Below are 144,179 nucleotides of genomic sequence, written 5' to 3'. Positions count from 1 at the left end.
CAGGTGTTGACAGATGTGAAAATTACCGAACTATCAGTTTAATAAGTCACGGCTGCAAAATACTAACACGAATTCTTTACAGACGAATGGAAAAACTAGTAGAAGCCGACCTAGGGGAAGATCAGTTTGGATTCCGTAGAAATATTGGAACATGTGAGGCAATACTGACCCTACGACTTATCTTAGAAAATAGATTAAGGAAAGACAAACCTACGTTTCTAGCATTTGTAGACTTAGAGAATGCTTTTGACAATGTTGACTGGAATACTCTCTTTCAAATTCTGAAGGTGGCAGGGGTAAAATACAGGGAGCGAAAGGCTATTTACAATTTGTATAGAAACCAAATGGCAGTTATAAGAGTTGAGGGGCATGAAAGGGAAGCAGTGGTTGGAAAGGGAGTGAGACAGGGTTGTAGCCTCTCCCCAATGTTATTCAATCTGTATATTGAGCAAGCAGTGAAGGAAACAAAAGAAAATTCGGAGTAGGTATTAAAATCCATGGAGAAGAAATAAAAACTTTGAGGTTCACCAATGACATTGTAATTCTGTCACAGACAGCAAAGGACTTGGAAGAGCAGTTGAACGGAATGGACAGTGTCTTGAAAGGAGGGTATAAGATGAACATCAACAAAAGCAAAATGAGGATAATGGAATGTAATCGAATTAAGTTGGGTGATGCTGAGGGAATTAGATTAGGAAATGAGACACTTAAAGTAGTAAAGGAGTTTTGCTATTTGGGGAGCAAAATAACTGATGATGGTCAAAGTAGGGACGATATAAAATGTAGACTGGCAATGGCAAGGAAAGCGTTTCTGAAGAAGAGAAATTTGTTAACATCGAGTATAGATTTAAGTGTCAGGAAGTCATTTCTGAAAGTATTTGTATGGAGTGTAGCCATGTATGGAAGTGAAACATGGACAATAAGTAGTTTAGACAAGAAGAGAATAGAAGCTTTCGAAACATGGTGCTGCAGAAGAATGCTGAAGATTAGATGGGTAGATCATATAACTAATGAGGAGGTGTTGAATAGTATTGGGGAGAAGAGAAGTTTGTGGCACAACTTGACTAGAAGAAGGGATTGGTTGGTAGGACATGTTCTGAGGCATCAAGGGATAGCCAATTTAGTATTGGAGGGCAGCATAGAGGGTAAAAATCGTAGAGGGAGACCAAGAGATGAATACACCAAGCAGATTCAGAAGGACGTAGGTTGCAGTAGGTACTGGGAGATGAAGCAGCTTGCATAGGATAGAATAGCATGGAGAGCTGCATCAAACCAGTCTCAGGACTGAAGACCACAACAACAACAACAGGTACAGTGAACATATTCTGTAACCATTTGTCTATGTGCTACACCTATTGATCACAATGTAATCATTTTTTTAGTGAATTTCTGATTAAAAACAGAGAAACAGGGACTGTTAAAAAGAGAGACATAACATTTTCCAAACTAGGCATATTTGATTCTTGTTTAAAATGTTTAATCCTCATACATTTCTCTGGCATGTTCAACATCTATAAGGATTTCCTCTGTCCCCATGAAGTGAACATCTAAGATCCAGAAATAAATGTGAGCTTGGGCCCAGTCTTTTCATTCTTTTTGTTAAGAATCTGTCAGAAAAATTAACTAAAGGGACAACAGTATATTTTGCAGATGAAACAAATATCCTAATTAAGTCATGCCATGAAGACAGCCTACGAAAAACAACTGCATATATAATACAAAATTTAACACAGTGGATCAGAACAAACAAACTAATAGTAAATTCTGAAGAAACAGTAACAGTCAATTTCCACACTTCACAGAAACTCCATCTAGCAACGCCAACTTTTACCATTGATGAAATCTGTTTCATCTGTGAATGTGACCAAAATGTTTAAGTGCACCTATCCAGGACATCCTGAGTGGGAGACACACCTGAAGAATGTAAATGAAAGGTTAAATATATTTACATAAGATGTAAGAACACTATCACAAAATACAAACCATACATCACTGGTCATAGTGTACCATGACAGTATCCTTTCACTAATGATATAAGAACCAGAAAAAAATTTACACTACAAAAAAAAAAAAAAAAAAAAAAAAAAAAAAAAAAGGATTGTTAGAATAATAACACATGCTAAATACAGAGACTCCTCTAGACCAATATTTAAAACTCTCAATGTACTGTCCCTTCCTTTTTTGTATAGCTACGGAAGTACTAATCTTCATAAAAGTAAATTATTAAAAGAAGAAAATGTCTTCAAGCATAATTATGATTTCCACTATCATGATACTAGGCAGAAGGATTACCTACATGTCAATAAAGTAAGTACAAACATTTGTAAGGGCAAAGTGTATCATACTGACATTATGTTATTTAACCACATGCCATCCTATCTGAAACTGATACATAATTTTCATAAGTTTAAAGTGAAACTGAAAGAGTTCTGGCTTGACCACTGCTTCTGTTCTGTTCCTGAGTGTTTCGAGTACCAAGCAAATGTAGTGTAAGTGGTCACCTATACTTAACCATACTGTTCTTGCAACCATTTTTTCAATTTTATAATTATGTTACTAATATTCAACATGCATTGAATGTTTTTTTTCTAAATCTCACTATGTATCAACTTGTATGTACTACTTCAAATCTGACTTATCCTATATTATTTGTACAAACTATGTACTAAATCACAATTTACAGGACAAATAGAGAGACACAAATACAAATACCTTTATGGCTTATAGCGAATGACTGTTTTGTTACCAGATTTACAGTTCCATTATTAGAAAACAGCTTTATTAAAACTGTTAAGATCTTATAATAACAATCTGATACCATAATGTGAAAGCAGCTATATAACTAGTAGCAATGATTCTTTAGTGGGCTATTTTCATATGTGACATGTTCTGAGAATTAAAAATGCATGGAGAGAAAGACACACACACACACACACACACACACACACAGATATATACACTCCTGGAAATTGAAATAAGAACACCGTGAATTCATTGTCCCAGGAAGGGGAAACTTTATTGACACATTCCTGGGGTCAGATACATCACATGATCACACTGACAGAACCACAGGCACATAGACACAGGCAACAGAGCATGCACAATGTCGGCACTAGTACAGTGTATATCCACCTTTCTCAGCAATGCAGGCTGCTATTCTCCCATGGAGACGATTGTAGAGATGCTGGATGTAGTCCTGTGGAACGGCTTGCCATGCCATTTCCACCTGGTGCCTCAGTTGGACCAGCGTTCGTGCTGGACGTGCAGACCGCGTGAGACGACGCTTCATCCAGTCCCAAACATGCTCAATGGGGGACAGATCCGGAGATCTTGCTGGCCAGGGTAGTTGACTTACACCTTCTAGAGCACGTTGGGTGGCACGGGATACATGCGGACGTGCATTGTCCTGTTGGAACAGCAAGTTCCCTTACCGGTCTAGGAATGGTAGAACGATGGGTTCGATGACGGTTTGGATATACCGTGCACTATTCAGTGTCCCCTCGATGATCACCAGTGGTGTACGGCCAGTGTAGGAGATCTCTCCCCACACCATGATGCTGGGTGTTGGCGCTGTGTGCCTCGGTCATATGCAGTCCTGATTGTGGCGCTCACCTGCACGGCGCCAAACATGCATACGACCATCATTGGCACCAAGGCAGAAGCGACTCTCATCGCTGAAGATGACACGTCTCCATTCGTCCCTCCATTCACGCCTGTCGCGACACCACTGGAGGCGGGCTGCACGATGTTGGGGCGTGAGCGGAAGATGGCCTAACGGTGTGCGGGACCGTAGCCCAGCGTCATGGAGACGGTTGCGAATGGTCCTCGCCGATACCCCAGGAGCAACAGTGTCCCTAATTTGCTGGGAAGTGGCGGTGCGGTCCCCTACAGCACTGCGTAGGATCCTACGGTCTTGGCGTGCATCCGCGCGTCGCTGCAGTCCGGTCCCAGGTCGACGTCCACGTGTACCTTCCGCCGACCACTGGCGACAACATCGATGTACTGTGGAGACCTCACGCCCCACGTGTTGAGCAATTCGGCGGTATGTCCACCCGGCCTCCCGCATGTCCACTATACGCCCTCGCTTAAAGTCCGTCAACTGCACATACGGTTCACGTCCACGCTGTCGCGGCATGCTACCAGTGTTAAAGACTGCGATGGAGCTCCGTATGCCACGGCAAACTGGCTGACACTGACGGCGGCGGTGCACAAATGCTGTGCATCTAGCGCCATTCGACGGCCAACACCACGGTTCCTGGTGTGTCCGCTGTGCCGTGCGTGTGATCATTGCTTGTACAGCCCTCTCGCAGTGTCCGGAGCAAGTATGGTGGGTCTGACACACCGGTGTCAATGTGTTCTTTTTTCCATTTCCAGGAGTGTGTGTGTCTATATATATATATATATATGAGAGAGAAGGTGGGGGGGGGGGGGGGGGGAGGGAGGGGTGGATGAAAGAGCAGAAATAAACAATTTTAGATTATCTGTAAGATTTATTTAATTGTGACATTATTCCTTTATAAAATTTATTAAAAAAATAGTCTGAAGTGGTATCAATGGAAAGCAAATTATATGGTCAAAGTTCTACAGCAATGTAATAGTAGCTTAATTTCAATGCAAGAAAGGGAGTACAGATCATATGTGACATAAATCTGCATCACTTACTTGCTTGTAGAATTAAGTAACATAATACTGCATGTTACAGTTTGATTACAGAATAATAAAATAGTAACAGAACCAAGATGTCACCATTATTTATTGAAATATTTACAGTATGACTTGATGCAGTAACTGCAGCTGTTTTATCAAAAGGAAATATCTATACATTCATTCTTACTGTGTGTTACAGCATATGTCTATTACACATCTCAATGACTGCACTTTCTCATTATCTTTGCTATTCATTATTTCTGCACCATTGCATACTAGTGACACCATACAACATTTAACTAAACTGAGATTCCTTTTCACTAAAATAGAGTGCTATGTAGGAAGAGATACTATTAAATATGAGGAATGAAACTCATAGACCCTCCATTTGAATGAAAGTTCTCATGTTTATAAATATTATCACTTTTTTTTCAGTGTTATATCACTTGTTCTGATTTAAGTATGTTTATTTTTCAGCTACACAAAATACACAGAGTCAACAATCCTTACCTCCAGTGTCTTATGTGAAAGCCATAGATGTGTGGATGTCTTCGTGTTCTGTATTTGTGTTCTTGTCACTTATGGAATTTGCAGTGGTAAATAACTACATGGGACCAGTAGCTACAAAAGCAATGAAAGGCTACTCTGATGAAGATATACCAAATGCACTAGATGATTTTAAGGTAGAGCATCAGTCTGTTACTGTTCTGCTTGTATTATCATATTTGAAACAACTCTACAGTGAGTTAATTTTTTTTAAACTGGGAAGGGAAGGGGAACAAATTCAGCAAATTTTGAAATCCTGAGACAAAGCAAATAACAAAATTTGTCTTAGAATTGAATTTAACTATGATTTGTTACAAATTATAGCCATACTCAAAATGAATATTTAAACTGTTTCTTGGCATACAGCTGTTTAACTAGGTGTACCGCTCTACACAATACATATCTTCCTTTTGTTTCTACAGAGATAGCTTTCAAAGATTCATTGATGGACATTTATTCAAGTTCCACACAAACGTGGTTACTTTTTGTATACACCAAAATTCATAAATATAGAAATTACTGAAAACATTATGAAAAAACACATTATTGTCTGTGTGGGTAGTAAACTGTAAAACACAATTGATATATGGCACACCTTTGACAGCAAATAAAATATTATTTTGAATATTCAACTTCATAATGATTTTGTTTTAATTTTATATTTTGTTTTTCTCATTTGTATTTACCTGTAATCTTTGCATTGTGTTACAAAATATTAAATTTGGTTTATTCATATTTAGACAATGTAAATTGTGTGTATTCATCAAGAGCAAATTTTTGATTTCTAATAGTACATGTCAATCAGAATGCAAATGAGTATGAATTCAAAATTATTTCCATGACAGTTTAGTATTGCTCTGATATTTATGAATGTTTCACTGTTACTTATTGTTATGGTTGAGGTGTCAGTTTACATGTGACTTTGTGATAAACTTCACGATACACACAATTGATCACTGTACTAGGAACAACTATAATAGTATTCCAGTGTCTTTTTCATACAAGGTAATGTCCTACGATCAGTTTGAAAACTGATGTTTTTCATTTTCAGTGATGCATTGATTGGTACTATTGATGCACAATAATGAAAAAAGAACACGTAATCCTGAAACATCAGGCTGACTTGGCAGTTGGGGAGCACACATTAGCAAAGCTGTGCAATGTATTATGCAGCTCTAATGTTATTACTATATCGGGAGGATGGATTATAGTCAAGTACAGAAAATGTCACAGAAAATTTAGTCATCTGCAATATTTTCAATGCTTTTGACACTGTTGACAAATGTGTTCTGGCAACCAAGTGAGCTCAAATGCATTCTGGCAATATGGTGCACATGGCAGCGCAAGATAAGGCTAAGAAGGAAAGAGTAATAGGGAAGGCGGGGTAAAGTTGGTCACTCTAAGTGAAATTGAATTTTCATGTAACCATGGCTATTAACAGAAGCTTGTGGCATATACATCTCAAATCTGCATACTGTAAGGTATCATACAAAATATTTATAGCTAAGGTTAAGGTATATTTTATAGGATATATATATGTTTTTCTGAATGCTTACATAGTGGCCACTTTTCCCTACCTGATGGGGTAAAGTGGCCATTCCTTTGCCACCATTTACAAATAGACTGTACTTAAAAAAAAAGGATAAGCTTTTAGTTTTTATTTCACCATTGGTTATTATTAGGAGAATAATAATTCAAATGAGAAAGAAATGTGTTGCGTTACATTGCTGGCACAAAAAGGTCAACAAATGAGAAGTATTAATTATTCCTAGTGATGTAAATAGAGAAATCAACAACTATCTATGGGTTACTATTCCAGTCCAATTCATTCACAATTTATCCACTCAGAAACAATATTAAATCATGTACAAAATTTGCAAGTGAAGTTGTCATCATCTTCATCACATCCAGTGCACAGCTCTGACGTCTTAACTGCCCTTTATTTTTATTCTATTTTTTTTTTTTTTTTTTTTTTTTTTACATCTATAAAATTTCTTACAGTAAAAGCAGTTTGTGTCACTGTCCTCACCAGTGAAATTTCCTTCTTCCATTTCATCTTGAAGAAGTTCCTTTTCAGCAAAAACTCTCTTAGCATTTGTCTCACTTTCAGCTTCTAAGGCCTACCTTTGTTTTGTCTTTCATTATATAGTAGAATATTGGCCTTATCTGTTTGTTTTTCTTTGAACTTCCTCTTTTTCATTAAAAGCTCTTCATCTTTCCTTCTTTTAGCTTCAGCCAAATATGTTTATAAGGACTTGAAGTGATTGTGGCAGTCTTTCCTTTTTTACTCCTAGTTTGTCTTTGAGTCACACTTTGTTTCTTAGGCAAATATTTTACATCCTTTGGGGATTATCTGGAACCCACATGGTGGATACTCAGAGGGATGTTTTTTAGTGGTCGGACACTGAGGGGAAACTTCTCTTGGACAAGGCTTATCAGCTATAATCTGAAGGCAGTCTGCACTTGAAAACAGCTCATAAGTTAGTTCCAGAAATGAACCAGTAGGCCTATTTGGAGAAGACACAGCAGTTTGGCATCCACAGGAACCAGCACTTTCACGATGAGGACCAATATTTGAACAAGGCATAATATTAATGTCCCTATTCAGAGGAATATCAGTAAGCTCAGCTGCAGTATAGTCCTCACTGATAAACATGTTAGGGATTAAAGGAAATATACTTTCTAAAGTCATTACTTGCTTTCATTTGAATGACTGCAGGAAGAAATGCTTCACCCAAGAGCACACTTATTTGAAACTGTGTAATAGTTCTTCCTGGATTATTGTGAAGAAATTTTTCCCAAACTTGTGTGTACAAGGAATGTGAATGCCACATCCAAAGGTTGGAGCTCGTGGCTACAGTGTGGGGGCAAGCACACAACAGTTGTATGATTTTCTCTGGCCTTGTCAATGAAACCTGTGCTCTTAATATAGGTAGAGTGACCATCGAAGATCAGTGGAAGTGGATCTCGAGCAGTTTGTTTTGCATTTTTTAAATGTCTGAACCAGTCCAAAAAAACTGTCACTCTGCATCCACCCACTAGTGTGGCACACAAACTTGGTTCCTGGCAGAGCCCCATTTTTAAGTTTAACCTTCATTATTCACCTAGACAAGATTAAAAAATGGGGAATGAAATTTCCTCCTGCAGACATACACACTACAAAAGTCGACAACAAATACACACTATAAAAATCAACAGCAAATACACACTATAAAAGTCAACAGCAAATCTCTATCAGCTGAATTAGCAGTTTCGACTTGCTGTCTTCCTTTGAGTGCAAACACTTTGCTGTTCTTGGACTGAACTGTCAGAAGACCAGTTTTATCCATGTTAAAAGTATGATGAGTGGAATGAAATCATTTATCTTGCAATGTGTTAAGGATATCAAAAACTTGTCTATTTTCACCTTGTTAAACGCTTGTGCTTTAGCCATAGAGGTGGATTCTGGCTTCCTAATACTAATATTAGGATTCTGTTTTCTAAAGCACACCACCCAGTCTTTGCCTTCCATTTCAGACACTTTGTTGAAATGATGTGCTGTTTTATTATGCTCTGTCAACTGGAATGCTAATTCCATAAAATCACTTTTCTGTTTCAAAATGTGGTTAAGTATTTCTTGCTCTTGTAGTACCTGGAATATTTAATTGTTTTACTGGTGCTGTAAAAGACATGTTATAACTCTTTGCTGCTTCAGTTCCCTTTTGTATTGCAACAGGGTCCCATGTTTTTTGCTCTGTTTTTTGGCTGTATTATCTTGGCACCTTGAAGCTCTTGCAAACCCTTGCAGAAGGGCAGAACTTACAAACCCTTGCAGAAGGGCAGCATAGTGGATATTAGGTTTGTGTATAAAACAATTTACAATGTTTTAATTTCAATTGTTATATTATACATGTAATATGGAGTTAGCTAATTCCCATTAGGACAAACAGATTGAAAATGAACTGTCAGGAATAGTGGCCATCCACTGGGAAAAGTGGTCGCCTTGGCCACTTTTTCCGACATGTGGCATGGCCAGTTTTCCCAATCGGACCCCATATCTGTATGAGTGGTTCACATTCGAAACAATACAATTGAAGGAAACAAAATTGACTTACATTTGTAAGCCAAAAGGCATTGAGTGAACTTTGATATCACAAAAACCTATTGCTCTACATAAAAGTAAAGCAACTAAAGTAATATGTATGACTTACCTTACATTAAATGATTGAAAAACCTAAATGTTTTCCCATAAAGATAACAGAGCAAGCTTCATTTGTCAACATCAGTGACAACACTAATGGTGTCAATTACACCTAGTCTGGCCACTTCTTAGTAGGTATCAGCACTGCTGAAGGTATCAAATAAGCAGTGGCCACTTTTCCCAATCTGCCCACTTTACCCTTCTTTCATCTACATTATAATTTGATACATTTTTTGGCTAGATACAGTTTCAATACTTTTAGTTCATTTACTTGGTTGACAGATTCTCCATTTGTTATGGATTTTCTCTTTACTCTCTACCCTATGAGCAAAGCACTCTAAGTTAAATTGTTGTGGGCATGAAATATGAATTGGTGTTATGAGTGAAAGAAATATTATTATTTCAAAAAATACTGAACTTGGCAGGGAGATAGTATTCATATCTATAAATATTTGCTCTTATTATGTGGACATATGCTGTTTGATAAAATAATTCATCCATTAAATGATTTGTGGGGATAGTTTTTCTTATATGCCTTCTTCAAGTACCATAGTAGTATTTTATATCTTTCATTCAGATAGGTAATTGACATAAATTGTCATCACATCACTTTTTGGATAGTTTATCATGAACTATGATTCATTCAAAGTTAATCAAGGTTTATAAGGAGGCTACTACTTTATTTTCAAAGGTACATGATGTAGGTCTGCTTCTTTAACAACAGAGATTTTACTATGCACAAATTATGTGCAAATAAATCACAGAATAGTTCCTGACTCTTCTGGAAATACCACAAACAGAAAACTTCTGGTAGTGGATACCTCTGGAACAATAAAGAACTCTAGAATTTTGTTGAAACAATCACATGTTAATGCAGGGGGACTGGGAAGCACTATACAGGGTGTTACAAAAAGGTACAGCCATGTTTCAGGAAACATTCCTCACACACAAATAAAGAAAAGATGTTACGTGGACATGTGTCCGGAAACACTTAATTTCCATGTTAGAGCTCATTTTAGTTTCGTCAGTATGTACTGTACTTCCTCGATTCACCGCCAGTTGGCCCAATTGAAGGAAGGTAATGGTGGCTTCGGTGCTTGTGTTGACATGTGACTCATTGCTCTACAGTACTAGCATCAAGCACATCAGTACGTAGCATCAACAGATTAGTGTTCATCACGAATGTGGTTTTGCAGTCAATGCAATGTTTTCAAATGCGGAGTTGGCAGATGCCCATTTGATGTATGGATTAGCACGGGGCAATAGCCGTGGTGCGGTATGTTTGTATCGAGACAGATTTCCAGGACGAAGGTGTCCTGACAGGAAGATGTTCGAAGCAATTGATCGGCGTCTTAGGGAGCACGGAACATTCCAGCCTATGACTCGCAACTGGGAAAGACCTAGAACAATGGTGACACCTGCAATGGATGAGGCAATTCTTCATGCAGTTGACGATAACCCTAATGTCAGCATCAGAGAAGTTGCTGCTGTGCAAGGTAACGTTAACCACATCACTGTATGGAGAGTGCTATGGGAGAACCAGTTGTTTCCGTACCATGTACAGCGTGTGCAGGCACTATAAGCAGCTGATTGGCCTCCATGGGTACACTTCTGCGAATGGTTCATCCAACAATGTGTCAATCCTCATTTCAGTGCAAATGTTCTCTTTATGGCTGAGGCTTCATTCCAACATGATCAAATTGTAAATTTTCACAATCAACATGTGTGGGCTGACGAGAATCCGCACACAATTGTGCAATCACATCATCAACACAGATTTTCTGTGAATGTTTGCGCATTCATTGTTGGTGATGTCTTGATTGGGCCCCATGTTCTTCCACCTATGCTCAAGGGAGCATGTTATCATGATTTCATACAGGATAATCTACCTGTGCTGCTAGAACATGTGCCTTTACAAGTACGATACAACATGTGGTTCATGCACGATGGAGCTCCTGCACATTTCAGTCGAAGTATTTGTACGCTTCTCAACAACAGATTCGGTGACTGATGGATTGGTAGAGGTGGACCAATTCCATGGCCTCCATGCTCTCCTGACCTCAACCCTCTTGACTTTCATTTATGGGGGCATTTGAAAGCTCTTGTCTACACAACCCCGGTACCAAATGCAGAGACTCTTCATGCTTGTATTGTGGATGGCTGTGATACAATACCCCATTCTCCAGGGCTGCATCAGCACATCAGGGATTCCATGTGACAGAGGGTGGATGCATGTATCCTCGCTAACGGAGGACATGTTGAACATTTCCTGTAACAAAGTGTTTGAAGTCACGATGGTACGTTCTGTTGCTGTATGTTTCCATTCCATGATTAATGTGATTTGAAGAGAAGTAATAAAATGAGCTCTAACATGGAAAGTAAGCGTTTCCAGACACATGTCCACATAACGTATTTTCTTTCTTTGTGTGTGTGGAATGTTTCCTGAAAGTTTGGCCGTACCTTTTTGTAACACCCTGTATATGATCAATGTTCTTAGTCTACCCATATGCCATTGGTTTGTTCACTGAATGAGAATGGTTGGTTGAATGGTGAGTGAACACTATACCATATTCAGCAAACAGGTAGGCTTGAAGCTGTGCTCGTTTGAGCATTTAAAAAGCTTAGCAGTGTTGAGCCATGTGCATTACATCCTCATCAACTAATGGCTAATACACATGTCATCAGGCCAGATTCTTCATTCTGGAAGTGCCGCAGTGGGACTGATTCATGAGCCACAATATATGGGAGTGCAAAAACTCTGGAATCACCAGTAAACACTAACCATCATCTCAATTGAATAACAGGTCACCTTTGAAAGATGAAGAGCATGGTTTCATTAAAGGAAACAGTGAAGGTCTGAGGAGGCACTGAAAAAAGGGCTTGTGACCAGCTGGTTTATAGGAACTCTCAAATCTGTCTCAAATGTGGATACTTGTGTGTGGTTGCTGTGACACCTCTGGAAGTTATGGAAAACTCTTCCAGTTGTGAATCAGTGTACTCAATGTCCATGCAGTCTCATGTTTATGAATCTTGATTATGAAATTATTCATTGGGAACTGTGGCAGTGCGGTTGCATTGGGGTGCTGGGCTGATATAATAATGTATGCTATAGTGGTTATTTTAATAAGAAAAGAGTCTGGCATTTTAGCCTCTGAAATGTCTGTTATGGTAACTTTAACTTAGGGCCAAATATCAACAATAATGACTTATGATCTGTGATCAGATGAAACTTCTCGCCATACAGGAAAATGTGGAACTTCGGGATATCAAACATAATTGTCAACACTTCCTCTTCTGTCTGTTAATAATTTTATTGTGTCATGGTGAGCACCTAAGAGGCAAATACGACAGGCCATTCCAAACAATTAAGATACTTGTATGACACAAGGACCTCAACACCATGTCTGTGACCAGCATGAGAGATAGATGAGGCTAACACAAGGTCAAGTAATAAGTGGTTAGGAGACATTCCTCCAACTTAAGATATGTTTGGTGAGAGTTTGCAGACCGCATTTTCTCCATAATCAGTTTAAGTGATGGGTTATTGTTGTAATTTGGGAGATTAATTGGAAGTAATATGTAATCTTGCAGAAATCTGGAGATCTATGATGTTCTTTGGATAGAAATATGAGAAATGGTTACCACATGCTCTGATGTTGATTTAAGGCTATCCTGACTTTTCTGTATACATTTACAGGCCCGAATCTGTGAGGGGGAGGGGGGAGGAGGGAGAGGGAAAACTGGCAAATTCAGAGGTGCTAAATTCATATTCTTGACAAAAAAAAAACCTTGTTTCACAAAACGCATAGCATCCAGCGTACATTGGTCTAACGATTATTCAAATGATTTTGATATTCATCCCTGTTGGTTTTTGAATTTTTTAAACACATTCTAAGTTAATTCCTGTATAAACCATAAGTTGATTTTTGAATGCGTACATAGAGTATGTGAAGTCTCTGCTAGAGGAATCCCTGTTGCATATAAAAATAATAAAAATTTTCCTGGTGACAAAAGGGGAGGGGGCTGTATGCGCTGAGCCGAATAAACTTGAATGGGTGAATGCCAATCACTGTTTGTTTATGTGACTGACTGGGAGTGCAAATGATCAACGTTGTTATAATTATTAGTGAAATTGATAGATTGAGATTGCCAGAGTGGAAATAAACTAGTAACAGGAATAAAAGGTAAGAAAGATTACATATTATCTCCTTGGTGTATCCAATAAAATGAAATTTTGACAAAAAAAATTTGCCAGATTACCACACCACTAAGGGCCAGTCATACAGGCCCCAGTTAGCAGCTGCTTAAGTTCTATTCTTGGAATAGTGTGGAAAATGAACTGTATGAATACATAATAACACCAAACTGGAGAATAAATGCTTGATAACTGAGCCAGTGATTCTGGTAGAGCTAGTGAAGTTAACCAGAGAATAAGTTTTGACAATGGCGGGAATAATTATAGAATAGTGATGACAAGATTGTTTGTTAGAACAAGAAAGTAGAAGAAATGGGGACATTACACAAATTATATGGAAGAACATGATGAGTCCAAATTTATATAAATGTTTCATATTACCATTTTTCGACCTCATGCTTGACAAGTGGAGCATATGAATAAAATGTGAAAATATTTCCTACAATAAAACTTTTTGCTTGTAGTAGGCCTAATAGGCATTTGATATTGCTACTTTGTAAATTATATGTTTCCATGTTATTTATATGAATGAGGTACATAAAAATGACTATTTATGCCAAAACACTCTCACTTATTTGTCATGTGTTACAATTGCTGCAATATTAGAAAGGCCTATTTCATTTTATCTAGCAGACAGTGATAAAATAGACATAATCAAATCAAAAAAACTCACCAGTCTTGGGTACTAAACATATTAACAGCTTTTTCAGTATTACACAATGACATTTTGATTCTTCATGTAGCAAAATGTTTGACAAACTTTTATGAGGTATTAGATTCTTTCACAGAAAGGAAAGCATGCTATGTAAAGCTGTAGCAAGATTAGAGAGAAAAAATGCTGAGACCCAAGGATTGAAGAAATGTGTACTGTCTTGCTTATCTCTTGTCTTTACTGGTTTTATATTTCCTATATTTAATTTTTTGGCAGACAAAAGAGTAAGTTATTAACAAATAGGCAAAAAGGAGTGAATATTTTCTGAAGAAGAGTTATTATTCTCCTGGTCACAAATACAAATAATCTCAGTACGTTTGATGGCTTCCATTACAAAAATTTCATCAAGGGCAGGTGAAAGAACTGTTACGGTTTTTGGTTTGATTTGAGCTCAGTTATGGGGGAGCCTTTACACTGCCATATGGTCTACACAACATTTATGACAGTTCTGATATTTCATACTCAGTGGAAATGGAAGGCTGAGTGAGCTGAATGTGAAATCTTGAAAGTCTTAGCAGTATGCAAAACTTCACCCAAAGAAGGACCTGATTGCCATAACCGTTGAGCACACAATTCATTTTCAAGTTTTAATATAAATACCATCATGTATTAATTATTCTGCTGCCATAGTCCACAAGAGAACATAAACTTGCATTTTCAGCCCAGGTCTTATAGGTCTGTGATCCAAAATACATAACTGTCTGATGCTACTTTACAGTGTTGAAGGAATTCTAAACAAAATGGCAACCGTGTGCATTTTTGTGTGCATAATATTCACTTAAAAGCAATTAAATTTAGGTGAGGGCAGCATTGATGGGTCACACAAAGGGGCCAGTTTTTGTGCAGGGTGATAGATCAATGGGTTTGTAATTACTATAAAGGCTCGCTGTCACACACACCAGTTGACGAAATAAAGTGTTAACTGCCTGTACTACACTTCCCAGTCCTTTTTATTTACAGTGAGTGTCTGGAAAGCTGGGATTGCTGGAAGTGATTGTAGATGTGTCAGATCCATCAGCTTCTGCATGAGCTTGTGCTCCTTGAGCTGTTGTTTCCATAGTTCAAAAAACTTCTTGTTCACTTTAGTTGAAACACTCGGTAAAATGGCCTGACAAGTCTTATTCTGGCACAGGATTCATAAAAGTCCTCATCGACACTGTTGTAAGTCTGCTTCTTCAACAACACAGATTTCATTAATTACAAATTATGTGAAAATAAAAAACAGAAAGTAATAGTTTCTGTCTCATTTAGAAATATGGAAAATGGAAAACTTCTGGTGATGGATACCTTAGGGCCAGTACAGTACTCTGGAAGTTTGTTGAAAAATTCACAAATCAGTGCTGGAGAACAGTATTTGTAGGTTTAACTGGGAAGAACTAAACATGATCCACACTCTTGTTGCATCCATATGCCATTGGTTTGTTCACTGAAAACCCAGCTGTTTGTTGAATGGTGTTTGAAGAAAGTACTGCATTAGGCAGATAGGCAAATCTCTGTGCTAGCCAGTGCCATCAGTGGGTAATAATGAAGTCCAAATCACAGTTCAGGAGAAGACCACATACTGCAATGTCATTGTCAATAGATACACCAGAGAAATTGCTGTGAACATCCACTGGCTGTGACAAGAGATACCATAGCATTCCACAGCAGTCTTTAAATTGGGTGTAGGTGTTTTGCCATATGACCTGGCATTGATGGATGTATCCTTCTGGAGTGTACCAAGTGAACTTACCAGATGTATGCATAATTGTATAAACTGACCTTCTGATATGTTCAGCAGGATTACGACAATATGTATACTGCAACTTTTCTGACAGATTAAAACTGTGTGCAGGACCGAGACTCGAACTCGGGACCTTTGCCTTTCATGGACAAGTGCTCTACCATCTGAGCTACCCAAGAATGACTCACGACCCATCCTCGCAGCCTCAATCTCTCAGGAAAGGTTCATATCAGTGCACACTCTGCTACAGAGTGAAAATCTCATTCTGGAAATATGTATACTGCTTAAGGAGTTAGGTGTGCTAACACCAAAAGCTGAGTACAGTGAAGAAATGACAGCATATTGTAAGAACCACACAACTATGTAGGCCTACAACTTTATCTGAATATAAAATTTTAAAAAGAAAATGGCTTTGAGCACTATGGGACTTAACATCTGTGGTCATCAGTCCCCTAGAACTACTTAAACCTAACTAACCTAAGGACATCATACACATCCATGCCCAAGGCACGATTCGAACGTGCGACCGTAGTGGTCACGCAGTTCCAGACTGAAGCACCTAGAACTGCACAGCCACACCCGATGGCTTTTTAAATAGAATTTTTTTTTAAACTAAAAATAAAAATTTTCAAATCATGGTAAAAAAAGGGTCAATATAGAACATGATTACCATAACCATTCCACATACTTGGCAGGAATTGGCACATAAACTATTACATTGTTTAAGAGCTATGCTGACAGTTGATACCATTTCTGAGAAATGCCAATAAGATCAGGAGAAATCATTGAGGGCAGCTCATGGCGTGCAGTTCATCTCCAAAACTCATCCCCAGTTTGATGACTGTAGGATGATACAAGATGGCTTAGACAAAATTTCTAATTGGTGTAATGAATAGCAGCTGGCTCTAACTGTAGAAAAATGTAAGTTAGTGTGGATGAATAGGAAAAACAAACCCATAATGTTGAGGTACGGCATTAATAGTGTCCTGCTGACACAGTCACATCACTTGAATATCTGGGCATAACATTGCAAAGTGATATGAAATGGAATGAGCATTTGAGGATAATGTTCGGAAAGGTGAATGGTTGACTTTGGTTTATTGGGAGAATTCTAAGAAAGTGTGGTTCATGTGTAAAGTAGACTCCATATAGGACACTGGTGTGACCTATTCTTGAGCACACCAGGTCAGATTAAAGGAAGACACCAAAGCAATTGAGAGGTGGGCTGCTGGATTTATTACTGGTAGGTTTGAAAAACATCCAAGTGTTACAGAGATGCTTTGGGAACTCAAATGGGAATCCCTTGAGGGAAGGTGATGTTCCTTTTGAGGAACACTGTTGAGAAAATGCATAGAACCAGCATTTGAAGCTGACTGCAGAATTATCCTCCTTCCACCAACATACACTTCATGTAAGGACCACAAAGATTAAATATGAGAAATTATGGCTCATATGGAGGCATACAGATTGTCATTTTTTGCTTGCGCTATCTGCAAGTGGAACAGGAAGGGAAACAGGGTATCCTCCACCATGGACCATACAGTGCCTTGTAGAGTATGTATGTAGATGATCTATAGGATTCAGATCCAAAGAACCACAATGTTCAGTAATATTAATTAGATTTTTAAACATGTCACATTTTGAGAGAGCATGCCCCCATAATTAGGCTACTTTTTTTTACCGTATAAATTGTGTATGGCTGAGTTACCAACTAGCAAATGAACAATGAAGAATGTAACAGATGCATAACATGGCTAACACATGGAAAAAAGTCACTGGGGCTCACTTCTAGCCAGATAAAACATGCTCTACCAGCAATGAATATGCTGAGTTGGAGGGAGCAACCTATTACAACAGAACTGGTTCTGAAAGTACAGGACTGCTGATACCAACTAAGGGGAAAATAATTAGTCTGACATATTATGGTGTGAGAGGACTAATTTTATTCACTTTTATTTATCTTGTATAAAGTTGGATAGTCTGTGTATCAGTTTTTCCTGATGATGGGAGCACTATTTCTCAAAATGGATCATGTGTATAATAATGTGATTACGAGAACCATAACTGAACATTATGACTGGATCCAACAAATAAGTTTCAAAAACTGTGACCTCTCATCCTGTAAGAAATAGATAAAACTAAATCCACAGTAAAACTAACTGTTATAACTGAACTGTGACTCATTTAAATTGAACTTTTCCACTTTTCATAGCTAGGTCTTGACCTCGCTAGCTCCACAATAAATGGACCTTTTTCTGCACTGATATGAAAAGGAAACATACTGCCAGATATCTCAAATACAGACCAGCTGCTTTGAGTTTCTGATACTGTATATACTTTATCATGTAACCTAACTTCTGAGACAGCAGTAATCACTGACAACATGATGGATTATGTCATGCGTTTAAGACAGAACATCAGTCTTGTTATCGTGTGTTCTACAACAAGTATTTTCTGTGATGTGGCAGTCACCAAAGCCTTGATATATCTCTTTGTAGCTCTTTCAATGGTATTACAAGCATGATCTATGTCTAGTCTAATTCTGTAGTATTCAAGGCATGTAATTTTACATATATAGGCAATTTAAAAACATATAAATACATACAATGTTAATGTCGACTTTCTTGATATGTATTACTGATGGAAAGCTCTCGGGTTTCTAGCTGGGTCGCAGCATTGGGATACTGCTGCCATCTGAATGGAAACCCAAGAATTTTTCATTGTGTTTAGTGTTATCTACACGTTGGAAACATTTTTACTGCATCTCTACAGTAATTAGGTCCTTATTGTAATATATCAGATGAAGATATTGTAATAATTTCTTTGTGTACTATTTATCACTACATTTTCAGCTGAGAAAAAAATTATTCCTAAATTTCTCTTCACATCATTTCACATATATAGGGACATTTCAGAAAACCTATTTCAAGAAAATGTGTTTTACCCAGTATGACAAGATCCAATTCACATCTGTGTGGCATTTTGTTCTAAGCTTCACCAAGAGACTACTATCTCCCCATAAAACAGTACAAATAAAAACGAGACATTATGGTTCTAATGTACTGTTTTTATTACCTTCAAATTGTTCTTATTTTCTGCTATAAATAAAATTTTCTAATATTACAATTTTTTGGGGATTTTCTGGTTTACACTGATTACTTACCTTCTATCTTTCTGCTTTTGTCTTTTCTCAGTAATGCGTAACTTGTTCGTAATAGTCATTTTTACTATTGCATCACCATGAATATATTTTCTCACAAAATTTGTTGTAAGTAATCCACTATAGTTCAGATGAAACAATGGTGCCCATAATTACAATACTAGAAGAAAAAATAAACTTAATCACCCTTCAGTAAATTCAAATTTAGCTCGAAATAGGATGAATAGTGCTCCTGTCAAACATTTTTTCACTTACCTAATGATACAAAATTCCAGCAGTGGGGAAAGGTAAAAACCAAAATTTTGCATCACGTTTTTTATTTAGAATCTTTTAGCTTATATAGAAAAAGAGAATTGCATATTTTCTTCCAATAGGCACTCATTTTTAATGTTGCATAAACTCATTTGTAAACATTTAAATTAGAATTATGGTAAACAGTATGAAAACTCATTTCTTCCATGTCATTATGATCTAGTAAACAAACTGTTGCGTTGGCAGAAGAGCCAACACCATGTTACAACTGGAGGCCGAAATGCACATGTTTTAGCTCATGCAGGCTGGCATAAGGAGGGAAGAACTATACTGACTAGTGGTTTGGAACATGACAAGGAATGAGAGTTCAGAAAGCTGACATAATTAGTTTGATACTTAACTTTAATCCATTAATGAGGAACGTCACTCTTGACGGTACATGATTCACAATATTATCTGTTCAGGATACATAGTAACTGAATATGGCGCCTTGCTAGGTCGTAGGAAATGACGTAGCTGAAGGCTATGCTAAACTGTCGTCTCTGCAAATGAGAGCGGATGTATACAGTGAACCATCGTTAGCAAAGTTGGCTGTACAACTGGGGTGAGTGCTAGGGAGTCTCTTTAGACTAGACCTGCCGTGTGGCGGCGCTCGGTCTGCAATTCACTGATAGAGGGGACACGCAGGTCTGACGTATACTAATGGACCGCGGCCGATTTAAAGGCTACCACCTAGCAAGTGTGGTGTCTGGCGGTGACAATACACAAACAATCCATGAAACACTTTATATACATATGAGGTTAGAATAGTGGATGAAATGAACAGGAGACAGCCATAGTACCAAAAAGTAGCTATGACGCTACAAAGCTTTTATGAAACAAGAAGAAACTTTGTTATTTCCCCAAAATTTTCAGAATAACTCTTTATGTTAAAGCCACGAAACATTGTCAAGGGTCTGCAAATGCTGCATCCTATTCTTCTCCATGCACATCTGATACATATTAAGATGCCAGAATGTCATTTAAGAATAGTTTTAGTTTGTGTCATAAAAGAAAACTTCAGACAATATTGTTCTAAAGGAAACTCTTCCAAGCAGTCATTAGGGCTGAAAGTAGAAAATTGTAACGTGGAGTTCTACATTAGAGGTAATGAATTTTACCTATACTATGTTTTATGCAAAATAAGTTTCTAATTTCTGTACTTATTTCAATTCTAAATTGCAGGAACTGGAACCTTGTGGTCGAAGTCCGATGCGTCCAATTACTGCTCAAATGCCACAGTATTCAACTTTCTGCCATGGTCGAGAAACAGCTTTATACATCGATAAAGTTTCACGATTTTTCTTCCCATTCTCCTTTTTTATTCTTAATGTTGTATACTGGTCAACATTTTTGTGAATTCAGGGAGTTACTTTTTTTTTACAAGAACTTAATATTTTTATGAAAGTCAGATTCCATAACTAATGTCATGGGATTACGCTGTGTGCTTTCACATTCTGGGAGCTGCTTGTGCATGGACTCTTATTGTCAAAACATGAGATAAATGATGCACTGAAGTGGTGCAACTGTTGACACAGTATCTAGAAAGTGCAAAGTGTTTTATTTCTTATAATGTATGACAAATTGTACTGTTATGTACAACAAGAAGATTTCTCAAATGAATTTGTAAAGTCATATAGTATGAGAACTGTTTACTTGTTCATTTTTTATATGTGAGAGTGGAATGTGAGTGACAAATATATAAATATGCTATTACTTCTTCAAATACTGTCTCTGAGTTCAAATTAAACAGTGGCTTCAACGAAGTGTTGTGTTAGGTTAAGATCAACTACCATTTTTGTACTATGCTATATGTCATGTCAGTATTGGTTAATGACTTCTGATATAAACATTATAAATGTGTTATGATAACACAGATGCAATGCAATTTTAGGCATTTGCTGCACTAATAAATGTTATTATTTCTTTTTCATCCATGTTTTTATTTGCATTTGTTAAAATGTTTTGTTCCAATGTATATTATTGCAATTTTTTTTTTTGAAAACCAAATATCATGGTATGGAATGGAATGTCTAATAGAGAAGAAGTAGAGAAAAGTCTAACAGATTAAGTGGAGAAGAAAGGTGGTAATGGACTCTTGTAAGATCATTGTCTAACAAACTGTATGACAATTAATGGGCAGAAAAAAACACAAAAAAACAACAGAAAATTTCATGTCATTCTGAGAATACTGCAAAGCTACAGTTAATTCACAAATGGGGCTGCTATTGGAAGATTCTCATATCTTATCCTACAGTAATTACCTATTCTAGTGTGCTTGATGTTTGTGAGGTAATCTAATGCCAAATGTTGAATAGATACAGAAATTAGTAGTTTGGTAGTTTTCTGGGACTTACATAAACTTTTACTGTTAGTAAAATTTTGAAGGATTGAAAAACCCCTGAATAATATTGCCATATACTATTTGAAAGCAACTATAAAAGTATAATTTATTTCAGTACACATAGTTGGGATCACATTTTAATAGTTTATTTTCATTTTCAGATGACTGATTTCTTCAGATCTTGCATTCAGGTATTACATTCTTCAGATCTTACATTCCTCTATGATCATAGGAAACATTGGTGTAGAATACTGCTCCAGTGCTCTCCATGCTTGTATATTTGGATCTGCACCATGCCAGTGGTTCCTATGGCCACAAGGAATTTAAGATCTGAAGATGATCTCTTAGAAGATTGAAGCTGGTCATCTGAAAATAAAAATAAATTACTTAAATGTGATCATGACTGTGCACTGATATAAGTATAATATTGTAAAGATTACTGTTCTTCCTCTAACAATGTTCAAAAAAATTTTGAACACTAAAAGTTGTGGTAATAGCCTTTGATGGGGAATGTGAAAGTGTTTAAGAAGATCACATACAGGGAGTGATAAAAGCAGATTTGATTATTACCCTCTACAAAAAAAGAAAGACAGGCAATTACTTTCTACCAATTCTATCCATAAATAGACAAAAAGGGCACATAGCAGTGCACACCCAATGACAAATATGTTACCCCATATATATCACAGTCAATGATGAAAGATTACAGATGCAGACACACATCACATCAATCCAGAAAATAAAACAGGACTTCACAACTTATAATAATACCCAATAGGAAGTACCAAACTGAAATATTTTCATCTAAGTAGAGAGACAGTATGATATTTGTTAAGATCCGAAGGATAAGACATAACCAGTTGAAGCTCTCATTACCGAAGGAAACCTTGTGCCAGTCAAGTTAATTTTCAAATTATTTACTGACTTTATCAGGATAGGGAGAGACCATCTCAAATATTCCCTTTGGTATGATCTCCTTTGCAAATTTCTGGAGGTATATATTTTGTGTTGTTGTGCTGGCTGTGCTACATGTTCCCTGTTTTATAATAGCTCACCAGTAATCTGTCATGTGACTCTAAAGTTTACTTTTTTCCATGACTGTAGGTTCATAGGCTCAGTCACATGAAAACAATCCAACTCCATTTCTGGAGTTCACAATTGTATAAGTGCTATATTCACAAAATATGTAAACGTTACTTAGCACATTAATAATCAGACTGGAAATGTTCTGCTGCTCCTGTCATAGAAAGATTTCATTTTTCTCCATAGTAGGGATAAAAGAAGAATGAACAGCTCTAAAAACTTGATATGTAAACAACACATTTTCATCAGGTTACCTCTGAGGGCAGTGAAGATGATTATTAAAAGAGCTGTGCTGTGGTCAGTAAAGGCAGCATGTACTGAACATAAAAACCTGTAACAACAAAGAAAGAGAGGTCTGTTGCTTTAAGCATCACACTGGGTTAGTAAAAAGTTTATACATGCCACAATAGTGTTGACAAGAATGGTTTGTAAATTTCAGTGTGGCCACATTGTAGGCCTACATAAGGTTTTATGGCCCTTCCAAAGAATTTGCCAGCACATTCTGTTTGATGTGTTGGCTGCCTATCAGTATTGGTGACAGTGCACCAAGAAAGGTATCCAAAATCTTTTTAATAGTCTCCATGTGCAACTTCAGATGTGCATTTTAGCTAGAAGATGCAATAAAAGGCACTGAAATTGATGCCCAAGATCATATGTCCATAAGTATGTGACACTGCGACTTTGAAGAGGCAGTGTTGAGTCACAGACAGGCACACTGAAAAGACTGCAAAAATATTAAAACTTCCAGACAAATTCGGGCTCTAGCACACTGAGACAGTGGCTATGTGTGTGTAAGATGTACTTGTATGAATGTTTGTGCATGTTTTTACTGCAGAAGAAGGACTTTGTCCGAAAACTTTAATATATTAGCAATCTTTTTCATTGCATCTGCCTGTGACTCAATACCTCTTCTGTATGGTGAATAGCAGTCTATCCTTTCCACATTGTTGTTCAATTGTTTGATATTGTGAGTATGTTCATATATATTGTAAACCTGTGTAATATCTGACGAAGGATTAATTTCAGTGTAACTATTGCTTCATTGTGTTCATTTAACATTTGTAACTATTGTTTACATTAATGTATATCAAAAGTGTTGGAAAACATTTACCACAGAAAGAAGAAAATATTGCTAAAGGTGAACTTGAGTTATAGCCATTCTGCTGTCCCCTTACTCTTGACTGTTGCTGTCAAGGTACCAAATGCAGCAAGTGTCACCTCATATGATTTAATTAGATTTTTGTACTCGTCCAGGGATTACCTGACATGATATAGGATATATCATAATAAAATAATGGAATACTTCAGAACTTAAGGATGAGATGGATAAAGTAAGAAAACATATTATCTACTTAGTGGAAATGAATGAAAGTGTGCAAACATGTTGCTAGAGGTCTCCCAGTCAAGCACAGGACGTTGGATGTCACATGGCTTGAGATCAGCATGACTATAGTGCCAGATGGGCCTAGAATTGCAACAAGAGGCAGCTGAAGGAAAGGGAAGAGACAATGTGTGTCAATTAGTGAGCAGTTACTGTGCACTGTGATGGTATTCTTCATTACAGCATGGCCTGGAGACAACATTTGGTGACTTCATACAGGAAAGAATCATTGAGAATGCAGAAAAAGGATGATGTGCGATGATTGTAGCCCAGGAGTTTGGTATTGCTCACGGCATTGTTTCACATGCGTAGGGAATGGTCCAAAACACTGCTACCCAAAAGAGAGTAGGTGGTCGACGATTGTCATCCACAGGAGCAGATGGCTACTACATTATGCAACAGGCAAGAACGGACCCAAATCAAACAGTGAATGCAATTGAAACCTCATTTAAGAGGACAGTAAGACACACAATCTCACACACCCCAGTCGCATGGTGACTGCATGGGGGTGGTCTCTTTGCCCAATGACCAGTATGTTGAGCTCCATTGAGACCAACACATTGGTGGCACTATTTGCTATAGTGTGAAAAGACTGGAAAAACAAGGAGTGAGATCATGTGCTCTTTTCAGATGAGAACAGATATATACTGAGTATTGATTCTGGATATATCTTAATATGGCAAGAGGTAGAAACACGGAAAGTGCCCAGGAACATTGTCAAACATGATTGTTTTAGTAGTACAGTTGGTATAGTGTGGGTAAACATAATGTTGCATGGGTGTACTGAAATCAGAATCTTTGAACAATGTTATTCTTACACTGTACTGATTCCCCATGTGTGTCTTTTCAGGAGTTCATTCAGTCCTGATTTCATTTTTATGGATGACAATGTGCAACCACTTCAGACTGCTCTGGGAATAAGAGACTATTCAGTGAATGGACTAATCTGCCCATTCCTGACTTAAATCCCACTGAGCACATGTGGGACGAGTTGGAGAGATGTGCTGCAGCACGTCCACATGCATCAAGGACTATTCAACATTTGTCAGGCATACTGGTGGAGGAATGGAATGCCCTACCTCAAGAATTTCTGCTTACAGTTCCTATCTGGTCTGGGTCCCATACACTTGAGCAACATTCTAGGATGGTCACACGAGTGATTTGTAAGCAGTCTCCCTTGTAGACTAATTGCATTTCCCAAGTATTCTTCCAATAAACCCAAGCTTGCCACTTGCTTTACACACAACTGAGCCAATGTAATCATTCCATTTCAATCACTACAAAGTGTTACGTCCAGGTATTTGTGTGAGTTGGCTGATTACAATCGTGATTCATTGATTTTATGTTCATACGATACTGCTCTTTTTCTTTTGTAAAATGCACAATTTTACATTTCTACACATTTAAAGCATGTTTAACAGTCCTTGCACCATTTATTAATCTTCTCAGGGTCTGACTGAATAATTATGCACCTTCTTTCAGACAGTACTTCAGTATATGTAACTGCATCAACTACAAAAAGTAACATTGTCTGCAACATGAACAGCAAGAGTCCCAACACATTTTTCTGGGAGCTGAGCTAACTATTTCTAGTGTCGTTCCCAGAACTGATGTCAGTCCTCTGGTTTGGAGCCAAGTGGAAGGCTTAAACCAGAGGCTTTCTGCGGAGATATGGGGTGCAAATTTCTCAACCTCCAATATCGGGTGGAGGAATGTAGGGTCCCCCTGAATAGGTCAGGCGTGCACTACACGCAGGAAGTGGCTAGAAGGGTAGTGGAGTACATGGGGAGTGTACATGTGGGTTTTTTAGGTTAGAGAATTCCCTCCCTAAGCCTGACACAATGCCTCCTGAGACGCGAAAAGGTAGCAGTAGACAAAACACAACAGGGAATGACAGTATTAATGTGGTAATAGTAAACTGCAGGAGTGTCTATAGAAAGGTCCCAGAACTGCTCTCATTTATAAACGGTCACAATGCCCACATAGTACTAGGGACGGAAAGTTGGCTGAAACCAGATGTAAACAGTAATGAAATTCAGTAATGAAATTCTAAACTCAGATGGGAATGTATACCACAGAGACAGACTGGACAGTGAAGGGGGAGGCGTGTTTATAGCGATAACAAATGCAATAGTGTTGAAGGAAATTGATGGAGATCCGAAATATGAAATAACTTGGGTAAAGTCACGGTTAAAGCAGGCTCAAACATGGTAATTGGATGTCTATAATAGGCCCCCTGGCTCAGCAGCTGTTGTGGGAGAACACCTGAAGGAAAATTTGGAAAATATTTCGAGTAGATTTCCTGACCATGTTATAGTTTTGGGTGGAGATTTTAATTTACCAGATATAAACTGGGAGACTCGATCATTTATAACAGGTGGCAGGGGGGAAGAATCTAGTGAAATTTTTTTAAGTGGGTTATCTGAAAACTACCTTGAGCAATTTAACAGAGAACCAACTCATGGTAATAACATATTAGACCTTCTGGTGACAAACAGACCTGAACTATTTGAAACAGTTAATGCAGAACAGGGAATCATTGATATTCACAATATATATAAATGACCTTGTGGATAACATCAGAAGTTCATTAAGGCTTTTTGCAGATGATGCTGTAGTATATCGAGAGGTTGTAACTATGGAAAATTGTACTGAAATGCAGGAGGATCTGCAACAAACTGACGCATGGTGCAGGGAATGGTAATTGAATCTCAATGTAGACAAGTGTAATGTGCTGTGAATACATAGAAAGAAAGATCCTTTATCATTTAGCTACAATGTAGCAGGTCAGCAGCTGGAAGCAGTTAATTCCATAAATTATCGGGGAGTAGGCATTAGGAGTGATTTAAAATGGAATGACCATATAAAATTAATCATTGGTAAAGCAGATGCCAGACACAGATTCATTGGAAGAATCCTAAGGAAATGCAGTCTGAAAACAATGGAAGTAGGTTACAGTACACTCGTTTGCCCACTGCTTGAATACTGTTCAACAGTGTGGGATTCGTACCAGATAGGGTTGATAGAAGAGATAGAGAAGATGCAATGGAGAGCAGTGCACTTCATTACAGGATCATTTAGTATTCACAAAAGTGTTACGGAGATGATAGATAAACTCCAGTGGAAGACTCTGTAAGAGAGGTGCTCAGTAGCTCGGTACGGGCTCTTGTTAAAGTTTCGTGAACATACCTTCACCGAGGAGTCAAGCAGTATATTGCTCCTACATATATCTCATGAAGAGACCATGAGGATAAAATAAGAGAGATTAGAGCCCACATAGAGGCATACCAACAATCTTTCTTTCCACGAACAATACGAGACTGAGATAGAAGGGAGAACCGATTGAGGTGTTCAAGGTACCCTCCGCCACACACCATCAGGTGGCTTGCAGAGTATGGATGTGGATGTAGATGTAGATGTAGACCCAGCCAAAGTAACTTCTACATCTGTCAGTTACTCTCCATTCAAGATAACTTTCTGCCTCCCTACTACCAAAAAATCCCTAAACCAGTCACAATTATTGCTTGATACCCCATTCACTTGTACTTTTGATAATAAGCATAAATGTGATACTGAGTCAAACACTTTTCAGAAATTGAGAAATACTGCATTTACCTTACTGGCTTGAGCCAAGGAATGCAAGAAAAGTGTGTATTGGATTACACATTGCTGATGTTTTCAGAATCCATATTTGATAGCATGGAGGAGGTCATTCTGTTTGAGATATCTCTTGATGTTTGATCTGAGAACATTTTCTAAGATTCTTCAACAAATAGATGTCATAGATATTGAATGGTAGTTTTGTGGATCAGACAGGTGAGACCTGTGTTTTCTTCCAGCTACTAAATGCAGTTGTTTGTTTAAGGAATCTATGATGCATTGTAGTTGAAGGAGGGGCTAGCTCAGCTGCAAATTCAGTGTAGAATCTGATAAGGATTGCATCAAGCCATGGAGCTTTTTTCAGTTTTAACAATTTCAGCTATTTCTCAATGCCATTGACACTAATACCTATTTCACTCACCTTTTCAGTGGTCTGAGAATTCAACTGAGAGCAATATTCCTGAGTTTTCTTTTGTAAAGGAACATTGGAGATTGGAGTTAAGCATTTCTTCTTTTGCTTTGCTACACTCAACTTCATTTCATTTCTCATCAACAAGTGACTGGCCACTAAAAGCCTTTACATGTGATCATAATTTCCTTGGGTTTTATGAAAGATTATTTCACAATATTTTGCTACAGTACCCATTGACGGCTTCACACATAACTCTTTTGACAGTCAAATGTGCTTCATTCAGCACCTCTCTATCCTATGCTTTGTTTTACACCTATTTTATAGGAGTCTCTGTTTATTTAGAAGTTGCTTTACACTGACTGTATACCATGTAAGGTACCTCCCATCATGAACTGTTCTGCTGTGTGCATATCTATTCAGAGCATGCTCAAGTATTGTTTAAAAGTTGAACAGTAGTTCCTCTACATGTTCCTGTCCTGTGCTAAATGTTTCTTTTGCCTCATTTGACATATGACACTAATGGTTTTTTATCTAATTTACCGAACACAGAAATCTTTCTACTTAGTTTAGTTGTCCTTTGTGCTTCGATAATCATTGTTGTCACAACCACAACATGGTTGCTAATACCACTTTTGATGTGTCTGTCCTCATAGAGGCCAGATATATTTGTTGTGATTGGCTCTAACATATTTCCATTATTAGTGAGTTTCTGAACTAGCTTTTCTAAGTATGTGGGGTACCCAGAAAAAAAAGAAAAATGGAAAAAAAGGCATTGCCATTGGTGGAGCTTGTAAGTATGCATTTCTGACACTAGGCATGCATAGTGCAACTCATTGCCTGTTCAGTACTGTCTCTGTTGTTAACCTTGCTTGTTCTGTCCATCTGCTGTGAATGTTTTCACTAGTGCTGTTTTGTCCTTGTTTCATTTTTTATTATTGCAAGTTTAAGTGAACAATATGCAGCTGTGAAATTTAGTTTTCTATTCAGTAAAAATGCTGCTGAAACTGTTTTATTGTTAAAAGCCATGTACGAAGACGATGCTATGGGAAAAATTCAGGTGTACGAGTGGTTTGCTCAATTTAAAAATGGCAACACGTCAATTGATGACAAACCTCATTCTTGACATCAATCAACTGCCCGAATTGACAAAAATATTGAAAAAATTCAAGAGCTTGTGCTCACAGACTGTCAACAGACAGCTGTTCAACTGTCAGAGATTATTGGGTTATCTTGGAGATTGGTCCAGTAAATTTTAATGGAAGATTTGATGAATAGGATTGCTACCAATTTTGTTGCTCAGGTTCTGACTGACAATCACAAGGAACATCAAGTTGAAACCAATTGTACTTTAAAACAACAACTTGAAACTGATCCAGATTTTCTGTCAAAGGTCATTACTGGTGATGAGTCATGGTGCTCCAGAAACAATGAAACAGCCAAAGCCAATGGAAGATGTTATCGTAACCCCATCCAAAAAAATGTCATCAAGTCAAATCAAATATTAAAACAATGCTGATTTTCTTTTTTGATGAAGATGGTGTAGTTCATTCAGAGTTTGTTCCCCCCACGTCAGACCTTCAATCGGACCTTTTATTTGGAAGTTTTAAGAAGATTGCACAACAGTGTTCATTGAAAAAGACCCAATTTGTGGCCAACTGGAGAATGGTTCTTCCACAACAGCAATGCCCCTGCACACACAGCCAACTCTCTTACACAGTTTTTGACTACAAATGGCATGGTTTCTCTAACCATGCACCTTACTCATGTGACATGGCTCTGAGCGACTTTTTCTCATTTCCACTGATGAGAAGGGGCACAAAGGGACACCAATTTGACAACACTGAAGAATTCAAGAAAAAAATTATGGAGGAGCTGTCAGCCATTTCTAAAGATGACTAAAACAAATATTTTGAGCAGTGGAAGCACCAGTGGGACAACTGTATTAGTTGTAATGGAGAGTATTTTGAAGGGAATGAGGTTGTTTTGTAAACAATTTGAAAATATATAACTTTTAAAAAATAATTCCCTTTTTTTTGGGTACTTCCTCATTGTTTTTAGAGAAGGCAGAAAGTAATGAATCTTAGCTTGTCTTCTCACGTCCACCACTAACAAAACTGTAATTTTTCCAGTAATTACACACTAGTAAACTGAGAATTTCTCTAAAGTTTTGGTTACATCAGGAGGGGAGTCTGATGGTCTATAGAAGGATTGAATTACAACTCTATGCCCACCTAACACTGAGTTTTGCCCAAACAATCTCAAATACAGTTTCAATTTCTTTTTTGGTGGATCTATGTTTCCTTTCTACTTTGATAAATACACCACCTCCAGTTTTCATTAGTCTATTCTTTTGACATACGCTTAATTCTTCCCAAAAATTCTCACTGGTGTCAATTTCATGTTTTAACTAGCGTTCTGTATCTAGTATCATATGACCTTTGCTGCCTTTCAGAATCCCTTCAACTCCTGACACTTCATTGTAAATGCTTTGGTAGTTAACTACTAGGATTTTAATGCTCTCATCTGTTGGGAGGGGGGCATTCCTTCAGATCTTACAGGTATCCTACAGCTGTGATAATCTAATCTAAAAAACCCTGGGATGCACCCCACACACTGTCAGTTACCTGGATTGCAGCCTTTGATGTGCAGTGCACACCTGACTTGTTTAGGGGAAAGCTATAGTTTTCAATTCTGTGGCACAAGTCCAAGGAGTTGCAGCCAAACTTGTTACAGAAACTTTGAAGTCTTTGGTTCAATCCTTTAACTTGACTCAGAAATAGGCAGCCACAATCAGTTCTGGTGACAAAGCCATTAATTGTGAGCTTCATTGAAACTCTGTTCACAGGGCTGGTCTTCTCAACTTTGCCTGCTAATCATTGGAATGTTAAAGTATGACCTTGGAGCTCAGATGATAGGCATAATTTGTTCCAATGTGCACCACAATGTGCAGCAGGTGTCACCATGTACCCTCAGGGACTACCAGAATAGCCTCTTCAACAAGCTGAATGAAGCTCCCAAGCACATACACTGAGTGCACCTGCTGATACTTCTTGTCCCTTGTTGCCATTTCCCTAAAGAGTACCATTATTCACCATATTTTTGAACTGCTGACAGTTAAAAGACCCTACACTTTTGCATTTGCCTCTTCTTTACATAGGACACAGCAGGTTTCCCAACAGATGAAGTGAGTCCCACTGGCTCACTTTCCATTTCAGTGAAAGATGGCACCTCAGAGTTGTTGGTTATGGGGATCAGTACAACATCCTGAGTTCTCCTTGACCACTGTCACCTCTATACTGCTTGCCTAGCCATATCACTGACACAAAACGCATGGTCAAGTTGACAAGTAGTGCCAAATCTGTAACTTCCTGCAGAGAAGACAAGACCCATGTGAGTGGACAGTACTTGAGGTAAATTTGGTAACTCTAGTACATGACACTTGGGAGATCTCCAGACACCCGGATTCATGGCAGTTGCCAGTTATTTGACAATAGCCAGGGTGATTTCCAATTGCTCATGAATTACAACCAACTCATCTTAAGTTCAAGAACAACATTCACAGTGGGGCTGCATTATTGTTCTACATGACTGTAAACAAATAACTTCCAACTAAGCCCGATGATTTTCTTTTTAACTGTTTAGATAAAAATATTACTAATTTCCTTTAAGAACTGAAGCAATTAATACCTAAAACAAGATTTCTATTATGGCAACAGTAAAATCTGTTGTAAAATTTATCAGTTTCCTAAAACTTCTTGAGGCTGTAGTTGCAAACAAACTCTGAAATAAATTTACGATGTACATGCCTATTTTAAGGGAGAACTAGAATTAACATGATTCTTTAGTCACAAGATGTGCTACAGTATTTAAATCACAAATTCTGATTTACTACAAAATAGCTTATGCACACAAAAACCATAATTTTCGAAAATTCTCAAAAATGCATGTTTATTCACATTGATAACACACTGGAATTCAGGGTGAAGTATTCTTTGGCAGTACTGGCAATTGTAAATCACAGATGCTGATTTGTTACAAAATACGGTGTGCATGACATTCTTAAGGGGCTCCGGAACGCCATATACTTGCAATGTTAAAATAACGCTTATAAATTACATCTTTCCTCACAAAGTATTTGAGGTAGGAAGTTGAACTTTTTACAGATTATTTATTGGAATATGGGCTACAACTTAACACAGGGATTTTACAAAATTTTAATTCAGTTATTAAAGATGATTTTTTTTCAATTGTAATGAAACTTCACAGCATTTTTTTGCAATTTTTTATTTATATATTCAAAAATATACAGTTTTTTGGAAAAAGGCTGTGTTAAATTATGCAGAAGATACTGTGTAACATTTACTGAAAGTTTGAAACAAATATGTTTGGAAGATCCTTAGAAAACATGTAATTAGTATGAGAAAATAAAAGTTTTGGGAATCGAGCGACAAAGATTGGATTAACTTTTTAGTGCATTCCAGGTCCATAGGATGGATTATCTTCATCCTCTGCAAACTCCTCCTCCAGCTTCCTCTTGTTCCTCCTCCTGTTTACTCTTGCTTGTATTTCTAGACTCTTTACAGCCCTGTCTGCAGCCCGAAGGCATTCCTTGTCTAAAGCAAGCATTGCTCGTTGTTATGTTCGTAGATTTTGCTACCATTTTCTTCAGTTGCAGTTACTGCAACACTGTTCCAAAAGGTGGTCATGTATGAACACTTATCACATTTCAGTTGTATTTCACTAGCAAGTCCTACGTGCTTTATTATGGAGAGTTCCAGACCAACTTCACTACAATGAATACATCTTACACAGTTTGAAAAAATTCCTTTGAGAACCGACATATCAAATATTTCATTCACATCCAGTTCGCCCATAAAACATTCATAGTTTTCACTCATTGAACCAAGCTTCTTCTGTGAAGTATTTTCTTTCCCACTTTGACTGCTATGGGCAGGTGTACTTGAGAGGTTAGGTTCACTCACTTGGTTATCATCTTTATTGTTTACAGTACCTTTGGCTTTCCAACATTTCTCCTTTTCTTAAAAGCCTTCAGAGGATTTCTAATAACTTTACTTTTACTCATTATTATACTTCAACAAAACAGAGACTCAAGAAACAGAATTAATTACGAATATTTTCGAGATAACGACAGAGTAAATAAACATGAAACAATCGACAATCACACCAGCGATATATATTGAACCATCACAGGTTAGCCACAACACATACTTTATCTCACATCACTAAAATGTACCTGATGAACACGGACGTTAATAATAACACCATTTGACAGCAGTTTAACAGCGCCACAGTGGGTCACGCCCATGTAGAACACATTTCAAAAAAAATTTAAAAATAGTTGTAGTCTTCGGAATTGAATAAATTATATATCTATTAAAAGGTAATAGTCTGCAGATTCAGAAAACGCAAAAAAGTAAAAATTGAACTTTTCATGATTTTGAGCCTTTCCAGAGCCCCATAACTGAGTAAAATTTTCAAAAATATACTTTCATAACCGTCCAAAAAATTTCAAAAATAAGATCTGTTTCTCAGCTAATTATACATGGTCTAAGCATGTTAACGTGACTACCACCTATGTTAGACATCAATGTGCAATAACCACTCGCAGGCGGCAGGTGACAGCACTAACAGTGTCAGGATCGTTGGCTTTTGAGCCAAGGGTGGAAGCATTTCTGAAGTGGCTAAGTTTGTAAACCGTTTGAATGCTGCCATGGTTAAAGTATACTGTGCATGGGAGAATGGTGCTATTCAAAACTGGTGCCAAGGCAAGGGCATTTCTGTATATGTGCTTCCTCAGCAGGTGCCTGGTTCATGCACCCATGCAGAGTGCTTTTCATTGGTGATGAAGGCTGCAATTTGTATGCCAAAACTGCAACTGGAGTGGTGACAACTGACCTTTTGAGATGAATTACATTTTATGCTCCATTGCACAGATGGCCATTGGTGTACATACTGTGAAATGTCTGAAAGTAAACACCCTGTGTCAATCGTCAGAAGGTTTGTGGTCTGGGGAAAATTTTTGTGGAATTCTGTGGATGATCTTGTCATTCTGGAAGACACAATGAATCAACACAAGTATGCATTTATCCTTGGAGATTATGTACCAACAGAACAATGCAATGTGTCACATGCCTTGCAATGTACATGTGTGGTTCAAAAGAGCACTAGGATGAGTTTACTGCACTCCCCTGGCCATCAGACTCACCAGATTTAAAGCCAATCAAGAATCTGTGGGACCACCTTGATTAGGTTATTTGCACCATGGACCCTCAACTGAGAAACGCAGCTGACCATGGCAGTGGAGCTTGCTTGACTCCACATCCCTGTTGGTACAGTCCAGAACCTCACTGACTCTCTTTCTGGATGTCTCGCAGTGGTCTGCACTGCAAAACATGGGTGTTCAAGTTTTTAACAGGTGGTCAAATTACTGTGACTGGATGGTGTACTATGAAATTAGGATATGATTGCTCTTGAATCAGGACTGTCCTCTTGTTGTCAAAAATATCTAAAAAGCACAATTTAATTTTTGGTCTACAATTTATGATAATAGTACAGGTTATTATTATTGTTATTATTTTTAGTAGTAGTAGTAATTATTAAGCATCCATTCATCAATCTTTGATATAGGATGTATCTTATTTTGTGCATTAATACACAGTTTTAAACACATGGTACAGTACAGAAAAATTGATTCAAGACAATGAATAATTTTGTGTGTAGTACAGTATTGTAAAGCACTACAATATAATAGCTTAAAATAATAATACATTCTAATATGTAGTAAAATAGATAATAAAAGCAAGTTTAGATGCATAATAGAATGAAGGAATTAATTAAAATTTATGTAAACAGATAGTCACTGACAGTGTAATAACACCCATACTCTAAATAGTTTTTAGAGCCGCTTTGAATTTTTGGAGTTTTTTTTGCTGTCTTGATGTGGTGGGGAAGGTTATTGTCAAGTTTTTTGCCTTTTGCAGTGATCCATTTTGTCTGAATGTTTTGTTTGCATTGTCACTATAGAGGTCCAATTTTTGCCTGGTGTGATACGTGTGGACTGCATGATTTGTACATCCGATATTTCTTTAGCCTCCAAAACTTTTTTAACTGCCTCAAAAGTCTATAGATGTGACAGTGCCAGTATTTGGAGTGCTTTAAAAAGGGTGCTACAAGAGTTTCTGGGTGGAGTGTTTTCGGTTGCCCTTATGATCCTCATTTGTGCTATGAAAGAGCTTTTGCTTGTTTGTGAGTTGCCTCAAAAAATTATCCCTATTGCAGCAGTGATTCCACTTGGACATACACATTTTTAATGTTTCTTTAGTTGTATACCTAGCAGGTATTTTTATACCATGGTGTATCCTGCTTGGCTTCTTGCTGATGTAATTGACACATGTGTCCCACTTTGTACTTTCCTGAATCCATATTCCTAGAATTTTTGTTGAGTTTACAGTTTTTAACTGTTTATTAAATAGATATATAGTTGGGGTTATTAGATGTTCATTTTGTGTGGTATTAAGGTGCATTGTAACAGTTTTCTCCATGTTGGCAACAAGAATGTTCATGGTAAACCATTCTGCACTGTGTGAGGTGTAATCCTGTATTTCATATTGTAGTTTTTGCAGCAGTTTTGCCTTTTACCTCATCTTTGAATTTTATAAATTTGTCGGAGTTGCTAGGTGACTCTAGGTCATTGATAGATATCAAGAACAACAATGGGGCACACTGTATCTAATTTCTTATCTTTTAGATTGGTAGGTGTACACAATGTTTTCTTCCCAATGCGTGATTTCTACTATCTGCTTTTCAGATATGATTTCGTCCACTCATGTGCCAACACCATATTAATTCCTACATATTCCAATTTTTGAAGCAGTAAATTGTGATGTATTACATCTAAGGGTTTGGTGAGGTCTAGAAATATTGCCAATTCATAGTCCCTTTGGTCTTTTGCAGTCAAGGCTTCATTTTCAAAATCAAAAATGGCTGTATCTGTCATCTTGAGTTCTCTGAATGCGTGTTGGGTACTTGATACAAAATTAATTTCTTATATGATTGAAATCAGTCTTCTGCAAAATATTTTTTCCAGTATTTAAAAAAAAGAAAGAAAAAAGAAATAAAGAGAAGAAAAGAAAACAGTTGAGATATTGGTCTGTAGTTCTTTTCATTTGTTTTGTCTCCCTTCTTCAACAGAGGCCTTACCTTTGCCATTTTTAGCTTTTCTGGAAAAATGCAACTATACAATGAACAGTTGCAAAGATGAGTTAGAGGCTTAGTCTACACTGTTGCACTTTTTTTTGTATATAAACAGGAACATTAGCAATTCCTGAAGAAAATTTGGATTTTAATTCCTTTGTAATATTCGGCATTTCCTTTTCAGCTGATGGATACAAAAAGATTGCTTTTTAATTTAAATAGATTTTTTGCTGATCTCTCTTTTCCAAAGCAATTTTTTGCTGTTTTTCTATCAGATTTTTTGCAGTTTCTCTGAGATATGCATTAAATACATCAGCTAGCTTTCATTTTATTATCTATATGAGTGGTGTCTGTTTTTTTGAAGATGTCCAAATGAACAGACACCATTCCTGTGTTTGATCCCATGGGTGGACATAGAATATGTTTAGAAAGGAGAAATTCCAACCTCTACCACATTCAGGTAAAGAAACAATTCACTAATGACAAATGAAAATTTGTATCAAGGACAGAATTCAAACCTGGGACTCTTGCTTACCAGGCAGATGCATTAACCATCTATGCCACCTTGGCACAGTGGTTAGACAAACTTCATGAACTATCCAAGCACACCTCCTCCCTCAATCGAAATCTCCATTTGCCACATGCTAACAAAGTACTGTCCCCTAGCCCTTATTCCTTTGTTTTGCTCTTTGCATTACACGAAGTCCCACACAAAGTCAGATGAAGAGTGATCATATTAGCCTTCATGGTGCACACTTATCTATATGAGTGGTCTCTGTTCTTTTGGACATTTGCTTGGATAGTCTGTGCAGTTGTGTTCAACCACCGTCTTCAGCAGTGGTGAGACAAGCATGCCTTGTTTACATCTCATCTGCTGTGCTACTTATGAGCAAGTGCACATTTGTTTACTTCCACATAGTTGCTTGTCGTAAGAGTCCTCCTTCATTAACCATTATGGCCACAATTAAATTAACTTTTCCTTTGGATTATGAGTGACCAAAGGCATATGAAGTAGAATGGTTTATACAGGAGGAAATGCATCTCCCACCACAAGATGTTCTTGGAATTAATTTTCGATCCTCACTACTACTGCGTACATAAAGCTGGTGAATGGTAAGCTGTGCACTGATGTTGTGCAACACTATGCTAACAGTCTCAGGCTCTGATACTCTACTGGGCATATAGGGTCTGTCATGGTTGATCATGCTGGTTTTTGCCTCTGAACATTGAGGGCCTCCAAACTTCTGTTTGAGATACCATCTGACATTGAAGTGGCTGCCTATAAACCTTACAGCAATGTTGTCCGTCATGTTGCTGAAATGTGGAAGATGTTCAAAACCTACCGTGTCCTCAGTGGTGTCCATCAGATTAAAACTGATCTACAGAAACATGTGCCTTCCTACTTGGTTATTGCTGGTTGTGGGGCTGGCATCATGTATGATGGCCAGCTGCCCACTTGTTCAGGTTGTGGGCAGGAGGGCTATGTCCATTCTCCATGTTTCTAACATAGACTGGTTCAGATGCTGATTGGAGACATAACTCTTCCTATGACACCCACTGTATTAACTCTGCCTTATGCATCTGCAACAGGGCTGCCTGCTGTACCTCCTCTGCATTAGCAGGTATTGGTGTTGACTCCTTTTGGTGATGTGATAGACGTTTTACCTGTCCCTTTACAATGCTGCTGGAGGCAGTACAAACAAATGGTGACCATTAGCAGGCACAAGCCATTTGCCCTGACAGCATGGTTGTTGATCATGGAGCTGTACCGGCCTCCACTTTTCTGCTGTCTGGTCATCTGCTGGATGTCAGTCACCCACCATTCAACATGGAACAGCATCTTAGGAAGCAATGGTCACTGAGGAAATGGAAGAGACAATGTCTCACCCCTTTGATGACTTCCTCCATTGAGTGTGTGCACATGATAGTGACCCCCATACTGATGATGTGCTGTCATCTGATGGCCTGGCACTGAATGATGCAATGTCTCTCCCCTCCTCCATTTCCTGTCAGCATCCACCCATGGACAAAGACTTTCATCTGCCTGCATCTGACGTGGCTGCCTTCCTTCTGTGTCCAATGCTACCTGTGGGTGCACTGCTGATAGTGTTCCACTGAACTGGCCTGGTGAGATGTCTGTCTCCTGGGTGGATGATGTTAGTGCTGAGGATGGAAGGTCTGGAGGTATACAGAGTGATGGTATCTCCTTGGTGATATTAGCTTCCTCCACATCACGCTGATGTGCCCTTGCATGGGGACTTAAAAGTGTGCCTTCTGTGCTTTCCCTTTGTTTACATCACCCCTCCTCCTGGTGATGGCAGCTTTTCAAACTTATCACATAGCCACAATCAATGTCAATACCATTCATGCACATCACAAACTGGCTTTACTCCATGAAATGCTGTATCCTTCAGACATTGATGCTTCCCCTACTGGTTGAGAAGTGGCATTCCTCCTACATGATGGTATCTTTGCTAACACAGTTGCCTATCTTTCTGATGCCAGAGGTATGGCTGTCATGCTTCGTGGCATCAGGATCATCAACATCTATGCAGCACACGCTTGCCCTCAACTGCTGACACTTACTGTCCCAACTATGAGCTAGGCTCCTAGATCACCATCTGTGAGCACTCGATCTTCTGCAACTGACACAATATGTAAATGTACATTCAACATCACATATCCCCCATGTGGTGCAGAGACTCTTCCTATTCTGCCATCCATGGCCCACTACATGCTAGCAGCATTGGATTCATATATTTGCAATGGCTAGCTGTTCAGTATAAGGCACAAGAACCTCACCATCCCATAGTGCAGGATCAGTTTAGGTGCCTATCATGTCCCTGACAGAGTGACAGCCCTTTTCATCAGCTCTCAAATGGTGCCTAGTCACTGTTGTTCTATGTGCCTTACTTGCCTGTTGCTGGAGGCCCTTGCACCACATTCTCTTTCAGACCCTATACAGCTTTTGGACATCCTGCCACCCTTTTACTTCCACCATGTTTTCCTCAAACTGAATTACATCTGTACTGCGATATTGCCAATGTGCTTGACAGCCGCAAAGGTTCTATGGCTTTCTTCACTTGCACAGCTCACTGAATGTGGTTGAGGGGAAGCGTCCCCATGTTGAGTGGTGTGCCGTCTGGTGCTCACTATGTGCTCCTTGTCTTGCTACTGATGTACAGTCTGTATGCCACCTTATGAACAATGGGAAGCATGTATGTTGGTTACATCTCCACTGGATTCACCTTGCAGGCACCCTGTTTTGTGTCACCTGTTGTGTTCTGGACATGGATGAACATCACCTGGTGTGCAGATCGTTGATAGACGTCTGGCTCTTGGTGCAAGAGATGATGGCCCTAATTACCTGTACAACACCTCATCAGATACCTCCTCACCTACTCCTCTTTCTAGACTCAGGATACTTCCCACAAATGAAGATGAACTCTGTGACATAGATTTGTGGATATGGAGTTCTATACTTGTTTGCTGACAGTGAGAAAAATGTCCTTGATTTCTGGCACTTCTTTAATGAATACTATTTTGCAGTCATCTGCAATCCCAAATACAATTTTCACTTGTCGACAATGAATTGTTTCATTGCCCAAATGTGTCAGAGATTGAAAATTCTCCTTTCTGGACATATTTCATATTGTTTGTGGCATTTTCCATGTAGCTATCATTTGCTTGTTTTTTGACCTTTTCATAATTTTATTTAAGATCTGTTTGTATCTTTTAAAATAAGCATCAAATTCTAGAGTTGTTTTTGTTTCCTTGGATATGTAACACAGAAATCTTTTTTCCTTCAGCTTATTGTGGCACTTGCAAATGTTTGAAATTTCATGTTATATAACATGATACACACAAATCCTGACACTGTCAATGAAAGACAGTGAAGAAGTGATGCAAACAGTAAAATATCAGAATCCAGAATTTTGAACTGTCACACGAATCTGGCACATGTAGAGTCACACAAATGAAAATTCAAAATCAGCTTATATATGCAAATACACTGACAAAGAAACTTGCAACACCAAGAAGAAGTTGTGAGACAAAAATGAAAGTTGGTAGGCATGTTTCTACATCTGAAAGACAATGTCTACTTAAATTTTATGCCAGTTGCATAATAGTGGCACTAGTGGAGCCACTATAAGGATGCAAAACAGGTTTGCTTTAAATTCAAGCTGTAATGTTTGTCAGTGTTAGTTACCTTTGAGACTGGACATGGTGAGTTGATGTTAGCCAAGACCGCCATTAAGGCAACAAAAATGCTATTATCAATACCGTACTGAGTTTGAACGATGTCATATAATAGGCTTAGGAGAAGCTGGATATTCTTTCTGCGATATCGCAAAAAGACTTTCCAGGAATACAGCCACTGTACATGTCTGCTGGCAGCAGTGTTCATGACAATGTACAGTTGCAGGAACACTGGACTCTGGACAGCCATGTAGCACTACTGAGAGAGAATACCATCTAGTTTCTGTATGGCTCTGGCACATCATACTGCATCTGCCACAGCAATTTGAACAGCAGTTGGCACCATGGTGACACAACAAACTGTTAAAAATTTTTTACTTCAAGGACAACTCTGAGACAAACATCCTGTAGCGTGCATTCCACTGTCCCCAAACCACTGCCATCTGCAACCTCAGTGGTGTCAAGTGAGAGCTCATTAGAAGGCAGTATGTAGGTCTGTCATGTTTTCTAATGAAAGTTGGTTCTGCCTTGGTGCTAGTGATGGCTGTGTGTTGGTTAGGAGGACGACAGTTGAGGGCCTGCAACCAAGCTGTCAGCATGCTTGACACACTGGCCCTATACCTGGAGCTACGGCCTGGATTTTGTATGACAGCAGGACCACTCTTGTAGTTATCCATCCACCCTGACTACAAAATTTTGTGACAGTCTGGTGATTTGACCTGTTGTGTTTTCCAACAGGTTAATGCTCTCCTACATACCACTGGTGTAATCCAAAATGCTCTACAGAGTGTAATGTTGCCTTGGCCTGCTTGATCACCAGATCTACCTCCAATCAAGAATCTATGGGACATCATCAGATGACAACTCCTGCGTCACCCACAAACAGCATTAACTGTCCCTGTACTGACTGACCAAGTGCAACAGACATGGAACTCCATCCCACAAACTGACACCCAAACACAATGCATGCACATTTGCATGCTTACATTCAATATTCTGGCAGCTACACCAGTTATTTATGTACCAACATTTTACATTTGCAGTGGCTTATCTCACACTTATGACAAAGTATTCCTAAAATTTTATTTTACTTAGCTGGATCTGTGAAAACTTCTGAAGTGGGATACTGAAAGTGAACACTATAGTGTCAGTTTATCTCAGTCAAAATTGCGAAAATTGTGGAGCACCAACAAAGCATGTCTTCTGCTTGGAACAGCTAACAATTATTGTCTTTGAATAAAAGAGTTATATCTGTTCATATCATTGCATATTTCTTTCAGTTACCTTCTGAGATATACTGTAGCAGTACTTTCTGTGTATGGTCCAAGTTTCATTGAACTGTGTTCCTTGGTAGCAACATATCATGCAAAAGTTACTTTTGTCCCTAAGTTTTGCATACCAGTGCAAATAGTTCAAAGTACACATACACATTGAATATGTGTTTTTATGAGGATAAAACATGGAGTCATCATGGCATTTGTTTCAAATAAGTAAGGAAAACCACAGAAAACCTGAACTGAAATGGCCAGTCAGAGCAAATTCCACCCACCTGAATATGAGGTCAGTGCCTTAACAGTTGCACTGCCTCATTAGGTTAGTCCTTATTGTACTATTGTCTTGGATTTACAGCCCTATAGTTTGCATGAGATAACATATAATATGAAACATAGTTTTGCAGTGACTCGCAGCATACTTTTATGACTCCCTCCAGTGTGGTGCTCAGCAAGAATCTTTCGATGTGCTGCGAAAAACTCTGATGACTGACCCTGTACTCGGTCTGTATGATGAGAGAGCCCCTACAGAACTACACACAGATGCCAGTGGGTATGGGATTGGTGCTGTTCTGGTGCAAATTTTGAATGGAAAAGAGAAGGTTGTAGCCTATACTTCTAGGACACTTACGAAAGCTGAGAGAAACTACTCAACTACAGAAAGAGAATGTCTTGCTGTGATCTGGGCCATGTGCAGATTTTGACAGTATCTCTATGGAAGGCCATTTACAGTTGTTACAGACCATCATTCACTTTTTTGGTTGATAGGTCTTAAGGATCCAACAGGATGACTCGCCAGGTGGACATTACACGTGAACTGTAAAATTTTAATTTCTATATTTGGTTAAATTAAAAATATTTAATTTCTATATTTGGTTCAAGTACATTCTAGAAGTATCCACAAATGTCAAGAATCATTGTGCTGGAATGTTCTGTAACAGTATATATACCTTATGTGTTCTGAGCGGAGCTTAATATTTGTTTATCTACATGTTAGAATTGTCAAATCATGTTCCAGTTAGTTTCCCCCTTAAACTGCAGTGATTGTTTCCTGCATTTGTTAAGCAATCTGTTAGTGAGCATAACCTCAGCATAACCTCAGACCGTGCTCTTGTATGTGCAAGTGCTGAATAAACATTTGTTAAGTGAAGTTAGTGTTCATCATTCATCTAATTACACCTTCTTCTATGTGACATTATTATGGCAAATATTCATTAGTGAATCCATAATCATCCCAAATACTTGGTTCCTCGAAGCTGTCTTTATCGCTACACTCATGGTGAATTACACTGACCACAGTTAAGACAATTAAACAAGTAAAATCACATTACTGGAATAATCAAAAGCTCAAACATCCACAATGAATTGAGAAAACTCAAAATAATAGCAGACAGAGTCATGTAACACCCAACTACACTACTTCAGACATCAGCAGAAACTTGTTTTGCTATCTATATGGTTGCTATGTTAGTTACAAAATTACACGATTTACACAGAATGCCACTTACTGTACAGGATCCCAACCATATTTTAAAAAATAGGAAAAAGTGGAGTTATACCACTTGGTCTCTATGGGGCTCAAATATTAAGAACAGAAGTGGATCCAATACACTACCCAGAGGTACACCTATGTGTACACGTTTCTTATCTCACACTTGTTTTACTTAAAACTTGTTTTCAGTAGACATGTGAACTATCACTACTTTTTGAAGCTTGTTTCCATGAGGGACTGGAACCACTCATTTGCTGTTCTTCTTACATCTAGTGTTTCTGGCTTGTTTAGTTGTATTTTATGGACAACAGCATCAATAACTTTTCACAATAACCTTTCATAAGTCTAAGGATATGCCTGTAAAAGTCACAGTTGTCAAGAGCTTCAAGTATCACTTTTGCAAATTCTGTAATGGCAAATATTCTTCTTCTTCTTCTCTTTCTTCTTTATATTGTTGTATTTATTCATTTATTCATGTAACTATTAGTGTGTCTTTCAAAATAGATTCATTTATTTTTGGTAATGCTGACACTGGTGAAATTGGAATGTACTTTTCAGTACTCACAGCATTCTGTTTCTTTAGTAAGGGCACAACTCGTGCTTGTGTTAGGTACTCGAGAAAAATATCTGACCTGAAGAACTCATTTATTACATTTGTTAATGGGGCTAGCATGCTGTCTTTGCACAGCTTTGGAACAGAGAATGGAACATCATCTATGCCTTCTGATGTTGTATTTTATTTATTTTATTATTATTATTATTATTATGCCAAACCATGGAGCATGATTGAACTTCCTCACTGATTTGCTTGCTTTCTTCTTCTCCCAGAATCTCTTCATCTTCTTACTGTGGTTTTCTTATGTTCTTCTGTCCATGTTCTCTTATATGAAACACTTGGCTTGGGTTTAAACTGATGGTTGTCAGTTAAAGTTCTGAATGTAGCTCTGTTCTGTAGAATTTTATTCTTAATTCCTATTTCCTAAGGATCTTTTTCAATTTCAAAGATCCAATCCTTTTTAACATTCATTGAGAGCACAAGGTAGAGAATCCTTTTAGTCTGTCTATTGTTGTCCATTCTGAGTATGTGCCCATAAAAGGTTAATCTTTTGTTCCTGAAAGTGTCTGAGATTTTCTCCAAATTTTGATATAAATGATTAAGCTGCTGTCTCATCCAGATCCCTCAGCACTAACTGGACCAAAAATTTGAGTACAGAATATGGATGGAGAGTAAAAAGAAAGACAAAAGCTATGAGAAGTAGCAGAAATGATAATAATGAGAAGCTAAACGTCACTATTGATGATCACAAAGTAGATGAAGTTAAAGAATTCTGCTACCTTGAAAGCAAAATAACTCATGACGAACAAAGCAAAGAGGACTAAAAAAGTGGACTAGCATGGGCAAAGTGGACTTTCCTGGCCAAAACAAGTCTATTTGTATCAGACATAGGTCTTAATTTGAGGAAGACATTTCTGAGAATATATGTTTGTAGTACAGCATTGTATCATAGTGAATCATGGATTGTGGAGTCTGCTTCGATAGGTGAGTGGTCAGTGCTGCAGAATGTCATGCAAAGGGGTCCCGGTTTCATTCTCAGCTGGGATGGAGATTTTCTCTGCTCAGGGACTGGGTGTTGTGCTGTCTTCATCATCATCCCATCCCCATTGACAGACAAGTCCCCAAAGTGGCACCATCTAAAAAGACTTGCACCAGACAACCAGTCTACCCGACGGGAGGCCCTCGCCACACGACATTTCATTTCATGGACTGTGGGAAAACTGAAACAGAGGACAATTGAAGCAGTTGAGATGTGGTGCTGCTGGAGAATGCTGAAAATTAGGTGGACTGATAAGGTAGGAAATGAGGAGGTTCTCTGCAGAACTGGCAAAGAAAGAAACGCATGTAAAACACTGATAGGAAGAGGGTGTGTGTTAAGACATCAGGAAACAACTTCTATGGTACTAGAGAGAGCTGTAGAGGATAGAAACTATAGAAGAAGACAAGGACTGTATGTCTGACAACATCAAACTAGCCAGAAGACTGATGACTCAAACAAGAAGGGATTGTGAAGCAGTCTGTCTGAGCTTTACTTGGAACGTACACTGTATGTACCACGTTGGAAGATTCTAGTACATCCCTTAACATTGTTTTCTCTGGAGAAAAAGTCAGAAAAATTATATTGAAATATCCATTCAAAATTAACATTAAGAACCCAAAATAATCGTCATATCTTTCTCGAGGACCAAGCACAGCATCAAGTCTAGAGAGGAAAGCTCTGTAGTATGAACTGTGGTACCTGTAGTGGCCTATAATTAAGTTATTTCATTGAAAATTCAAACTCTCTTTTCATGGTGTTGAATCGTTTAGAAAGGACAATAAACATTGTAGATACCATTGGTTTACCTAATGACTGTACAATATATTCTGTTGAGATCTGCATCTATATATGTACTCTGAAAACTCATGTAAAGTCTGTGGCAGAGGGCATTTCCCATTGTCCCATGCACAAGAGTTTATTTCTTTTCCCTTTGCATAAGGAGTGCTGGTAGAATGAGTATTTAAACGCATTCTTGGCCACTATGAGGATAATGCAATTTCCTAGATTCCTCATTAACTACAAGTTCTTGAAACTTTGTAGGTAGGCTTTTGTGTGATAGTTGCCATTGATCTTCAAGACTTTGTCAGTTCAGGTTTTCAACATTTCAGTGATGCCCTCCTGCAAGTCACAGAAACCTGTGATCATTCATGCTGCCCTTCTGTGTATCCCTTCAATAACCACTTTTAGTGCTATATGATATGTGTTCCACACCCAAGAGCAATATTCTAGGATAGGTTGCATGTGTGCTATCCTTCTTGTAGATGTGTGTGATGTCTGCTTTCTTCCATCCACTGGACACAAATCTTTGTTTGAGAAATCTACAGTGTATTATGATTTACATGGAGGCTAACTTTGCTGCAAATTCTGTATAGAAACTGACAGGAATTCCTTTGAGTCCTATGGTCTTGTTCTTTAACAACAGTAACACTAAAATCTATATTACGTACCTTAGTAGTGGTGTGAGAATTACATTTGAGCAGTTCTCCTAAATTTTTCTTTTTAAAGAAACATTTGGAAACAAAGTTCAGCAGTACTGATTTTGATTTACTACCTCCAATTTCCAGACCTGTGTGATCCATGAGTGTCTGGGCACTAACATTAATACCATGAACAGCCTTAAATTAAGAACAGAATGTCTTTGAGTTTTGTGAGAGATGTTTCAAATATGATGACACTCAGGTAGTTAGTTGTTGAAGGCATCATACATTGCTCCTTTGACAGCCAAACACATTTCATTCAGCATTTCTTTATCTGTAGCCCTCTGCTTTATTTCACACATTTTTGCAGTGGTTTGTTTCTTTAGAAGTCTCTTTATAGATATTTTATGGGATGGAGGATCCCTCCCATCATGAACTGTTCCACTAGGTACGTATCTATGCAGTTCTTGGTCAACTGTTCATCTAAACTTGACACACAGTTCCTCTATATGTTCCTACCAAGAATTAAATGTTTTGAATTACTGCTTGAAATATGACACTATAACCTCTTTATCTTGCTTACTGAACATGTATATATCTCTACTTGTTTTAGCTGCTGTTTGCATTTCATTAATCATTGCTATTACAATTGCATCATTATCACTGATACCAGTTTCAGTTTGGATGTCCTCAAAGAGGTAAAGTCTATTTTTTGACATAAAATCTAATATATTTTCATCATGAGTGGGCTTCAGAACTATTTATTCTGCGTAGTGTTCAGATAAGGTGTTTAGTATAGTTTCACAAATTGTCTTGTCATGGCCATGTCTTACATAACTAATATTGTTATTGATGCATCTTCCAGGCTGTATGGCTATGATCGGAGAAAATTTTTGGCTGTACATCTTCAGAGGAGCTCCTTCTGAGGCTAAGTCTTATTGACTGATGCATTAGATGTCAGAGAGCAGCATAAATACTGTGTAAAATTGGCACGGTCAAAATTACATGTGATGAGAAGAAATAATGTTTCTCAGAGATTATCACTTGTCGCCTGTCAGTTCTGCAGGGCCACTGTCCATATATCATTAAGTCTTTGACAAATGATTTCACATGTAGGTTCAATTTATTTCTTGGAGGATTTGAATTATTTGCCTCCTGTGATAAATACATCACCTCCATTTCCCATAGCCAATCTTTTGGGTACACATGTAAACTCACCCTAAAAAATTCACTGCTATTAATTTTGGGCTTTAGCCTGCTTTCTGTCTCTACTATTATGTGAGCTCCTCTGATATTTATGAGTGCTTCAAACTCTGGTGCTTTGCTGCAGACTCTTCAGCACCTGATCATTAGGATTTTAATACTCCCATCTGGGGAGTCGACATTACTTTGGGTCTCACTACAATACTTCAGGTATTCATTACCTGCACTGGATGGAGAGTCCCCAAATCTAATTTCAGGCATTTTTCAGGCTACTGTCAACAGCATTGATATACTTGGAGAAATGCATATAAACACTGCACTGTCTTACAAAATATTTATACATAACCAGTTTCGATCATTGATCATCTTCACAGTTTGCAAGTCAGGTATGGCATCTTTTCTGGTTAAATAGCATTCATGACATGTGAAGTTGCCACAGTATTTTTCCACTGTGAAGACGTTCAGTGATTGAAACTGGTTGTGAATAAAAATGTTGTAAAACAACATAGTGTTTACCATACATTTCTCCAAGCAAAGATGTGCTTGACGAAATGCCTTAATGTACCTCATACACAGGCACCTACCAGTACAGAAGCCTCTGATGTGTAGTGCATTCTTGAGACATTTAGGGGACCCTACAGTTCTCAATCCTGTGGAACCACTGAAGTCTTCAGTTCAGCACACCACTCAACTCAGAACCAGGGGCCCATGATGGGTTCCGTGAACAATGCTGTAGATAGTGAGTGTCATTGAAATTCCCTCTAGAAAAGGCTGTTACTGAGTCTTTGTGAAATGATATCACATACATCTTCAGTCTATATCTTGGTGAATTTGAGTTATTGTCTACTGTGACAGATACATCACCTCCATTTCCCATTATCCTATCTTTTTGACACATACTTAAAGTTACATTATGAGGCTGACAGGCATACGAACTGAAGGGAAAGGTGGTCTTTCTAGTTTCTTGCTACTATTTTACTAATTTCTGTATTCACTGTGTATTTGAACTGCTGATGATTAACAGACCCTTACTCTTGAACGCTTACTTCCTCCTGACAGGACAGGCTCCCTATTAGGTGAAGTGAGTAACACTGGCTGAGTTTCAATTTTAGTGGAAGAGAACACTTCAGACTAGTTGATAAGAGGTGGGTCTTCAGGGGGGGAGAGGTGTAATACCCTGAGTTCTCCCTCATTCCTGCCTCCCCTGTGCAAGGCTTTGAGACCTACAGCTGGCCTGTGAGTCGACGTCAAGTCCAAGAGTAATGGTAGGTCCTGTGTTTTCTGGAGAGGAGACAGGATTTATGGGAGAGGATACTACTTGAGGTGCTTTTGGTATCTCTGGTAACAAGACTCGCTGTAGTTTCCCAAACAAATCTATTTGCCTCCGCTTCCATCCATTCATCTGCTATCAGAAGGATTTACAGCTACTTATGAACAACAACTAACTCCTCCCAGGCTCAAGAACAAAACTCATAATAGGGGTGGATTGTGCCTGATGGAATGGTTCTGTGAACAGTTAACACTAAATTAATCTTATTGATTCTCCTTTAATTTGAGAACCTGTTATGAAGTTTTTGATTCCCCTTCAAGACCTGAAACTACAAGGAAGTGGTTTGTGTTATAGCAAGAAAAAAACCTGACATAAAATTTACTGAGCCCTTGGAGCTACTCAGAAATTTGTGTCTGAAAGTTTTGGTTTGCTGAGGTTATGCTCACTAACAGATTGCTTAACAAATGCAGGAAATAATCACTGCAGTTTAAGGGGGAAACTAACTGGAACATGATTTGACAATTCTAATATGTAGATAAACCAATATTAAGCTGCTGCTATTGACTTTGTAAGAGCTATGACTACACTGTGATCCTAAACTTTTGAACACTTCCTTTGAATAAATTGGCCACTGAGCTGAAAAGGTGAAAATATTTCGTTAATCATGTAAATATTTACATTACTCTTGAGGGGAAATGATTTTCTGACTCACATATCGCTGCCAAAATTTATAGAATACATAACAGCAGCTCACAGGCATCATTTTACTACAAAATGTGTTATATACAACTCTTGCAAGCTTCTCAAAAGTCGCAGAAGTATATGAACATAGATATACAATAAAATTTGGGGATATCAATGTCTGGAAGAGGATGCTACTGTCAAATTTTGTAGAAAGCACATAGGTAGGTTACCACTGATCAGTGGCTCACTAAGAGGGGTGCAGAGGGGGTGGCCCACCAACCGAGGTTGAGGTTTGGAGGCCCCTCAGGACCAAACAATTTTTAATCAAATCCCAAACAAGTCCAAAATATGTTCAGAAAATAAGAAGCAGTTTGGAGTTGGAGGTCCCATATGTATGCAAAATAAATGTCAACAGAGACTGCAAAGGATACATCAAAAGATATTCAACAGTATCTGGAAAAAGATGGCCTAGATATTATGTTGTGTAGTGCTCAAGACTATGACACTGCTGCATCAGTGTCAGGTGTAGCTGGAGGCATACAAAAAAAAGTTCAAGAAGTCAAGCCCAAAACTCTGTTGAGTCCCTCAGCTAATCATTGCTCAAACCTCACAATACCAAGAGGGTTACTTAATGCCACAGTCACTTCATATTTTAAAATAAGAAAAGTTTATCCTTTTTAAAGAATTCTACCAGGTTCCACAAATGATTCAAGTTTTTAGTACCACTTAACCCAGAAATTTAAGTCTTAGTAAGTTAGAAGATATCATATCCATTATTTTTAGGTTCAGGACCTTACTTATACACTAATATCTCTTTAAAAGGTATATTGTGATAAAAGTCAACAAAAATTCAAGAAATTTAGATTTTTAAATTATTTTTGTGCTGGTCCTGAAGTATCCCGAGAATGATAGTACACGTTACTGAAAATGCATTGCTGTTGCTAGGAGTGTCCTAAAAGATATTTTCAGGTTATGGACCCTACCTACATATCAGCACCTCTTTAAAAGGTATGTTGTTAATGTAAGTCAATAATAATGAATGATTATTCATTTTTTAGCTGTTTTTAGGATGGGCATGAAGTACTCCCCTCCCAGTTAGTAATGCATATAATGGAAAATGCATTGTAATTCTAGGGTTCAAACTTTGTGGAGTTCATGCTGTCTCATGCGTTCCCTCTAGCATCATCTGTTTTGGAACTCTAGAGAAGTTATATTTATTCATTCTTGTCTTCTTTAAACAAATGGGGGTTATTAGTAGGAAAAAAAGTTTGAAATGAATGTCTGATACTCACTGGAATGGTCATTATAATTTAGCTAAAGTAATAGAAGAAAATGTGGAAACAATTGTGACCACTTTGGAAGATATGGAAGATCCATAAGAGACATACCTTAATGCTAGATCTACAGCAAAACTTACCCCTTCCAGCTACATGTGATTTTACTTTTTTGGACTACATCAGTTCTTGGCACACAATACTGGAGGAAGTAAATGTAATTCAACAATATCTACAGTCTTCAAAAATGATTTTGGATGTAAAAAACATGCCAAATTTAAGGCCCTGCATGAGATTTTAGCAATGGATCAACCTACAATTACAGACATTGCTGTTACTTTTGACAGTGATTGCACTGACAAATGAGACAGGAGTGAAGTAAATAACACAACACAGGGTGAACTACTTCATGACACTGGATTATCAGTTCAAGAAGAAATTTGTCAATCAATGTTTGAATGCCCACACCTATTTATGCAATAATTGTGTCAACAATACATAGCCATGAAAGAAATCACCAAAGTCTTGTAATTGCTAAAACAAAATTTATGCTTGAAGTTTCCCATGACACTCTGGCTGTAGCACTGTTCAATCTTGTAGACATTTATGATGAGTTTGATAAGGAACAGATGTTTCAAGAAATAAAAAGCTATTGTAGGCATCTGTGTGCAACTAATACTAGGGTGGACATAGTTACTATATGGTAATTTATAATTAAATGGGACTTCAGAGAATCATTACCCTGCACATCACTTATAATCCAATACGTACTGGCCATTGTGTCTCAGTCAAAACATGCAAGAGAAGTTTTTCTAAATTGAAACTAGTAAAAAATTATCTTCCCTCTACAATGAATCCATAACGAGTAGCCATTTTATCAACTGAAAGGAAGATTTCAAATGATATAGTTTTTGATGGCATTATTGAGAATTTCAGTTCATTGAAGGTGCAGAAACATGTCCTACAACAGTATCAGTAATAACTACTATCTCTTACTAAGGTTAAGAAACTGATGATATAATTGTGCAAGCTTTGTTCCCAGACATATAGAATAAGAAGTAATTTTCTTATTCTGTTCCTAATTGTTTCTTTCTTTTCTACATGATGATTGCTGAGCTCAATACTAATTTGTATTCTAAGACTCTCACCTATATATTTAAGTATTTAAACAGCTAGAATAAAATGGAACACCCCCAAGGACAAGCTCATTTTATTGATAAGTGAGGGGACAGGTTGCCCATCATTGTAGGACCATATGATAAATCTATGTAAAATGAAACACACACCACAGTAAAGGGAGCCCAGATCGTCAGACAGCTGCATCAGTACATAGTGTCCATACCTTTCCCCCTATGGCAGCAATGCAGGCATGTATTCTCAGATGCAAACGATCATAAAGATGCCAAATGGCATGATGCAATATACAGGGTGGTCGGAAATTCCCGTTACAAACTTCTAGGACATGTAGAGGGTCGTGAGTACAGAACATTTTGAATAGGAGCCCATGTCCGGAATCATATTGTTTCCATTCGACAACAGTTTCAATTCAGATGTGTACCTCATCAACGTCTGCTTAGGGCAACAGAAACGTCTCAGAGTTCCATGTCCTGGTGTGCAACAGGGTAGACATGATGACATGTATTACGTCAAATGGTCCCCATATGTTACTTATTGTCTGCTTTGCTGTGAGACTGAGTCAATACCTGTGCACCACCGATAGAGGAAACATGGTGCAGTACTCGTTTGCGGAATACACAGACATGCTCCGTGTGTAAGGCGAAGCTGGAGGTAACAGAAGAGCTGCTGGTCAGCTATATCACAAACGTTTTCCACATCGTCACACTCCATCACACAAACTGTTTGTCCAAGTTACACAATGGCTACGAGAAATGGTACCTTCACTGTGAGGAGGCGGAACTGTGGTGCTCCATGGTTATGCCGCACTCCCAAATTTGAAGAAGGTGTACTGTGTCCCATTGAAGACAGCATGTCAACGAGTTCATGAACAATTGTGCATGCAATGGCTGTTAGTCACAGTACTGTCTTGGACATCCTGCATGAGCAACAATTACATCCGCACCACTTACAAAGGGTCCAGCAGACTTTCCACAATGCATCGCCTTCTGCACACGGTTCCTGCAACATTGCATCGTTGCACTGTTGCACCTGTTTTCACATCGAGTTCTCTTCACAGATGAATGTAGGTTCACAAGGGACTGTGTTCTGAATGCTCAAAATAGCCATGCCACGCATGTTCAGGGATTTCAAGACAGGCTTGGAATTAAAGTGTGGGCAGGTATTCTCAACGGTAATGTGATTGGACCATACCTCCTTCCATCCAAGCTCACAGGTCCCGCATACTTAGTCTTCCTATGACACGTAATGGACCTGTTCTTGGAAGCTGTGCCATTGAATGCCCATCAGGAAATGTGGTCTCAGCATGATGGAGCACACCTCACTTTTCACTGGCTGTCCGGAGATGTCTCAACAGACAGTATGGTGAATGATGGATAGACTGTAGTGGTTCAACTGCATGGCCACCACAATTTCTGGATTTAACCCCTATGGACTACTTATTGTGGGGTCATATGAATAGCCTAATTTATGAGGCACCTGTATAGACAGAGGAAGATCTGCTGGCACAAGTTCTGGCCACTGCACAAGACTTTGAAGAGGCACCAGGTAGGATGGAGAGAGTGTACCAGAACATGATTCAGAGGAGCAATATGTGTAACAATGCTGGTGGTCGACACATCTAGCCACTGTTGTAATGCGTCAGTACATTGTGGCTGGTGCCATAGATGCTGGGTTCTTGTTGTTATCGACTAATGAAAACCATAAGGTGTAAGTTGTAATGCAAATGTGTAAGTAATAATGGAACGAATCAGTATTCTTTTCAAATGAATTGTAAAAATTGTACTAGGCATGCCCAAGAACATTCCTCACGTGGGTGTGGATGAAATAATCATCTGCATTGAAACTGTCGTAGAATGCAAACAATACTTTTCTGGACATGGGCTCCTATTCAAAATGTTATATACTCACTGCCCTCTACATGTCCTAGAAGTTTGTAACAGGAATTTCCAACCACCCTCTATTGTCCCCAGAGTCTTGCATCTTTTGTTGCAATTTGGAAATGGTTCTCACAGACCATTGAGAATGATTAAGTTCCCACTTCCTCATGCCTGATACATGTGCAATAAGTGAAAGAACTGTTGATCTTGCTGTTCAGGGCAGTTGTTGTACAACATGAAGAGCAAGTTGCATCACAGCAGCCATGTGTGTATGTGCACTGTCCTGCTGAAAAAGCACATCATCTTCCTGTCACAGAGCTGGTAGGAACACAGGGATGTCACCCTGTAAAATGTAGTGGGAGTGATTACTTTACCCTGCAGAAACACCTAATATAACCACATATTATAACTGATGGCCTCCCACACTATGAAGCCATGGATGTGACATATGTCATTAGTGAATGTACTCTGGCATAGTCAATTCATCAGGCCTATGCCATACATGTGTGTGTCCACCACTTGCATACAGACAGAAACTTTTCTCATCACTGAAGACAACACAGTGCCATTCCACTCTTCTGTCAACTATGTTATGGCACCAGAGTAGCCATGATTGGTGATATCACAGTGTTAATGGTAGCCTGGCCAGTGTCACATGTGATATGCCCTGATTTCATGCCTGGATGATGTTTTGTCAGCCAACGCTGCTCGCACAACGTGTCAGTCTGTACTATGCAGACATCCAGAACCTGGTGTAGAAGTGTGGGAATATTCCACAGAGTACCATTGAAAGCAGCAGCACACCACCATTAAAGTGTGCCCAACATATGCTGCAATCCATCGATACATCCATGCAGCTTCCCGTAAGCCCACAATGTGACCCTATTCAAATGACTGAAACTGTTCATCTGGAGTACATATTCATCAGTGGGGCATGTTTGTAACCTAGAATGAATGTTGTATACACTGTTCACCTCTAAAGTCATCACAGTTACTGCCTGAGGAGCGGAACAGGATGCACAGACAGGCCTCCTGCATGCCATGTGATCACTGATGTCTGTGATGAATGAATCACTAACGTTAAAAACCCTCAGTATGCATGTTCCCTTGCACAACTGAACGAAGTCCTTGAGGGTGTCATATTTTTTTGCCAACAGTGTATATTACAATTACTACAGAGTAGTGTACACACATTATAAATATTTGATCTTTTTGTCAGCCATTACACTCATGTTATTCACTTTTTACAAATTGTAAATACAAATACATTAGTTTCGAAGCAGACTGGGGTCCTCATTTAGTTTTGCAGCCCTGGGCCTCTGGCAGGCTTAGTCCCCCACTGCCACTGAGAGTATGATAGGAATTACCAGTACTTTTGCATGGCACTAATTCAAAAACAATGTGTGATGAGACTAAAATTAAGAAACAGTCACTGAAAGATTATGAAGAAATATTACAAACAGCATGTGAATGTTGCACTAGAATATGGTAACATGTGTCACCAACTAGCAAGAATTTCAAGAATTAATATGGAAATCTGAGCATGAAAAATCTCCTTTATTGTTATTAGCAAATTTCTTTTTGTGAGTGTATTTTGCCTGAGCTGAAATGATTATATTTTCTTGTGGATAGCTGCTGCACTCTGTAAGTCTGTAAACTGCACAATATGAATACAGAGTGCAATATATATGATTTCAGTGTGCAATATATAAGGGAAGGATTTGAAACATGGTGCTGGAAAAGAACCATTGAATTGCACGTGGTTTATTGAAATCGTCAGACACCATTTTTCAGTGAACAAGAAGAAACAAGCTGATTTCATATATAAACAAATGAATTAATGTACCATAAGCAAAACAAACAGATTAAAACTGTATACTTGACTGTGACTCGTACTGAAGATCTTTGCCTTTCATGGGCAAGTGCTATACCACCCAAGCATGAGTAATAACGCACCCTCAGACCTTCACTTTGACCAGTACCTCATCTCCCACCTTCCAAACTTCACAGAAGATCTTCTGTGAAACTTTCAAGACTAGCACTTCTGGAAGAAAGGGTACTGTAGAAACGTGGCTTAGCCACAGCCTGGAGAATGTTTCTGGAATGAAATATTCACTCCACAGGGGAGTGTGTGATGATATGAAACTTCCTGGCAAATTAAAACTGTGTGGTGAAGTTTTGAATGTAGGGGATAAGGCACTGGTGGAGGTAAAGTTGTGAGGATGGGTCATGAGTCGTGCTTGAGCAGCTCAGTCGGTAGAACAATTGCCTGTGAAAGTTAAAGGTCCTGAGTTTGAGTACTGGTCCAACATACAGTCAGTTTCAATCTGTCAGGTCAAAATAGGTGTACCACAAGGCAGTGTGTTAAGCCCTTTTCTGTTCCTTATTTATGTGAATGACATACTGTAGCTAAGATAATGTTGTTTGCAGTGTAATAATAAGTGATGTTAAGGAATTTCAGTCTACAACAACTGACCAAATCTTCAAGTACTTGATTTTATGGTTGAGTTACAACAGGCTGACACTTGATGTGAAGAAAACAAATTACATTCAGTTTGGAAAAATGAATCAAAACCAAGATCTCGAACTGGTATGGGATAGAAAGGAGCTAAAAGGGTTAAAAACACAAAATGCTTGAGAATGAGTGTTGATTAAGACTTAAACTGGAAAGACCATGTAACAAAATTCTCTCCAAGACTTAGTTCTGCATGTTTACTCTGAGAATCATTTCTGAAGTACACTCCTCAGAAAGTGCTAGAGTGTCTTACTTTGGTTATGAACAATCCCTTGTAGATCATGGAAATGAAATTTCTACATTACAGAAAATGGCTATTCAAATCTTGTCATATAGCTCTAAACACTCATGTGACCCACACTAGAATATTGCTCAGTTGTGTTTGAACCATGCCAAATGGGGCTAATGGGGGATATTGAATGGATATAAACAAGGACAGCATGAATTTTCACAAGTTTGTTTGATCCATGGTAGAATGTCACAAGGATGCTGAAAGAACTGAACTGGTGGGTGCTTGAAGACAGATTAAAACTATCCTGTGAAAACCTTCTGAGAAAGTTTTTAGAGCCAACTTTAAGTGATGAATCTAGGAATATAATACAGCCTCCTCTGCATCACTACCATATTTATCACAATGACAAGATTAGATTAATTACGGCATGCTACAGGCATTTCAGCAATTATTCTTCCCATGATCCTTATGTGAATGGAGCAGATGAAAGCCATAATAATTAGTACACTGGGGCCAACCCTCTACCATGTATTTCGCAGTAGTTTGCAGAGTATAGCTGTAGGTGTAGATGCAGCAGGGCTCATTGCAAGCCCTTATTTATAAATATTCTTACAGTATCTTCCCTGTACATATACAAACGTGTGTTGGTGATAAGAGGTAATCTTGGAAACCTGCATACTCACAGCAATTACCATAGCTATATCACTCTAAAATGTTGGCCCCTCCACATAGAGTGAGTTAAAATAACTTTTGCTCTAAGACATGTGATCCATTTTGGTGTCATTCTTTATAATACACTACTTTAATACATAAAGAGCTTGAAAAAGGTAACAGCTTTTAGAGAGGAATTAAAACCATTTATTGTTGAGAAGTGTTTTGAAAGTGTAAATGAGTATGAAAGCTAACAAAAATACTTATCCCTCATTTACTGATGACTTCTTTTTAATCTGTTAACAGATGTACCATCTATGCTACGTTTATCTTTGACAAAGAATGTTTCTGCTATGGTTTTCAGTTTTCTCTGTTTCAAATAAAAGATTGGTTGTAAGATTAGTTGTGGTGGCTATAGTGCTTGCAGGTATTTGTGTGTTTTTATTTTTTCAGCAGTGCTAAATAAAGTGTTAATATGTTTTACATTAATTTTATGAAGTGAAATATAACAAAATTTTTATGTTCTAGTTAAGTTATTGTTAATTCTTCTTGTCCATGTTGTAATCTATCATACACTATGTATATGTGGTTTTCTTTCCTAACCATACACCGAGTGAGTTGTCTAAGACAGTGTTAATGCACTGGATTTTCACTTGGGAAGTGCAGTGTTCTACCTTGTCTATTCATTCTGACTTGGGTTTTCCTAAGTTCCTAAGTCAAACAATAGGATGAATCCATTGATAAGGCCATAGCCAACTTCTTGCCCTAACCACACAAAATACTATTCTACTTTGTATGTGTTTTTTTCTGTAAAGTATCTGGTGTGCTCAATAATGTTGCACTGAGTGCTCTAAGAACAAACAAATAAACAAAATAGTAGTACTAGAAGTACTCTCCACTGCACAGCATCAGGTAGCTTGAGGGTTGTAGATGTAGATTTAGAATATGCTCATGGAACTACAAAGATGTCCAACAAACAAATTATCAACTGTATAAGACTGGATGGGCCACTGTTGAGCACCAACAAATGTATACAACAAGACCATTCCTCTAGAGAATGCACCAGTGGAGTCAGCAGTTAATGAAAATAATAGAATACAATAGAGCCAGAATGCCTGTGGGGAAACCTGTATCATTTATCATATGAAAATATCAAAACCTTATTAGATTAAATAAAAATTTCGGATATTTTGCTCAGAGATATCTAAGATTAAAATGTAAGGTGAATGTTCTGAGAGGTTTGGATGGGCGCCTTCTGCCAGGAAATTCTCCAGAAGGAAATTTTCCAAATGATTCTCTTTAACTTTCGTTATTCATGTTTATAATGAGTGATGGATTCCCTTCTCTTTCTATGGCGTGAAATCTTCTGAAAACTGAACTGTTTTTGTTCTCTGCTGTTCCACATGTGTTTTCTGATTCTGGTAATGTAATAAACAACAGAATAGCAGACATTGTAAAGATACTGAATACATAAATTCATGAACTTATGCCATCGTTTTAGTAATTTATATTCCTTTGCTTGGCTAAGAATACTAATTATGAAATTATTCCTGTACTATGAGGAAACTATGTTATTCAAAGTTTCTCATTATCATCACTAATGTCATCAGCTTCCTGAATTAGATCCTCCAATCTGCTGCCACATCCATTTATATCAGCTTTGTATTGCATGCTATGTATCTAAGTTTTGCGCACAGCTTTTTTGCATTTTCTTCTATGTTTGATCTATTTGTTTTAGTATTCCTGTTTATTAATCTGTGGCAACAGACATCTACAGTGGGTGGACAGTAATATAGAAACACCAAAAACACAATACGTTATCAAGGCTAATCATCTCAGAATGGATAAATACAGGTCCTGTAAAGCTTTTAAGAGAATCTTATAGCATTACTCATACAAAATAGTGGCAAGTTTGGGTAACGATGATGAAAGTGGATAGCACTCATGCAAGTAGGCCACAAAGGATCAATAATATTGAGATATTGTGACTGAGGTGGTGAGGGGGATGTGACAATTTACTGTTGTGCTTAGAAAAGCACTCCTGGGCTATGCAAGCTGTGTGAATAGGGGTCTTGTCATTTTGAAACACAGTATCACAATTGGGGAACAAATACTGTGTCATGGGATGAGACTGATCAGCAAAAATCGTCGCATAATCCTTGTGCAGTAATGCAGCCTTGCAGAGTAACAATGGGACCCATGGAATGCCACAATGTGCCTGCCCAAATCCTCAACAAATCCATGCTATGTTTCACTCTTGGAACATATTCCCAGCTAGAAGTTGGAAACAATGGGAAACAAGACTTATTTGACCAAATGACTTCCTTCCATTGCTCCATTATTGAGGTTTTATGGCTTTGGTACCATATTCTCTTGTTACATGCAGTTGCATCACTGATGAGTGGTTTTGGAGTTCCATCTTACTCTACAGCTCCCTGTTTCTGGATATTCCTTTATGTTGTTTTGGTGCTAACAGATTTGTCAGGATATGCCACAGTCCTCTTCACTGACAATCCATCACAATCACTCAACACATTTAGATGCATGTTGTGACTTAGCAGATGACACTTATCCACTTTCCCTGTATGCAGAATTAATCTTCAATAGTTTCTCTTGAAACATGGTACAGTTTGGCTACCTTGGTTACAGAAGCACCCATCATATGAGCGACAATGATCTGTCCACATTTGGGCTCACTTAGCTCTGACATAGTGCACTCACAGTTATACAGAACACTGTTCTGACTATGACTGGCACTTGGAAAATATTGAGGACATTGAACAGGTGGTGCAAGATTCCTGCTTGGCTAACATCTACATTTATGTTCAAGCATACATTTCTCATGGTGTTTCCACTTTTTTTCCATTTCCTATAATTCTTGTTTTATTTAAATAAAACACAGCTAAGATTCTCATGGAACTTAAATGGCAATCTCTGGAAGACTGGCAAAATTGTTCTCATAAAACCCTGTTGGGTAGAGTTAGAGAACCAGTGTTTAAGAAAGACTAAACCAATTCAACTGCCCCATTAAACATCCTGCTTAGTGATCACAAGAATAAGGTAAGAGACAATAGACTGTTTACCAAGATACACAAACAGTCATTTCTGCCTTGCTATTTATGCTAGTGAGGTAGGACAGACAACTGCAAACAATAGTGTGAAGTACGCTCTCTCATGCTTGTGGGATCTATATGTAGATGAAGATCTCATGATTTCTTACATGCCCTCTTTTGGAGCAGACATTTATTGCACGCAGGAACCTCATTTCTGCTGTGTGGGTCAGAGACTCTTCTCTGCATTTAAGTACTTCCATTTTACAACTAAGAAACAAAGCTGGAACATTCATAATTTTGTAAAATTAACTTCATATTTCTGTTTTGCAATCACTTTACAACACCCTGTATATGTTTCCACCCTTTCATGGGAAAGTAACTGCTTTAACTTCAGTGTCTTGATCATAATTGCAGGTAAGGGTACAGTGAAGATATTTGAAGTGTTTGAACTCATCTAACTGCCAGAATATACAGTCCCTCCCTTGAAATTCTACAAATTTAGTTATTACTAAATGATATCTTCAAACAGCTTTATGTATCATGGTAATAAATTTCTGTAGGCCACATTCTGGAACTGTTAATATTGCCTTACTATCAGTAAATAGGAAGGTAAAAAAACTTCAATAAATTTCTGTAGGCACCCTGCAGAACAGTTAATATTGTCTTACTGTCAGAAAATAGGAAGGTACAATATTTATTGTGTTCTCCTGACTCAGCTGAATTACAAAAGATTCTTAGATTTTTCATTCTTGGATCATATAATCAATATAAAAAGAAAAAAGTATTGGTGGCAGACTGCAACCTTGCTGACTTCTTCATTTAGTACTACTGATATAGAGTATTTGAATGCAAATCTTGTGTTATAGAGTGTAATATATATTAGTACTATGGCATTTAAGTGAGCTATAATAGTTCCTGCAATATGTTTACTAGAGGGTGTATTGCATTTCATGATAGACTTTGGTTCCTCATAAAACAAATTATGTATCCTAATATTTAAACATTTCATTGACATTCACAGCTTGCTGACAGTAACACCATCATCACAGACATATACATTATTCTCTTGTAGGCCTGTTTTTTATGTGTGACTAGCAGAAGTTGAGTTAATTTGCCATTTAATTACCATATAATGTGTGTGTATTCATTAGTCTCAGTGAGCTTTACAAACACAGAATACAGATTAGCACTTTTTTTAAGTGATATGCACCTGCTGTAGATTTTTTCCAATAAATATCAGGACTGAAGCCGTAAAATTACATTTACTAATATGCAGAGTGTGTTAAAATTTATCAAAAACGACTTTATTGCTTCAATACATCACTTTCAGTGCTTTTTCCATTCTTTATGCACCCCTGGGAAGTTTGCAATCAAAGAGCTGTTTACATTTCATGTCAAACCTACTTACATTGGCACAGATAACCCGAAATTATGTCCTCACAGATTACTTTGTTCCAAGGGTGCAGAAAGAACATAGTTGAAGCTAAATCTGGATTGTAGTCGGCCGCGGTGGCCGTGCAGTTCTAGGCGATGCAGTCCGGAACCGCGTGACTGCTACGGTCGCAGGTTCGAAGCCTGCCTCGGGCATGGATGTGTGTGATGTCCTTAGGTTAGTTAGGTTTAAGTAGTTCTAAGTTCTAGGGGACTGATGACCTAAGATGTTAAGTCCTATAGTGCTCAGAGCCATTTGAACCAAATCTGGACTGTAGGTTAATTGGGTCAGCATAACCACTCACAATTAGTGATATGTTATTGAGCATGTTGCCAAGATAAAGCATCTTAGTAATGGCAATCTAATTTCTGTTAACTCATATGACATCCCCATCACCAAACCCATCCACAGAGACTGTCACACAACCCTTCCCATTATACTGGAAAAATCAGACTCTGTTCTTTTTGAAAACACCGTGTAGCTGGAATTATATTCTATGAAGTTAGCTTCCAAAGTGGGCGATTGTTGTTTTTATTTTGTACAACTATAAAAATAGTACAATAAAAAACTCACAAAAGTTTATTTACAGCATAGCCACACAGCAAAGTGCTGCTTCACAATTACAAAGGCAATAAATATAAATAAATGAGTTTCACAAATTCTTTGTGCAATGACAGACTTCTTTCTCCTACTAGCAATTTGTTATTATCGTGTACAAAATTCTTCACAGTTCTGGGCATAGCATAAATACTAAATGCATTACAACAAACAGCAATCTTATATTAACAAGGAAGATACTTCTTTGAAAATTGTTCTTCCACATTTCCTGTAACACTTTCCAGGAATTAATCACTTTCACCACTATCCATTTCCTCCAAGGAGATTATCACACACAATGGCAATGAAGATATAAATCTGAATACATGTGCTTCTCACACAATGAGCTCATTATATGAGCTAAACAGTTCTCTTCTGTTCACCACTATGGTGATCAAGCCATTCCATCTTCATCTTTCCGGTTATCTAGCCGTTTAAGCTGGAAAAAAGAGAAAAATAGAAATAAGTCTGTGTCATTATAAATATACATATTGAAATCAGAGGCTGAAGCATGTATTGTAGAATGTAGAATTGAAATGTATTGAACTGTGTTGAATTTGGTATGATTCCACTGAAATGTATCTCTATCTGTACATTTCTCCTCCACTTTAACTCTATCTGTGATATATTCTCTACTTATATTATTTCAATGAGTATCTAGGGTATAGACTAAAAGGCACAAACTGTTGCTGTTATTGTCATAGCATACAGGTCTTTGGAAACTAATGTGACACTTGTTTTGTATAAACATAAGTAACTGATTTAAGTTTGGTACCAACACAATCTTTTAGTCATTATGAAGTTTTGTAGGAACTACTGAATGTTCTGACACATTAGATGTCAGCAGTTATTGAATATTTCATATACAATCCCTCAATGAAATACCTAAGTGGGCAGACAGGTCAGTAAATAAATAGTATATGCTCTGAAACTATCAATGTTTGGTGATTCTAATTTGCTTAGTCAGTGTTCAGCATCAGGAATGTGCTGATAAAATGGAATGACTTCAGCCTTTACAATGTGAACATCTGCCAATTTAATGTAGGATACTGAACCTCGTGTTATCACACTACCTTGATGCCAGTGTACAGCTTTCACTGCAATTTTTTTTCTTTTTTCTCTCCTCCTAATGTGTATATTGCTATGCTTATATATGGCCTGATGTCAAACTATATAACACTGTCAGTGTTCAGTGAAGTGTCAAAGTAGTTAAGATACTGAGGTTGTATTTGGGAGTAATAGGGCTCAGGGAGCCATCTGACTATCCAAAGAAAACCTATTTCTTTGCTTTTTTCTACATCTTCTAAACATTGTGATGATCCTCTGAATATTTTATGATTAATTTTTTCACATATAATTACAGAAACTGAGCTAAAATGGCATCAATGTCAGTGACCTTTAGCCTCTAACCACTCTCACCTATCTCACCACATTATTCAACTACTGTACCATTAGAAAGTCTGTGATGAGTACAATGTTCCTAGTGGATTCAGTGTTGGAAACAATTCAGTGACCTGAAACACACAATACTTGTTCATAGTGTCTGGTGTCACCACTAGGCACATTATGTTTTATGTGCACTATCATGTAAGTACATATATATATGTGTGTGTGTGTGTGTGTGTGTGTGTGTGTGTGTGTGTAAATGAGATGCACGGTATTTTTTAGCATTAGGGATGCTTATAATTTCTTGGCTACATTCATTTTAAACTTCAAAGGTGTTTAACAAGGTGTAAGAACCTTAAATATATATATTTTCATAAACTCATCCATGCTGAATTGTTCAGTACAAGATGAGTAACTTGTCATTATGAAAATATCAAAGAAATCTACAACATTAATTAATACATTTTACTTTACTAACAGGTAGAAGTATCTATGAAGACAGGTATTATAATACCTCTTTATCCTGTACCTGAACTGGACTGTATTCCATGTTGACATCAGCTGATGGTGCAGCAAAAGCATTCTTGTATAACAGAGCAGCAGCAATACCACCTAGGATTGGTCCTAGCCAGTATACCTGTGCAATTAGTGATTCATCGTTAGCATGTGTTACATTGTGGGACATATCAGAATATTAACTGTGGGAGCAGGTCATATAACTGAAGTGATACTGCACACAGTAAAACATTATTTCAATGAGTATCTAGGGTATAGACACTCACAGAGATCAGACAGAGGTTAACTTGGTTAAATCAGAAAGACTGGCCTGTCAACAGATGAAGTATGATAATGTAGTGAAGAATGAAGAGAGTATCTATTTATGTTGTTTTTTTAAATATCAACTGAACACATAAATTATAGTTCCTTCTTGTCACAGGCTTCTTCTATTGTCTTTTTCTCTTTATTGAATCATCTCACAAGAAAGGAAAAGGCAAGAACATAAAAAGTTAGTAATTCTATTTTGAAGATAGGAGATCATGAAGAAGAGCAACCTGATGTAAACTAACAAGAAACTTTCTCAAAATTGCAGGGAGACTCAGAAGTTGGGAACAAGTAATATATTTAGGATTCTCATGAATGAAATAAAGAATAGATAAGATGATGGTCCATAAGTTATACGTGCAAGTATGTAACAGTCAATATTACAAACAGAACATACTGAGTGCTGTTGTACGTTATTGCATATTTTAAACTTGAAGTGAAGTGGTCTATATTCTTCATTTGTTAGCTTATTTTGCTAGTTATGCTGATGGTTGACAGATAAATTGCAGCAAACACTATATTAGAAGATAACTAACCCAGTGATTCTCCCATTCATTGGCAATGACAGCCGATCCAAGTGTCCTTGCAGGGTTCATACTTGATCCAGTATAATCAACCTAGAAAAATGAAAATTGTTCAGAACATGCTACACATAGTCTTAAAATAATGAAATTCTTTCTACACAAGTTACTTGTATCATACGTGTAAATTTATGTATTGTGCATATCTCAAAAGAATACTTTATAAAAATAGAAATGGTATTTTTATTAGCTTGCAACTTTTATGAAGAATTGCAACAAATTCTTTCACAAGTTCAGCAGATGCAATTATAGTAACAGCTTCCATAAATGTGTACATTTTATCTACTGCTATTCAGATTTTATTGATAATTTTTGATTTAATATGAGCAAATTAAGTACAAAAAACATGCTCTGAACACCTGCAAGTCTTTTTGTATTACATCAGTTTCTAAACCATAGAAATGTATGTTCACAGCAGTGAAACATACTCCCAGGAAAATGTTGCCTATAGGCAGTAACATCCAAAACAGTTTTTGCTTTTAATTGAGAACCTGCAGATTTTACAAAAACTTCACTTACCTTCATGTTATATGTTCAGTCTTTGTATTACTGGTACCACTTCAAAAAACTACACAATACAGTAGCCAAAGGTACCATAATTAAATTGTTAAAGAAAAATGTTAATGTGTATTCAAGTATTATTCATAAATTGACATATAAGTGCAGAGAAATACTTACTGCAGCCAGATGTCCCATTGCAATTGTCAATCCAATAACCAGTGGAGCAAAACCCTTACTTTCTGGTTTGTTGACATCACAGACACCAAATACAACCAGGACCAGGACAAAGCCTAAGAAAAATTCAACACCAAAGCCTTGCACAGGTGTCACACTTTCTGCCACATTTGTCAGACCAAGTGAACCAGCCTTTTCTGGAGGAGTAAGAGCCTGAAACAAAAGTTGATTAGGATGGTTAGATTTATTGAAAGAGTTACATACAGTTCTGAAACAATCAAAGAGTACATTAAAATACATGAACCATCTTTCATTCGTGAATGAAACTGAGACACAGCCTATAAACATATTTAAAGTCAAATATGCATATGTTTCACTCATTTTTCTTACACATGGAATTAAGATTCAAAATGAGGACTGTTATTATAGCTAACTAACAGAAAGTTCCTATGTCTCACTGTAGTTCAATTGAAGTCGTTAGTTAAAACTTAAAAAGCACAAAAATAAATCCAGGTTAAATCTTTATGAAAATGGACTATTTGTAAACTGTAAATACACATGGATTGAAACTCTTTATGGAAAGTGATAAATAAGATGAAAAATGGGATTTTTATTGATAAATCAGTGGAATTGTTATCTAAAGTCTGCAAATGTAGAGTATATAGACTTAATTAAAATTAATAATACTGTAAGAAGGATGAAGTACAAAGTGTTTGTTACTGCTCACTGATATTTGTAACAGATTGAATATGTGAGGGGTGAAAGTTTACTACCACATGTTGAACTCTGCTCTACTTGGTCAATACAGAGTATCACATTTCCCATGTGCTGCCACAACTGCTTGTTTGATTAATTAAAAACCACTCCAGCTGCTGTATAGCCTCTACATTAGGTCATTTTCAAGTGCTTCTTTACAGTAAAGTTTTCATAACCACTTGAAAATTGCCTAATACAAAGCCTGAAACTAGTATTGGACTAAATAATGTTCTACACACTAAACAGAGCACCTTTTCATTAATCATTACAGAGTGCCACATTGATGGAACCATAATTAACCTACGTTACCTAAATATCATGAATCATGGAGAGAAAGGACACTAAAGTGTTAAATATAAGAGATAGATAAATATTTTGAGATTAAGCATCCTTATGAATAATTTTAAAATTTTTAACTGGCAAGTGAATGAACAGAACTAAGAGGATGCAGTGTGTTTCATAATATATAAACCATAACATCCATAAAATTCAGGAGTAAATTATTTATAATTTGTGGAGTAACATAATAAAAAAATGACACTGGATATTTTAAATGTGTGTTATCAAAACTTACCTTCAAGATTGCACTTCCTGTGATGGATCCTACACACTGAGCTATTATATACAACAGCCCCTTAAGTATTGTGATATTTCCTGTTACAAGCATGCCAGCAGTAACTGCCGGGTTTACATGTGCTCCACTCACATGCCCCACAATCTGTAAAATAAGGTATTGCAGAACTCAGATTAATTCCAAAAATGTACGTCCTTCCTTCACATTAAGAAAATATTTCTTGGATGGTATGAAACAAAGAGATGCAAGTTTCTGTCAGTGCTTTAGGATCACATAAAATTTATCAAATAACTAGGTATGAATAACTGATACTGTATTGTATCTTGCTGCATCAAAGTATAATTACAACATACAGTGACGTATGTAATATCTGTAACACATCCATAATATTACCTGCACAATTGCCATGATGACCAGACCAAATGTAAGTGCAATGAGAACCTGGCTGGATTTAGCACCTGGTACATTACCAGCATATACACAACTTCCACAACCAAAGAAGTTCAGCAGCAAGGTACCAATAAATTCTGCTAGCAGACATTTCCAGATTCCATTTTTATCAGTTATGTCAGCAATTCCAAGCCTTTCCTTGAATCCTCCAGCCATTTTGAGCAGTAATCTGAAACAGCATAACTTAAATATTAGCGTTAAAGCACTTGGGATCTATAACTTGCATATACAGGCTTTGTATCAAAAAATTTGTAATTTAAAAATGTGCTTTCATGAAAATTGACAACTGTAATTCAGTTATCATTCATTGCAGTTACACTTACACTATTATAAAAACAGGCCTGTCCTATGTAAATATATAAGTTATAATGGAAAATTAGCATGGCTTTCAATTATTAAGAAATTTTAAGTGCAAGGGCAGCAGCGTATGAGTAACATGGAAAGTGTTAATCAGTGTTATTGGCTGCAATACCAAAAAATCTTAGGTATAATTCTATTTTCAGTATGATTTTTCACCTTCATTCAACATCATACAGGATTCCATCAGTAGAAATTTGAACTAGCATTTGGGAAGGACCATAGTCAGATTCCAGTTTAGTCATCCTTATTCAGTTTTTTCTTTGTTAGAGTCCCAATGTGACTCCTTCAACAATCCAACTGTAAACACTACATTTAGCTCCCTTCATTAAAAGCTTTCCTGTTTTACATACAGTATGCTGCCAGTGAAATGCCACCCTCTGTTAATATGTGCCCGGTAGTCTGAGGTAAGCTTAAACTAGGAAGATCCTCTTCATATTTTTCGGTAGCTAAAAAAGTTTATTTTAGTGGCACAATCGCATACAGTGTCTATACAGGCCTATTGGTAATGCTTATGTTTCGAAGTGGCCACATCGCTATTCGCCTCGCTAAAAAAGAAAAAAAGTCTGTTAAATATTGAAGCCCTTTGAAGTTGCTCTAAGAAATTGCTTAAACTCTTGTCATTTTTATAAGCTTCATTATTAAACGATTACGTAATGTTTATTGCGATCACAAGATTAAGTTACATTTCGGATAACAATGTAGTTATTCATATTTGGCTGATGGATTTATTGACACTCCAGTCAACTTTAATTATGCCCCTACTCGCTCTCTAGGCAGTTTTGTCATATTAGAGAACAGCGGCCTTATGAAATTTGTTTTGCGGTACAGGTACCCATATTACGATACCATTCGTAAAATATCATTTTTCAGAGAAGTGCCACTCTACCGTCGCACACTTGTGTGTATTTACACATCTATAATCGTGTGTGTTGTTTTTAGAAATGATTCGTTTCAAAACTTAATGCAATATAAAGGTCGTTTGCAAAGTGGTTTCTTTTTGAATGTTACTTTCACGGGTGACCGCAGCTGAACACCCGTATGCCACTAGCCCCTATCTTTGTAACGGATATTGTGTGGGGTACGGGCCTCGCTGGTAGCTAGTTTAGCGGAGCATAAACAAGTCAGAAACCGCTGTCAAGCGCAGCTGCACTTTCGTGGCGGTTCCGGTCTCGCACACGCAAAACACCGGACAAAGAGTACATTTTTCCGCTGGGAAGAAGAGGGACTTTCAGGTTCGTCTTCGGCGTGCGAACCACAATGAAGCAATAATGAGACCAAATATTCCTTCTTGTTTTTGTATGCGGTCGTGACACATTACAGTGAAGACTTTAATTATTCTTTTGTAACTTTTGGAAAAACACGAACAGATTGTAAATGTTTCATACTTTTTTACGACCATTAAGTTCATATGTAACCGCGTTTGACAACAAATATCCGTAATATACCAGATAATGACAGAATTACAACCTCAAAATTAATCTGGATTAATCTGGCAGGTGGGAGATATACATATGACTTCTGCAACAACTACTCAACAGTAATGTGCTCCTAAAATAGCGAAAAATCTGTTCTAATTCATTTTATGTACTCACAGGAGCAGGACGTATACGGCATAAAATACCACTAAAGAATCTTCCACAGATACTTGAAAATGGCCTAAGAGCTAAATTGTACATCCTTACATGAAATAAAGAGAATGGCAGCTGAAGGTATCAAGAAATCTTTCTGCAAATCGTAGCCGATAAATATTCCATGTTATTACTAAATGAGTATTTTCACTTGCGTAAAGAATAGCATGGCAAATAGAGGATGGGCAGCACGAATGAGATGGCAGAGGATTAAAATCTTTCTGACGACACACATAGATCCGTCACATCTCACATCAATTAACGATTTGATATATTCTGGGTACTGATATGCGTGTCAGTCATACTTTCGTTTCCGCGAATTTTTTTTCGCACGTAGGGTACTAAATTTTGTGCCCTGCTACTAAGCTGCTTTATGGCCCAATTTACTACCTCTATAATTAAAACCATCGTTTCTTGGCTAGTAGCACACATTTTTATGCATCTTCTTTCACGTTCAAGTTGTTAATGAAAAGTGAATGGAAGGACGAATGAGTGAGGGCTCAGGAAATCCGGCTTTCATTTGCAAGGGAACAGTGCTGGAATTTGTCTCTAACGATTTAACTAAACTATAGTGAATGTAAATACGAATGGATGGGTGGGTATTTGAACTCCGTTCATCCCGAACATGTGTACAGTGTTTCAACCACAGTTCCATCTCAAGCAGTGTGAAAAGTCAGATATCCTATGAAAGAGTCATAGGGCATACCAATTTTAATCGTACACGAGTTTGGTCACACCCTCTGGCCTGGGCACATTAATTGTTGTGATTTGTTCCTTCCTTTGTTTCTCTGTATTATATCAATGTGTGAAACTAACTGAGAAATTTCTCAGGAAAGTGGAAAGGCTTTCATGATCCTGCAAAGCGAACTCAATACTGCACATTAATAGGGAACGTATGAACGTAATCAGTACCAAACTGTACAGCTGCAATTGCCAGAGTCTTATTGCACTTTCGCATAACGGCGAACCAACAACATCCCATATTTCCGTCTCAACTCTCTACCACTTTGTTATTCTGATCCTGCTATAAATGAGTTAACTGTAAATAACAGATGTGCATTCGACCAGTCAGTTGTGGGCAGGCAAAGTTGTTACCCAATGGACGTGCGGCCGTATACGTTATTGTGTCACAAATGGCAATGGAGCAACGAAATGAACATCTCTAAATCATGAGTTCAAGATATTCTCCAAAATGTTCTGAAGAAGATAAAAGTGTGTGCAGTGTTTGGCCCACACACCTTGACTCCCGAATAAAAGCAACAATGTAACTTGATTGAAACGGAAAATTCGGACATTCCTTTCTGGGAAAAATCGTCGCAATTGACGAGACTAGCTATTATCAATACGACTCTACAACAAAAGATACTGTAGAATGGGCCTTTGATGATTCGCCAAGACCGACAAAGCAGTAGATAGGCGTAAAAATTAAATGTCCATAGGTGTAGAAAACATATTGCACCAATAATTTGATGAAGCAGGATTTTTTGTCACTGATAGTGTCTTAAATCTGTTATTCACAGGCCTTTCTATATTCTAGCCAGCAGAAAGCTGACGTTCCTGCTCTAAATGAACTATTTAGAGCAAGTTAGAAGCAAGAATCATCTGTGGAATCTCATAAGCACCATCGCAGTATAGATCTGTTAAGAAACTGTGTAAGCAACTGCAGTTTGAAACAAATAGATCGCTTCTGTGTATACGAAATGCATCACAGAACTGCTCGTCCTTGTACGGCAAGTTACAGGTACAAGCAAAGAAATCACTCGTCCCAGATACCTCGTTTCTTTTATAGATGTTCAGCTTGAACGCGTCAGTAACAAAAGATAATAGACTTTAGAATGAACATTTCACAGGGAAGTGGAGAGTACGCTACAATGACAAATGGAAATGGCGTGCCGAATCGGAACTCGAGCCTCGAGCTTAGGTTTTTGCAAGCAACGCTCTTCCGAACTAAGCGAACACTACAGCCATATCCAAAGCTGCGGTGGTTAACACAGAACTCGCAGTCGGGAGAACGACAATTCAAATCCCCGTCCACATTTAGATTTCACATGATTTCCCTAGAGCACTCCACGCAAATGCTGGGATGGTTCATTTGGCAAATTTCGTCCCCTATGCTTTCGTAATGCGAGCTTATGCTCCGTGTCTAATAACCGCGTTGCCAACGGGACAATAAACTCTAATCTTCCTTCCAAAGCTGATGACTGCCCGTATAAACTACACACGGTCCTCACAGTTGTGCTTCGGTAGCTCAGATGGTAGAGCACTTGCCCGCGAAAGGTAAAGGTCCCGAGTTCGAGTCTCGGTCGGGCACACAGTTTTAATCTGCCAGGAAGTTTCATATCAGCGCACACTCCGCTGCAGAGTGAAAACCTCATTCTGGAAACATCCCCCAGGCTGTGGCTAAGCCATGTCTTCGCAGTATCCTTTCTTTCAGGAGTGCTAGTTCTGCAAAGTTCGCAGGAGAGCTTCTGTAAAGTTTGGAAGGTAGGAGACGAGATACTGGCAGAAGTAAAGCTGTGAGAACCGGGCGTGAGTCGTGCTTCGGTGGCTCAGATGGTAGAGCACTTGCCCGCGAAAGGCAAAGGTCCCGAGTTCGAGTCTCGGTCGGGCACACAGTTTTAATCTGCCAGGAAGTTTTACACAGTTGTTCTCTAGCAAGCCTTGCTGGTCTAACAAGAGAACTTCTGTAAGATTGGAAAGAGTAAGAGAAATGTATAATATGGCTAGGTGTCAAAATAGGGTAGCATCAAATTACAAATCCGAAGGTCGGGGGGGGGGGGGGGGGAGGTTCTGTTTTCAGTCCGTCTTGGGACTTCTTCTACTTCTCATCTTTTTTTAACCTCTGACAATGATTTATGTACGTGGAAAATGCCGAACTGCACCGTGGTCTGGAGTCTAGGTGAATCTGTATGTCTCCATATGGCACACAAGTTAGAAGTGCAAAGGTCGAAGGAAAGTGAGGGCAAACCACCTCCAATTTGGGCATGGCCAGTAAAGCACTACAGCGTTTAAAGAAACCTGCCGACTGAGGACAGCTGTGCTCTGGACGCTATAGATAAAGACGGACAGAAACTTCGAGTTTGTCCCTGTCACTGACTTGAATGCTTCAGTTGCTACGACCTGAGCCCGCGAAAGTTGAAGGTCTAGGTTCACGCCTTGTCCAGGTACTCAGCTGTAATCTCTGTGAATACTTCAAGAGCAATATTTGCTGTTTCTTTCTCGACTTTCTTCACGTCTAACGTTACAGGGTAACAGGCGATGACTCCAGTAATTTCGTGAATGAAGCCATAAAAAGGATTTGCAACGTGCTCTGTAACAGCGCAAAAAGTAGAGCTTTGCTTCGCCTACGTTTTCGACACGGAAATAATCCAATGTTGTCAGTTAGGATACAAATAATGAGAAGCTAGGCACTCGAGGAAAGCGAGCTGCTGTGCTGTAACGTTGTCCCCGAAATTGCATACACTGGGAGCGACTGCGGGTGTTTGTTTCCGGAAGCAGGCGCGGTCATGAGCAACCTCCATTCCACTGTTTGAGGTCAGTGGCACGGGCGGCAGACCCTTCAGGTAGCTCGTTTGGCCGTTTCCCTGACTGATCTTTATTGGCGGTCGCTCGCCAAGCTATAAATGAGAAAGCGACCGTTCACCTCAACCGGCTAACCTCATTATACGAATAAGTATGGCCGCGCGGGCGTTGCTTTCACGTTGCATCCATTCTGCAGCGCGCCATCTGGGAGAAGACGTTTCGCTTTGCACACAACCCAACCAGTATGTGTGTCCTACATTTATTAATCCAAATCGCGACTGCTTCAGAGTTCTAAATAATAGCGAAAAAACATGTAAATATCTATCAGCGAAAAGGTGACCAAATACGTGTAACGTCCTCTCCACCTCCAGCCAGTCAATAGAATTAAGTGTCTGGTAATGAAGACAGCGCTGTGAGGAGGGGAAAATGGAGCTCTTCGTTTACTCACTGCAGACGAAGAACTGGATTTTCTGTTTAGCCTTTTAACATCGGTATTGCTATACTTTAGAGGAATGAATAAGAAGAATATGGAAAACCATCGCCTTTGGAATACTGCACGGCTCTAGGTGCTTCAGTCCGGAACCGCGCTGCTGCTACTGTCGCAGGTTCGAATCCTGCCTCGGGCATGGATGTGTGTGATGTCCTTAGGTTAGGTAGGTTTAAGTAGTTCTAAGTCTAGGGAACTGATGACCTCAGATGTTAAGTCCCATAGGGCTTAGAGCCATTTGAACTAATACTGCACGTCAGCATACATCGTGTTTGGTCGATGATTGGTAGAATCTTTTCTTTCCTTCGTATACACACATCAGGAAATTCCACGGTGATACGTGTAGCAAATACCGAACATTTGATGAAACATACAGCAAGGTAATGTAAGATGTTCGAAATCCCTCTCAAAAGCAGTACGCTATATGGAATGAGTCAAGGCCTCTGATACGTACTACAGACGCGTTAGACCTATGAAACCTGTTTCTTTGTCCAGAAATCGGACTTTTCGAATGCGCGCTTGGAGCTACGCCCCACTATCTGAAATGGTTCCTGCTAGGTTAGATGCGCAGTACATATGTGATACCTTAAAGACTAATGCTTCAGCATTCTATCATGAAGTAGATACCTCTCACTTCTTGGTGGTGGAAAATTCTTCATCAACAGAGTTTTGTCTGCTATGGAAAGGTGGTGGTACGCAGCTCATGAGCAGCAGACTGTGAGCAAACGACTGATGGAAAAACGAATTTACTTTGCATTATTTCATGTAGTGTTACACTGCTGTTGGCAACGTTTCTAACGGTTAGAAACTCTGAAGTGTGGTATCCGCCTTGGTGCTATTCGAGAAAAATAAACTGTGACGGCACTGGGGGCATCCTATCCTTTAATTTCCACTAGTGCACGCCTCCTCCCCCCCCCCCCCCCCCTCAAAAAAAAAAAAGAACCATTACACTGCCCAAGCCCTCATCATGATCATCCACACGATGCCGAAATATATATTTGACTCACAGTGTTGGAGAAGGAAAATTAAAATTTTATCTCCCTTCGATGACAAGGTGATTATAAACGTAACGCAATATCGGACAAATGTGGGAAAATCAGTGCGATGCCTCGTTTCAAAGCACCTGGCAGTCTCGGTGAAGCTATTTATGGAAACCACATGGATAGCTGAACGGGGATTTTAACTCTGTTCCTCCCAATGCTAGACAGTGCCTTAACTACTGCGCCTTCACACTTACAACTCCATTTTAGCACGGAGAGGAACACTAAGCTATTACTTCAATACGCTCCATCAGTATCCACGGAAACTGATCACTTTTTTCGGGAACGTAGGCGAATTTAGTACGACTGAGATTTATTTATTTATTTCGAACCAAATGTAAGCTTTAGCAGGGAAAACCGTCCCATTATCCATCGAGCCACAGACAACTTCGTAGGAGATGACAACGTTAGGTGATACAATGAAATGAAGTAACTAACGAATTCATTCTCGAAGTACCTATGCGGATAGTTTAGGTAAGCTATTCAGATTAGCTGTCCTGAATGCTGTTATATTAAATATACGCAGGTATTCATACTCATATATCTCCGACGGCTTAAAACCACTGATTTCTACGTTTCAGTAACCATCTTTAAACCACCTATTCTAAAATGTACAGCTTCTTTCATGTCGATGAGGATCAAGTTCACATTTTTATATTATCGTGCTTATACTTGTATTTAATACCAACCCGAAAATAAACTAATCATCGTTTTATGAATCGAGTAAAATCGCGGTGAAGTGTAAACAGAATATAAGAAAGAATTGGTGTGCCATCGTACTCGAATCAAGAATACTTCATCTGACACTTGTGTTTAGCTTCTTCACCAGAACAGAAATACAACTAACACTCGGTTGGCAGTCGTTCGTTGGTAGAGAGAAAGTTCAACTTCTGTAGATAGTTTCAAGCGCAGTTTCCACACTCGAATTTGTAGTTTATCATTGGTGTGTGTGTGGAAATTTTGTATTTACCAGAATTACATCACTCCCAATCTGATGTGACTCAATAGTAGTGGAAACTACTATAAAAATCTTTGACGTTTCAAATGATTGATTCAGTGACATCTTGAGCTTTCGGCTTTGGAATTAATCTGTCTTAATGTATCATTATCTAGTGAGAAATAGTCCCTTAAAATCATGTATGATCCACAAGAATTATATCACAAATACCATGTCGTTTCATTTAGAGCCATACCTCATTTCTATTATTTACGGCTCTGAAGTACCTTACAGAAAATGCAAATGTTTAATGTGTTTATGATACGCATACTGTGTAAATATAAGGCAGTGTGAAACAATAACGGTCCATTACTTGTTTCCGTTTCCATCTCTTTCACTGATTTACTTCAACAAGAACTCTGTTCGCTGTTTGTAGTGTTAAAGTAATGTGAGCTGTTTGGTTGACTGTGCATTGTGCTGGTCTGTATGAATATGTATATGTTATGGAATTGGTCGCTCATCGTGCTATTGAGCTCCATAATTGAAGCAATAAAGTCGAACACAGTAATATTTGTTTAGCTGACTATGGAAAATCGCTGAAAATCCATACCAAATTAGGCGGGTTAGTACGCCATTACGTAGTGTCAAATGACGTCTTGCATCCATCTTCGGTATGAAAAAAATGATATCTTTGGGCAATTCAGTGGCAGCCTTTCTACCTCGCATGTAGTTATCACAGGTTGTGTTTTGACAATTGGGGACCGGAGCTTCCCTTTCAAGTTTTCACCAAGTAATGTAGCCCGAGTTTTATTTTCATGTGCTGTCCGTCCCTTTCAAAACACAGCACACTATTTTTTCCAGTTGCTCAACACTATCATATAATATTCTAAAAAGTATTCACCGTTTATTATTGAAAGAGCGCAGATAAGGAACTGATTGAACCAGAGGTCCATGGTGCCGTGAATGTTGTTACCGCGTCGTATTCACGCGTGGAAGCTTGTGTTTTGTAAAAAGAATATTACGTGACTTCCTGATTAGGGTGCTTCAGTGAGTGACGGATGTCTTGACTCTTTTCTTTGGCTTCACCAGCAGAGTCACTCAACAAACAAGGAAAGTGTTCGATACAATATCTATATTTGTGTCACACCGTGCAGCATGTTAGCAGAAGACGGTACTGTAGTTTAATTACAATTTTTAATCTGGTTGTGTTTCTTAGTTTCCGTGTTTTGATGGTTACGTCCTGACGATGGCTCATCTTTGCTATGTTCCTGTTGCAGTTTCTTCTCAAACGTGAAACGTTAACTAGCGGAGCACAATTTGATGCAGCGTTTTTGGCACAATTCAGATACGAAAAGAATTTTTTCATTTCATTTGTTAACATTAGCACATATCGAAAGTGTACGTGTGTGCGATGCTCATAAATTAAATACGCCATTTAATGTTTACATAGGACAACTTAATTTTCCTGCCTCTTTAGCCGTGTTAAATGAAACAATGACATAACATAATGTTCGCATGTTCTTGGCTCATTCTGTATGCTGTTAGCTACGTGACATGCCATGTTGTGTGGCGGCTGCGAACGTGGGTAACGTTGGCCACACAGTTATATCTCTGTGGGAGTGTCGTTTTCAGGTGTGCTTTATAAGCAGTACATCCTGTACAGTTTCAGACAGAACGTGAATAGAAGACTTTAAAAGACAGTATTTGTGTTCAGATTTATCTGTAAAAGCAAAACGGTCTCGAGATGTTTTCCACTGTTATTACATTACATCAGCGAAGTATGGAGAAGTCAGTGGGAAGAATCGTCAGTGTTCAACGGTCATCTGGCTGAAAAGTCTTCCATGCGAGTTCCAGGTTTCACACTCCCCAGACGCCAGTGGACAACTATCAACCGCATCCGAACAGGACAAGGGAACTGCGGATATCTAAAGCAATAATGGGGCTGGGCAACATCTCCAGATTGTATCTGTGGAGCTGCCCCGCAAATAATAAATGACATTGTTGGTGAATGCCCGAAACGAGCCTTCGGGGGATCAATAAATGACAACCACCGTGCATCACCTTGAAGGGCTCAACTGGATCAACAGATTGGACTTGGAAATCTAAGAACTTGTGTCGTGTGTACATAATTTAGCTCAATACTTTGGACATTTGATTCTGTGCCTGTATTTTGCTTGTCATTTCTTACACTGTAAACTCTTAAAATTATGTAATTTGATACAAACTCTGTATCATCATGCTGTAAATGAATAAATACACAGCTGAAGATCTCGTAGGAGACGCCACACAGCTTCGCAGTGGCCAGTGTGTTGATATGTCGGGAGCCAAGCAGTGGGATTGGCGCTTGGCAACATGTTCCCCTGTGAGTGTGTCTTCCCTGGCGCTTGTAGTGCTGCGTATTTGAGAGGCCACTAGCGCGGCGGGCAGCAGTGGACGCCAGCTGGCGTGCTTCGCAGAGCGCTGTACGCTAGAGCAGCCGTGCCAATGTACTCCTGTTGACGTGCCCATGCCTGGGGTCGTTATACAAACAGCATCTGCTTTCATCGCAAGCATTAAGTGGCTCGCCACGATATCTTGTTCTAGAAAGATATTCCGTTGGCCGTTCTAAGAATGCCATCTGGCCGTTTGTCCGCAATCATCTAGATTAGGGTGTCCATTCGTCCCGTTTTCCCCGGGACAGTTTCGTTTTTTTTTTTCTAAAAAGTCCTGTTGCCCCGAAAGCTGTTTTGTGGACGTTCAAATGTCCCGCATTTTCTTATTTCCCTTCGGTAAAGTATTTTACGCTATGGGACGTTTGGCCGGCCGGAGTGGCCGAGCGGTTCTAGGCACTACAGTCTGGTACCGCACGACCACTACGGTCGCAGGTTCGAATCCTGCCTCGGGCATGGATGTGTGTGATGCCCTTAGGTTAGTTAGGTTTAAGTAGTTCTAAGTTCTAGGGGACTGATGACCTCAGATGTTAAGTCCCATAGTGCTCAGAGCCATTTGAACCATGGGACGTTTGATTTCCAGTTAATTACTGCACACTGAGCAAGTATATACGCTATGAAGAGCCACTTGTACAACGGCGAGTTTACTTTTATCACTGTAGTGGAGGTACTGTAGTATGTACGTTGTGCAAATAAAACTTTGCGATTGACGTAGTGGATGGTCTAACATTGTGAATCACGTTAAGACGAAGAAACATCGCACGAGTGTTCAAGCGAAAATACGCCTCTTGATGAAATATGTAAAAGTGAGAAGTATGGTGACAATGTGGCACAATAATTGTAAAACCTCATTTGGGATCATGTGAGCCCTGCAAGGTAGCCGCGCGGTCTGAGGCGCCTTGTCATGGTCCGTGCGGCTCCACCCCATCAGAGGTTCGAGTCCTTCGGGAATGGGTGTGTGTGTTGTCCATAGCGAAAGTTAGTTTAAGTTAGGGTATGTAGTGTGTAGGCTTAGGGACCAGTGACTTCAGCAGTTTGGTCCCATAAGACCTTACCACACATTTCCAAATTTGGGATCATCTGAGTCCATGATCCAAAGGTAAACTTCTATGTCCATCAAATTTTGTCAATACATTTTTTTTACCCGTTTCTTTCCTTAATTGTTTCACGTTTTTTATAAACTTTTTCTAATCTAGATTGATACTACTTTCATTTCCATAGTTCTACTTTTACTTCGTTTCACTCAGAATGTCTATTAAAGAATTTATAGAAACTGAAAATTAATTCATTTCTAGGGTATCTACCATAGACTTATCATGAATGGTAAAATGTTCGTTCCATTCCAGAGCTGAATGGTACGTCTTTGTAGTTCACAAGATAAGGCGTCCCAGATATGTCTTGCTTCCTGTCCAAACATCCTGATTTGAATTTACTGCAGCTTTTGAAAGTCACTTAGGATGAATACTAAAATGTTCCTTCAAAAAAGTTACGAACGATACTTTCCCTATCCTGGTCTCATGCAAGCTTGTCGTACGTCTATAATTACCTCGATATCAACGGCAGTTAAACTGTAACCTTCTTTCCCTCTTTTTCCTATAGTCTTTGTCCAAAGAATAAGATTTTTGTGCCTACCATGAAGAACATTTCTCCAGAATCCAGACAATTGGGATCAACGTTTAGGCAGGTATTTCCAGTCCCATGTTTGGGCTGGAGCAAACAGCCTCAATTTCTTGGAACGTGTATCATTTCCGTTGCTATAGGACGTAACATTGTTTGCCAACAAAAGCGTTTCCAGCATTAAATCGCACAATTTGACTTCGTGCGAATAGTACTACATCATTTCTTCTGAAAGCATTCCTACCATTCCCATTTCAACCGCGCTGCTGCTACGGTCGCAGGTTCGAATCCTGCCTCGGGCATGGATGTGTGTGATGTCCTTAAGTTAGTTAGGTTTAAGTAGTTGTAAGTCTAGGGGCTGATGGCCTCAGATGTTAAGTCCCATAGTACTTAGAGCCATTTGAACCATTCCCTTTTCGTGGTCTTGAATGTCACTGCAAGTGATCAGAAACGTGATGTATAAGGTCGCTGCAAGTCATCTGAAATGTGATGTATATCTCACTCCTACTTATCCGAAACCCATACGTAGGTCATGGAATGAAAGCGACTATGGACAGTTTTGAAATGGAGCGAAAATCTGATAGACATCAGGAGTATTTGAAAATAACTGTATTCTCTCCGAATTCAATGATGTCCACTTTAGACAACTGTAGCAGCATAGTGTCTATCGGTATTGGAAACAAAAAAGAAGCCTATTCAATTCGTCTTGTTTTATGTACCCTGGAGATATGTATTCGATGTTAACTTTCGCTCTGTGTCGTGACTAGCTTACATTTCGCACAAAAACGTAGCGCCATTCCTGCAGTCTGCTGCCTTCACCAACCAATATGGGAAAACTATAGGACCTCTTGATATTCAGAACACAAATTCAGCGTATGTTAACGTGGTATAAGAACGATTTGATTGCATCGCCTTACATCTGGAACGTTTTGATGCTTTCAGCACTAACCTGCCGAGTCCACTGGTGACAAAGGCCTACGAGACGCACCCGCGACTGCCGCGCTCAGAACTGAGCCGTGTAGCCGCCCGACGGCTGTCAGATGACGGCTTAACAGCTGTAGGTCCGAGCTGCTGATCAATGAGAGCGCCGTAGCTGTTAGCGCGTTCCACTTGTCGGAGTCTGGTCACGCGGCTTGCGACAGCCGACAGGTCTAACTCACACGGAAGGTCGGCCCCGGGGCTGACATCTACACCCACATTAACGCTCCGCTGCATACGTAGACGAGGACGTGCCGAACCGTTATTGATTATTCCTTTTCCGCTTCTCGACATGAAAGGTGAAGACGAGACGCTCCGAGGTTCAAAATATTTAGAGCCCGCTTTTATTCTTATTGGGAGCAATTGAAAGTAATAAAATGTTCACAATGTCGTCACCATAGGCGATTAAATACATTCCGTGTAACTTATACGTACCCTTTGAGGCTTTAGCAATCACATGACGAAAGGCGCATATCATCTCTGCTCTCCCTCGTATCCAGAAAGGCCCAGGCGGAACGGTCAGTAATAATAATAATGCCGTGTGACGAGGGCCTCCCGTCGGGCAGACCGTTCGCCTGGTGCAAGTTTTTCGATTTGACGCCACTTCGGCGACTTGCGCGTCGATGGGGATGAAATGATGATGATTAGGACCACATAACAACCACTTCTTCGTTATCGATACAGTGAAACAAATCTCTTCTGCTACAAGCTCTTTGCTTTCCATATTTGGCGAAGGGATTCTATGGACCAAAAAGATAAAAAATTATGCAGTGAACATGGGCTCTAAAATGATCTTAAGAGCTATGAGCATTTGTTCAGTAGAAGAGATGTGTTTCACAGTAGCGAAGATGAACAAGTATGCTCTTCAGAACCGTGTTTACTGGAATTTTTTTCTTGTTTCGGTCCATACTACCGCCTCTAAAAATATGTTAAGAAAAGAGATTGCAATACAAGAGATTTTGTTTCATATTATCAAAAATGAAGAAGTGGTTATGCTTCTTAAGGTATGCATTTTATATCCGATGTTTATCAGACTTTTTTGCTTGGAATGATAGTTCCTGTCATTCCTTGAATACCGACCATTCCTCCTGGGACACCCTGTATATACAGGGTGTAACGGGTATAAGTGCAGATATTTTTATGCTAGCTATATATATATATATATATATATATATATATATATATATATATATATATATATATATATAATACTAGCTGACGTCCCAAATCGTCCATTTCTATTACGGATATACGAAGATTTTTATGTGTGGTAGACTATCTTAATACGTACTGTGTACATCGTACACACATCTGTGTGTTGGTTGTTTTTTCTCTGCATCGAACAATCTTTCCACAAGCGCGTCACAAACTGTAACACCTCGTGTTTTCTGCACGGTCATACTGCACCACTAAGTGGACTACACGTGTTTTACATCCACGCGTCCACACTTCAACAACTGACTTTCTACACAGGGTAAAATTAGCATTAGCGGCTTACCTTGCCACATGTACCTGGAGGTACTAACCAACCTAAAAACGTACGACTAATAATGGCAAATCTGAGTCTGCAAATGACCTAAACACTGATTTTGTTCACTACACCGTCCTCAGTCAAAATGGTTCAGATGGCTCTGAGCACTATGGGACTCAACTGCTGTGGTCGTAAGTCCCCTAGAACTTAGAACTACTTAAACCTAACTAGCCTAAGGACATCACATACATCCATGCCCGAGGCAGGATTCGAACCTGCGACTGTAGCGGTCGTGCGGTTCCAGACTGTAGCGCCTTTAACCGCTCGGCCACTCCGGCCGGCTCGTCCTCAGTCGCCAACAGACATATTTACCCTTATACCCGTTACACCCTTTATATACAGAGCGGATAAGAACTACAGCGACAAAATTTCTGATGCGTAGCGATGTTTTCTGGATACGGTATTTACGTACAAGGGACCCGCGGACACTGGTGTCTATATTTCACTGAAAAAGTTTGCAGAAATGTCGAAAGTATACACTGTGTGTCTTGTTCGGAGACAAATTTGTTCCATTCATTCACAATACTGGGCCGGCCGCGGTGACCGAGCGGTTCTAGGCGCTTCAGTCCAGAACCGCGCGACTGCTGCGGTAGCAGTTTCGAATCCTGCCTCGGGCGTGGATGTGCGTGGTCTCCTTAGGTTGGTTAGGTTTAAGTAGTTCTAAGTTCTAGGGGACTGATGACCTCAGATGTTAAGTCCCATAGTGCTCAGATCTATCCCCACGATACTGGCTGTAAACAACAGTACGATTAAGTCCCACTCTTCGCCCTCTAGCTTGCATTCAGTACCACTCGCTTCTGTCTCGGTTTTGTTTTCCCATCAATGTTACTTGTACGTTAACAGCGGTACACAGCAGTACGGACAGGTTTACTGATGGAGAGATGGCCGATATGTACTCGTGTGTAGGTTCACTGAATGAAGTTGGAGAGATGCACAACTCTATGCAGAGCTATTCTCGCGAAGCGACGACAACCTCGTTACACTACTATTACATTACTCTTTATTTAATGTTGTACGTTTTGGTGCTTACATATTACAGATTTTTCGCTGTTTTCCCCGACTGATAGCAGCGAGCGTTAAGCCACTGCTTCTGCGACGGGGGGTGCGCCGGTCCCGGATCGAATCCGTTCGGCGGATTAACGACGAGGGTCGACGTGCCGGCCAGCCTGGATGTGGTTTTTAGGTGGTTTTCTACATGCCATGAAGTTAATACCGGGCTGGCACTCAGGTCGCGCCTCAGTTACACGATTCGCAAAAGTTTAGAAAACTTTCGCTCACTTTCACGAGTGACACTACACGCAGGTAATTGGGGTCGACATGTCGCGTCCCGGCGGGTAATGGGTAGCGACAGGAAGGCATCCGACCATTCTTTAAACTAACTTTACTGAATTCGTTAATAACCACGCCGACCCTGTGCCGATTCGGGATAAGGGCACAAGAAAATGAAGAAGAAGACGTACGTTTTCACTGTTTTGATTGTATTTTCACGGAAAATAAGGGTAACTGCGGTACAAAAACCTAATGGATTATAATTGCGTTGTTGGTCTGTAACGAGTCATCGAAGACCACAGATCCCTTATAAAAAAGTACTCAGAAAGTATCTCTCAACAACCTCTGAAAACTTGTCGGTAGAGTTTCGGTTCGCCCTGTAGAAGTCGTGAAAGATGCCCAACACCCATTCTATTTCGTTAACGGATGAATATATCGAAACAGGTTTTCGACGATGATACTACGTAGAGGGGCACGTGATTTCATTGTATGGCTTACAGCGTTAGCTCTAATTTCAACTAGGTATTGAAGCAATACACTTTTAAAGTGGAACGACGTATTTTAACGTCATAGTGTAAAGTAATATAATACTTGTTAGTATTGACGTCGAACCGTCGGAATCAGCTACTGCCATGTAAACAGCGTCGAGTGTGGCTCTCATAGCAGGCTCTGTCGTTATATGCAGCAAGAAGGAAAGCCTACGGTATTCAAATGGTTCAAATGGCTCTGAGCACTATGGGACTTAACATCTGAGGTCATCAGTCCCGTAGAACTTAGAACTACTTAAACCTAACTAACCCAAGGACATCACACTCATCCATGCCCGAGGCAGGATTCGAACCTCCGACCGCAGCGGTCGAGCGGTTCCAGACTGAAGCGCTTAGAACCGCTCGGTCACAACGGTCGGCCCAACGGTATTAAGAGAAAACTGGTTTCGTCTTGGTCCTAACCAATACAACGTAGATACATGGTCAGCTACGATTCTTGTAAATGAAACTGAATGTTAACTTCTAACGCAGCAGAAGGGGACTAGGAGAATTACTTAAAATGCGTGTATGTTCGCATGTTTAAGCGAGCAGCCTTTATCGAAGAAGTAAACAGTCAAAGGCTTCATACAACTCATGCACTTCCGCTGTGTCACATGTTACGGTATGTGACAGGTAGGCGCATCTTGTTTACCCTCTTGTATATAACAGGAAAATTCGAGGCACTGCTCTTTCCCTGAGGAGAAGAGCAGAAGCAGATGAGAGAAACACCTGATTTGAAGTTGTACATAGAACTTGAAAGGTACGGTTTCCAGATATGGGTTCCTATTCTTAATACTGTCTACTCAGTACCATTTACATGTCCTGCTAGTTTATACATCTCAGGGAATTCTCGTACGTGAAAGTACGTTTTAGTTATCTGCCACGACCGTACTGAAACGCACTGCAATGGTGAAACGCTGGTCTTAAAAACTGGAGAAATGCAATTACTATCTTCCTGAATTACGTTCCGTGTGCCAGTGTATATAGCACAGGCGAACGTTGCGAAGCTCCTTAAGCAGATTTATGGCTCATTCTACTGTGATCACGAAAAATGATGAAGCAGAGCGTTCGAAATGAACTCGCCGCTGTGAGGGCAGGAATCTTCAATGTCTCAATGTTGGAGCAGTGAAAATATCATTTGGCTTATAGGCATCATTAATCTTTTAGCTTTTTGTGGGCAAAGCGACTGTTACTTCTCCCGATGTGTTGTAAGGGGGAAACAGTCAGTTGTTCGTTAAATTATGGAATTCAAATGGTTCAAATGGCTCTGAGCACTATGGGACTCAACTGCTGAGGTCATTAGTCCCCTAGAACTTAGAACTAGTTAAACCTAACTAACCTAAGGACATCACAAACATCCATGCCCGAGGCAGGATTCGAACCTGCGACCGCAGCGGTCTTGCGGTTCCAGACTGCAGCGCCTTTAACCGCACGGCCACTTCGGCCGGCAAATTATGGAATTAATTGAGCCGTATTTATTTAACAGTAGACAATATTACTGGGTCTGATAGCTCTAGTGAGTTTAAAATACCACTCGAGAATACCCTGCGTTGTTACTTAGGAAAACAATCGTCTCAAAAATGGCAGCGGTAGTTCCATTGTGAAGGCCTTAGCGAGGATGGGAATATCCGTTTCTAGTTGAAGTGTGGCCATGTACTACAAACGCGTGCGATAAAATGTGCGAATTATCTGTCGTGCTTCCTTCCTGTGCGTGTCTCTCGCAGCACCGTGTTACAGCGTGGCGGCCCGCAGACACGAGCAAGGCGTGAGCGCCTGGGCGTTACCTTCCACTGGCGTAGCTGCTTTTGCTCTCCAAACCTTTTCTGCATACTTTAGAAAAAATTCACTAGCCTTGCAGTAGATTCTTCATAATTGGAAGACAAATAAAAAAAATTCGTTGGTACTGCTTCCAGTAGACTGTAGATCGTTTGTCAAGATATTTATTAGATAAGGATAATCGAGAACGTTAGGTCGATGATGTACATAAGAGTGCTTCCATATTTTTACTCGGTGCGGAATATATTCATGTGATAACTGAATGCCCAGATCAGCTAGCAAAGGGTTGGTGACATAAATATTCAAAATTTCTAAGTAGCCGCTGCAAATTTTCAATTGCAAAAGAAAAGAACGATTGCGAAATCCAGCGATATGTAAAGTTCTCATCATCAGCAATCCGTGTCGTTTATAGAGTAGTAGCCTACATCTGCTACAGTTACGCAGCCTTACTGATGCTTCCCACGTGTTAACGTTTACAGCTTTTCATGCCTGTAGTCGGGACGTGCAATGCTCCTGTGTCCCGACAGGTAGCTGAGAGTACGGACAGCCATGTATGCAACTGTGATACCGATAGTGGTTGTTAAGCAGTGAAAACAGGAAATGATGCCTACGCTTAGAGTAGAGAATTATAGAAAAAAGTAAACACTAAACAGTTTAGATTTAAAGGAGTTTATTACGATTCTGGTGGCTCGGTTGATACCAGCCTACTTGTGCAGACAACTTTTTACTGATAGGGTTTCAAGGGCTTACAGACAGCAATGTCGCTGTAACAAGAATAGTGCTCAAATTACTCAAGGGAGGGGAAAGAAGTCAGCTTTAGTATTGATTAAGAAAGACACTTAAATACTCTTTTAATGAACAAACTGAACTACTGAAATCCAAATCAAGAGGTCCGGAACAAACTTTAAGAAACATCTCGCAACTACGGCTACAGCGTTCCTCCGCTTGAATGAGGAAAGGCAGGAGTTCAAAGCACGATTAGACTGTGATGGGGATGTAGGAAGTAGCCTTGTTTGAGGAACGATCTCAGAATTTTCCTAACTTAATTTGAGGGCAAACCACAGATAACTAGAAACGGATGGCCAGCTGGAGGTATGAACCTCGCTCCTCCCAAATACGAGTCGGGTTTTTACTACCTGACTCAGACTCACTACTCGTAGCCGTTATTCGGAGACAAGAGTACCTCATGACGCTGCGTTACCATACTAAGCAACTAGCTTTGAGGCGCCTATTCTTTCATATAGACTGGGCTACACATTTAGGGTTCACCTAATCTGCCCTGTTCACAGGTACGTGTAACGTGACGGGGTGAGCTTATTCTCTCTGTTAAGTAGGCTGAATGTTTCACTACTCAGGTGCGCGGCGTCATTGTTGTGTCGGAGTAGGAAATCCCTGGAAGCGCTTCATACTTCGCTGAGCTTGGCTTCCTTGTCTGGACTGTGGCGCAGCCATTAGAATGCCAAGTTACCAGATCCAAGGACAGCACTCAGCCCACAACGAGACATCTGGTTCTCTTTAACTAGAGAATGGGTGCGGCAGCGAACCGCCAAGATCAGCGTCATAAATGATATCCGTCTACACTGAAGTCAAATTCAAATTGCATTACCAGGTACGCCACACTGTTGTATAAGAAGCATTTTAGTAGATCACGTTCGAAGTATTTCATCCTATTTATAGTATTATCTGGTCTAGTTTTTCCAGTTGGTTTAGCAGTTGCCTAGGAAAAGACAAAACATGCAAGGTTATCCGTATCGCTGACTGCTTTGCCGCACCTTTTATCGCCTTGCGATAAGAAACCTGCAACAGCAGGGAAGCATTAACAAAACAAACCCACAACAACAGGGAAGTCTTGGGTTCCTGAATTCAAGTCATCGATTATTTCTATTCTAAGGAAGCAGACGGTTGCACAGCTTACACCTGCAAAATCTATTCACACACTCATTAAACTGAGCGATATTTTACTATAATTCGGCGGTTAGAGGATAGTGTTGGCAGACTGCCCTTCCCCCAAAAACCCAAGGGAAGAGGAAGTGGTGGCGTCGGAGGATATACGTCCTTACAAAATGTGGTCCACTATCTCATATCCTGCAAAACGACCACATAAAAAGCTACAATGATATTGTCTCTTTTTGAACAACTTTTCAGTAAACAACGTAGCATTTTCAGATGTGAAGAATCTAGTATTTTTCTTTTTTCTGTGTTTCTTTGTAAACAAGTTTGCGCAAGACCGATATGAGTAAGTGTGACACATTGCACAAAATATATTTAAAAACTTTATTATTAATCAGGTTTATAATCGAATAGCATAATATCACACCTAAAGTAATATCAGCGATGCTTTTGAAATGCACTTTAGTACCTCTTCACCAAAATCTAAAACAGACTGTGACGTAATGAAGTACTAGAACTCTACTTATGGTTTTATGAGAAAAAATGCGACCCCGATGATTTCCAACGCGACAAACACAGCACCCGTCAGTTTAATTGTAACTCATATTCGTGTCGTGCAGTTTCATTTAGATACTTAGTTTTATCAGTTCGTAAACGCCACTTGAAGGATACGGAAAACATTAATGTGCTCGGCTGTGCTAGCGTAAATTGTAGACGGCTTTTGAATTTTACCAAAATGAATTCTAGGCTATTTCCAGGTCCTGGGCTTACCGACCGCAATAATGTTACTTTTTCGACTGAGATGTAAGCATTTCTGCTGTAGATAACGCCCAACATCATTGAACTCGATTCTGCCAAGTTATTTTCATTAATAGAGAGCTAATCCTCACAAAAAGTTGCCCAACTATTTCATCCAAGCTCGAATATCTTCTTATCTGTGGCCATCATCCAGGAATATTGTGCATGAGATCATGTATACGTATATTACGGATTTTCGGAAGATCAGCGAGTTTTTACGAGATACTATTTGACGCAAACATTGCTTAAAGTTTATAGCTTTAAAAATAGGTTTATTTACTTCATTGAATACAGTGTAACTCAGACATTTAACATACAGTAACTGACATAAATAAAATAGTTAAAGTCCAACTGTAAACTGAAATTTATACCACCTATTTCCCAATATGATCATAATTGCTATAATACATATTTTGTAGTTCATCTTCCGCAAACGAGAAATACCTGAAATGTTCCGTTTCGGATGCAGAGTACAGACGGCTAATTCATCCGCCATGTTTCTTGGAAAAAACAGTAAATATCTAGAATTGCAGCTGTATGAAAATGTGCAACATTCATACAACACTGTGGCGACAAAGATAGGTATTTTGTGCACTGCAATCTTAAGTATCATTCGTGTCTTGAACAGTGAAAAAGGGTGGTACGATAAAGTCGTGGGCCAAGAGAAATACTTATCTTGTTGGCGCGAGCACCAGCTTATTGTTACTGAGACAGTGCTATATTTAGCTGTTAACAGTTAGGTTTGGCGATCCCTTTCGCACGTCGTGGCCAGAGGAAGAGTGGTTACAACACTGGCGGTTACGGTAATTCTGTTAGTCGTCATTGCTTCGCACTCACATGTCAAACCTGAAATATGACCTTGCTCGCTGACGATAATTGCATAACGTTCAGCAGATCTCGGTTCCTATTCATAAACTACAATTCACTCGGAAGCCCACTGCCGTTTCTGAACTAGAAAATAAAATGACGAATACAGAAAACGTACACTCAAACGAATTATCATTAACTGACTAATTTGTTATTGTATAATCTAGAAGACGAAAACACGACGCAATTAGTAAACAGCGTGCAAGAGTTCTCTATGGCTGAGCAGCTTTCTGCTGCCAAGAAAATATCGACATTTTGAAACTAAACTGTCAACAATCTGAAGCACTGTCTTCATAACGTCCACGAAATTACTGAGAAACACTATGTGATGTTTCCGTAGTGAGAAACTAGACAGTATTGTTATATGCCTAACCATCTCACGTAAAACTAAACATATCATGCGTTTTTGAACTTATATAGTGAAATAACTGAATTACTGGAGTAATGAAGTCTGGAGACAGCCGCACCGCGATATAACAACTATCGAGCATGGGGATGAGGCGTTAAACACTGATATGTAGCGCGGAAAGGTGCATGTTAGTACCTGGATACCAAAACACCGTTTATTAAAACATTGTTCAAACAATTTTCAATAAATGCCTTAAGCAGACATCGCCCATTAACAGATCTGCGGCCACAATGATAAGTTTCTTGTATTTCCATAAACAATTATATCATAGCCTCTGATTCAGTATCTTCCCGATTTTCAGAAATGGTACCCTTCCGCGTGTGTGTGAAGTGTCACATAATACACAATACGGTATTTTCTGAACGGAGCTCTAATGAAACAATATTTTTCGACAATTTTATGGTGAAGGACGTACTATCGTATGGGGAATCTGTATCTGAAGGTACAACCTGTGCTTTGCTAAGAAGAAAAAGAACGAGTTTGTGCAATGATTAACATACAGGACTGGTATTCAGGAAAGAGTGGGGATCACATCCACATCCAGCTGTCCATATTTAAGTGTTCCGCGGTTAGCCTTACGGCAAATGATGGCTTGACTCCTTAAAATTCGTTTCCTCATCCTCCTCTACTTGAGCTACTGTTCTACGTGTAAATGGCTCTGAGCACTATGGGACTTAACAGCTGTGGTCATCAGTCCCCTAGAACTTAGAACTACTTAAACCTAACTAACCTAAGGACATCACACACATCCATGCCCGAGGCAGGATTCGAACCTGCGACCGTAGCAGTCGCGCGGTTACGGACTGCGCGCCTAGAACCGCGAGACCACCGCGGCCGGCTACGTGTAAATGAGATGAACGCGAAGGAGATGTTAAGCCCTAACCTTTCTCCCTTCCTTCCCTTCCCCAAAGAGAAACAAGCTACGCGCGTAAATAGGCTTTGAGAATACGGAGATTTCAACTGTCCATCGTGACTAATCCGCCAAATGCTCTACCGATTAGTTGTATCAAATTTTGAGGCTAAGCTAATGTCTTTGAGAGTGTCTACGAGAACACACAACAGAACTGTTATCAAGAAGTGATCACCCGAAATCATAGTAGAGGAATGCAGTACGATACCACTATCAGACATCGCGCGGAGACAAGGAGGGATTATTTTGTCAGAACGATACAGTATCTTACAAGTGGATTAAGATTTCGTCAGTACTTATATAGGCTAAAGAATTCTTTGTTCACACATTCACGATAGTAAATCACGTAGTCAGTCTACGACAGATATTGTCTTCTTGTGCTTGTCTAAATCCGTGTTGAATTGAAGCGTTCGAAATTAAAGCGCGATTGAAGACTGTGGCAGTCGTCTGAGTATTGTAGCTGCGTACAAAAATGCAAGAGAAGAGGTGCGTGAGGCGTATTTACCGGTTGCAGGAGCGGCGGCTGCTGGCAGAACCTTGTAAGTCCGTCTGGCGAACGACTGGTGCAGCGCGCTGGGCGTCCGCAGTATTTGAGCGACGCACGCCGCCGCGACGTCACAGCCCACGTGACCGCCGCAACAGTCCCATTGGCTGCACCGCGGCCGGCCGCGCGCTGCGTCCATTGTTCCACCACGTGTTTTGGGAATTGACGCAAAACCGACGACAGATTTTTGTGAAAACCCAGGGAGAGCGCCCTTTATTTCCTGGTGGACACGCCGCCGGCTCGACGCCGGGATTGTCTCGCACGATGCCAGGAAAACTCGCCGTGAGTCAGCGAAGCTACAGGCTGTCATTCCGAGAGTGGCCAATGAGAGTCCGACATGGTGGCTCGTATATTGTTGGCGGTGACCTGTTCTCAGATTTTGTGTTCCCTTACGCCGAAAGGTGGTTCTTTTCCACTCGCGTCAGGTCGAACCTGACCTCTCTTGCGCAGCTACGACGTCATTTGTTGCAAAGTGTTGAGAGAACTGAAGTCAGAGCGACTTTGCTGGTAAAGTAAAGAAAAAAAATACACAAAATAACCGTAGTATTTTTCCATGCGTCATACTCTTCTTGAAAACTTACGGCATTTTTACTTTGAATGTTTATAACAGGGGTAGTACCTCCATTCTTGTTATTATTTCTGATGCGTTTTCTACTTATGTAGTAAAAATAGTACTTCTCTACGTATATCGACTCTCTGAGATACTTAAGGAGAATTCTAGGATGTAATTTTGTCGTATGATGACATGATGGAGACCGTGGCTGTTGTTTGAAGACAAATGTTGATGGTGTTAGGACAGCAACGAGCTACAAATTTACTTTCAGTTCCTTTATTCAGAGGGTACCGTTACCGGTTTCGAATCGTTGTGATTCATCCTCAGAGGATTTGCACGCTTTCTTTATGACATGTGGTGTGTTTTTTACAGATTAATTGTCCTAAAATATAAATAACATAATTATAAACACGCCACACACAGATGGTTACGTTACAGATTTTCGTTGCATGGCCGGCCGGAGTGGCCGTGCGGTTCTAGGCGCTACAGTCTGGAGCCGAGCTACCGCTACGGTCGCAGGTTCGAATCCTGCCTCAGGCATGGATGTGTGTGATGTCCCTAGGTTAGTTAGATTTAATTAGTTCTACGTTCCAGGGGACTGATGACCTCAGAAGTTAAGTCGCATAGTGTTGAGAGCCATTTGAACCAATTTTTTTCGTTGCATGTGACTTACGTGAAACGTCGGTTTGGGGTGTTTGTTTCCATTCTAGGATGTTTCCTTTGAAGGGTTCCTTACACCTTAAATGATTCCTTGCTGCATCCTTTTAAAAGTGTCTCAGCACATCGTCTCTTACGGTGTCACTGTAGTAAAAATGGAATAGCGGTAGTTCAAATTACCGTCCGCCCATCCAGTTTTAGGTTTCCCGTCGGTTGTTTTAATCATCCAAGGCAAAGTTACTTTGAAAAGGACACGGTCGCTTCTCTTTCCCTATCTTTCCCCAATCCGAGCTTGAAATCCGCCCCTAATAATCTAATCGCCGACTGCACATTATACCGTAATCTTCCGTCCTTCTTTCCTTCCTTGTAATGACATCACTGTCGAAAAAAAAAAGTATGTGAAATCTTATGGGACTTAACAGCTAGGGTTATCAGTCCCTAAGCTTTTTTTTTTTTTTGGTCATCAGTCTACTGACTGGTTTGATGCGGCCCGCCACGAATTCCTTGCCTGTGTTAACCTCTTCATCTCAGAGTAGCAATTGCGACCTACGTCCTCAATTATTTGCTTGACGTATTCCAATCTCTGTCTTCCTCTACAGTTTTTGCCCTCTACAGCTCCCTCTAGTACCATGGAAGTCATTCCCTCATGTCATAGCAGATGTCCTATCATCCTGTCCCTTCTCCTTATCAGTGTTTTCCACATATTCCTTTCCTCTCCGATTCTGCGTAGAACCTCCTCATTCCTTACCTTATCAGTCCACCTAATTTTCAACATTCGTCTATAGCACCACATCTCAAATGCTTCGATTCTCTTCTGTTCCGGTTTTCCCACAGTCCATGTTTCACTACCATACAATGCTGTACTCCAGACGTACATCCTCAGAAATTTCTTCCTCAAATTAAGGCCGGTATTTGATATTAGTAGACTTCTCTTGGCCAGAAATGCCTTTTTTGCCATAGCGAGTCTGCTTTTGATGTCCTCCTTGCTCCGTCCGTCATTGGTTATTTTACTACCTAGGTAGCAGAATTCCTTAACTTCATTGACTTCGTGACTATCAATCCTGATGTTAAGTTTCTCGCTGTTCTCATTTCTACTACTTCTCATTACCTTCGTCTTTCTCCGATTTACTCTCAAACCATACTGTGTACTCATTAGACTGTTCATTCCGTTCAGCAGATCATTTCATTCTTCTTCACTTTCACTCAGGATAGCAATGTCATCAGCGAATCGTATCATTGATATCCTTTCACCTTGTATTTTAATTCCACTCCTGAACCTTTCTTTTATTTCCATCATTGCTTCCTCGATGTACAGATTGAAGAGTAGGGGCGAAAGGCTAAAGCCTTGTCTTACACCCTTCTTAATACGAGCACTTCGTTCTTGATCGTCCACTCTTATTATTCCCTCTTGGTTGTTGTACATATTGTATATGACCCGTCTCTCCCTATAGCTTACCCCTACTTTTTTCAGAATCTCGAACAGCTTGCACCATTTTATATTGTCGAACGCTTTTTCTAGGTCGACAAATCCTATGAAAGTGTCCTGATTTTTCTTTAGCCTTGCTTCCATTATTAGCCGTAACGTCAGAATTGCCTTTCTCGTCCCTTTACTTTTCCTAAAGCCAAACTGATCGTCACCTAGCGCATTCTCAATTTTCTTGTCCATTCTTCTGTATATTATTCTTGTAAGCAGCTTCGATGCATGAGCTGTTAAGCTGATTGTGCGATAATTCTCGCACTTGTCAGCTCTTGCCGTCTTCGGAACTGTGTGGATGATGCTTTTCCGAAAGTCAGATGGTATGTCGCCAGACTCATATATTCTACACACCAACGAGAATAGTCGTTTTGTTGCCACTTCCCCCAACGATTTTAGAAATTCTGATGGAATGTTATCTATCCCTTCTGCCTTATTTGACCGTAAGTCCTCCAAAGCTCTTGTAAATTACGATTCTAATACTGGATCCCCTATCTCTTCTAAATCGACTCCTGTTTCTTCTTCTATCACATCAGACAAACCTTCACCCTCATAGAGGCTTTCAATGTATTCTTTCCACCTATCTGCTCTCTCCTCTGCATTTAACAGTGGAATTCCCGTTGCACTCTTAATGTTACCACCATTGCTTTTAATGTCACCAAAGGTTGTTTTGACTTTCCTATATGCTGAGTCGGTCTTTCCGACAATCATATCTTTTTCGATGTCTTCACATTTTCCCTGCAGCCATTTCGTCTTAGCTTCCCTGCACTTCCTATTTATTTCATTCCTCAGCGACTTGTATTTCTGTATTCCTGATTTTCCCGGAACATGTTTGTACTTCCTCCTTTCATCAATCAACTGAAGTATTTCTTCTGTTACCAATGGTTTTTTCGCAGCTACCTTCTTTGTACCTATGTTTTCCTTCTCAACTTCTGTGATGGCCCTTTTTAGAGATGTACATTCCTCTTCAACTGTACTGCCTACTGCGCTATTCCTTATTGCTGTATCTATAGCGTTAGAGAACTTCAAACGTATCTCGTCATTCCTTAGTACTTCCGTATCCCACTTCTTTGCGTATTAATTCTTCTTGACTAATGTCTTGAACTTCAGCCTACTCTTCATCACTACTATATTGTGATCTGAGTCTATATCTGCTCCTGGGTATGCCTTACAATCCAGTATCTGATTTCGGAATCTCTGTCTGACCATGATGTAATCTAATTGAAATCTTCCCGTATCTCCCGGCCTTTTCCAAGTATACCTCCTCCTCTTGTGATTCTTGAACAGGGTATTCGCTATTACTAGCTGAAACTTGTTACAGAACTCAGTTAGTCTTTCTCCTCTTTCATTCCTTGTCCCAAGCCCATATTCTCCTGTAACTTTTTCTTCTACCCCTTCCCCTACAACTGCATTCCAGTCGCCCATGACTATTAGATTTTCGTCCCCCTTTACATACTGCATTACCCTTTCAATATCCTCATACACTTTCTCTATCTGTTCATCTTCAGCTTGCGACGTCGGCATGTATACCTTGAACTATCGTTGTCGGTATTGGTCTGCTGTCGATTCTGATTAGAATAACCTGGTCACTGAACTGTTCACAGTAACACACCCTCTGCCCTACCTTTCTATTCATAACGAATCCTACACCTGTTATACCATTTTCTGCTGCTGTTGATATTACCCGATACTCATCTGACCAGAAATCCTTGTCTTCCTTCCACTTCACTTCACTGACCCCTACTATATCTAGATTGAGCCTTTGCATTTCCCTTTTCAGATTTTCTAGTTTCCCTACCACGTTCAAGTTTACACACTACTTAACCTAAATTATCCTAAGAACAAACACAGACACCCATGCCCGAGGGAGGACTCGAACCTCCTCCGGGACCAGCCGCACACTGTCGACAATATGGTAATCATTACACACGGTCGTCTCCGGGTACGGCTGTTAGAATGTTTAATTTTTTTACTGTAGTGCCGTTGCAGTTTCGAGTATTGCTCATCTTCAGATAGAAATCTAAGTGTACAGTTCATAGGTACACAGACATAAATACAGTCGCTAATACAAACATTAAGCGAGTAACAACGTGACCAAATCATAGAGTATTCAAATAAACGTAAACCAAGATAATAATCACGAGAGAAACCTATGTTTTCACGTTCGTATGGTCCCGCCTGGCAGTTGGAAAAGGTAACAGTTAACGTTCCTTCTTTGCTTCTACTACTTCTGTAATTATTCTCCACGAGCCTCCACCTAACACATGGTTAAAAGCATCTTTTTTCGATATAATTTGTTTTCCTCCGTACTTCAGTCATAGGTAGAACGTGTAGGGGAGAAGTCTTGTATGGTGTTTACTTTGGTGAGACTTACTTATTAAAGATACTTACTAAAGAAGTTGCTAGCATTATTAAGACCAAGATTCGGATACTGATCCCACCACCATGTGCCCCTAAGTACCATCTAGATGGCTGTTGTTATTGTACACTCAACAAGGCCGTTGCTGATTCGTTTCAGTTCCTCCTCCAGCTGCGTTAGTGTTCTGTTTCTAATGATTCTGCTGTCTAAAAGACTTTAACCCTCTTCCCCTCGATGACATCCGAAGAAGTGAAATAAAAACGAAATATGGTAGCTGCGTAGTACATAATTTTCGAGAGATTGCAAGTTCTAAGTCTGCTTGTCGTTTATATACTCCTTAAGTGTTGAGTATACTTTCTACGCAAAGAACGGCAAGTTTTCGTGGAGTGTTTCCCATTACTGTCCAATGAGTATCTAACGGAGAAAGTGAACTGTACTACTAAAGGAAATAAATTTCTTACATCAATCAACGTTCATTACGAACTTTCGCGTATAACACTGTCTACATTGCTTACGGTACTTTTTTCTCATCTTAAAAAATATTACAAACTCGTGTTTCGTCTGACTTGGCATCAACTTATTAATAAAGGAATTAAATTTCTCAAGTGAGTGTATTATCAAAATGAACTTTCGTGAATAATGCTGTCGAGATCGCATTTTGTATTTTTTTAAAGCTATCTAGACAGTTTTATTCACAGAAGTCCAATGCCTTAACCATCGCCTCAGCTGGCTCAAATAAAACCCCTGACAACTGTACATTCCTTCTGAGGACCTTCTTACTTAGATTCTCTCACCTCGATCCTAAGGAAATTGCACTCATTCTTGTAATAATTATTCAACAATCAGATTTACGCGTAACATTTTCTGCACAATCGTTGGTAACGGCCACTTAACGTTTATTGCTGGATATATCGAGAATGTAATTCAGGGAATAAAACATTCACTGTCAAGTTATGCATTCTAGCTTCGAAGGTTCGACGTTTACGCAACATTTTATGTATAGAATTTGACAAATGAGCGTTATATACTAGGCTTGTAATAGAAGTGGAGTGGATTGCTTTAAATAGTTTGTACAAAATTGCATTGTAGCTAGTTACGTTGGCGGTAACCTGACCGAGTATATCTTTTGACAATTTTGCACACTGGTTACGGCAAATGCCCTTTTACATAACCCCTTGAATCAATTCTGCTGGTTGGTTTATTCAAGGGTATTATAGCCCACAATGTTTCAGTAATTTAGCGGCTACGGGCATATGTGACGAAATGAAATTATTGTGTGGTAAAATTAATAACAATTATCCTGTTAAAATACATGCTCCTCTTGGCCTATCATTTTAAGATGCAACTACATCGCGTAACTAAAATAAAAATGCATGATCTCGACAGGTGGAATGTTTGATAACAGAAGTCAGCCGGCCGCTGTGGAAGAGCGGTTCTAGGCGCTTCGATCGGGAACCGCGCTGCTGCTACGCTCGCAGGTTCGAATCCTGCCTCGGGCATGGATTTGTGTGATGTCCTTAGGTTAGTTAGGTTTTAGTAGTTCTAAGTCTAGGGGACTGATGACATCAGACGTTAAGTCCCATGTGTTTGGAGCCATTTGAACTATTTTTGAACAGAAGTCAACACTTGTAATTTTACTGTATATAGGCTAGATAGGAACTTATAAGCTAGTACTCTCAAGTGAAATGTTGACGTCTGTCGTCCTAGAAAGTTCGCACATGATTTACGAGCCCATACTTTCTGATACATCATAGTAAATCATAGTCCGTGATTCAGTTCAGCATTAAACGGTTAACCTCACTGGAGAATTTTGTGTTTACTCCAAAATCAAACTACCGAATATTAACTATCAGTATGATTTCAGTTCCTGATGATTTGAGAAACGCAAGGGGAATTGAGAGGAGCTTGCAGTGGAATAAATATATGATTTCCAGTGTCGTGATTACTTATTACTTCAATAAATGTAATTAAAAAGGTTTATATCGATCGATGATATGCAGGGCCAGGCATAAATGTACATTTTTTGACTTGAATACAATGTCAGTGCATGGGGAAGAACTGAAGAAATTATGGAGGGCTTTCTTCTGGGACAAAACGTCTCAAAAACGGATTATGTTTCTTTGGATATTCGTAGCATGTGTGCCGTTTCCTAGTATATTTATAACTAGCTGGGTTACAACACAGTTTGGTACTCTTAAGAATAGAATTTGACACAGTACATATAATGTAAATTTAAGTATTTTCTTGAGACATGTGTCAGGAGTGTAACCTTGTTCGGCAGTGAAGCGCGGACGATAAGCAGTCCAGATAAGACGAGAACAGAAACGTTTGAACTACAGAAGAGTGCTGAAGATTAGATGGGTAGATCCAGTAGCTAATGGGGAGGTACTGAATCCAACATCGAAAAGAAAGAAATTTACGGCACAACTTGACTAAATGGAGGTATCAATTGACAGCACACATCCTGAAACATGGAGGAATCGTCAGTTTGGTAATGGTGGAAAGTGTGTGTATGTGTGTGTGTGTGTGTGTGTGTGTGTGTGAGAGAGAGAGAGAGAGAGAGAGAGAGAGAGAGAGAGAGAGAGAAAGGGGGTGATGGGGCGAGGGGAGATGAAGGGGTGAATACAGTAAGCAGATTCAAACGGGTGTCAGTTGTAATAGTAATTAGAAGATGAACAGATTTGCACAGGACAGAGTAGCGTGGACAACTGCATGAGACTAGTCTTCAGACTGAAGATCACAGCAACAATAACGGTGGCATATCAACATTGCCTGTAGCAAGAAGGGTGTAAAAACTTCTAAAAATATGTTTTTGGGGTAATCACATTTTAAACGGAGTTACATCAAAAGATCAGCAACATACAAAATCTTTACCAAAAATCTGTCGTAGAATAGTGGAAAGGAGGAAAACTGAACAGCAGTTAGAAAAAAATAACAACAAATACATTTAAGCATACAGTATTCATTTCGATGAATAAGACCAGCTGAAATTCATTCAACCCGCTAAACGACGAGTTAAAGGAAAATTGGAAGGTATTGGATCTTTTCATGAAAAAGTGAAATGTAAAGGCGTATTTGCGTCAGATTACCGGCATTTTATTTGTCTGTTGGTTGACAAGGCAACAAGTAAATCACTGTATTCTGTGAGGTACGGGTGCTAATAACTGTTCTGCCGGTCATCATGATCTTATTTTGCCATCTTTAGAGAAAAAGTAACTTAAAATTGCTTAACATTATGCTACATGGCTTATAAATAGATTGTTTTAACGCTCTGCGACATACGTCTTCCGAAGAGATGCGAGAGGTATCTACGTATTTTAATCACGTTTTGTTTGTCTCCGACCAGCTGCTGACATGCGAGAGTCTGAGACTGGAAACACTGGGGAAGGGTGGGGGATGGATCGATGAGTCACCGTGAACTTGTTCTTCCGACCCGTAAAAAGATCGCCTCCCGGTAGAACAGGTTTCTCAGTCGGAAGCTGGAAGACATTGTAGTTCGCTGCATTTGGTACGTCACGCGGTTAACGGATGGGCTTTTTCCCGCGAAATTCGGTTTACAGATAAGCCACTAAGTTGTCCCAAAAAGACTTAGGAGGTCACGAATCCCAGGTTGTGACTAGCGGGCGCGCACGTGGCGGAGCGTGTTGTGTGATACGTGTACTCGGAGCCGTGCAGCGCGCCGTATCACGTTGCTGGCAGGATCGGCCAAACAGGTCTGACAAGCTTCCCCTCCCCTCCCCCGCGGCCGTACCTCATGCAATGCGAATGCGACTCTTCCGGCAACGCGCTGCCTGCTACAGCCCGGCAGGCTGCGAGCGCTGTTGGAGAGGCCATGGACTCAGCTGGCCATGTTGCGAAAGCTCGGGATGTATTTTTGTATCTGCAAGCACAAAAACCATCCTTTCTCTTACACGACTGAAACATCGCATATAAAACTGATGTGAAGCCATCATACAACTGTTATTAAAGCAATATCGAGAACATTCAGCCCCATTGTCAATCGTGTAATTACCGCCACAACATGTACAGGGACAACATTATACCATTTACAAACGCTAAAAGCAAGGAAACAAAATAAAGTAAGGTGATTCTTCAATTTCTCCAGGCGTATTTTATGACGAAATAAATCTCGGGTGAACAGCCTGGTATGAGTGTGCATCAAAAAAAGTTTTGCATCACCCCGGTTCCTAGAATTCCTAAAGATAGACGTTGACTGTGGATATTGTATCACAGACACAGTCCCTTTTGACTGTTCAGAGATGTCACTAAATCCGCCCAAAGATGTAAACAACCATGCTAATAGACGCAGGGGGTCCGACAGCCGACCACTTCCAGTCATTCCACCAGGAAGGAGGTATACGGCTCGTTTTGTCTGTAGTTCAACCATTCCTAGACGTTCAATAAAGCGGTTCGATCGCGTCGGTATTGTTGCTTTGTCGCAGGAAGGGTTCTCATCGAGGGAAATGTCCAGGCGTTTCGGAGTGAACCAGAGCGATGTTGTTCGGACATGGAGGAGGTACAGAGAGTCAGGAACTGTCGATGAAATGCCTCGCTCAGGCCGCCCAAGAGCTACTACACCAGTGGATGACCGCAACCGTCGGATTATGGCTCGGAGGAACCCTGACAGCAACGTCACTATGCTGAATAATGCTTTTCGTGCAGCCACAGGACGCCGTGTTACGACTCAAACTGTGCGCAATAGGCTACGAGATGCGCAACTCACTCCCGATGTCCATGGCGAGGTCCATCTTTGCAACCACGACACCATGCAGCGCGGTACAAATGGGACCAACAACATGGCGAATGGACCGCTCAGGATTGGCATCACGTTCTCTTCACCGATGAGTGTCGCATATGCCTTCAAGCAGACAATCGTCGGAGACGTGTTTGGAGGTAACCTGGTCAGGCTGAACGCCTTAGACACACTGTCCAGTGAGTGCAGCAAGGTTGAGGTTCCCTTCAGTTTTGGGGTGCCATTATGTGGGGCCGACACACGCCGCTGGTGGTCATGGGAGGCGCCTTAACGGCTGTACGGTGTGTGAATGCCATACTCCGACCGATAATGCAACCATATCGGCAGCATATTGGCGAGGCATTCGTCTTCATGGACGTCAATTCGCGCCCCCATCGTGCACATCTTGTGAATGACTTCCTTCAGGATAACGACATCGCTCAACTAGAGTGACCAGCGTGTTCTCCAGACATGAACCCTATCGAACATGCCTGGCATAGATTGAAAAGAGCTGTTTCTTGACGACGTGACCCACCAACCACTCTGAGGGATCTACGCCGAATAACCGTTGAGGAGTGGGACAATCTGGACCAACAGTGCCTTGATGAATTTGTGGATAGTATGCCACGACGAATACAGGCATGCATCAATGCAAGAGGACGTGCTACTGGGTATTAGAGGTACCAGTGTTTACAGCAATCTGGACTACCACCTCTGAATGTTTCGCTGTATGGCGGTACAACATGCAATGTGTGGCTTTCATGTGCAATAAAAAGGGCGGAAATGATGTTTATGTTGATCTTTTTCAATTTTCTGTAAAGGTTCCGGAAATCTCGGAACCGAAGTGACGAAAAACTTTTTTTGTGTGTGTATAAGGATTACAGACGTCCTGTGTTAAAATAGCGCTAGAAAATGATTTTGGTGAGGGTTTGATAGATCGGTTGGATGTAGCAGTTAGGCAAAGTAACTAGCAAAATGATAAAAATCCAGACAAATATAGAATCATGCCGTATTGGTATGTGACAATATCACATCAATTAGCGAGGTTGTTTAAGAAGAAAGGGGCTGGAATTGCTTACGAGACGGACTGCAAATTAGAACAGAGGCTGAGGTATAAGGTAGACGCAGATGAGAACTGGACGAGGAAATCGGAAGTGTATGATTTAAAATGTCAGTCTTGTGAAGCGAGATATGTGTGGCAGACGGGACGGAATTTTAAAGAGCAAAATTATACCAAGGACGGCTCGTCAGCTAGAGCTAAGCATCTCAAGAATAAGCAACATTCGTTGGGGGATATAACGGGGAGCTTGAGGGTGTTTCACGTTAAAGAAAATGGGGGGTTGCTATCAAATTTAGAGGAGGTAGAGAATTATTGTGCCTTGAAAGAGGAGTGCGTCGACGTTTCAAATGAGAGGACGGATGTGTCTAAAGGGCATTTCTGGATACTCTTCAGCGATATCCTCCTTGAGAAGCAGCCATAAACATATTTGACGTAGTGACAAAGAATTTATGTACATTATTTCCGTTTAGATTTCAGTGTGGAGGTAGTTTTATGTTAGAATGGGCTAGGACCAGACATACATTTCTCAAAGAATTTATTTATAACCGACTGAAGTATCGTTGGTGCTGAGCATAACGCTTTAAGTAAACATCATCATTGGTAGGTGACGGCAGCGGCTTTCAATTTGCAACTGTACCTCGGGAACGGTGAATGCACCGACTTGTGAAGTTTTATGTTATTGTGGTTTGAGTTGGCAGTGCACGTGCACAGCTTGTTTTTAAGTTGTGACGAGGCCTAATAGCACTAAAAAATTTTAAGCTAAGTTTTAACTTTGAACATCTGTAATCAAATTGTTCAAATGGCTCTGAGCACTATGGGACTTAACTTTTCAGGTCATCAGTCCCCTAGAACTTAGAACTACTTAAACCTAACTAACCTAAGGACATCACACACATCCATGCCTGAGGCAGGATTCGAACCTGCGACCGTAGCGGTCGTGCGGTGCCAGACTGTAGCGCCTAGAGCCGCTCGGCCACTGCGGCCGGCGTAAAAACTATCTGATACAGTAAACACGCCTGTGGTGTTGCCAGTCTTCTACTGAAAGCCTCTCCGTATTGTGGAAAGAGGAATACTTACCAGATATGATGAAAGTATCGCAGAAATTGCTGCCTAATAGCGTATTAATGTGTAAGGGAAATGTAATATTTGTTACGAAAACTTCCTTTGGTCTCCTTTTAGGTGTAGACCCAAATTCTATTCTTCTTGACATCGGGTCCCACCTACGGTAATTTGCACACCATCAGATAACTCAATATGTCATAAGCTTGTTTCCTTGCCTTATGGGACTGTGCCCTTTCTCCCTTTTATTGTCATTAAATTTTGCATCAAGTAGTCGCATCCTCACACGGATTCATTTCTCACGATCTTTTCCATGACTGCACTAGGCTGAAATAGAACAAGGCTATATTTAGTTACATGGCCATACTAGTATTCGTCAAGGCTATGTCACAGATTGCTTTGTCGATTAAAACGCTATCCATTTTTTCGCACAGTACCCAAGCGAGCTCCTCACTATCGCATCCGAACTGTTTTCATCTATTTCGTCCATCGCTATTGATGCTACCACAGCTTTGTAGGTTTCACCCAAGGTACCAGAATATGTTCACCTTCTTTAAATTTAATTTTTTGATTCGTAGTGTTTTAAGAATTGTAGCAGTTTTCAAGTACTCAGTTTTTATTGCATTCAATCGGTAACTCAGTAAACTGAGATAATAACACATTGAATGGTCGTTTATTTACCTCAGTTTGATTTTCTCTTCGTTTGTAGCACTACTGCATTGTTTTCAGGCTTTCATCTTGAAGTATGTTACAAGTAGGTAATGTGAAGCTAGGCTGTCAGATTGAAATATTTTGGTGTTAGGTAGCACGGGAAAACACGCTTCTAGAGACGGATGAAATCTATCTCACTAGTAATTCCATCTCTATTATAAATGATGGGGTGGGTGATATGTTACAAGTTAGATCATTTGCTTCTGAAGAAACAAGGATTCGTATTCCACCCGGAATGGTGGAGAAGATTGCACCAGATCCTCTGTTTCAAATCTCAGGTTGAAGCCAAGGGCTGGCCAGGAAATGTTCTGAAATTCAGTCACTAGTTTTTCAAGTCACTTCCAAGCCGGGCTAACAGTGGGAACTGGGACGTTTTAATATTAAGAACTGACATTATTTTTACAGAACTTTTATATTATACTGGCCGCAAATCGTTCTTGCAAAACCAATAGCAAGACGATCGGGTTGTATCAAAACTGCACTCCATTCCATCAGAGAGCCAGCTTCATATTTAAAAGTGCGAAGTAGGCATCCTGCGAATTTACTTCTTGGGGAGTCCGAAGCATATAAACTCCATCTGTTGTTGAAAACAAGGTAAAGTATAGCACGTCGTGTGGAATTACTCTCACAGAGTGATCGTTGGCCCATGTTTCATGGTGTCTATAGCATTTGCGACGTTATCTCATGTTCTACGTAGTAATCGGAGGTTTGTAGGAAAGCATCCGCCTATGGATGTTCAGCTACGTAGCTCTATACGAACTATTAGTCGTAGAAAAAGATTGTTTAAGATTCGTATTAAGTTTTAAATCCACTTGCACCACTTTAACGGTTCCTACTTTCTCAGAAACCTCTTACATGTAACCGAAGACTGATTTTCATCCTCTTCTACCCTCAATTAATCAAGTGTTGCCAAGAGACGTCCTTGTGGCCATCGCACTGGATAACATTGTTTCGGTACATACCTGCTCAAACTAACCGCTCTCCAATAATACCCTCCTCTTGAGATGCTGACGCGTCTTAAATTATCAACGATCAAGAGGACAAAGGACAAATAGACAACTCGGAGATAAAAATTTATTCACTACCGCAACAAACCACAGTTGCAGAGGAAAACTGATCGGTGTTGTCATATCACTACTATACTATATTCCTGAACGTAGGTATTACCATTACTTTAATAACTTCTTATGAAAATTATATGCAGTGAGAACAAATTAGATCGTGCAGATGGACTCATAACACCACTCGCAGAATGTAGTCAGTTTCAGTTCGACCTCTTGTCTTTGCTACAGCTAAGATTTCGATATAAAGACTCCGAGATACCAGAATCGATGAGAGCAGCTTCAGATTTTGTTTGCCGCATCTTGTTGACGTTAGGTTTAAATTGTTCTATGTTATTTTGTTTTCAGTAGTTTTGTGAAAGGTGTTGCCCCAGACCGGTCTAACGCGTTAATTAAGATACACGACATCTGGTCAACGCTGAGTGTGTTTATTTATTTATTTTTTTTGAGCTTGTGGTGTGGTCTCCATATATTTGCCCTTCATAGATATGTTGCCAAAACTGAACGGTTCGTTACAACAAAGTCATCTTTGTCAGGGAACTCGTGAAAAAGTCTGCACCAAGAGTAACTTTAAGGATAAAAATTTCTTTCCATTGTTACCACTGCACTATTTCTGTTGTCGTAGTGGTAGTAGTAGTGGTGGTAGTAGTAGTTTTTGTTGTTGTTGCTAGTAGTCTTACTGCTGCTGCGGCTGTTTTTGTTAGTAGGCACCTATTCCTCAGATTCAGTCGACCAGACACTAATTTACGAACTTACAACATTCTGCAGGTGAAAAATAGGTTCGCAGCTTCTTTTATAATTGAAATACATGGTTGTAGCTTCGTTATAAATTGCATTGAGAAGTATATTTTTTTTAATTTCTTGATGATGCCGCTCTGATCATCACTGCAGGGGCATTGTTTGTACATAGGCTATCGCTTGTATTGTCACACTTGCGATACGGATGGTTTGAAAATGGACAGAGGTGTACAAAACTAGTCACCATCAAAAAATTAAACAAAAGATACTTCTCAGTGCAGCTTATGACGGAGCTACAACAGTTTATTTCGACCAGACAGTAAAGCAGACCAACTTCATGTGCGTCCTTCCGATATGCTTCTTGTAGTCCTCAGGTACATATTAGAGGAGATACGTTTTTTTGGTCAAAGAAGATTGAATAAGAGCTCTGTAACTACTAATTAATTCCACTGAAACGTGCTGGATTATGTAAGTCACGCCACGTGCGCTTTTCTGCAGCGCAGGCTAGAGAGATGATGTTCTCATTCGCTATACACGTTGTCCCAAACATATAGGGATAAGAATGAGATTTTCACTCTGCAGCAGTGTGTGCGCTGATATGAAACTTCCTGGCAGATTAAAACTGTGTGCCCGACCGAGACTCGAACTCGGGACCTTTGCCTTTCGCGGGCAAGTGCTCTACCATCTGAGCTACCGAAGCACGACTCACGCCCGGTACTCACAGCTTTACATTTGCCAGTATCTCGTCTCCTACCTTCCAAACCTTACAGAAGCTCTCCTGCGAACCTTGCAGAACTAGCACTCCTGAAAGAAAGGATATAGCGGAGACATGGCTTAGCCACAGCCTGGGGGATGTTTCCAGAATGAGATTTTCACTCTGCAGCGGAGTGTGAGCTGATATGAAACTTCCTGGCAGATTAAAACTGTGTGCCCGACCGAGACTCGAACTCGGGACCTTCGCATTTCGCGGGCAAGTGCTCTACCATCTGAGCTACCGAAGCACGACTCACACCCGGTACTCACAGCTTTACATCTGCCAGTATCTCGTCTCCTACCTTCCAAACTTTAGAGAAGCTTCGGTAGCTCAGATGGTAGAGCACTTGCCCGCGAAAGGCAAAGGTCCCGAGTTCGAGTCTCGGTCGGGCACACAGTTTTAATCTGCCAGGAAGTTTCATATCAGCGCACACTCCCTGTGGCTAAGCCATATCTCCGCTATATCCTTTCTTTCAGGAGTGCTAGTTCTGCAAGGTTCGCAGGAGAGCTTCTGTAAAGTTTGGAAGGTAGGAGACGAGATACTGGCAGATGTAAAGCTGTGAGTACCGGGCGTGAGTCGTGCTTCGGTAGCTCAGATGGTAGAGCACTTGCCCGCGAAAGGCAAAGGTCCCGAGTTCGAGTCTCGGTCGGGCACACAGTTTTAATCTGCCAGGAAGTTTCATATAGGGACAACTTTATGCAGATACAGAATATCCTTAGCTGAGTACTCTATGATAAGGAATTAATGCTACGAAATGAATATGTAGTCGCTTATTGACATAAACAAGGTGCAACTTACAGCAACAACATAGAAACTGTTGAGTGGTGACCGTGTCTCATTAAACGCTTTACAACAACGCAAAAATTTCTTCCACGTTCTTTCATACATTCTTGTTTTCAATAAGATCTACGTCAGCATCAACATTTATACTCTGAAAACCACTGTGAAGTGAATGGCAGAGGTTACTTTCCATTGTACCACTTATTAGAGATTTGTCCCCTTCCATTTGCATGTGAAGCGCCGGAAGCATGATTACTTAAAGGCCCTTGTGATCGCGTAATTAGTCTAACTTCCCTCCGGAAGCTGTACGTAGGGGGCTACACTGTAATAATAGATTCCACACTTAATGGCGGTACTTGAAACTACGCAGCCACGATCCTGCCAACCAGTTTCTCATAAGTGTCTACAGGGGTTTCATTACTCAACGACTGCATTTAACCTCATCGGAAAGAGTCCACCATGGGCTCATCAGACTATAGCGTATTGTTTTTCAAGGTAACATAACCAACGTCAGTGCAGTTTATAAACATGTGCCTCACACAGATTCTTTATTCAAGAACCCCCTTCGCCTGGAATATTCCATTTATCAATCATGGTCCTCATCTCAAAATACTAGTTTAGGACCTTCTACCAGAGATATCAAATGGCTTCTAAGGGTTGGGGACATCCTGTGTATCTGCTCTCGTGATACCTAAAGGTGAACTCTCCTTGCACAACATCCTCTATCCCAGAGGAGCGGACATCTGTAGGAGTGGCGTGGCGTAATGCAAGCCTGTAGCATAGAAAAATTACCATTTTATCAGCTATACGACAATGATGACAGCTTATCGTCTCTTCTTGTTTCATTCGTATGCTGCAAGTTCATTGTAGCTTTTCTTCCTATAATTATCTTTTGATTAATTCTCTCGCAACATTTAACATATACTTCCATCCTTCTGACAATCAGTTCCACTCCTTCGACAACGAACACCTCTATCTTCTTTCACAGTGGAAAACTATGTCTATGGCTCCATTAGCATACCTCTCGAATTGCTTTTGAATGATGAAATTCCTTTGTGATATTCGACTCATGAGATCTGAGGGTGAGTCAGTGCCTAAAGCATCGGAGTAACGTCGGTGTGGAAGTTCCGTTGTGCGTATTAGGTGTTAACGTTTATGCCACATTATGATACCTCACATCAGAAAGCAAACTGGTGAGTGAAATTCATCCATTGTAACACGAAAGCATCCATCGATAAAAATTTCGTTTAAGTGATGGAAACAGTTATCGGTCTATCTCAAATTTGTGTATAAGGTTTGATAATAATGCATCCTCGCTGAACTTCACTTGTTCTATTGCAGGCCTCAGTTACGAACGTCTACTAGCCACTCTGCATTTTCGAGTATATTCCGAACGACACATCAATTATGAAAATGTCAAATTTTAAATGATGGTACGAGCCAGCCAATTTCGTTCACACATAATCAGACAGGGGTGCGGCAGATTACGAGTTTAGAAAACCAATTTGAGCATCTCTAATAGTACTGAAGAATAGATCGTAGAAACGTTTTATGGGTTACTGCAAGACAAGTATGCTATTTTTGTCGAAACTGCAGTGCGAGGGACCAAAATATGTAAGCGAATTTATCCCTCAAGACGTGGTCTTCTTATCAACACAACTGTATATATGCTTATAACATAATAAGTGTTTCCGGTACCAAGATAAGTGCTTGCGTGGAAAATGATTTTCATGTGTCCTCCGATCTGTTTCTACACGCGAAGACTTAATCTGTTTCGAGAGTTTGTTGTTTGTACACGCGATCTAGCATATGGTTGATTCCATAACAGTGAAATGTGTACACAATGAACTCTGTTAAACACGCTGACATTATGATGCTGACTGAAAGTCGGAAAATTTCAGAGTTTCCAAGTTTGTGTCGCTGTAACATGCACTTCTGGGCTGAAAAAAAATATTCGCAAGTGACACTTCCATTTCTTTAAAAAAAATGTCGTTTACCAGTCGAGAAGGTGCCATGATCCGCATTCCGGAGGACGGCGTTTCAAGTTACCATTCCACTATCCAGCTTGAAGTTTCCCCAAAATCGATTAACGCAAATGTGAAAATTTCGTCTTTATAAAGGCTACGGACGATTTCCTTCGCAATGCTTCCCCCATCCGAGCTTGTGCGCCATCTACAATGATCTCACCGTCAAGGGCTCGTTGAGCATTAATTTTCTTTGTTCTCTTTCTTCATTCGTCTTTTCAAACTTACTATATACTATGTTATTTATTGGTCTACAAAAACATTTTCCTCAAGTTTCTTCAATAACGTAATAAATTTGAACCGTACGTTGGTGCAGAGATAGTTGTTATAAATGACACATGAAGCACATCTCTTACGTCAGGCATAGAGTATGTTAAATTTCTTCTGTTCTTAGGTTGAGATAATTGAATTACATCACTACTGCAAGGAAATTGAATCATAAGCACAGAAACAATAGAAAATTACCACATATGTCAATGTCTTAATATTACTTACATCCCCTTATGCCTTCAAAGGTAGTGCTCGCATGTTTAACGAAGATACATCGTATTACAGAGTACATTAACGTATTCCGAAGAATTCTCAGATTTAGGCGTCTAACGCTCTGTCAGTACATTTGTCATCATTCTTAAAGTATACTCACATGTAAATAAAGATAGTGCTTTCATTGTCTTGTCTGTTCAGTTTCAACGCTCAGTGGGAATGAAACTACCGATGCACGAAACAAGACCTTCTTTATTGAAATGAAGTATTTTAGCATAAATGGTTTGCGTGTCTTAAATAATGCTCTGTGCAACAATTAATTCGTCATAACTTCCGTAGGTCAGCTGACGTGTAACGAAACTGATGCACTTTCCGACAATAAGATTGAAGAATAGTATATCTACGGATACGTCGTAATTATGCACTGCATTTAAAAGTAACCGCTTTCAAATTTTCATGGTTTCACTTCTTCCTGAAATCGCTGTTGTGCCGAAGCACTGCTATTATATGCCATTCCTTCTATATATTACTAATCTGTCTCTGTCTACAGAATTGGATCTTCACTATGCATAAATTTTGCAGTTTCCGACTCTGTTCTTAAGCGGTCATGTCAAAATCTCAATACTGTATTGTAATTCGAAAACCACAATTTTTCAGGAAGTTCGTTTTACGATATTTTCTTGCAATTGATTAATAAGAGTTCCTGCCATTTGTCATGATTTGTTTGCAGTTTCAAACAATCCTGTCCCCAGTTCCAAGGATGCACGGGTGAATTTTAAACATACTTTGTCAGAAATACAGTATAAAAATATTAAATCAAGGAAGAAACATCATATTCAGTTCAAATATTTGCGATTAATATTTATTGGTAGAAAAGTGTAGATATGACGCCATGAACAATTCAGAACGGACTGCATTTCACTGGATAGACTCATTGGCTTGAATCTCTCATTTTCTTTGTAGTAAAGTCTGACTCTTCATTCTTGGGAGAAAGGGTGAAAGGTTTCTTTCTCAGATTATCGACAGTGAAACGTTTTCAAGTTTGTGTGGTTCTCAATGAATACCTGTAGTGGTGTGAAGCAAAATTTCTGACCGCCATTTGTTTTAGGTACATTACTCTGGTCACTGAAAGAAAAAACATAAGAAATACGCTTGCAATTGCAATACGTATGCAAAATTTTAGGCCCAAGGAAACGTCATGCTCGTTTTAAATATCTAAGAATATTAATTAGATCACCAATTTGATAAATCAGGGAAGGAGAGGCTGTGGAATCTTCCATAACTGTTGCACTCCGTGTACTCCTTTGTGACAAGAACGTTATCTTTAGGCTGTGTCCTCTCTGGACGCAAATATTTTGTTTGTTAATAGCAAGTTGTCGACCCACTGTCAAGAAAGATTACTACCACCAAATAATCTGGGAGTTTCTATAAAGGAATGGACCTTCTCTTACAAATAGTCAGCAAAATAGAAAGTTTGCCTGCGAGGACGGAAGTAGTAATACCACGTCACAAGTGGTAGCGTTGGGACATTTTTCCCGGTGTGCTTTGTTGGCGGACACATTGTTAACCTTCACTATGAGTTCCAACTGGTTAGTTGGATTATGGAACATCAAATTTAAAGATAGTGTTTAATGATAAAACGTGGTATAAAAACACGAAAAATGCAGTGAAATATCCGTAAAGTCGAAATAGTTGTTTGGAGGGAACCTGTATTCCATTACACATGATTTCAAATGCCACATTCTCCTCTAAGACTTTTTCATTTGAAAGAAATGGGAAGTATGACACGAGTGAAAAATATCGCGAGACATCCTGTAGGCATATAATAAATGCAATCGTAAACAATGAGACGAAGACCGTCAGTAACCTTAAGCCAGTAACTTTGAATGGCGAAAGTTGAATCAAAAACACTTCACCTTAGCGCAAGAAGAGGATCGAAAACCTAAGAACAGGAATTTCTTCGAAAGATCCACACTATGGCGTATAGTATTCTGCAAATACTCTGGTGTAGTATGTAGACAGAGGCTCAATTTTGTAGAAAACACACACACACACACACACACACACACACACATACATACATACACAAATACTCACTCACACAGAACCCAAAGAAAAATGTATAAAAAGAAGTGAGGGCACATGATGGAGCACAACGGCCATAATGTCGAAAGAAGCGACATTTGATATATGAAGCTAATAAACAAAGGGGTGGTGAGCTAGATGCTGATGAGATTTCAAGGACGATGATGATAAGCACTGCTAAGGAAGATTAGGACGGAAGTGAGCTCGATCCTAATGAGTTTTCGATGAGCACTGTCAGAACAGCAAAGTCTCTCACCCAGTCTCTTTATATTTCTAAATTTGTTCAGGAAAGTGGTGTGTGGTCGTATCTTGCGTACACAGGGCATTTAGCTTCGAAAATATTTACGCCGGTCGTTGTTTACTCCCACGTAGTGCTGTCCTGGAGCTACACACAGCTGGATATCAGTATCCCGTTGTTGAAAATAACCCTGGTACTCAAAATAGCTCTCACGTCATTTGACATATCGACTGTTCTTCATTAAAAAGTTCCGGTTTATACACGTATTACCAACACTTATTAACTTTTGTTATCAAAAATATTTATCAGCAACGAGTCGCCCAGCGGTAACTCTTATTCAGTTTTAAGAAAAAAGTAAAGATTAAGAATGAAAAAATGCGGGAAGTACCTTCCATTACGATTCGTTTTACTTAAGGGCCTTATTACGATCTACGTTGCCACTTTTATGTAACAACTGTTTTCAACATCATTCATCTGGATGACATCTTTACAAACGATAAAGAAGTGAACGGTGGTACAACAATAGTATTAAAATGTGAAAGCGATTTCACCTCTGAGACCTGTAAACAAGAGATTGGAATTGATTGGAATTAAGTCGCAAATTATAAAAATAAAATTACCTTTCTTTTGCAAGAGCAGGTATTTGAATTAAATCCAAAGCTCTTTACACTGATGTTAATGATAGAAATATATATGCTATGTTACTTGGCAGTGACTCATCATGCGAAAGATAATTTCGTCCTTAAGTTTTGCACACCAGTGTACATTTACATCAAACACGTGTAACCTATTCGTTTCCAGTTTGAATCACTTACCACTGCTACCCATTTTCCAAACGTCGGACTTGAAACATTGCGATTATGTTATAGCATTAACTTGCCGTTTTTACTGTTTAATTGTTTAGTAAAATGATTGTAGTGTGAGCATATTTTCTCTTGCAGAAGTCACAGTTGGGCGTAGCAAAATAATATAATCCAAATGAGTGTATTTTATTTACGAAAACTTTTAAAATATATTATTTATGTTGAACGTCCTGTCGACAGATAGTTCACGAACTATGGGGAGTTTAGAAAATCCGCTGTGGCTTTCCAAACGAAACCATTTTGATGCTGTCCTGTCATTAATTAGGAAAATGTTGATTAACGTAATTACGGATTTGGACGGTGTTTTGAGCCTGTTTTCTTCAGAATATGACTCCATTACAGTAACCACTGCAAATCTTTGCTCGGTGTTACATAAAGCGGAACGCAAAATTCAGTACTCGTTGTTTGATCATTTCTCGTATATCGTTAATTTGCGATAAATTTACGAAGTTAAATAATTATTTTTATTGTCCTTATTTCCAACGTTATCCTCGTTACGCAGTTAATTATTCGAACGAATCGTCCAATTTAAAATTAATTTTCACTTTAAAGTAGTCATATCTTCAGCAGACATGCGCTGATAATCCAGATTCCTTTATCCGCATCAGTTTCATACAAGTTACCACTATATTCTGTAGCATAAATTCAGCTCAGCTTATAATTAAGGTGAGCATTATTGTACAAGTCAAGGTACCGATGTGCTCCAACCTGAAATTAACAGGTTTTGACGGCTGGTCCCGGCGGAGGTTCGAGTCCTCCCACGGGCATGGGTGTGTGTGTTTGTCCTCAGGTTAAGTAATGTGTAAGGTTCAAATGGTTTTTAGCACTATGGGACTTAAGTTCTGAGGTCATCAGTCCCCTAGAAGTTAGAACTACTTAAAACTAACTAACCTAAGGACATCACACACATCCATGCCCGAGGCAGGATTCGAACCTGCGACCGTGTCGGTCGCGCGGTTCCAGACTGTAGCGCCTAGCACCGCTTGGCCACCCCGGCCGGCAAGTAATGTGTAAGCTTAGGGACTGATGACCTTAGCAGTTAAGTCCCATAAGATTTCACACACATTTGAACATAACTGGTTTCGAACCCTAAAATAGAGCGTTAGTGGTGTGCTGCTCGATGCACTCACGTCGATTAAATATCAAGGAGTAACGCTGCAAAGCAATATGAAATGGAACGAGCATGTAAGGATTGTATTAGGGAAGCCGAATAGTATACTTCGGCTTATGGGGAGAGACTTAGGAAAGTGTCGTTCATCCGTAAAGGAGACCGCATGTAGGACACTAGTGGGACCAATTGTTGAGTACTGCTTGCGTGGTTGGGATCCGCACCAGGACGGTTTAAAGGAAGACGTCGAAGAAATTTAGAGGCAGGCTGCCAGGTTTGTTACGGATGGGTTCGAACAACACGCAAGTATTTCGGAGATGCTTCAAGAACCCAAATGGGAGTCACTGGAGGGAAGACGACGTTCTGTTCGAGGCGCACCATTGAGAAAATTTGGAGAACCGGCATTTGAGGCGAGTGTAGAACGATTCTACTGATACTAATGTACATTTCGCATAAAGACCACGATAATAACATTAGAGGATTTATGGCTCGTATCGAAGCATATAGATGGTCGTTTTTCCATTGCTCTATTTGCGAGTGGAACAGGAAAGGTAATGACTGGTAGTAGTACAGGGTATCCTCTGCCATGCACCATGCAGTGGCTTGCGGAGTATGAATGTAGATGTAGATGAAGAGGAGCTAGGTGGTTTTCCACACAAATTCTACTCTCAAAGGAGTCTCACATTGTTTCTTTTACATGAACGACATACATGTCATTAGTAGTCCTATGACGTATACATAATTTGTGCCTGCGCCACGTGAGCTTGGGCGAGCCTCGAAACTACTTGTGGTGAATTAACGAAGGAGCAGTGCACCTACTGTGGAATCTTGGTGCTATCATTTTTTGAATGGAAACTAAGAAGCACAAGTACAGGACAAATTAACTGCTGATAACACAGCAATATCTGATCAAGCATTACCGGCCGCGGTGGCCGAGCTGTTCTAGGCGCTTCAGTCCAGAACCGCGCGACTGCTACGGTCGCAGGTTCGTATCCTGCCTCGGTCATGGATGTGTGTGATATCCTTAGGTTAGTTAGATTTCAAGGGGACTGATGACCTCCGATGTTTAGTCCCATAGTGCTCAGTGCCATTTGAACCATTTTGATCAAACATTATTCGTACGCTCCATAGCCTGAGGAATGGAAATAAACAACACGTACAAATCAACAAAAAACTGCCATTTCAAAATGAAGAAGTAGATCTCCTTGAAGTACCGTGAAGAGTAAAATAAAAGTAGCTTATAGTTTTATGTGACACCGCACAGAACATTTTGAATTATATTGTAGCCTGAGTGACTGTAATGTGCGCTTTTTACTGCTCTAACATAGTTATTCTGGTTGAAACCTTGGTTCTAAACTATGTTAGTGATTCCTGGACGATTCAGTAACGAATGCTGTTATTAATTCGTCAGAAAACTGATGCATTTAGCTGTGTGTATTGAGTATAATACACTCCTGGAAATGGAAAAAAAAACACATTGACACCGGTGTGTCAGACCCACCATACTTGCTCCGGACACTGCGAGAGGGCTGTACAAGCAATGATCACACGCACGGCACAGCGGACACACCAGGAACCGCGGTGTTGGCCGTCGAATGGCGCTAGCTGCGCAGCATTTGTGCACTGCCGCCGTCAGTGTCAGCCAGTTTGCCGTGGCATACGGAGCTCCATCGCAGTCTTTAACACTGGTAGCATGCCGCGACAGCGTGGACGTGAACCGTATGTGCAGTTGACGGATTTGAGCGAGGGCGTATAGGGGGCATGCGGGAGGCCGGGTGGACGTACCGCCGAATTGCTCAACACGTGGGGCGTCAGGTCTCCACAGTACATCGATGTTGTCGCCAGTGGTCGGCGGAAGGTGCACGTGCCCGTCGACCTGGGACCGGACCGCAGCGACGCACGGATGCACGCCAAGACCGTAGGATCCTACGCAGTGCCGTAGGGGACGGCACCGCCACTTCCCAGCAAATTAGGGACACTGTTGCTCCTGGGGTATCGGCGAGGACCATTCGCAACCGTCTCCATGAAGCTGGGCTACGGTCCCGCACACCGTTAGGCCGTCTTCCGCTCACGCCCCAACATCGTGCAGCCCGCCTCCAGTGGTGTCGCGACAGGCGTGAATGGAGGGACGAATGGAGACGTGTCGTCTTCAGCGATGAGAGTCGCTTCTGCCTTGGTGCCAATGATGGTCGTATGCGTGTTTGGCGCCGTGCAGGTGAGCGCCACAATCAGGACTGCATACGACCGAGGCACACAGGGCCAACACCCGGCATCATGGTGTGGGGAGCGATCTCCTACACTGGCCGTACACCACTGGTGATCGTCGAGGGGACACTGAATAGTGCACGGTACATCCAAACCGTCATCGAACCCATCGTTCTACCATTCCTAGACCGGCAAGGGAACTTGCTGTTCCAACAGGACAATGCACGTCCGCATGTATCCCGTGCCACCCAACGTGCTCTAGAAGGTGTAAGTCAACTACCCTGGCCAGCAAGATCTCCGGATCTGTCCCCCATTGAGCATGTTTGGGACTGGATGAAGCGTCGTCTCACGCGGTCTGCACGTCCAGCACGAACGCTGGTCCAACTGAGGCGCCAGGTGGAAATGGCATGGCAAGCCGTTCCACAGGACTACATCCAGCATCTCTACGATCGTCTCCATGGGAGAATAGCAGCCTGCATTGCTGCGAAAGGTGGATATACACTGTACTAGTGCCGACATTGTGCATGCTCTATTGCCTGTGTCTATGTGCCTGTGGTTCTGTCAGTGTGATCATGTGATGTATCTGACCCCAGGAATGTGTCAATAAAGTTTCCCCTTCCTGGGACAATGAATTCACGGTGTTCTTATTTCAATTTCCAGGAGTGTACGTGTCCTGAATAAGAGATCTACAGTATGATAAGAGTCTGTTTGAATCCATACCTTATACGTGAGCTAGTCGAAAGACAGTCCTACTCGTTCTGTCAATTCACGTAGTTCCACGATTTCTTAAATAAGCAGATTACATCCCTGAAGCGCAATTATGGGATCACTAACATGTACTTGTCTATGTTTATCCCAACATCTTCACTGAATACATTCACGAATCTCTTTACTGTGGAGAACGATGGAAGTCAGAGAGTGCCAAATCTGGTGAATACGATAGACACTCCCACATGTTCTATTTCAGGATAAGATGTGACTTACCTTGAAATCCAGATTTTTTCTAACGTAATTTTTAGATTTTCGGGTTAATGATCCAAAAGGGTTCCTTAATAGTTCTTTTACTGTTTTCAAGGTAGTGTCAGGATTTTCTTTGTTTCCTAGAAAATATTGCCCATAACTTTTCTGGGAATGAAATCAAGTGCGTCATTTTTATTTCAAATGTCATTCTTTTCAGAAAGAAGTGGTGGAACCACATTTGAATTTGGTTACCCATGTCTTACATGTTAACAATAACGGATCAGACATATCTAAGTCATCATCAATTTTGAACTTATTTCCGGCTGTGATAAATTGTCCAAAAAGAAGTATTTCATAATGTTGAGGTATTTCTATTTTTCCACTTAAATCAATCACACACAATAGGACTACTGTATAAGCAGCATAAACAAAACAATTCTGCATATCAAGCTGTCATTTGACTTACAATATTGTGTATCGCGTACTAACATAAACCTTATCGATATCGTCTCGATTTCTGTGTCAGGTAGCCATGTTTCCCTCTTGTCCTCGTAAGCAGCACAGTACGAAATTCTGATCATCATAAGCGAATGTTAAAGGGTTCATCGGAATCCTGTTATATTCGTAAGTTTAGCGCCAGTTGTTAATATCAAAACCTAACGGCCCCACAAAAAGATATTTCTTCAGGTACACTGACGTTTTATTGTAGTTTCCTTCGCCAAGCAGATCATACCATTGATGGTAAAGATGAAATGTGAAACTGTAGTACCATTGCTGGCGCTAACAACTTCAAGGATTTCCATTAACGGTGAATATACTTTAGATGTGGCCAAAGATAGCATCTCAGTGCAGTTCCGCACCTCAGTGCATCTGCAAGAAAGGAAAACAATCTACACTCCTGGAAATTGAAATAAGAACACCGTGAATTCATTGTCCCAGGAAGGGGAAACTTTATTGACACATTCCTGGGGTCAGATACATCACATGATCACACTGACAGAACCACAGGCACATAGACACAGGCAACAGAGCATGCACAATGTCGGCACTAGTACAGTGTATATCCACCTTTCGCAGCAATGCAGGCTGCTATTCTCCCATGGAGACGATCGTAGAGATGCTGGATGTAGTCCTGTGGAACGGCTTGCCATGCCATTTCCACCTGGCGCCTCAGTTGGACCAGCGTTCGTGCTGGACGTGCAGACCGCGTGAGACGACGCTTCATCCAGTCCCAAACATGCTCAATGGGGGACAGATCCGGAGATCTTGCTGGCCAGGGTAGTTGACTTACACCTTCTAGAGCACGTTGGGTGGCACGGGATACATGCGGACGTGCATTGTCCTGTTGGAACAGCAAGTTCCCTTGCCGGTCTAGGAATGGTAGAACGATGGGTTCGATGACGGTTTGGAGGTACCGTGCACTATTCAGTGTCCCCTCGACGATCACCAGTGGTGTACGGCCAGTGTAGGAGATCGCTCCCCACACCATGATGCCGGGTGTTGGCCCTGTGTGCCTCGGTCGTATGCAGTCCTGATTGTGGCGCTCACCTGCACGGCGCCAAACACGCATACGACCATCATTGGCACCAAGGCAGAAGCGACTCTCATCGCTGAAGACGACACGTCTCCATTCGTCCCTCCATTCACGCCTGTCGCGACACCACTGGAGGCGGGCTGCACGATGTTGGGGCGTGAGCGGAAGACGGCCTAACAGTGTGCGGGACCGTAGCCCAGCTTCATGGAGACGGTTGCGAATGGTCCTCGCCGATACCCCAGGAGCAACAGTGTTCCTAATTTGCTGGGAAGTGGCGATGCGTTCCCCTACGGCACTGCGTAGGATCCTACGGTCTTGGCGTGCATCCGTGCGTCGCTGCGGTCCGGTCCCAGGTCGACGGGCACGTGCACCTTCCGCCGACCACTGGCGACAACATCGATGTACTGTGGAGACCTGACGCCCCACGTGTTGAGCAATTCGGCGGTACGTCCACCCGGCCTCCCGCATGCCCACTATACGCCCTCGCTCAAAGTCCGTCAACTGCAATACGGTTCACGTCCACGCTGTCGCGGCATGCTACCAGTGTTAAAGACTGCGATGGAGCTCCGTATGCCACGGCAAACTGGCTGACACTGACGGCGGCGGTGCACAAATGCTGCGCAGCTAGCGCCATTCGACGGCCAACACCGCGGTTCCTGGTGTGTCCGCTGTGCCGTGCGTGTGATCATTGCTTGTACAGCCCTCTCGCAGTGTCCGGAGCAAGTGTGGTGGGTCTGACACACCGGTGTCAATGTGTTCTTTTTTCCATTTCCAGGAGTGTATTTAGCATATAATTACTAGTCTCATCTTGGAAACTTTGTGATTTTTTAGCCATGGCAGCTAGTTAAATAAACTAAATACACAAATTAAAAAAGTTTAGCATCACCTCAGATCCGAGAGTTCCGAAACCCGTACAGAAAATTGGAACAGAGTCAACATAAACATCATTTCCGCCCTTTTTATTGCTAATGAAAACCACACATTGCATGTTGTACCACCAAACAGTGAGACCTTCAGAGGTGGTGGTCCAGATTGCTGTACACAGCAGTACCTCTAATACCCAGCAGTACGCCCTCTTGCATTGATGCATGCCTGTATTCGCCGTGGCACACTATCCACAAGTTCATCAAGGCACTGTTGGTCCAGATTGTCGCACTCCTCAACGGCGATTCGGCGTAGATAGCTCAGAGTGGTTGGTGGGTCACATCGTCCATAAACAGCCCTTTTCAAACTTTGCCAGGTATGTTCGGTAAGGTTCATGTCTGGAGAACTTGCTGGCCACTCTAGTCGAGCGATGTCGTTATCCTAAAGGAAGTCATTCACAAGATGTGCACGATGGGGGCGTGAATCGTCGTCCAGGAAGACGAATGACTCGCCAATATGCCGCCGATATGGTTGCACTATCGGTCGGAGGATGGCATTCACGTATCGTACAGCGGTTACGGCGTCTTCCATGCCCACCAGCGGCGTACGTCGACCCCAACACAGCAGAGAACCTTCACCTTGCTGCACTCGCTGGACAGTGTGTCTAAGTCGTTCAGCCTCACCGGCCATCGGTGAAGAGAACGTGATGTCAATCCTGAGCGGATATTCGGCATGTTGTTGGGCCCATCTGTACCGTGCTGCATTGTGTCATGTTTTTGCAATGATGTCGGGAGAGAAGTTGCGCATCATGGAATCTGCGCACAGTTTGAGTTGAAACACGACGTCCTGTGGCTGCACGAAAAGCATTATTCAACAAGGCGGCGCTGCTGTCAAGATTCCTCCTTGCCATAATCCATAGGTAGCGGTCATCCACTGCAGTAGTAGTCCTTGGGCGGCCTGAGCGAGGCATGTCAGTGACAGTTCCTGTCTCTCTGTGTCTCCTCCATGTTCGAATAACATCGGTTTGGTTCACTCCGAGACGCCTGGACACTTCCCTTATTGAGAGCCCTTTCAGGCACAAAGTAACAATGCTGATGCGATCGAACCGCGGTATTGACCATCTAGGCATGGTTGAACTACAGACAACACGAGCCGTGTACCTCCTTCCTAGTGGAATGACTGGAACGGAGCGGCTGTTGGACCCCCTCTGTCTAATAGGCGCTGCTCATGCGTGGTTTTTTACATCTTCGGTTGGGTTTAGTGACATCTCTGAACAGTCAAAGGGATTGTGCCTGTAATACAATATCCACAGTCAACGTCTATCTTCAGGAGTTCTGGGAACCGGGGTGATGCAAAACTTTTTTCGATGTTTGTATATGCTCTGAATATTTATAGACAGTCATGTGAGTTCGGTATACGTACTTGCGTTTCCATGTTTGGAAAGGCATCAAGCAAGTTTTACTATTTATTGTGCTGTTATAAAATTTCTATACACTTCATGAGAAGTGCATAGTGCAAGTCACGATCAAATTTGAATGAAGGTGCCAAATTAATAGCCATTGATCTGATACACAAATCAATCCAGGGGTCTGATTTTCGGGTCATTTTCCACTCCTAATGATGTGGCTTCCAGAATAATTCAGATTTTCAGATCATACGGTCACAACAGAGACGTATTCAACGTACACTCACTTCGAAAAAAAGGGAAGGTTAGGTCTAACTTTCCATCGACGACGAGGTCATTTGAGGTGGCGCACAAGTTCGAATCAAGGAAGGATGGGAAGGGAAATCAAACGTGCATTTTCCTTAAAAGATTTGGGGAAATAAATGAAAAAACTGAATCTGCATGGCAAGAGGACGGATTTTAACCGAATAACCTCTCTGGAATAGGAATCTAATGTTTACCAGTGATGCACCTCGCTGGTTACTCTCACTGGAGTTCTGATGATGATGTAGCGATCATGGAAGCTTGTAACCTAAGAAAGAAGTGTTAGATTCACGTTGAGTACAGATCCACGACTAGGTAACGCTGTAGCAGAAGCGGGTCAACGCTAGTACGAAAAAGAAGAAGGTAAAGGACAGTATGTCATGCTTTCGTGAAGCTAGTTAGAGAAATTAAAGAAACACATGAACGATTATATCAGGTCTATTATTAAAGATTTCAACGCCTTGTGGACGATGGGGTATTGCGAAGGCGACTCATACGAGATGCATAAAACTGCAACGGAGAGAGAATAACGACCGCTGTGAGTGTCCCACTTGCCTTGTAGAGACTATCTGAATATACTTGGTTTTACAGCTTTACTGCTGGCGGGTTAGAGTCACGCAGATGTTTTAATACGGACCATAACAATAATTCCGAGTGACGTTTGAACTGGTGAAAGGATTGTACGGTTGCGGTCGTGGCCCGTTTCGTTTGACTGTTGGCAGCAGCCTTGCCAATCTAGTACATGAATACAGACCGTTCAGGCTACAATGGATTCCGAACTATTATTGTTTCTTTGACAGTACATATATGATGACCGGGGCTGTTGGAGCTTATGTAGTTGGAAACTCCTTTTGTACTGTTGTTGCTATAGCTACGTCATTATGTCAGATGCATCGTATGTATAGGCGACCTCTGTCGATACATAAGCAGATATACACTGAAGGGCCGAAGATACTGGTATAGGCATGTGTATTCAAACACAGAGATATGTAAACAGGCAGAATACGGCGCTGCGGTCGGCAACGCCTACACAAGAGAACAAGTGTCTGGCGCAGTACTGCTGTTTACAATGGCAGGTTATCAAGATTTAAGTGAGTTTGAACGTGGTACTACAGTCGGCGTACGAGCGATGGGTCACAGCATATTCGAGGTGGCGATGAAGTGGGGATTTTCCCGTGCCACCATTTCATTAGTGTACCGTGGATGTCATAAACCCGGTAAAAGTCAAATCTCCGACATCGCTGCGGCCGGAAAAAGATCCTGCAAGAACCAGACCAACGATGACTGAAGAGAATCGCTCAACATGACAGAAGTGCAACCCTTCCACAAATTGCTGCAGATATCAGTTCTGGGCCATCAACAAGTGTCAGCGTGCGAACCATTCAACGAAACATCATCCATATGGGCTTTCGGAGCCGAATGCCCACTCGTGTAGCCTTGATGACAGCACGACACGAAACCTTTACACCTCGCCTGGACCCGTCAACACTGAAATTGGACTGTTGATATCTGGAAACATGGTGCCTGGTCGGACGAGTCTCGTTTTAAATTGTATCTAGCGGATGGACGTGTGCGAGTATGGAGACAACCTCATGAATCCATGGATCCTGCATGTCAGCAGAGGACTGTTCAAGCTGTTGAAGGCTCTGCAATGGTGTGGGGAGTGTGCAATTGGAGTGGTATGGGACCCCTGATAGGTCTAGAGATGACTGTCTGATCACCTGCATCCATTCATGTCCATTGTGCATTCCGACGGACTTGGGCAATTCCAGCAGGACAATGCGACACCCCACATGTCCAGAATTGCTATAGAGTGGCTCCAGGAACTCTCTTAACTGAGTTTAAACACTTCCGCTTGAGCATATATGGGATGCCTTTCAACTTGCTGTTCAGAAGAAATCTCCACCCCTCGTACTTTTACGGATTTATGGACAGCCCTGCAGGATTCATGGTGTCAGTTCCCTCCAGCACTATTTCAGACACTAAACGAGCCCATGTCACGTCGTTTTGCGGCACTTCTGCGTGCTCGCGGGGCCCTACACGATATTAGGCAGGTGTACCAGTTTCTTTGGCTATGTTTCTAGTATCCACGCCGTGCTTCTACTACAGCAAAATTCGAGACGTCGGGGAAGGCCCAATGCTTTGCCTGGGGTTAAATATGAGTTGGCATTTAACAGCATTAAAGGAGCTGATAGCAAAAATGTGTATTGTCTATGGGTGCTATGGGAAATACCATAACGCCCGTAGTTTTGGAATAAAAACTAAGGCAAGTGTCTTAAATAGGGGCTACTTATGCTTTGAAAGTGAACACCGGGATGGTTCCCTTTACAATGACGCTACCGATTTTCTTTCCCATAGTTTCATATTCCGAATTTGTGTTTCGTATCTAGTGACCTCGTCGTCGGTAGGACCTTAAACCCTTTCTTTTCATTTTTTTTCTTGTTTCCTCGTATATGGTTCAGAAGTCCGATTTTAATGTTTTCTTTGTATTCGGTTTCGGCACTTTACAAATGGTTCAAATGGCTCTGAGCACTATGCAACTCAACTTCTGAGGTCATTAGTCGCCTAGAACTTAGAACTAATTAAACCTAACTAACCTAAGGATATCACACACATCCATGCCCGAGGCAGGATTCGAACCTGCGACCGTAGCGGTCACTCGGCTCCAGACTGTAGCGCCCAGAACCGCACGGCCACTCGGGCCGGCCGGCACTTTACACACTTTTAAGATATTTAGTACTATTATTTGTCCAGATTTGTGTCTGAATCTACATTTCGGGTTACCAGTTACATACATTTACAATTTTATGTCGATTTCAGTTTGTACATTATGGATGTGCCAAATACGTCTATCAGATTTGGCAATTCCTTTCGGATAGTTTACTTAATTTCTGCGTTTCCTGAACTGAGTATTTAAAAAACACTGCAAAAACTGACAGTTGCTGGGACAGACTATATTATCTTTTACTGAAAAACCGAGAATGAAGTTAACTATAATTTGGACAGTGCAGATTGCATTGTGAGATCATTTTGGAAGTAACAGAAACATGGGTAGATCAATACGTAGGACATTAGTTCTGGATTATCAATACGGTCCGCCAGAAAGAGGATTGTCGCCGGCTGCAAACAGAGTAAGCGGCTTCTCTTTCCTCGTCCAACGACGTGCGGGAATCTCTCTTGAATATTTTTCCTCTACTCGAATCCTGTACAGGATCCTTGCACATCTTATTAACTTGCAATCTAGGCAGATTCTTCAAGGTAGAAACTTTTATCAGTTTGTAGCGGAGTCAGCATAGTCTAACACACAAAAAGGTTAAGATAAAGTTTTCCGGAACTCGATGGACTGAACACGGCAGCTCTATAGTAGTCGTGGTGCTGCAGGAGAGGGTGTGCCCTTGTCTTCCACAGATATTTGAAGTAACTTAGTAAAGAATTATATGGGAACTAACGGTTAAACTTGGATTCCGAAGCAAGGCGCAAATGGTATATTTAGCATATGCAAATCATTACAGGAGAAGTGACCGAGCAATTCCTAGACCCTACTGATGATTTGAACCCCGGACCTCTTACAATGGTTGCAGACGTTGCTGCCGTTTATGGTGCAGTTAGGTCATAAGAAGATCAAAGCGAATTATAAAATGATTTAGACGAAATATTGACTCTAAATAATGAGACATGTCAGGTGCTTCACATGAGTACTAAAAGTATATCAATAAATTTCGGTTACACGGTAAAACACACAAATTGAAAGGCTAACGATTCAACTAAATACCTGGCGATTGCAACTAAGAAAAACTTAAATTTGAACTGTCTCATAGAAAATTTTGTGGGGAAACGAAGGTAAGGACTTCGTTTCATTAGCAGTACCCTTAGAAAATACAACAAGCCTACTAAATAGATTGTTTACACACCACTTGTCCGTCCTCTTCTCGAGTACTGCTACGCGGTATGGGATCCTTACTAGATAGGATTGACGGAAAAAGTTCAAAGAAGGACAGCTAAACATCTGCAAACCTCTAAATAGGGAAGAAAGTGTCAAAGGTATGATAAATGAGTTGGGGTGGCAATAATTAAAACAAAGGCGTTTTTCGTTTCAGCGTGGTCTTTTCACGAAATTACAGTTACCACCTTTCTTCTACGAATGCAAAAACGTTTTGTTGATTCCCACCTTCGTAGGGGCAAATGATCGTGGTGATGAAATAATAGGAATCAAAACTCACATGGCGCCCGGCTTCCCGGGTTCGATTCCCGGCGGGGTCAGGGATTTTCACTGCCTCGTGATGACTGGGTGTTGTGTGATGTCCTTAGGTTAGTTAGGTTTAAGTAGTTCTAAGTTCTATGGGACTGATGACCATAGATGTTAAGTCCCATAGTGCTCAGAGCCATTTTAACCATTTTTGAGAACTCACATGCAAAAATTTAGGTATTCATTTTTTCCAAGTGCTATTCGAGAGTGGAATGGTCGATAAACAGTCTCCTCAGGCATAGGTGTGGTTTAAATGGTTCAAATGGCTCTGAGCACTATGGCAATTAACATCTGAGGTCATCAGTCCCCTAGAACTTAGAACTACTTAAACCTAACTAACCCAAGGACATCACACACATCCATGCCCGAGGCAGGATTCGAACCTGCGACCGTAGCGGTCGCGTGGTTCCAGACTGGAGCGCCTAGAACCGCTCAGCCACACCAGCCGGCCATAGGTGTGTATGTTGTCCTTAGCGTAAGTTACTTTAAGTTAGATTAAGTAGTGTGTAAGCCTAGGGACCGATGACCTCAGCAGTTTGGTCCCATGGGAACTTACCACAAATTTCCAATTTCCAGACAGTCTCAAGACTGACAAACACTTAAGTGTTTGTGGCAGAATAATCATATACATGTAAATGTAGATGCAAACCTTTGGATTTGTACTCTGATATTCAGTTTCTTAGCCAACGAGCCACGATAAAAAGATGATTAGAGTTAAATCTACTGTTTACTCTTAAAATAGAATATTATGAATCACATAGCATAAATTTGATATGTCATGCAGAGAAGTGGGAAAATCTTTTTTCCCTAATGACGTTGCTAGGAACGGAAATGATAAGTATCGGATATACACCCTAGAAATAAACTCTGCTTTATGACTAAACAGTTTTGCGATTTCATGACGAAAGGTTTCTGTGTTACTTGCTATCAATCAGTACCCACTACATGCTTCGGCTTTCTGCAGACTGTTAGTGAATTAAACCTGTCATGGGGAGCATCCGGATTCGGCTTACCAAGATTTTTTTCTCGGGGAGGGGGTGGGGAGGAGGACAGTGACCTTCTCTGTCGGTCGCTCGACATACCCTTGATATCGCTTTGTGTGGGACTCGAGAACTGTACGCCCTCCTCTTGTAACTACACTCATGTTCATAAATTAAGGATAATGCTGATACATGGTGAAACAACGCTCTGGTGGGCGGTTTGCGGGTTTAAATCATCTCGGGATATGACCATGCGGTGCATTTGACCTGCGGTCGTTGCACGGTGGCGTTGGTAGCAGTTCACATACTCAGAGGTGTGTTGGTGCATGTTAGAGTACGGTGCAGCGAGTAAGTGTGCAGACGTTTTCAGAAGTGCTAATGGTGACTGTGTGTTGAAAATAGCTCAAAGAACACATATTGATGACCATATGAGGGGTAGAACACTAGGGCGACTGGAGGCTTGTCAAACACAGCAGGTCGTGTGCCACAAAGTGTGATCTCAAGATTATGGCAACGATTCCAGCAGACAGGAAACGTGTCCAGACGCTACAGTACGGGACCTCTACAGTGTACAACACCACAAGAAGGACGATATATCACCATCAGTGCCCGCAGACGGCTACGGAGTACTGCAGGTAGCCTTCCGCGAGACCTTACCGCAGCCACTGGAACAGTTGTCTCCAGACACACAGTCTACAGACGATTGAACAGATATGGTTTATTCACTCGGAGACCTACAAGGTGCATTCCACTGACCCTTGGTCACAGGAGAGCCCGTAAAGCCCGGTGTCAAGAACACAGTACATGGCCATAGGAACAGTGGTCCCAGGTTATGTTCACGGAAGAGTCCAGGTATAGTCTGTACAGTGATTCTCTCCGGGTTTTCATCTGGCGTGAACCAGGAACCAGATACCAACCCCTTAATGTCCTTGAAAGGGACCTGTATGGAGGTCGTGGTTTGATGGCGTGGGGTGTGATTATGATTTGTGCACGTACACCCCTGCATGTCTTTGACAGAGGAACTGTAACAGGTCAAGTGCATCGGGGCGTCATTTTGCACCAGTATGTCCGCTTTTTCAGCGGTGCAGTGGGTCCCACCTTCCGCCTGATGGATGATAACGCACGGCCCCACCGAGCTGCCATCGTGGAGGAGTATCTTGAAACAGAAAATATCAGGCGAATGGAGTGGCCTGCCTGTTCTCCAGACCTAAACCCCATCGAGCACGTCTGGGATGCTCTCGGTCGACGTATCGCTGCACGTCTTCAAACCCCTACGACACTTCAGGAGCTCCGACACGCACTGATGCGAGAAAAGGGAGGCTGTACCCCAGCAGCTGCTCGACCACCTGATCCAGAGTATGCCAAAATGTTGTGCGGCCTGTGTACGTGTGCATGCTGATCATATCCCATATTGATGTCGGGGTACATGCGCAGGAAACAGTGGCGTTTTGTAGGATATGTATTTCGGGACGGTTTTCTCAACTTATCACCAATACCGTGGACTTACAGAACTGTGTCGTGTGTGTTCCCTATGTGCCTATGCTATTAGCGCAAGTTTGATGTAGTGCCACGTTGTGTGGCACCATATTCTGCAATTATGCTTAATTTATGAGTATGAGTGTATATTGTGTGAATGACTGGACTGTAATGAATACTCGAGTGCTTCGCTGTTGGATTTATATTGTTGACGACACTGATACTAGGTAGCTAATTAGAAGTTCTGTTAGGAATTAGACGAGTCGAGAATAGCTGACAACTGTAAGAGACGATAAAATATTAAAATGAAGCAATTATACAAGGGTACCAGTATTCATAAAACAAATCAGCTTGTATGTAATATCGATTGTTTTGCATTAACGATAGTCATATGCAGCGATGAATCGGATAGACTAAGAAGAGAGTCCAGACAGTATGGAAGGTTTATAGAGCATTACGGCCTATTCCTCACCAAATGTTATGCAAGAAATCAGTAAGAACGTTAGAAATTACTGCTGACGACAGGAGAAGTCAGTGTTATCGGACACTGAGATGCCTGGGAGTATCTAAGTTGGGAAAACAGTTTTTTTAGAGTGAAGAAACCTGTTGAGTCAAAGTTAAGGTGTGTGGCGTTGTTCACTGGGAGACCTCGAAGGGCAGCTTCAGCCGCCTACTTGGGAAGGTTTTCTGTCCCTCGCGCACTGTGGCACCTTTCCTCCGCGAAGCGTGGGAGATGTGTGTTTAAGTGTATCTGATAAGTACAGGCGATTGTGAAGGGTATATGTAATGTGATGTTCACTTTATGTTGGATGATCATGGGAAGCCCATGGGTGAAGCCCAGTGCCGACAGATAGCCTACTCCCCTCAAACAGCACCCAGGGGACTGTCGAGCTTGACGTCCTCATCTGGCGGGCGGATAACCATCAAGTGTCACGTGCCCTCACGCATGAGACACTGCGGAGAGGTCTGGAATTTAATGCAGGACATTGGGGTAAAGACTGCTGATCAGGAACTCTTCGCCACCACTCCTTTTCCCCTTTGCCGTAAATGCAAAGAAAAGAAAACTGTAAATGCAAAAGAAAAGCGAAAGCGATCAAAAACACATGGCGCACCTAGGTGGCTACCTATTCAAGTACTGTCCACGCCCAGCTTGCTTAACTTCGGAGGCCTCACTAGAACCGGTGTATTCAGCAAGGCACTAGCAAATCTTTCACCTCGTTGGACTTCAGTAAAATGTCATTAATTCTCCATTGTCTGCTTACTAGGTAGCATTCTTTCGTCTGTTTATTAATGTTTAAAACGGTGCACCGATGTACTTGAACAAAGAAATACAGAGGAATTTGGCCACAGCTTTCTTGAAGAAAGAGATGCAAACTTTACCTGAAGCGATGCATGAAATGTACAGGAAAAGAGTTTACAAATCCTTTGGTTCAAATGGCTCTGAGCACTATGGGTCTTAACATCTGAGTTCATCAGTCCCCTAGAACTTAGAACTACTTAAACCTAACTAACCTAAGGACATCACACACATCCATGCCCGAGGCAGGATTCGAACCTGCGACCGTAGCGGTAGCGCGGTGCCAGACTGTAGCGCCTAGAACCGCTCGGCCACATCGGCCGGTTAAAAATCCTTTCAAAAATAAAAAGAGAGAGGGAGGGAAAGAGAGAGAAGAAAGTTAGTGTTTAACATGCAGACGACGATTATGTCAATGATGACGAAGAACAAAGGATTGTACGAGCAAAGGGAAGAAAATATGTTGCGTACATTTCATAAGAACCGCCCCTAAGCGATTTAGGGAAAATCGGGTGAAGAAAGTAATCCACGTTATTGAGATTTCTGTCGACCTTACGGTAGTTGGTTCGGAACCTGTTGGTGGAAGGGATCAGCAGCTGGCATCTAGCAAGGGGAAAGGAGGCGATATCGTACATATCGTATCATTACAGTGTGCTAAGTATGTTCCGGTGGCCTGGCTTTAATTCTAATGTTACATATAAGTGCCAGGTTATATCATCTCCTTTGTCTGATCAAACTTACCAATTTAACAAATGGTTCAAATGACTCTGAGCACTATGGGACTCAACTGCTGAGGTCATTAGTCCCCTAGAACTTAGAACTAGTTAAACCTAACTAACCTAAGGACATCACAAACATCCATGCCCGAGGCAGGATTCGAACCTGCGACCGTAGCGGTCCCGCGGTTCCAGACTGGAGCGCCTTTAACCGCACGGCCACTTCGGCCGGCTACCAATTTAACACTTACCACATTTATCTAAGCTGAACATACGAGGATTGGAACTTTAATAGTGGAAACTATTCATTTACAGCTCGTACAATATAGATATGTGTTTCAAAGTTTTACTGCCCTTCAAAGTAGTCACCAGCATTGTGTATAACTCGTTGCCAGCTATGTGGAAGTCATAGGTTACTCTTAGCAGCGCTAATTGTGTTGACAGTTCGAGCGGCGCGATCTATTGCCCGACGAATGTGTAGCAGTTCTGAAGCGAATGCCGTAAAGTGTTTCCTTCAGTTTATAAATCGAGTTGAACTCACTAGGGCGTAAGTCAGGGGAGTGCAGTAGGTGTTATAGCACTTAGCAGCCCCATCAGTCAAACAAGTCAATAACAGCTTGCACTGTACGTGCTAGAGCATTGTCCTGCAAAATGATGGCCAGGTCCTACAGAAAGTGTCATCACTTCTGTCTCTATGCTGTTCATTTTTGGAACACAACCTACGACCAGCTTAGAGACAGAAGTGATGACACTTTCTGACCATCATTGTGCAGGACAATCCTGAAGCACGTACAGCGCAATCTGTTACCGATTTGTTTGGCTGATGGGCTGCTAAGGGCTATACCACCTACTGCACTCCCCTGACTTAAGCCCTCGTGAGTTCAACTCGATTTCGAATGAAGGAAACACTTCACGGTATTCGCTTCAGAACTGCTACAAATTCGTCGGGCAATAGACCGCGCCGCTCGAACTGTAAATAAATAGTTGCCACTATTAAAGTTCCAACCCTCCTATAAACTCAGGGTGCAGCACTTAATTGGGGTCCGCAGCTCGTGGTCTTGCGGTAGCGTTCTCGCTTCCCGCGCCCGGGTTCCCGGGTTCGATTCCCGGCGGGGTCAGGGATTTTCTCTGCCTCGTGATGACTGGGTGTTGTGGGATGTCCTTAGGTTAGTTAGGTTTAAGTAATTCTAAGTCCTAGGGGACTGATGACCATAGATGTTAAGTCCCATAGTGCTCAGAGCGTTTTGAACCATTTGAACTTAATTGGGTTGCTGAACAAATCCTTGAGGTCTCCCATCTAATAATGCCAAGATGTGTGTGTTTACTGCTTAGCAAATTTAGAGACAGCTAGAAGATTTTAATAACGGTCAGTTTCTATTTTCTTTCGAAAAATCGAACGTGTATTGAAGAGGCTGCTAAAGATGGAGGCCTTGTATACACGTGAAGAAAAACTAGTGCATTTAGCTGCAGTCTAGCAAAATTTTTGTTGCTCGATTTTCCTTCTGTGAAATAATTGAAATTATTAGTGCTCATTTCCACTCTGGGTTTGCAAACTATCACTACGCCAATCGGTATGTCGAAAACGTCCGTTCTTTCAGTTTCAGCATTTAGCAAAGGCACTGATTGAGATTGTAGCGCTAATAGTCAGTGAAGTCCTTGTCTGTTCCTTACACAGTGTTCAGAAGACAATCAGCAAGCGTGGTATTCGTAGCTTGTGGCCTGAAGCGCCAGATGGGGAAACTGCCTGGTGCTCTGTGGCGGAACAGGAATGCGTGTGCGAACACGATAGCGATGCGACGTTCCCGGAATGCTACCAGACAGCTGATTCGCCTTCTTGTTGTTGTTGTAGCTGCTGCAGCTGGAAAAGGAGGAATTGTTCTCTCCTCAGTGTAGACAGTCACTGGTGTGCGGCGTTTCATCTGATTAAACAGGTTTGTTGCGAGAATAATTGAGCCCAGCCAGAAGGGAGAATAATTTATCTGCTGTAAAGAGGAAACAGAAATGGAAATTTGTAGTACTTAACAGATTAAGACAGGGAATGCTAACTACACTTATAGCTCTTTCCTGTTGATTTGTTGGAATATTTGCTTGTTATCATACGGCTGAAGGCGTGGTTACGACTTTCTTTCTATCTCATGGTCGCAGTTCTCGTATGTTTGCCTGTTTCAGGAAGAATGGCAAACAAATAGGTTTTGTTCATGTTTAACGCAATTCTGAGTTTCTGAAGGACATTTAACACCTGGAAGGGTGCCAAATTTTGATTTTCAAATTTGCTGTTCACGCAATCTGTGATGTTTACTTTTCACAGTACAAGTTTTTTTGTCGATCACTGAAATCTGCATTAAGTTTTTCACCCTGCCCCTCTGTGCTTTTACACATTCTTGGAGCGTTACGGTGTAAAACACACTTCTTATTTGAGTGACTGTGATCGCAGAGCGTTCTAACAATTGTCTGCCATCCACTCCTTCCTATCCACAACCGTAGCCAGGGAAAAAGGTGTTGAGGCTATTTTGAGAAGGGTCGTCAACAGTGCAAAAGAAAGAATCTATAGGATGTATTTGAAATCACAGGCCACAGAAGACTTCCGCAGTACTGAAACAGTATTTTATGGACAGGGAAATTTGGATCTCACTTTTCCGTAAAATTTCGACAGATGAGGAATCACGTTATGAGATCTGCCTGAAGTCTACTGAAACGTGGTAAAACTTCAAAAGATCTCTAGAGACTGAAAACAAGCCTGGAGACATAGCCTTCCTTCTGCTGTTATAAATGTCATCAAGTAATTAGATTAGATTAGATTAGATTTACTTTCATTCCAATTGATCCGTAGTGAGGAGGTCCTCCAGGATGTGGAACATGTCAGAAAAACAACAATACATGACAAATATTTAAACTAAAACAAATAAGCTAATGTACCATTCCACAGGTCCCAAGTGGAATGATCGTCATTTTTTAATGAACACTAAGAGTCATTTTACAAATACTATTGCACTGAATTTAAAATAAAAAAGTTTTATATTTATTTATAAGGTAAGAAACATGTAATACAACTACTGTAATACTTATTTACAATGAACACATTACTGCACTGAAATGGTGCAGAAGTTAGATTATACTTACACACACACACACACACACACACACACACACACACACACACACACACACACACAAATTTTCAGTGAACACATTACTGCACTGAAATTGTGCAGAAGTTATGTTGTACTTATATACAAATCAGTTGGTTTTCCTCAGAAATTCATCAATGGAGTAGAAGGAGTTGGCCACCAATAAATCCTTTAGGCTTCTCTTAAACTGAATTTCATTGGTTGTTAAGCTTTTTATGGCTGCTGGCAAGTTATTGAAAATGTGTGTTCCTGAATAATGCACACCTTTTTGTACAAGACTAAGTGACTTTAAATCCTTGTGAAGATTATTCTTATTTCTAGTATTGATTCCATGAATTGAGCTGTTGGTTTGAAAAAGTGATATATTTTTAATGACAAATTTCATTAAGGAATAAATATATTGGGAAGCTGTAGTTAGTATCCCTAGTTCCCTAAACAGGCTTCTGCAGGATGTTCTTGAGTTCACACCACATATAATTCTTACTGCACGTTTTTGTGCCCGGAAAACTTTAGCTTGGCTTGATGAATTACCCCAGAAAATAATCCCATATGACATTATGGAATGAAAGTAAGCATAGTATGCCAGCTTTTTCATTTTTATATCCCCTATGTCTGACAAAATTCGCATTGCAAACAGAGATTTGTTAAGACGCTTCAGCAGTTCTGTGGTGTGCTCCTCCCAGTTGAATTTATTATCAAGCTGTAATCCCAAGAATTTAACACTGTCCACTTCTTCTATCTTCTTGTCATCATATGTTAGACATATACTCTTGGGACACCCCTTACAAGTTCTGAACTGCATGTAGTGTGTTTTTTCAAAGTTTAGTAACAAAGAATTGGCTAGGAACCAGTGATTAATGTCTACAAATATTTTATTGGCTGATCTTTCTAAGACTACACTTGATTTGCTATTTATTGCAATGTTTGTATCATCAGCAAACAAAACAAACTTGGCATCTGGTAATGTTACTGATGAAAGGTCATTGATATACACAAGAAAAAGTAAGGGCCCCAAAATGGAACCTTGTGGGACCCCACATGTAATTAGTTCCCAGTTGGATGATGCCTGATAGCTTGATACATGTCTCTTTCCTAATAACACCCTTTGTTTCCTGCCAGAGATATAAGATTTGAACCATTTTGCAGCATTTCCTGTTACACTATAATATTCTAGTTTACTTAAAAGGATATTGTGATTTACACAGTCAAATGCCTTTGACAGATCACAAAATATACCAGTTGCCTATTACAGAAGACCGACTTACCCTGATCGGAAAAAGTATTTACACAGCAGAATACATAACTATCAACAAGTCTTCAAACGATACGAACAGGTACTTTTAAATCAGTATTTATTGCCTATGATGCTACATGCACAGGTGTCTGTGCAGTGGCTGTAAATTCGAGTCGAGATTATTTGGGAAGAGCGCAAGTACAAATTCAAATGGCTCTAAGCACTATGGGACTTAACATCTGAGGTCATCAGTCCCCTAGACTTAGAATTACTTAAACCTAAATAACCTAAGGACATCACACACATCCATGCCCGAACAGTATTCGAACCTGAGATCGTAGCAGCAGCGAGGTTCCGGACTGTAGCACCTAGAACCGCTCGGCCACAGCGGCCGGCTAGAGTGCAAGTACTTCATCAATTAGGACCCATCATTTTAAAATTAATTAAAGAAATCGACAGAGAATAATTCAATAACTCAGATCTATAGGGCCAAAAGATGTAAATAAACAAAGGAAACAAGAAAGGACAGACTATTCAGCAAAGCTGTAATTAAAGATGAAAACGAGGAAGCTGAATATATACCTGGGGAATATTAGCTATATCCTTTCTGTAAAAAAAGATGCATGAATATAAAAGGACCATTTTATCAAAGATTTTTCGGAATAACTGAAGTTTAACACACACACACACACACACACACACACACACACACACGTACACAATCTCTGTTAAATAAAAAATTTTAATGTTAAACTACCGAAGAAGAAGCATAATAAAATTACTACTTTAACGATGTCTAATAAGTATTAAATCATCTTTAGTCACTCTAATCAGAAGTCAGAATATGCGCAGATGGTATCTCACGGTTTACCAAATTTAAAACTGCGCCGTTTATAGCTTAAGAATAAATGCCGTTATACCTGATACTTTTAACAACGTGGAGAAGACGGTACACATACGTTAGTTTCTCCAATGAATGTTACGCAGAAGTCTCGCAAGAAATCACGGCATTATTGTATGTAATGAAATGAGAAGACGGTTTCAAATGGTTCAAATGGCTCTGAGCTCTATGGGACTGAACATCTGAGGTCATCAGTCCCCTAGAACTTAGAACTACTTAAACCTAACCAACCTAAGGACATCACACACACCCATGCCCCAGGCAGGATTCGAACCTGCGACCGTAGCAGTCGCGCGGTTCCGAACTGCAGCGCCTAGAGCCGCTCGGCCACCGCGGCCGGCTGCATACGGTTTCACAGTAGCCTAACGAAGTAGCTTGAAAGTGAAGTAGTTCTGTTTTGTACATTGCTTTCAACAAGGAATGCTATTTACAAAAAGAAAGTCTATCAATGGCATCATCTACTTGCCAATATATTTCGGAACCACACTGAAAAAAAAAAAATTCGGTGAAATTATACATCCAAAACAATACAATGTTATACAGAGTTGTCAGAAACAGTCTGAAAAGCTGGTAAGAATGTTTCAGGGGAGGTTGTGCTGAGAAATGACTGTTAAGAAAACAATTCGATATGTTGCGCCGTTTCCGAGTTGTTTAGCATTGCAGTTAGCCAGTCAGGTCGTCGCTTGAGTACATTCACGCAACCTGCAGACTCTGCCAACGTGTTCTTCCTCAAACCGAAGAAACGCAGACTTTGCTCACCTAGCTTAAATTTATCACTTCAGAAAAAAGCATATTTTAACTGGTAGTGAGTATTTCAACAACTGGTAATACACGGACCAGCAGACGTCTGTGCATTACCGCATTTCAGCGCATGCAGGTGCTTGAATTTGCCCGCGCAGTGACCTGGCTAGCTAACTTCAATGCTAAATAACTGGCATACGGCGCATCTTAACGAATTATTTCTTAACAATTACTTCTTAACTACAACTTCCCCTGCAACATCCTCACAAGCTTTTCAGGCTGTATATGACCACCCTGTATAATGGAGATGCTATACAGACATCATTTTTTATGTAGATGAAACAGACATTTGAATTAAACAACTACACAGGGACATAAACATAGTCCACCTTAAAGTAAAATTCACCATTGGGACAGAAGCAGATGTGAAATTAATTTCCCTAGATGTCACCATACATAGAATCAATAACAAACATGATTTTGGAATTTGAAGGAAATCCACAACCACAGGTACAACCATTCACAACCAGTCTAATCATCCACTGACATACAAACATTCAAGTTCCAGATACATGCTACACAGACTTAACAGAGCTCCGCTGGACACACTCAGTTGTACACAGGAATTAAAGAAAACACCAGCCAGCCAGAGAGAATGGATACAACATCCAAACAATTAATAAACAACAAAATAAAAAACAAAACTGTGGAGGAACCAATCAAGGATAAATTACCAGCCACAACAGAGAGTCAGGAGCACCAGCAGATGACAAACATCGAGATCACGGGGTAATAGGAACACGTTACAATGAACACCGCATGGCAGTTACAAAAAAAAAAAAAAAAAAAAAAAAGAAAGGACCACAAATATCATTCAACACTAATAACATCTGTACAGACAAATTTACCGAAGTTGGAATCTGTCAGTGAACTTGTACTTTTGTGCCAGTCTGTCTAAATAAGTTAAACAAGCAGGAATTTTAAAACTAGGCATTCTGAGAACCTCAAAGTCTTAAAAACTGACAGTACATACTTCATTTTTGCAGATCTTTTCATAGAGGGAAACCGCCACCGAAATAATATTGAAACCAATCTGAAAACCTTCAGAGAAAACGATGTCTCCACTTCAAACTTTCAATATGGGAGAATTACAACATACAAAAAACAGTGACACAAGGGAAGAAATGTTTCAATGCATACACAACACCATGCAACAAAACATTACTTCCAACACTTGATGAATTATACAAAGTCACTTTCTGAAAGAAAACAAAGTACTGTATATCAAACATTGTCGATTATCCAAAAACACCTAGTTTTCAACTCCTAGAACCCCCTCACCCCCTCTCTAGCTTACTCTCTCTCTCTCTCTCTCTCTCTCTCTCTAAATCACGCACGCAAGCACGCACGCACGGACGCACGCACACACACACACACACACACACACACACACACACACACACACACACACACACACACACACACACACTATCAAATAAGTTCTCACCCAAGAGACAAACCAGAAGAAGTTTCAACAAACATTCAAAATTAGTGCCACAGAGGACAGAAAGGAAAAACTATGAATAGGTGAGCGGAAACAATAACATACCGTCACTCGATGGGAATGGGGACGTAATTCTTTACTCAGATGTTGTTGTTGTGTCAAAATTGTGTCAAAAGAGATGAGAGTGAAATATAAAAAGGTGTGGAAAACAGCGTGTAGTAGTTTACAAGAAAAACATAAAGCGCACCATAGACACGCAACAGGATTAAAAACTTAAGTATTGGGCATAAAAGACTACTGCTCTCGGAAAAGTGTTTCAAAATTAATAACTCTTTAAGGAAATTCTTTCGACTGCTTTGCAGATGACATGCTATTAAACAACAGAAAAGCATAAAAACAAACCGACTTTTACAAATGCACTTTCATAACTAATGTAGCCTCATATGAGAAATACAAAGCAAAAAATGCACATGTTATAGTTTTTAGGCGTAAAGTAGAAAAACAACTATCAACTCTGATTTATATTTCTAAAGAAATATATCGAAACCCACGGAAAATATGGTTCAAATGGCTCTGAGCACTATGCGACTTAACTCCTGAGGTCATCAGTCGCCTAGAACTTAGAACTAAGTAAACCTAACTAATCTAAGGACATCACACACATCCATGCCCGGGGCAGGATTCGAACCTGCGACCGTAGCGGTCGCTCGGCTCCAGACTATAGCGCCTAGAACCGCACGGCCACTCCGGTCGGCTGAAACCCACGGAAGATGGCACAGAGAGATCTAAACATGTTTGGGTAAATAGAAAAACAAACACATTGAGTTTTGCAAAAGGCAGAGATTAAAACCTCAGATATTTAGTTCAGCTCATCTCTAATAGCTTAGTTCTCAAAGTACCGTTATTTAAAGTCAAGTCTGGTAACAGGACGCAACCCCGATTTTATGCTTTCGACGTGCGACGCGAACACAGAAATCTTGCATTTCAGTCACGTATTCTGATGAATAAAACGTTCTTGGGCTTCCAGCCGCGTCAAGTGGTTAAAATGCACCTTTTGACCGTCCTTGGACATTGTCAAATGGCACGACTGATGAAACGCCCTTAAATACTTTAGCTTCTGGCTGTGACGTCGTTAGTAACCACGGCGTCACCATACAGTACTCAGCCACTGCACGTTCGGTACGTAGGCCGCCATCTGTATTAAGAGGGTTGTCAGTGATTTTTATTTCAATGGTTCTTATAATTACACCGTCCCAGAAACCATTAGCGAGATATCTCCAGGTATTCTGGTTTTCCTTTTCATAGTTCCTGCTTCGGAATTCCCAGAAACCACTTTTTAGCACTGTACAATGTATTTATAGTAATGAACAGAATGTCTTCGTTACACATAGAATGTGAATGAAAGTAGTTTATGAATTAACGAAGCATTAGCTTGCATAGTGGAAGGAAACTGCTTTTGGGCTTCGAATCAGATTGAAATCTGCCTGAAGTGATTTAGAGAAGCGATGGAAGATCTACATCAGGGTGGCTGGAATTTGAATCCTCCTCACCCAGAATTTGGGCCCAGACACATAGCCACTGCGCTAAGTCGCAGCGTACCTACCGACGTTGGAGCAAAAGGACCCTTTTAATTGGCTTCTGGAAAGAAATGTATTCTAAACATTGTCTGCTCTAGTTTCTTACCGTATTTCCTGCACCTAGATGGATTCATATATTGAAAACCAAGATCAGTGTGCAATTATGTATCCTTTCGAATGAAGTACACGCACAATCTGAACATTCTCGTGATCTGAGATCTCCTACGTAGAACAACAAGCGAAACGTCCATTGAAACGCCAAGGCCGATAACACATCCGGCGAAGTTATGACGGAAGTGAGATATAGTTGTTGATGCCCGTACAGCCGGCGGAGCGCCACTGAACGGTTAAAACTCTGGAGCACGCTCTTCTATCAACCACACCTGAGTTTCAGTGAATGACTGAAAATACTAACGATGCGTACCACGCTATTTGCCCTTTATGATTTTCTCTGAAAAGGGCAAAACTGATATCTTGCCCCGTCCTTACTTTGTTCAAGTCTTTAATGCCCTTGATGTTGTCCTAAAATTAAACATGGAGCTTTTTTCTCTCCTTGGCCCTAATGATGTATGCAAAGCACTAGGGGGTGATGATGAACCAAAAGTCCTCGGTTATCGTCCACAACTCCGGAGATTATTTAAATGTGTTAATTTTCGGCGTTTTGTTGTAACTTCTATATTGTTCTATACAATATCTGACTATGTGACAGTGACAAGCGTAAGTGATGATATGTTACGACGTAGAAACAGGGTTAAAAATAACAACGTCCTTGTAGTGGTGTGTCCTACTTGATACTAATAAAGTCAAGCAAGACACAGCCCTACAAGCCTTTATTATTTTTATTGTGTTTCTACGCCGTAAAGTGACATCATTGAATGCCTGACAATGGCACATAGGCTAAATTGCAGAAGCACAGTAAAAACAGCTATAGGAAAAAGGAGAAAATTACACAAATTTAAAGAATTTATAGAGGCTGCGGACCTGAATTACTAGAAGTTCTTGGGGATTAACTGAATCAGGAGTCAAACTCCGCATACTCTAATCAGCAGCATTGACAGGATAACGCTCAAGTGACGTTGGGATCCAGGCAGAACCTTCTGGTCTGTGAGGTGTTCATGAAAACACGTTAGTATAATATGGGAATTACTGTGCGTCGGTGATAGTACTGATAGCATAAGTCTCTAGAAGAGCTCCGTTGGCGAACGAACTGATATTTACGATATGCCAGCAGTCCCTGGCATTTTTGTCTGTGAAAGACAATGACAGAAATATTACAGGTCTCATTTCATCATATGTATACAACCCTAACAGGCATACGTTGTTGACGTCCAGCACAGATTCATTAGCGTGGTGACCTTGTATCCTTTTGTATTCTGCGTTTGCAACGAGGAATTTTACAAGACCGCCTAGTGATAGAAAATACTCTGAAGAGCCAAAGAAATTGGTACACCTGCCTAATGTCGTCTAGAGTCCCCGCGACCACGCAGAAGTGCCGCAACACGACGTGGCATGGACTCGACTAATGTCTCAAGTAGTGCTGGAGGGAATTACACCATGAACCCTGCAGGGCTGTCCATAAGGCCGTAAGAGTACGAGGGGTTGAGATCTCTTCTGAACAGCACGTTGTAAGGCATGCCAGATATGTTGAATAATGTTTATGTCTGATGAGTTTGGTGGCCAGCGGAAGTGTTTAAACTCAGAAGAGTGTTTCTGGAGCCCCTCTATAGAAATTCTGGACGTGTGGGGTGTCGCATTGTCCTGCTGGAATTGCCCAAGTCTGTTGGAATGCACAATGGACATAAATGGATACAGGTGATCAGACAGGATGCTCATATACATGTCACCTGTTAGACTCGTATCTAAACGTATCAGCGGTCCCATATTACGCCAACTGCACACGCACCACACCATTACAGAGCCTCCACCAGCTTGAACAGTCCCCTGGTGATATGCAGGATCCACGGATTCATGAGGTTGTCTACATACCCGTACTCGTCCATCCGCTTGATACAATCTGAAACGAGACTCGTCCGTCCAGGCAATACGTTTCCAGTCATCAACAACCCAATGTCGCTGTTGGCGGGCCCAGGCGAGGCGTAAAGCTTTGTGTCGTGCAGCCATCAAGGGTACACGAGAGGGCCTTCGGCTCCGAAAGCCCATATGGATGATGCTTCGTTGAATGGATCGAACCCTGACACTTGTTCATGGTCCAGCAGTGAAAAGTGCAGCAGTTTGCGGAAGGGTTGCGCTTCTCTCACGTTGAACGATTCTCTTCAGTTGTCGTTGGTCCCGTTCTTACAGGATCTTTTTCCGGCCGCAGTCATGTCGGAGATTTGATGTTTAACCGGATTCCTGATATTCACGGTACGCTCGTGAAATGGGCGTACGGGAAAATCCCCACTTCATCGCTACCTCTGAGATGCTGTGTCCCACTGCTCGTGCGCCGACTACAACACCACGTTCAAACTTATTTGAATCTTGATAACCTGCCATTGTAGCAGCAGTAACCGATCTGACAACTGCGCCAGACACTTGTCTTATATAGGAGTTTCCAACAGCAACGCCGTATTCTGCCTATTTGCGCATCTCTGTATTTGAATACGCATGCCTATATGAGTTTCTTTGGCGCTTCAGTGTATAATTATGTGAGCTATGATTTGTACCTAAATTCTCGGAAAAGCTGGTAGGGACAATTATGTGCCGCATCATGGTGACAGCAGTGGCCAAGGTCGGCTATGTGGATGCATCGAAGGCAGAATATCAGCTCATAAAAGGGAATCAACACGATACAAGAGGCCAGCTCAGAAGATTACTACCTGAAGGGCAGTAATATAAGGGTCAAAAATTTTTGTGCTTTGGGGCTTTTTTTACAGAGACCGCTTCATGTCAGACAGTCAACTAGAATCGAAGTCGGGAATTACAACCTGCAAAGAAAGTTGTAATTCCAGATGTATGGGACATTAATCCAGCCAATGGCGCAGTATGGATGTGAGATGTATAGTATTTGGAAAGAATGTTTTCATAATTTTTCTGTTTTGAGTGATTAATATTAATAAAAACCTTCGGACTGCATTATAGTACATCCGGTACAATTGTGAGTTGGATGAAATGCGAAACAGCTCAAAAATCGTAGACTTAATGCAAAGCCGGCCGGAGTGGCCGCGCGGTTAAAGGCGCTTCAGTCTGGAACCGCACGACCGCTACGGTCGCAGGTTCGAATCCTGCCTCGGGCATGGATGTGTGTGATGTCCTTAGGTTAGTTAGGTTTAAGTAGTTCTAAGTTCTAGGGGACTTATGACCACAGCAGTTGAGTCCCGTAGTGCTCAGAGCCATTTGAACTTAATGCAAGCAATCTACAGTTCCACTCGGGCGGTTGTCGATTGCAGACCTACTTCCTTGTGTGCGCCGCGATAGTCTACGAATATTTAAATAACGACTTCATGTAACATGTTTCTTTCGAGTTTCAGTGCCTAAGTCAATCAGTAAATAGTGCTGATAGGGGGGCTATAAACTGTGGCTGAGCTCAAGCTCAGATACTACACTAACATGGACTATGAGGGACCACCTTAACAAACTACACTCCTGGAAATTGAAATAAGAACACCGTGAATTCATTGTCCCAGGAAGGGGAAACTTTATTGACACATTCCTGGGGTCAGATACATCACATGATCACACTGACAGAACCACAGGCACATAGACACAGGCAACAGAGCATGCACAATGTCGGCAATAGTACAGTGTATATCCTCCTTTCGCAGCAATGCAGGCTGCTATTCTCCCATGGAGACGATCGTAGAGATGCTGGATGTAGTCCTGTGGAACGGCTTGCCATGCCATTTTCACCTGGCGCCTCAGTTGGACCAGCGTTCGTGCTGGACGTGCAGACCGCGTGAGACGACGCTTCATCCAGTCCCAAACATGCTCAATGAGGGACAGATCCGGAGATCTTGCTGGCCAGGGTAGTTGACTTACACCTTCTAGAGCACGTTGGGTGGCACGGGATACATGCGGACGTGCATTGTCCTGTTGGAACAGCAAGTTCCCTTGCCGGTCTAGAAATGGTAGAACGATGGGTTCGATGACGGTTTGGATGTACCGTGCACTATTCAGTGTCCCCTCGACGATCACCAGTGGTGTACGGCCAGTGTAGGAGATCGCTCCCCACACCATGATGCCGGGTGTTGGCCCTGTGTGCCTCGGTCGTATGCAGTCCTGATTGTGGCGCTCACCTGCACGGCGCCAAACACGCATACGACCATCACTGGCACCAAGGCAGAAGCGACTCTCATCGCTGAAGACGACACGTCTCCATTCGTCCTCCATTCACGCCTGTCGCGACACCACTGGAGGCGGGCTGCACGATGTTGGGGCGTGAGCGGAAGACGGCCTAACGGTGTGCGGGACCGTAGCCCAGCTTCATGGAGACGGTTGCGAATGGTCCTCGCCGATACCCCAGGAGCAACAGTGTCCCTAATTTGCTGGGAAGTGGCGGTGCGGTCCCCTACGGCACTGCGTAGGATCCTACGGTCTTGGCGTGCATCCGTGCGTCGCTGCGGTCCGGTCCCAGGTCGACGGGCACGTGCACCTTCCGCCGACCACTGGCGACAACATCGATGTACTGTGGAGACCTCACGCCCCACGTGTTGAGCAATTCGGCGGTACGTCCATCCGGCCTCCCGCATGCCCACTATACGCCTTCGCTCAAAGTCCGCCAACTGCACATACGGTTCACGTCCACGCTGTCGCGGCATGCTACCAGTGTTACCCAAGACTGCGATGGAGCTCCGTATGCCACGGCAAACTGGCTGACACTGACGGCGGCGGTGCACAAATGCTGCGCAGCTAGCGCCATTCGACGGCCAACACCGCGGTTCCTGGTGTGTCCGCTGTGCCGTGCGTGTGATCATTGCTTGTACAGCCCTCTCGCAGTGTCCGGAGCAAGTATGGTGGGTCTGACACACCGGTGTCAATGTGTTCTTTTTTCCATTTCCAGGAGTGTAGTATTGTCGTCGTTAAAGTTAGCTCAGTCTCCATCCAACTTCGGGGATAAATGTTCCAAAGCGCAATGAGAACTAGAGAAAGTGGAATAAATATTCAAAAAATGGTTCAAATGGCTCTGAGCACTATGGGACTTAACATCTGAGATCATCAGTCCCCTAGACTTAAAACTACTTAAACGTAACTAACCTAAGGATATCACACACATCCATGCCCAAC

The 144,179-nt window shown here is 40.5% G+C and overlaps 2 protein-coding genes across 3 annotated transcripts in view; one reads left to right on the top strand and one right to left on the bottom strand.

The window, feature by feature from the left end:
• LOC126470654 (glycine receptor subunit alpha-4-like) overlaps positions 1–21,257 on the top strand; it is a 450,264-nt gene extending 429,007 nt beyond the window's left edge. The window contains exons 10-11 of the mRNA XM_050098640.1: positions 5,125–5,330; positions 20,640–21,257. Coding sequence (XP_049954597.1) covers positions 5,125–5,330; positions 20,640–20,813 — 380 coding nt within the window. The 3' untranslated portion in view covers positions 20,814–21,257. The remainder of the gene's footprint in view (positions 1–5,124; positions 5,331–20,639) is intronic.
• Positions 21,258–62,353: 41,096 nt separating this feature from the next.
• Positions 62,354–91,207, bottom strand: LOC126470652 (aquaporin AQPAe.a). 2 transcript variants are annotated; one of them, XM_050098633.1, is made up of 7 exons: positions 91,114–91,207; positions 67,577–67,802; positions 67,184–67,327; positions 65,857–66,066; positions 65,134–65,214; positions 64,290–64,412; positions 62,354–62,828 (listed from the first exon to the last, which is right to left on the bottom strand). In XM_050098633.1, the coding sequence occupies exons 2-7, from the start codon at positions 67,787–67,789 to the stop codon at positions 62,784–62,786; spliced, it is 816 nt and encodes a 271-aa protein (XP_049954590.1). In that variant the 5' UTR covers positions 67,790–67,802; positions 91,114–91,207; the 3' UTR covers positions 62,354–62,783. The 2 variants fall into 2 exon arrangements, with proteins under 2 accessions (XP_049954590.1, XP_049954591.1); XM_050098634.1 differs by having other exon boundaries at positions 64,305–64,412.
• Positions 91,208–144,179: the final 52,972 nt, after the last annotated feature.

Source organism: Schistocerca serialis, chromosome 3, assembly GCF_023864345.2.
Source record: "Schistocerca serialis cubense isolate TAMUIC-IGC-003099 chromosome 3, iqSchSeri2.2, whole genome shotgun sequence".
NCBI lineage: Eukaryota > Metazoa > Arthropoda > Insecta > Orthoptera > Acrididae > Schistocerca > Schistocerca serialis.
The sequence above is the reverse complement of the archived record's forward strand: the minus strand, read 5'-3'. Positions and strand labels throughout refer to the sequence as shown.

Bases quoted from the DNA above. Each gene is read 5' to 3' on its own strand.
- LOC126470652 (XM_050098633.1), bottom strand. From the start codon at position 67,789: ATGGCTGGAGGATTCAAGGAAAGGCTTGGAATTGCTGACATAACTGAT. The intron at 67,328-67,576 runs GTAATATTATGG...CTTATTTTACAG, and splicing joins TCATCATGGCAATTGTGCAG to ATTGTGGGGCATGTGAGTGG. The intron at 65,215-65,856 runs GTAAGTATTTCT...TCATTTTTCTAG, and splicing joins CAATGGGACATCTGGCTGCA to GTTGATTATACTGGATCAAG.